Raw genomic sequence first — 144179 nt, forward strand, 5'->3', positions numbered from 1 at the left:
CTCTATGGTCTCTTTGTTATTTTAAGCAAGCACCAACTCAGTATGGCAAAGATCATCTCAGCTATTTGATTGTTTTCAATAATGCCTTTAATATAGTCAGGCATGACTCAATCATTCTTATGTTTAAAATCTTTCCATGATTTTTGTTCTGTACAGGATGAAATTTAAACTCTTCAGCAAAGTACACAAGATGTTTTATATTCTAAATTCGTCTTATGTTTCCAGACATTTCATGCTTGCTCCTCTATCTTACCCCTAATATATGCTCCTAGTTGTACTGAGGGGCTTACCTGGTTGCTCAGTGGTAAAGAATCTGCCTGCCAATGCAGGAGATGTGGGTTTGATCCCTGGGTCAGGAAGATCCTCTGGAGCAGGAAATGGCAACTCACTCCAGAATTCTTGCATGAAAAAACCCATGGACAGAGGAGCCTGGAAGGCTACAGTCCATGGGGTTGCTCAAAGTTGGACATGATTGAGTGACTGACTGAGCATACACACAGTTGTACTGAACTACTTGTCCTTCCTTATTGAAATATATATATACATATGTGTATATGTATACATATGTACATATTCATTAAATTGTATGTGTGTATGTATAGTTGTGTGCATATATGTGTGTATACACAATGTATATATATATATGCACACACACATATATATGCATACATATATATATGTATATATATATATACACATATGCATTGGGTTAGGATTGTGTCTTCATTTACATATATATTTTTGATTTTTAACAAAATACAATACCCTACACATGGCAGCTATTGAATAAGCTTTGGTTGAATACATGAATGAATTAAGAAAAGCAATGACAGAATGAAAAGTTTTTAGGCAACCATTTTTTTTTATGGTTCATGATATAAATTAATTTGGTTCAACCTCTCACAACTGAGAGAATCTGAGTATGTGAGATCCAGGTATTAGGCAAAATTCTAGAAGAGGTACACCATATTCAGCTCCTTGAAAATTTAGGGAGTAGAATGAAGAAAATATTTACGATGTATATACTCCAAGTAAAGTTATTCTCAAGTAGTTCTGAAGACACAGTATGTATACTTGTATCAGCTATACAATGATTTCTTCATACTTTCTCAGCTTACTAATTATCGGGGCTTGCTCTCCATTTATGGATGTTTGTATATGGGAGTCCCACTGTTTTAAGAAGTTTAATGGATTCTAACGGAGAAGGCAATGGCACCCCACTCCAGCACTCTTGCCTGGAAAATCCCATGGATGGAGGAGCCTGGTGGGCCACAGTCCATGGGGTCGCTAAGAGTCAGACACAACTGGGCAACTTCACTTTCACTTTTCACTTTCATGCATTGGAGAAGGAAATGGCAACCCACTCCAGTGTTCTTGCCTGGAGAATCCCAGGGACGGGGGAGCCTGGTGGGCTGCCATCTATGGGGTCACACAAAGTCGGACAGGACTGAAGAGACTTAGCAGCACTGGATTCTAAATTCACCGTCATGATTGCAACATAGAAAAATATGTTAAATTAGGAGAATGATGGCCTCTTTTAATAGTAATATGGGAGCAGCTATGGATATAAAGCCTATGGATGACAATAGTCAGTATCAGAAGATAATATTAGACCTGTGTTTCAACAGATCACACATGTTGGGGAGTAAGAGGTAAAGAAGCAATTAGTATCTACTTGTTAGAAATGTCTCATAAATACCAAAATAATTTTGAGTATTATTCTCCTTAGTTCTAGTTTTTTATTTGAATTTATAGCTTGTGTGTGTTTTGTCAGTTGTGTCTGACTCTTTGCGACCCTATCAATGGACTGTAGTCTGCCAGGCCCCTCTGTCCAAGGGATTTACAAGACAAGAATACTGGAGTGGGTTGCCATTTCCTCCTCCAAGGGATCTTCCTGACTCAGGGATTGAACCAGTGACTCCAGCTTCTTCTGCATCACAGGCTAATTCTTTAACTGCTGAGCCACCAGGAAAACCTGAATTTCAAGCCTACTGATCTACTGAATACTCATTTTAATGTGAACCTTACTAAAGTACATTTAGGAAGTAAATGAAAGTATATAAAATTCTAAACACAATGAAAAAAGAAACTAAAAGTAAGCCAAGTCAATTAACTTTCTCAATTATTTTTCTTTCTGTAAGATATATTTTGGACTAAACAAAATATCACTCAAAAAAAAAAAAATCAAGGTTATATAACTCTAAAGAATGCAATAGTGACCCAAGTCATTTAGCTGCTCAAATATCTGGCAGGTGAAATGACAGCATCTAAATCATAGATTGGCTAGGAAGAGAAAAATAAAATCTTTGGACTAGAACAGTTGCTTGATAAATGTATCCTATTTTTCTTCAATGTTTACTTTTGATAAATGGCCAGACTTTGCCATGACTTTGCCTTGACACTTATCTCATAGTCAGTGGCCATTATCTTGTGACAACAATCTATTTCTTTCTGTTATCTTGCAGCTCATAATTGTTAAGTCTTCTTACTGAAAACTTTCTCTCAGTTTTGTACTTTATGACATATAGGCCAAAACTTTCAAATGAAGTATTTTAAGCATATGACTTATAACTAAAATTAAAAAATAATAAGCTTAGAAGCAGCTCTGTGGCTTTTTATGCACATAACCTCTACAGGGAAAATTTTACAGAAAGCAAAGCAATGCTGACACTTTTAAAAATTCAGACTTCTTTAAACTCCATGTAAATTCCTCAGAAAGTTCATAGACTGGCAGCTCAAGGAGACACAACAGTATTTAGCTCATTACCATACTGATCATACCCCATTGTATTGGATGGATAGCCACATTGCCAGTTCCTTAGAAGACTGAGCAAGTTGCCAGGAATTTGTAACCATCAGCATTCCCCTCCCTAAATATATATATATTTTTTCTTTCCTAAGTGTTACTGATCTTGTGGCTATAGGAGGCTTACTAGAGCACACTAGAAACAGCAGAAATGCAGGGCAAATCCTCTAAGAGGGTATTGTTTGTTTGGATAGTTCCTTTTAAAACATTTAAACTGAACAACTGGACAATCAATTATATTGATAAGACCTGCACTAGCTTCCATGACCATCCGATTTAATTGTTCTGTCTTATAGAAGAGAAAACTAAAGCCCAGAACATTTTTATAACATGTCAGGTCTACTTAGAAAGGAAAAGCCTTCATTTCATGTAAAACAAACAACTCTTGCAGAAATATTTAATTCAGTGTTCTTTCTACTTATCATTGTTCTTAGAAGTCACAAGACTGCTCGCTAAAAATACAGATTTATTGATCTCTACTACAAATTCAGGGTGAGGCCAAGGAATCTACATTTTCACAGTTTAGGAGATTCTGATATCTAGAGGATTCTGATGTAACCAGTCTAATAACATATTTTAACAAATAGTGTTCTATATCATGTCTCTTCATAAATATAAGATCATCTTCCTCAGTGCTTTGGCTGACACACTAAATTTATCAGTAATGGGATTTCCTAACCATTCAGCTTCAGAAATATCTAATGGAGACTGAAGCTGGGAGCGGAGGGAGTGGTGTGTGTGTGTGTGTGTGTGTGTGTGCATGCGAGCACATGCGAACACAGGTGAAAGCTAAATACGAAGAATGGTTTGGTAGGACCATGGTCTCAAACAAGCCAAGAGCATCATAGAGAAAAATATCAAATTGATTCAAGACCCAGATACTGTGATACAGTTGGCCCTCCCTATTCATCGGTTCTGCATCTTTGGATTCAATCAACCATCGACAAAATTCTGCAGATGCAGAACCTGGGGATATGGGGGTGGGGTCCTTGTATAAGGGACTTGAACATCAATGAATTCTGGTACTCTCCGGGAGTTCTGGCCCCAATTCCCTGAATATAATGAGGAACAACTGTATATTAGAACTACTTTTATACATATTTTGGGGGAATTTAGATGAATGTGTGCTGTTGTCACCAAAGAAAGAGGACTTAAAGTTGAGGTCAGTGCCAACTTCTATCATAGGTAATGAGTAGACTCTGTTAAGAGCTACTGGTTGTAACAATGCCATCAGCCCTCATTTTTTCATTACTGTCCTTACCATGCACTTATCTGTTAGTCACATCCTATTCATGTATTGCCTAAATGGCATGATCACAACATCACTTTCCACATGATCCTGTACTATGCTCCCTGTGACCTCCGTTCAGCACACATCCCCATCAGACAGGCCCGACTGCAGTAGTCCATTCACAGATAACTTGTTTCCCAGAGAACTATGTGACTATAGGTAAACACTGTGATAATCATGTTAACAGTGAGATGAAGGATGAGTTTCCTAGCATAGACAGTTGGTATGGAAAAGCAACTTCTCCATCAGTGGTTAACTTGAGCTAAGCAAAATGTGAGATGCCAATATTTCTGGATTTTGAGTCCCAATATCCTATGCATTTGGCAGCAATTGTGCCAGTATAAGTTATAAATGGATCCACATAGGTGGTACCCCTGAGAATGTAGCCAAGAGTTTGCTGGTTCAAACATTCAAATCATCTCATTGTCTCTTTTTGAGTCTTTTCCAGTGAGTTTAAAGAAGAGGAAGAATTACTTTCTTAGACTGTTGCCCACCAGGATCCTCTGTCCATGGGATTCTATCCAGGCAAGAATACTGGAGTGGCTTGCCATTTCCTCCTCCAGGAAGTCTTCTTCACCCAGGGATCAAACCCCAAGACTCCAGTGTCTTTTGCATTGCAGGCAGATTCTTTACTGCTAAGCCATCTGGGAAGCCATAACTGAATCATTCCACTGTGCAGCAGAAATTAATGCAACACTGTAAATCAACTATACCTCAATAAAATCTTTTGCAGAATTTGCTTCAATGACACCAGTATATTAATATTCACATACTATAATAGGTAAATTATAAAATTAAAGAAAGATACACATGCTTTGCTATTCCTGTAATTCTATGATTAAAAAACCCCGTGTGATTACTAGTGAATTTCAAGTTTAATGATCATTAAACATAAAATGCATCATGTGTACAGACTCATGTTTGTGGCCTTTTGTAATACTTTTGTCAAAACAAAGTGAAACAAAATGACAACACATTTACTGTCTTCAAACACTTTGTCTCAATGTTATAAAAAGTCTTTTTAATTAATTGAGTTCTGTGATGTGGATGTCCAGCTAGTAATGTCTCTGCAGATGGCAAGTGTACTGCAAGTTCCAAATAACCTTAACTAAAAATAAAATGATAAGGGTTTACTTATTTTAAATATTCTATTAATATGTTAATGATGTTAGAAGCCTAAACAATTCAAAACAACCTTTGTGTATTCAATGGTTCTATGTTTTATGTTGTGTCATTAAATCTAAATTAGTATGTAAATGTTATTGCTGCACTATTACTTGGTACTTGAAATGAATTTAACTAGGTATTCATATTCTGTGGAATATTCTGGAATCAGATAGTTATTGAATTAAAGAGTTTATTTCCAAGGGAAGCCCCCCCCATAGGTGAGTTTGCATTTGTTCAACTTGACAAACAGAAAGTTTTAATTCAAATCAGGATCACTCTTTGTGTGTAGATAACTAAATGAGAGCAAGATGAAATTTTGTCAGATTCTGCTTTCACAAAGTTAGATCTAATAAAGAAATTATGCTATTGCTCAATACAAACAATAAGCAGTGTGTTTTCTTGTGTTTCTTTTATTCTTAAAATTACTAAAGTTTAGTATTAAAGTTCAGGATGTGATTCCAGAGATACAAAAATATAAAGATACCATTTGCAATATTCACCTCAATAAGCCTATTCCAACCATGCTGCCATGCTGTGGAATATTTTGGCAACTCCATTTAGGGAACTGCTTTTAGAGATCGGATATGACTCACAAAGTCAGTCTCCTTGCTTTATTTTCACACTTCAGGAAAAAATAAAAAAAGATGTAACTTTTTTTTTTTCCCACTCAGAGGCGACATTGTAGGACAGGCTAAGAAATCATTCCAGAAACTAGTCAAAACAAGAACTAGAAAGTAGTGGTCTTCCAAGGTAACACGAGTCAGAACTGGGCTTCAGCACCATGAGTGAGGTAAAGATGAGCAGTTGATTTTTTAAATCCCTTCTAATCTAAAGTTATTTTCTAACTCAGGATCCTGTCACATGGCACCATATCAGAGTTCCCCCTTCTTTCTAGATCCCTGTGTGCTTTGTTGTTGTGCTGCTAAGTCGTGTCCGACTCTTTGCAATCCCATGGCCTATAGCCCACCAGGCTCCTCTGTTCATAGGATTTCCCAGGCAAGAATACTAGAGTGGGTTGCCATTTCCTTCTCCAGGGGATCTTCCCAACCCAGGGACCAAACCCAAGTCTCCTGCATTGGCAGGCAGAGTCTTTACCACTGAGTCACCAGAGAAGCCCATCCACTGTGTGTTAGGTAGCTATTATTCCTCTGCATTATCTCCATGGTCTGGAGTGAAATCATTGCTCCAAAGAAGAATGATATTAACCTGCTGATATGCATGCATGCCAGTGTCCATGTCTGCTGATGGTGGGCCTAACCCTGTTCTCTGACTTTCTGCAGATAGAGTCACTTCAGATCACAATGGAGAAATGAGTCTTAAGAAAGCTGGCACAAAGGAACCCTGAGGATATTTTGGGGAGATTGCCAGCACCTGATATCATCTACTAAATAGGCAACATCTATTACTTTTAGCAGAAAACACATTTTCTTTCAACATGAGAAACACTCTTGAGGCATTTTCCATTTTAGATCTCACCCTCCAGTATCCTCTACTCACATTTGTTTTTATATCAACTGCAAATACCAATGATTTCCATAAAATACCACATGTAATAAGGTGCTAAAATCATGCAGTGTGTTCTAGTAACAGGGCTAAAATCTACTTCTATATTTTCTGTATGAATGCAACTCCCTGTACAGTTTATATATATTCTGATGTATACGATGGTTTAAGGTGTCAATAGTCCCAAGAATTGTCGTAGTTAGTCTAATTATCTTTTTTTGGGATTTCAAAATTCAGTTTGTAAGAGCACAAAATTCCACTGAGTGAGGATGATCAATACAGAAAATATCATTACCATGAGCCAGACAAAGCATTCAACACACAAAATATCAAGCAGTAAAACTTTGCCAGGTTTTGCATTGGTCTCCTCCAAGTAACAACATTGCTAATGTTAAAACACACATTAACAAAGGGGGCTACTGCTTGGTCTCACTACATTAAACATTTATAAATTCATTACTTAGTACTTCAAACATTCATTTATATTTTCTTACATGGAATTATTATGCATTTAGCTTTTATTCATTTAAAAAAGTTCCACTGCATTAGGTCTTCAAAGAGATTTCCAAAGTGTTCAATTACTTTTTCTAACTGTGGCTTTTTCTGTTTCTTGGAAAAAAGCCAGTTTCCCAGTCTTTACACTTTTACTCTTACTCTCTTCATCCACTTGTTCTAGGGGTTGTGAAAAGAGGTTTTCTTTCATGACTGCCTCAACAGTGAGGGTTCCTTTCTAGCTTTTAAAAATTCAAGCTTAAAAAAAATTTAAACTGGCATCTTTATAATGCCAGTAGCTTTTGCTCAGTGAGGAATCAAACCATCTGAACAATGACTGCTTGTCTAAAGCAACTATTCACAGAAGGTACAGCCTTCTGGGGAATGGGAAAAGTTTTTACCTACTGACAAATGGTAGTTGCACAACAGAATAGAACTGAACCCAAGGCAAAGTGCCTCACGTTTCCAGAGCTGAAATGATGGGATCAGTTACAGCCTTTCCGCCATTGACCCAATGTAAAAGGAACACTGACGAATATTGAACAAGATCAAGCGACAGTCCGGATGAGATCTTGTGTACTCCTTTCAAATGTCTTTAATTTACAGATTTAAAAAATTGTTTAGAGTGGTTGGAGACTTATCCCCATGTGTGAATTAAAACTTAATGATGGAACTCTAGTGAGAATCTGAGAGACAGAAAGAATAAATCTTGAGAAAATTGTCTAGTGTGTATAAATAGCTTTAACAGTTACCTCAAAGTTTAGTTTTATGTAATGTCATTTAGGTCTCACGACTTCCAAAGGCCTCTGAAAGAAATATGAACCCCGTGACTATCATCTGTGTTAAGACCTCCTGCGATTTATTGGTCCCTCTCGTTCTATGAAGTACACGAACCAATTAGAAAGAAAAAAAATGTTTCGCTTTATCTTCCTCACTAGATTAAGCCATCATGACTGCTGGTTTGTGTTTAGATGAGAAAATATTTTAATTTCTTTATCCTATTCTTGATTCTATTGGTTAAAAAAAATTGTGGGCAGGGCTCAGAGAGGCAGACAAGGTGAGGGGCTTTCACTCTCTGGGCTGTCTTACCTACTCCTCTCTTTCCTTCCCCTTCCCATCTAATCCCTCCCTGGTGCACACAGGTGAAGTTTCAGTGGTAGCTACAGAGACCTTGGATGTAAAAAGGAAGGAAGATAAAAAAAAATGCAGGAGATTGGTGCAGCCACTATGGAAAATAGTCTGGAGGTTCCTTGAAAAACTAATTGGGCTCCCCAGGTGGCTTATTGGTAAAGAATCTGCCTGCCAATGCAGGAGACACAGGAGACACTGGTTCAGTTCAATCCCTGGGTGGGGAAGATCCTCTGGAGCAGGGCATAGCAACTGGCTCAAGTATTCTTGCCTGGAGAATCCCCATGGACAGAGCAGTCTGATGGGCTACAGTTCCTAGGGTCACAAAGAGTTGGACAGGACTGAGCACTCACGTGAAAATAGCTCTAAAAATAGAGCTAACATATCATCCAACAATCCTACTCCTGGACATATATCCAGAAAAGATGAAAACTCTAAATTGAAAAGATACATGGACCCCAATGTTCACAACAGCACTATTCACAATAGCAAAGGCATGGAAGCACCTAAATGTCAATAAACAGATGAATGGATAAAGATGTGGTGTGTACACACACACACAGAATATAAAAAGAATGAAATATTTCCATTTTCCACAACATGAATGAACCTAGAGATTATAATACTTAATGAAATAAGTCAGAGAAAGACAAATATTATATGATATCTATTATATGTGGAGTCTAAAAATAATACAAATGAATTTATTTACAAAACAAAAATGGACTCACAGACATAGAAAACAAATTTACAGTTACCAAAAAGGGAGGGATAAATTAGGAGTATGAGATTAATACACACACACACTACTATAAATAAAATAGCTAAACAACAGGACCTACTCTATAGCACAGGGAACTTTATTCAACATCTTATAATAACCTGTAATGGAAAAAAATTTTGAAAAAGAAAAAAACACATAAGACTGAGTCACTTTTCTGTATGCCTGAAACTACCATGATATTGTAAATCAACGACACTTCAAAAAATTCAAACAATTGCAGGGGAGGAAGATGGCAGCAGCTGTGAGATAAGAGTAGAACAGGAATGGCTAAAGAGAGACAATGTTTTAGAGAAGAAACAGGAAGTTAGCTAAAAAGTAAGGACCTTAGATTCCTGCTAGTGTTGTTCTCCATGACCCCACTATTAGTAAGTGGTAAAGTCAACTCTAAGAAATGTCAAGGTGTTTTCTATTAGAACATAAACACATCTAGTTTCTTGGCTGTATCCTGAACAGACTTATAGTGCACAAACACATCACTTTATGAACATGAATGAACAGAAGCAAACTTGTTGGGTCAGTTTTATTCTTGAAAGCAAGGAAATATTCTGATTACCTCTTATAAGGTCATCTGAACTATGTATGAATAAACTAAAGAAGGAAAAATTTTAACTTTAGATATGTTTCCATATTTTTTTCTTATGCTTAATTATATGTATTTGTAGTTGTTTTTGTTTTCTCTACCTTTCCTAAAATCCAAGACATACACTCTAATTATAGCTTTCTTACAGATGTCATAAAATGTAAGGGAGCCCAGGTTTTTCAAGGAGGCTTCCTTAAATTGCTTAACACCTCTGATTTATCCAGAGCGCTGTTGCCTCTTTTGATGTCTCATGTTTAGTATTCTCCAAAAGCAGCTTTCCATGGACATATTGCTTTTTATCCTGTGTTTAATTTTCTATACCAAAGAATTCCCCAGTTTAGCATATGGAAGCCGGAGGTTTTAACCAAGCTTTAGGTGTTGAGAGAGAATAATTTTGAACTTTTCATGTGTGAGTTTATAAAATCAATGCTGTAAACTGTGTCCAGTGTTACTCTGATAATGTAGAGTTTCTTAGAAGTGAGTGGCTATAGGAGTGCTTTAGCAATTGAATTTTATTTTTCTTTCTATTTCTTTATTATTCAGGAAATGTGTGGAGTGTGGGGGTTGATGGCTTTCTCTTCACCTTCCAGAATGGTCTAGTTTACTGCTCTTTAACACTTTCTAACATTAGACATACAAGGAAAGAGGCAGATACAAACTAAAATAACTTACCACTTTTCAAATTTGTTAAACATTTAAAAAGAGATTGGTAGTAAAAAAAATGAAATGCATCTGTTTGCATCTATTAAAGCTCTCTCTTATTAATATCACCATACATAATCAAGAAGTAGGTATACTGCAACTATGTGATATAATTATTATATTAGATGATTGACTAATAGTGTTAAGTTTTTAGACATTAGTTATATTTGCTTGCATCAAAGTTGCCTTTTCTTCTCAGCTAGTACTATCTTGAGAATTCAATCAGTGATGGTCATGAAAAAGAGAAGGTTTTAAAACTCCTTGCATGTTTTTTGATCAAGGGACGTTCAATCTAAGTTTACATGAACAATTAATAAAAGCAAATTAAAAGCTGTTATGCATGTTTATAGAGCTTATTCTCCATCTGCTATTTTAATACAAGTGGCAGAAGAAAAACCATTTCTAGATCTCATATATAGGACTTTGATATAGAAATTAACCAAATTCTACTTATTCTTTACTACCCCATTCAAATGGCAACCCACTCCAGAATTCTTATCTGGATAATCCCATGGACAGAGGAACCTGGCGGGTTATAGTGTCGCAGAGTCAGATATGACTGAAGTGACTTAGCACACACCCCATCCAAGGGGAAGCAAGGCTATGCAAGTATTTGAGAAGTTTAAAGCAGATGTTGATTGTTGTTTCAGCCCCAGGCAAGAGAGTTTCCAAGACAAAAAGCATTAAATGGGACACAAATCATTTTATTAAGGACAATATGTAATGAAAGTATAACAAGCAGAAAACAATTTTAAAATTGTTTAATACAATTTCATAGGATATAAAATGTAAAAGAGACATGACAGCTATATTTTCCTTTATTATTCATAAGTGAATTAAAAAGCTGAAGTATTCTAATCAGTTCCTTACTGGGGACTGACATAAAATAATCATCTTCACAATTAAAATACAACTGTGGGATATTCCTAGATCAGTGCTACTCAAAGTGTGGTACGGAATACAAACTATGTGTTCCAATCACCACTGAGATCTGTTGAGAAAGAGAGAATAAGTGTTTAGATACTTTTATAACAATTTGACATGACTAAGATATTCAAATGTGTTTTTCTATTTCACAAAAATATTAGTTTGTGATCATTTGGAAGGAAAAAAATCTCTTCCTGTTAAGAGAGCCTGAAGGGCACTGAATTAAATAATTAAATGTGCAGTTACCCATGAATGGAACACTAAATCACAAAGTGAACATGGACTGCATTTTTACTGGAGGGAAATGATGGTAAACAGAGCATTGTTTCTGTTAAAATATACCTATATACACATGTATGTGTATGTATATATATTTATATGGGCTTCCCTAATGGCTCAGATGATAGATATATATAATTTTATCTTGTGTTAAACACTGAGACAGCTTCATGGGCTTGTAAAAACTATTAGTAACAAATAGAAACATCAATTTAAATAGATCGCCAGAATGGGGAGCTCTCATACCCTATGACAACAGCAAAGCCCAACAAGAAAAAAGGTTTTATCTTGGCAAAAGATCAGCCAATGAGAGGCTGTCATAACTCAGCCAATGAAAAATCACTATACTTTGAACTTTCAATTTCTCCTAATTTCTGGTATTACTGCAGAGAGCCAGGATATTGGAAAAGAAATTATTACAAATTTAAGCATTTTAGGTTCCTTCAGCCTTCCAAGAGGTTCCAAGGAAATACGGGGGCTCTTCCCAATCTTTCCTCTAAATTAACTTGGAAAAACATTTTTCCAGATTGGCTCTTCCAGTCCTGGTTGATGTGAGAGCCACGCTCTTGGTGCTCAATCTCCCTACTATAAAGAAACCCCTACTTCAGAGGGGGTTTCTTTATAATAATATTATAAAGAATGTTATAATATATATTCTATATATTCTAGAATATTATAATATTATATTATATTATAATATCTAAAATATTTCAAATAATGGGGATCTTCGATTAACCTCAAGATGTTCCCGCCTCTGAACCTACTCTGTTTTAGGTCTTTTGAGATGTATACACCCAGTCTCCTTAATTTCTTCACCCCTGTTCATTTATTATGCTCAGAATTCTTAAAGAAACATCATGCTGATTTTTCTTTTCTTCTAAAAGGAGAAAATAATTCTAGAATTTCATATCAGCCATCAAAGTAACCAATTAGAGAAATTAAATAACTTTTTGACCTCTTTTATTTACTCCATCTCTGATGACAGTAGAGTTGATTCTGGAAACACTGATCACGTGTCCACATCAAATCAACTACCCTCCTCTTACCATCCTCTTTAAGGGCAGAATCTCCAACTAATAGTGGCAAAATTCACAGCAAACCTCCCTATCAAGAGTCCAATAAACCCCTCAAAACCTGTCCCCAGAACTAATCAACACCCTATAAGTAAAGAAGCCATTCAAGGAATAAAGTCCATAGTGGCAAATTAGAAGGCTCAAGGTCTCATTATCCCTTATACTAGCCCTTGTAACACTCCTATTTACTGGTAAGACAATCTAATGGCCAAGGGTAGAGATTTGTCCAGGACTTCCAAGCAATAAGCAACACTGTAATCTCTCAAAACCTTGCTGTTTCTAACTCTCATAGGCTGCGAAAATCCATTCCCTCTGGAAGCAAATTCTTTATGTAATCGATTCATGCAGTGCATTCTTTTGTATTTCAGTTGATGAAGGTAGCCAATACCTTTCTGCCTTCACTTGTGTAGAAATAACAGCTCTCTTGGACAAGAATGCCTCCCAATTTTAAGAGAGTTCTTGTTTGGCTCAGAGGTAAAACGTCTGTCTATAATGCAGGAAACCCGGGTTCGATCCCTGGGTCGGGAAGATCCCCTGGAGAAGGAAATGGCGACCCACTCCAGTACCATTGCCTGGAAAATCACTGGTAGGCTACCGTCCATGGAGTCGCAAAGAGTCGGACACGACTGAGCGACTTCACTTTCACTTGTTTCTCACAGATATAGAAGGCTGATTTGAATGATATTAAAGTTCCCTAGGGGCTCTACTTTGCAGCAATATGGGGATGATCTGTTTGCTATGCTTCTCAATCTTCCTAACAGGAAGAGAGTATCCACTTGCTAACGCTTCTATACTGAAAGGGACATAAGGTGACCAAGGGAAAATCGCAGTTTGCCAAAACCCAGGTTTGATATTTAGGGCATCTGATATCAGAACAGGGGCTACACCTACATCCAGACAGACTTCATGGTGTGCTAAGTTTCCTCAAATCCAAAACTAAGTGCCAACTGTGAGGCTTTCTCAGGCTATTGAATCAGCTATCAAATTCCAAAGTTCTCAAGTTCTCTTATGCATGTTTTACTAAAGAATCTAAAGCTGAAACTCCAGTACTTTGGCCACCTCATGCGAAGAGTTGACTCATTGGAAAAGACTCTGATGCTGGGAGGGATTGGGGGCAGGAGGAGAAGGGGACGACAGAGGATGAGATAGCTGGATGGCATCACTGACTCGATGGACGTGAGTCTGAGTGAACTCCGGGAGTTGGTGATGGACAGGGAGGCCTGGCATGCTGCGATTCATGGGGTCGCAAAGAGTCGGACACAACTGAGTGACTGATCTGATCTGATCTGAACAATCTTGACTCAGTTCTTTATTAGAAAAATTAAATGACTTAGTCTTTAAAGCCTTAAAGAAAAGTTTGATGACCCCTCCAGTCTTCAGCCATCCTAATTATCAGATTCCCTTTTTCCTTTTTTTTTTTTTTATATAAGAAAAAGAAAGGAATGACCTTGGGGTACTCACCACAAAACAAAACAACAACAACAGCTCAGAGGGTATTATAACTAGCTTCTGGACCCCATGGAATGGAGATACAGCCCTTGCCTTAGAGTCATTACTGCCACTGCCCTTTCTAGTTAAGGCCAACAAGAAAACAACTGTGGGATCCCCTTTAACCGTTTTTGCATTTCATGCAGTAGAAGCCTTCCCAAATTCTCATCACACTCAACATTTCTCAGTAGCTAGCTCACCTCCTATGAAGCCTTTTTGTTAACTGTTCATTACATAACCCTAACCTGGCTACACTTCTCCCTTCCATCACCAAGAAAGTCCTTCATAACTACTTAATGCTGACAGATCATCCTCTGACTCCTCATAATGATTAGCAGGAAATTCATTTGGGTAACACTGACTTTTCATGGTTCACTGATGGTTCATATTTAAAATGTGACAATGGCAAATATTATGCTGGATATGCTATTACAACTCCTTTTGATGTTATTGGAGCAGCACCTTTACCTATGGCTATTTCACCTCAAAGGGTTTCATTAAATGCTCTTACACAGGCTTCTACTTTAGCCAAGGGCAAACCTGACAATATTTGTACTGACAGTAGATATGCTTTCAGAGTAGCTCATGGGCATGTCGTAGAAGCAACATGGTTTCCTTACATCCAGGCAAAATAAAATTAAAAATTTCTCTGATGTTTAGGAATTATTGGATACAATACTGTTACCTGTCATGTGAGCTATTATTAAGATTATGGGGCATTCTAAACTTGACTCTCTAGAAGCTAAGGGAAATCACATTGCTCTCATTTCTGTAAGAAATGCTGCCCTTAAAGGAACGAGCAGCAGCCAAATCTGTGTCATGGTCCAAAGGATTATTTCCCCAAATGATAACTTTAAAAAATTGACTAGAAAAGTCCAGTAACTGGCTTCAAAAAAAAAAAAAAAAGAAAGAAAGAAAAAAAGCAAAACAAGATTGTTGGAAACAGTTTTTGGTTTGGTAAAAAGAGAACATCTTAGTTTGGACCAAATACCAACCCAGTTCTTCCAGAATCCCCACTCCTAACCACTGTCCATGCATTAAATCATTGGTCATGATAGACTCTGTGAATCAATATTGGTTGAGGAATATTAACAAGGTCACAAAATTTGCTTAACTCACTTATCCCACTGTTCCAAACTACAAGCCAGGGAAGCCTATTTATATTGTTCCCAGACATTTTAAACTGCCTAATGGACCACTTGAGGTCTGACAATTGGATTTCATACAACTTCTTCCAACTCATGGATATAAGTATGTTTTAGTCATGATCTATATGTTTTCACACTGGACTGAAGCCTTCTCTGGAAGATAGGCTACTGCCTGTTCTGTAGGTAAAGTCCTTTCTAAAAGATCATCCCTACCTGGGGGGCTCCTCCTGAACTTCACAGCGACAGAGGAACCCATTTGATTGGTCAGATACTTTGACAAGTCTGTGCTATTTTTCTGGTTTTCCAACATTTTAACTGCACTTAATACCCTCAACCCTCTGGTTTAGTTGCATGTACTAAAGATATTACTAGGGTTTCCCTGGTGGCTCAGTGATGAAGAACATGTCTGCCAATGTAGAAGACATGGGCCTGATCCCTGTGTTGGGAAGATCCCTTGGAGAAGGAATGGCAACCCACTCTGGTATTCTTGCCTGGGACATCTCATGGAGCCTGGTGGGCTACAGTCCATAGCATCCCAAAGAGTCAGACATGACTTAGAGACTAAACAACAAAGGTATTATTAAAGATTCAACTGGCAACATTTTAAAGGCATTCCTCCAAATACCTTTGTCATTGTTGTTGTTGTAAAGCATTGCCATTGATCCTTCTAAATCTCATATCCATCCCTTTTTGAACTCATAAACTCTCAGCCTTTGAGATAGTCTTAGGACCCCCAATGCACTTGATCCCTGCCTTTTTTGACCCACAATTTATAAAGGGAATGATACTCCAATATTTTGAATGCCTAACAGCTTCTATTAAAAATAATTAGGTTTTGGTAGAGCAACATTTGCACAGTGTACTCTCACAACATGAAGACCTTAAGCATCACACCTGGCAACCTGGAGACTTTTTCTATTGGGAAGGCACCTCCAGAAAGACTTTCTTCAACCTTTCTTGAAAGATCCCCATTAGATACTGTTAAGCAACTCCTTTCTTCCCAGCTCTCGGGGATAACTCTTAGTTTCATGTGACACATTGAAGAAAGCACCAAACCCTGACTAGACATGAATTTATCTTGTGACCTGAAAGTAAAGAAATTCTGGAATTGAAACAGATCTCATCTGGTGAGACACCTTGTGTGGTTGCTTGGATTAAATGGTGCTATTTGCTAATATCCAGCCTAGAGATGGTCACATAAATTTGGGAATGATAACTTCAGTAATACTGAACAGGTCTCATTACTACAGCAGTTTCTTAAAAACTTCAACAGGGCAACATACACTGAGAACTACTGAGGATTTAGAGTTTGCTGCATATCATCCTTTATTTGAGTCCAGAGCCATTTTCTGAGACAAACCTTCTATTGAACATATTGGGCAATTGTGTCTCCACTACTTATTAGCTCTGTAAGTTATTTAACTTCTTTGAATGTCAGTTTCTCTTGTAAATAGAATCCTTTCTTTAATGTTTATTATAAAGCTTAAATCTTCTAGCATGTGCCAAACCCCTAGTAGGTACTTAATTTTATTACTGCATTTTTTTAAAGTCCGTCAAGTATAAAGAGACTATTCCATAGGGGCAATATAGTGAGTTTTGCATCATAAACCCCTTTCCAAGATTTTGGAGATCTTGTTGTTCACCATGGATTAACAAAAATAAAACACTATTTCATATGAATAGAAATATTGTTACTCATAGTTTCCTGGCATATATTAAGTGCTCAGTAAACATGGCAGAAATGAATGAATACAATAATCATAAGCCAAAATGAAAAGCATTTCAAGTATAGCTAGATTCATACCTTGACTTCTTCCATTAGGCAACTACCTTATTTCTCACTTTGCTGAATTTGAAAATAAAGATCCTATCTGTCATATAGAATTATTATGAGGAATAAATGACATATAGTATTTCATATGGTATCTGACATCTGACAACTGTTCAGTCCATCTTGCTATGCCAACATGTTGAGAATTTCATCCTTTCACCAAGGTTTTCTTATAATCCAAGTCCCGGGTTCTCTCTTTTCTGTAAATGAAAATAGATGCTGAAATAATTCATAATCCAGAGGAAATAACGAAGATAGGTATAGCAGAGATTTTTTTAAAGTAAAAAATATTTTCTAATTAGTGTTTCTCTTTCCTGAACTTGAAAAATTTGGGGCCAACAATCTGCTGGATCGCCTGCTTGTTTTCACTGAATCACACATGGACTGGTATTAGAACCACCCTTCCTGTTCAAATCCATCATTTATAGCTTCCCTTGGATGTTGACTTTGAAATAAGCATGGATTCACATAAGACAAGGAAAAGTAAGGAGTTGTTAACTGACTTAATGCACGCATGCATGCTCAGTTATGTCTGACTCTGCACCCCAGGGACTGCAGGCCTGTCATACTCCTCTGTACATGGGAGTCTTCAGACAAGAATACTGGAGTGGGTTGCCATTTCCTCCTCCAGGGGATCTTCCTGACCCAGGGATCAAACCCACATCTCCCGCTTTAGCAGGTGGATTCTTCACCACTGAGCCACCTGGGGATCCCAGGTGGATTAAATATAATTCCTTTGTTAGACTGAGATACATAAATTGTGCATATGTACATGTTTTTATTATGTGATTTAAATACTGAATTTTATCAGTGAATAGCATGTGTTTTAATACATGGATGACTGGCATCTCAGGAAACAATGTTACTATCCTGTGTAATTCTGAGATGCCACAGGACAGCAGCCTGGGAACTAGGGATTCCAGAGGATAATGAGGAGGAGGCCATGTCTTGCGGAGAAGAGACTATTCCCTGAGACTCTGTATGTCCCCCTCTACTTCTTAACTGTTACTTTCTGGCATAAACCAATCGAACTCTTACTTCAATAATACCCTTGCCACGGTTGCCTTCTTGCCTTTCCAAACTATTCATTAAAAAGCTACCAAGTGTCAGACACTTTTTCTAGAAACTTTACATATATTAATTCACTGCAAAACTACAAATAAAGATAATTTTATCATTATGTCTAGTTTTTTTTTTTTTTTTTTTAATATTTATTTGACTGCACTGGGTCTTAGAGGCAGCATGTGGTTCCTTGACCAGTGATTGAACTCCTATGTTGGGAGCGGGGAGTCTTAGTCACCGGACCACTAGAGAAGTCCCTGTGTCTATTTTAGAAGATAGGAAACTGGACAATAAGATTAAATAAAATGCTGAAGTGGGGACCTAGTTGCAGGAAATCTGACTTAAAGAAGGTCCCTGGTCTTTACTATCTGGCTTCACTGAATCTGTATGAAACTCACCCAAAAACTAGACTTTGGATCAGCTCCAATGTACTTTACTCACACCAGATTCTGCAGCACACCAGATACACAGGAGGTGTTTAGAAATATTGCTTAATGAATGGATATATGCTCATCAGACTCTCAAGCGCAGATTTTTTTTTTCCCTGAACTTCAGTTCCATGGGAACATGCACTTTTTTTTTTTTTTTAATCTGGATTCAGCACAGTATCACAGTGACCTTAAGTAAGTAAACAAAATAAACTCACCAGTTATTGTCTTGTCTTCTAGCCCCCATATTCATGACTAGAACTATCATTTCACCCTCTGTCCAAGTGAAAAACTTGGAGGTAGGTTTTTTTCTCCTTCCTATCCTTTCTTTCTTTTTATTAACCCTCTACCCGACAGGAACTACACAACCATTTGCAGGATCCCTGGGCATCCCCTGAATCTTCTCTGTCTCATGCCTCACTAGTCAAATTCCAAATAGTAATTTGCTGTCTTGGATGGTTATTACTTGCTTCTCATTCCTTGGGCTTTTTTTTTTTTTTTTTTAAGTAACATGGGCTTCCCAGGGGGCACTAATGCTAAAGAATCTGCCTGAAAATGCAGGAGATGCAAGAGACATGTGTTTGATCGCTGGGTCAATAAGATTCCCCTGGAGGAGGAAATGGCAGCCCTCTCCACTGTTCTTGCCTGGGAAATCCCATGAACAGAGGAGTCTGGCAAACTACAGTCCACGGGGCCGCCAAGAGTCAGAAACACCTGAGCATACACGCTTGCTCACAGTATTGAGTACAGTGTCTAGTTTAAACTCATGCTCAAAAATGAAAAATGTAATTGAAAAACTAGGACTCAAAAAGAGAATATATCAGATGGCGATATTAAAAACCAGCCGTAGGTTGCAAACAAGACAACCTAAAATAAAAGACATCGGGAACAGCATCTGAGAGCCAGGTCAAGTTCTGTTTGGCACTCTTAGCCCCATGTGCTTCAACTTACTCTTCTTGATTTTTGCTCTTGCATTTCTACAATAGCCGCTTTTCTTTCTTCAGCCTGCCAGTCTTTGGCTGCTGAGGCCCTGCTCTGATATTTCCACCAGCCACTTTGTTCCAGCATGATTTGCCTTTGCTTTCTGGTTTTTACCTCCTTGTTTGCCCCTGATAGTGATGGTTGATGGAACAACCTGGTCCATCTTATCCTGCTGAAGGATCCATGTACCCCATGCCTAACTCACTGAATCCAATATTCCCCACTCCAATGAACCTGGCCCATGGTACCCCTTTCCTGCACCCAATCTAGATTGACTCCCTATACTGTGCCTGCATTTATCAAATGAGATTGGTCCCTGGCCTTTTAAAATACTCATATGACAGGTAGAACATATAAGATGATACATAACAGCTGTCATTAATGTTAAAATAAACAGACTGAATTGACTTATTTTAAGATTGTTATTATTGAACTAACATGATTTATTTATACAGTACTTTCATAACTAGAGTAACAAAAGTATCACTTAAAATATATATTACTCATGAATGTGGTAATTAAACAATTTTTTTAAAAGTATTTCTAAATAAAATATTTTTTATCATGAAGACAGTACAGACTGCATTATAAATAATGTGATTTTAATTTAGGAAAAGAAACTGAACCAACTACTGATCTAATCTGAGAGTTTCAATTCATTCTTTTTTGCTAGTTGAGAAACTGTGTCAATGAAAATATCAAACAATATAAGAAAATATGTCAAATATTTGATATAATCGCACTGTTGGCAAATATAGTTTGCTTCTTTATTTGTATGTTTAGTTTTTAGTTTATCAGCATGATTGAGCTTTGCAAGAGATAAGGATTTTTGGAATATTTCCATTGAAATTTAAGTAATTATAAATGCAAATGGACTGTTAAGTAAAGCCTGCTTCTTTGTGCCAACAAAAGTTAAATATCTAAATTCAAGAAACTCAATGAGGAATCAAAGTCAGGATTAAGGGCAATTATTTGGGTCAGGGTGTTTTAACTTGATTCTTGCTCAAGGTATCATTCTTTCAGTTTAGAGGCAAATTATAGATAATGGGAAAATTGCCAAGAAGAAAGGCTTTCATTTATACACATGTGCATTAATTTTCTTTCGAATGTGGGACAGGCACAAAAATTATTATGTAAGTTCTAATGTCTCTGGTACTTTGTTCCTCCCTCTTTCCCATATCTACTTACCCAAATAGTCATATAAATTAGTTATTTTTTTTTACATCAAATATTACTTTTGAAAGGTACAAGTCAGAGTCAAAGTCACATTAAAAGCAGACAGAATCAAATGGAGTCAAAGACAACAAGATTACCCCAAAGTGACTGAAGCCTGAACCTGTAGAGGCTAGCAACTCTTGATCAAATTTACAGACAACAACAAAGTGTTAGGTTTTTAAATTAATTTTTAAATGATACTGACATCCCTATCTTCTTTGTCATTTAAAAATGTATGTGCAGTTTCTCTTACACTCTTCAAAAAATAGTCCCTTGTATATAAAAGAATCAAGTATCAGAACAGAAACCTTACAGACCATTTGACTTGAGCCCTGGGAGATTATAAAAAGGTACAGTGGGATCATTTTTCCAATCATTCGAAAGAAAACTACGCTATTCAAGCAAGATTAATCATTCATAGTAACTTTGTTTCTGAATAACTAATCATAATTTTGTTAATTTTCTTAAATCTAAAATTTATATGTATAAGATTTCTTAATGTAGTGCTAAACACTGAGGATTATGAGATTTGGGGATTTTATGAACCAAAAGATCTTCAAATAAAATAATACTGATGTTTTCTTTCCAGTACGAGCAATAAAACAACTAAATAAAAACAATCAACCATACAACATATACCTGCCAGCTATTATTATAATTTAATAAGAGCAATTTCACTTGACATCAAACAATTATGAGGTATAATCTTATAGAATAAATGAGAATCCTATGAATTGACCAAAATAAAGTTTATAAAAACTCACTACTTTTTAAATGCATTTTACTTTGCTACAACCATGAAAATTTAGTCAAGGACCACAATGGTAGACTGATATTGTATAACCACTATTATAGAGACAACTAAAATGCTGAGTGTGTATTTTATTTGCACAGAGACCTTAATAAATGAAGCCTTTATTAATACCCATTTTAGGCTCTAATTCCCTACCTCCCTGAGATGTTGTGAGAATTCAGTGAGTTAATACACACGAATCTTTAGAACAGGGTCTATCACACAAATTAAGAGCTCAGTAAATGGTGGATATTGTTCTTATTGTCAAAGTAGGGTTTAAGGTATCATTATTTTTAAGATTTGATTAATCTCTAAAATATTGATCTCTCAAATCCACATTAAATAAAAGGGGAAAAAAAGAATTATCAACATATCCTGAACTCTAGTTAAGATATATATGTTGAAATGTACAGATAAAGTATATTGATGTTTCTAATTTACTATGTATCCAAAAGACAATGAATTGACACAGGAATAAATAGATACCCAAGCACAGAATAAACATAATATAATGCTAATTGTAGAATCTATGCCCTGGAATCTAGAGCATATATAAAATTCTTTCAAATTTTCTATGTGTTTTACATTTCTCAAAATAAAATAGAAAATATTAAAGGATTTAAAATTTCAAAGAAACAATCTTAAAAATTAATTTTTGGCACCTGTTCATTAAAATAAGAAGCTACCAGATGCAGGCATCATTTCTAACACCTATCTGGGAATACCATATTTATATTCAAGGGCAGGATTTCTACTCCTTGCCTCCAGGTCTAAAACTGTTAGTTGTGATGATGCCACTATAACCATTCTCACTTTACCCATGTATCAGAGGCTGTGGGAGACTGTGGGTCCTGTAAACACAACCTGGCATCCAGTTTCAATTCTTATCCAACCAGATTGAACCTGGGGACGTGTGGAGGTAGGCATGAGAGTTGTAAGTCAGTCTCCAGTCTGGAGGCAAGTTCTTGAAAGGTGGCACTTATGCAATTTGATGATAATGTCCAAAAGAAATATTGCGTTAGTAGCAAAAATGTGAAAGGAAATGAAAATGTTCTAACTATACAACTTGCTACAAACCACTTGTTGTGTACACTTCTATTTCTTTGTTAAAGAAAAAAAAATTTGTATGTGTGTGTCTGCATACACATATATACACCCATACAGATATATATATATACACACATATATATGCATATATCTATATATTGGAATCTTAATGGCTCTGTGAAACTATAAAATATAAGATGTTGCTATTTTTCATAATTACTTTCTTCTCTTTATAACGTCAACCAAAACAGTGCTAAAGACATTTTGTTTGTTTGTTTTCCCAACTGTTTGAGACATGTTATGGCAGTTGAAATCTAAAGAATAACCAGCAATCCCACTGCTGGGCATACACACTGAGGAAACCAGAAGGGAAAGAGACACGTGTACCCCAATGTTCATCGCAGCACTGTTTATAATAGCCAGGACATGGAAGCAACCTAGATGCCCATCAGCAGATGAATGGATAAGAAAGCTGTGGTACATATACACAATGGAGTATTACTCAGCCATTAAAAAGAATACATTTGAATCAGTTCTAATGAGGTGGATGAAATTGGAGCCTATTATACAGAGTGAAGTAAGCCAGAAAGAAAAACACTAATGCATATATATGGAATTTAGAATGATCGTAACAATAACCCTGTATACAAGACAGCAAAAGAGTCACTAATATATAGAACAGTCTTTTGGACTCTGTGGGAGAGGGAGAGGGTGGGATGATTTGGGAGAATGGCATTGAAACATGTATAATATCATATAGGAAATGAGTCACCCGTCCAGGTTCGATGCACGATACTGGATGCTTGGGGCTGTGCGCTAGGACTACCCAGAGGGATGGTACGGGGAGGGAGGAGGGAGGAGGGTTCAGGATGGGGAACACGTGTATATCTGTGGCAGATTCATACTGATATATGGCAAAACCAATACAATACTGTAAAGTTAAATAATAAAATAAAATTAAAAAAAAATAAAGAATAATTCAGTGTAAAATCAGAGCTAGTTATTGTCGAAATTATTGCAGTGTCACCAGGAAATAGTGGCATCACTGACTTGATGGACTTAAGTCAAGTGGCATCACTGACTCACTGGACATGAGTTTGAGCAAGCTCCGGGAGTTGGTGAAGGACAGACAAGCCCGGTGTGCTGCAGTCCATGGAGTCACAAAGAGTCAGACATGACTGAGAGACAGAACTAGAAAACAATTGTAATTTTAATTTAGAAACAGAGAAAAATACTTCAGATGCTTAAAAAATCCAATAAAAAAAGAATAATATTAAACAATTATGCAAATATTTGGCATCCTGTAGAAAGTTTCTAGATTATTTAGTATATGTATTCTTATGGATGCTGTTTTAATTTTGAGTAGGATATGAAAGTATGAAATACAATGCTGTAGTCATCTCTATGAGCAAAGAATGAAGTAAAGGTCAATTTCAGTCAAAAAAAAAAAAACCTGCTTTAATCTCTTGGACACTTCTAGTAAGCCATTTTTTCCTAAATTCTCCATATAATAATTGCTGTTCTTTTATGTCCATAGAAGCATAATATCAGGGGATGATATTTCTCCACCACAGGATTAGGCCATGACAAGAGGAGACTCATCAGGATTAATAAGAGGTAGAAGGAATGACTATAAATAAACTAATAGATTGCTTACATCCTAAATACAGTCTCAAAAAAACATACATCAGAGAAATTTGGAGCTAGAGATACCCTTAGAAATGTTCTAATACATATAGGACAGTTAAAAGATGCACCTCTTAAGTCCATACCAGGGCCAGGTTAGTCACTGAGCCCCGTCTGTTTCTCCCACCCTACACTGTCAATGCCTCTGCAGGATTGATATTATTTTACTATGCAGGAACATGCTTTTAGAAGGAAAACCATATGGAAAATGATTTATCTTGATATGGATAGATGTCTGTTTATATTCAAGGACTAGCAACAAGATTATATTTAGTTTTGAATCACTTATACAAGGTTTATGCAATTTACATATAGATTATAAATTGTATATTTTGTAAAGCACAATAAGGAAGAACTAAGAATAAGAATTTAGTATATCAAATACTAGTTTTGTTAAATACTTGGTAGGTGCTTCATGGTACACATAAACCCTGCCCTTAAGAAGTTGGCAGTCTACTAAATGAGGAAGACACTGGTACAGACAGAATGTTTACAAAGTCATGCTTTACAAGATTGGCCAGGGTAATGAAAAATGGAGAGGAGTATAGGCAGACATTAGGATGCACACCTGCCAAGTACAGGAAAGAAGCAGGAAGACTAAGGAACTGGGCCACAGATGGGAAGGAGTGGGCAGTGAGTAGCAGGCAAAGAAAAAATACTTTGGTTCAAAATCTGAAAATTCTGGTGGATCAGTTTCTTCTCTTTCACCCTCTCACTATACCTTCTATAGATTCAAAACAAACAAAAATGATAAAGTTCAAGTGCAGAGAAAGTGCTGTAATATCAACCCCAACAAACTTGACCCCCTTCCAGTATCTTTTTAAATGTTACCACCAGGCCTAAAACCAGGGAATAATCATAGATTGCTTCTTGACCTTCAACCCCACATTTCATCACTCAATTTCCATTGATACCCCTTTCAAAATAAGTTGGGAAGATCCCCTGGAGAAGGGATAGGCTACCCACTCCAGTCTTCATGGGATTCCCCGGTGGCTTAGACGGTAAAGAATCCGCCTGTAAGGCAGGAGACCTGGGTTGGATCCCTGGGTTGGGAAGATCCCCTGGAGGGCATGGCAACCCACTCCAGTATTCTTACCTGGAGAATCCCCATGGACAGAGGAGCCTGGCAGAAGTCGGACACGACTAAGCACAGCACAGCACAGACACTCCTCTACACACTTTGCACCATTCTCACCTCATTTCTTTCAGCTGAAGTACTGTATCTGGGTTTACCCTCTCTAACCCTCTACTGGGTTTTCCAGTAGCCTACATAATCAGAGTCATCACTTACGGAATAAAATTTCAGCTCAATTACCTGTCATTAAATGTATTTTGTGATCTGATCCTTATCTGTACCACCTTACCTCCCACCACTTCCTTTCCATTTCTATTAATACTTCCATCTTTTTTTTTTTTTTTCTCCAAGAACACTGAATATCTGTAGTTCCAGGAACATACATGGTTCTGCACTACTGTGCCTTTTCACTTTTGGAATACCAGCTGCTAGGCAATGTTCCATTTAGACCACATGACTGCACTAGTGAGTTGATGGATAAATAAATGAATTTATTGTTGTTCTTCTTGGTTGGAATTTTTCAGAGTCTCAAATAGTATGTGTTTTGTTCTCCTAAATGAACCTTGGATACATGGACCATTTAAACAAGTATGTAGAGCCACTATGTTATGAACTTGAATAACAAGGACAAATCATTTATACTTGCTGCCTAACAAGATAACATATAATATTCCGAACAAGTTAGAAATTTTAAATATCTTAGTACACAGAATGATGTATTAGTTACTGGCACTTGGCATGTAACATAAATCTAATAAATATTTGAAACTAAAAAGGAAAGAAAGTAGGAAAGCAAGCAAGAAGGAAGAGATAGAGAAATGCTTGGAATTCAAAAGTCCAAGCAGTGTGATCTTCTCATATATTTTTAATCCAAAACCCCTTTTACATATAATTTTTATAAGAATCCCAATATGTAAATGAAATGTATCATTTATTCCATTAGGTCTACACATACTTATTGATCACTTGCTAATGCGTGGACGGGGTTAAGTGGTAGAGAAAGAACAAGATCTCTGTTCTCTTACATCTAGTTTACATCTAGCAGTGAAGACAGACAATAAAACAAGAGAAATTTTCAAATGGTACAAAAATATGAACATGACAGAACAGGATACTATGATTGAAACAGGGGGTTTGGCTCCTTCTGATATAGTGAGTAAGACCACTTCTGTTAGGAGGAGGCATTGCTTGAATTGAGACCTGGGTACATGAAGAGGAACCCAGACAGAGAGACTGCACGCACAGGCCCTGATGGGAAAACAAAATTGTTAAGTTTAAGAAATGGAATGAAAAAAAAATGAGGAAAAGGGTGCACGGTATAAGCTAAGGACAAAGTTATTGGCCTTATGATTAAAGGGTTTTGGAGGCATGCTCATGAATTGATGGGAAGCTAGTGGAGAAGTATGGACATGATTATTGTTGAAAAAGGAGTGGGTTACCACCACAAACTCAGAGCTGAAAAGTTCCTCCATGTTTCATGCCTACAATTCACATAATTGGCACTAGCTGAACTCCCTCACCTTGGTTTCAGCCAATAGCATATATAATATAGTGGTGCTCAGTTCCATTAAAAAAGCATTTTAGCTCCATGATATTGGTCTTGGTGATGATTAGTTAAATTTGACTAAAAAATAAAAGGCATCAAAAGCAAAAATGAACAAGAGGAATATTTCAAACTATAAAGTTTCTTCACAACAAAGGAAACCATTCATAAAATGAAAAGACAATCTATGGAATGGGAAAAGATGTTTGCAAATCACATATCAGATAAAGGGTTAATATCTAAAATAGATAAGAAACATACAACTCAATACTGAAAACAAAAACAAACCCCCAAAACATTAATCTAATTTTTAAAAAGTCAGAGGATCTAAACAGACATTTTTCTAAAGAAGAAATGTAAATGGTCATGAAAATGGGTTTGACATAACTAATCAACAGGGAAATGCAAATCAAAACCACAGTGAGATATCACCTCATACTTGTAAAATGGCTATCACAAAGACAAGAGATGGCAAGTTTGGATAAGGATGTAGACAAAAGGGGATCCTTGTGCACTATCAGTGGGAATGTAAATTGTTACAGCCATGATGGCAAATAGCATGGAGATCACTCAAAAAATTAAAAAAGAACTACTTTATTATCCAGCAAATCTCTTTTGGGTGTATGTCTAAAAGAAATGAAAACAGGATATCGAAGAGATTTCTGCACATATATGTTCACAGCAGCATTATTTACAATAACCAAGATAGAGAAACAACCTAAGTGTCCACAGATGGGTGCACAGATAAAGAAGAGATGATACATAAACATGCACACACACTCTCTCTCTGGAACATCTTTCAGCCATGAAGAAGAAAACGAGCTCTCGTTCCTTCCCTTTACAACAACATGGATGAAACTTGAGGGCATTATATTAAGTGATATAAGCCAACAGAGAAAGACAAATACTGCATGGTTTGATTTATAATACATAGTATCTTAAAAATATGTATTAAAATTAAAACTCATAGAAGCAGGGAGTAGAAAAATGGTTGCCAGAGACTAGGTGGGTGGGAAATACAAGGAGAGGTTGATAAAAGGTTCAAACTTTCAGATCTAAGAGGAATAAAGTCTTATAACCTGATATACAACATGGTGACTACAGGTGATAACACTGAATTATATAACTGAAACTTCTTAAAAGAGTAGAATTTAAATGTTCTCATCAAAAACAAAAAAGAAAGAATGGATAAATATGTGAGGTGATGGATGTATTAAATAACTATATGATGGGAATCCTTTCATGATGTACAGGTATATCAAGTCACCCTCAGTTATACTTTAAATATCTTAAAATTTTATTTGATAGTTATACTTCAATAAAGCTAAAAAAAACAAACATTTCTTGAGGACCTACTATGTGCCCATCACTGATCTTAGTGATAGGGATACAAAGATGAAAAACACGGTTCTTGTCTTATCACACAATGTAGAGGGAAAGACAGGCACACTAACATAATTTTAGAATAAAGTATTAACTGCTAAGGTAGAGATATTGAAAACCGGGAGTGAGGATTAATTATCCCAGGCTGTTCATTTGTGGAAGTTTTCCTGGAAGAGTTAATAGGTTAGTTTTGAGTTAATTAACCAGTCCAGCCACATTTTCATATAGATGAGTGCAAGGAAAGTCTTTCAAGTCAGTATTACTAAAGCTTAAAATATGAACTGAGGACCAGTGGGAAATGAGATTTGGGACATAAACTAGAAACAGATCAGGAAAGGTTTCAAGGCCACTTCAAGCTGTACAAACACTATTCTGAGGTCAATTAAAAGCCATTGATGGATGCTGAAGAGCAGACTGGACCTAGTGAGATTTGCAATTTAAATAGATTCCTGGCAGCTGATGGAGAACATCTTAGACATATTTTTCTCCAGCTACTATTCTGGAAGAGAAGCGCTTTTCTAGAAATGCCAAACCTCTTCTGAATTCTTTAAATAGCGTTTAACCATGACAGCTTTAAAGAGAGTTACCTAATATTTTCCTCATAGTCTCCAACACGTTTTCTTTTCCAAATTAACTTTATAGTTTAGATGGATAATGGCAAAGAGGGAGAATGAAAAGGTGGTTTGTGGTTTGCCTTATTAGCCAGACAGTCTGCTGACAGAAGCCTGAGATGTCCTTAGTTTTCTAATATTACTCCTGTCTTAGATTTCAAGATAGCAGTGAATTCATCTGATCCAAATAGGACAGGGGACCCTCTTTAATGAATATTTGCAATCTTTTTGCACCTTTCCTCTGAAAATTTTTACTCCTCTTCTGATTTGACTCCACAATTGGTAATTAAATAGAAAACCACAACTTCTTAAAACTCTTATGATTATAAATTTTGCATTACTTTTATCCTAAGGTGTCCATTGTCATCTTAAACATCTTGCTTACTAGTTCACTGACCTTTGGGCAAGGCATGGAAGCACTGTTCTCTGTTTAAGGCACCACCCACGTAAGATGAGGTGGTCTCACAAACATGCTTCAGGTATTCATTTTAGGCTCTAATTAGCTATTTTATCTGGAAACATTAATACCTTCAAAATCATAGCCCAGCTTAAAGTCTTGGCCAGTGTTGATATGCAGGTTTCACTGATACTATAAATTCACTATTAAACTCTATCCCAGTCAGCTCACCCATCAGTGGAGTCATTCTTCTAAGCACTTGTAATTCTGCCATTCTTCATAATTAGGCATAAATGGCTAATGAAAACATCGTATAGATTATGAGTGTATTTCTCTGAAAATTCAAACACTTATATTCTTTCTTAAGATTTAACAACTGATTATTTTCACACTAGAGGTTAACTGACTGAGCATTTGCATAGCTTCATCCAGATAGAGACAAAGATAAATTGAGGGGTTAATCTTTAAATTTTGTCTTTGTTGCCTTTATTCTCCTTTTTCCATTTGCTGTTCCCCACTTTCTTACATATGAAAGCCATTAAATCTCACTGATACCACCAGTTTCTCCTCCAGTCTAGGTGAAGGCCAAGTATGCTTTTTCCTAGAAGAAAAAAACAAAAAACACCTACCTTATTTGTATGAATGTGTTCATAGTCATCTATTTGGTCCTTCAATATTTCTTTCATTTACTGAATTATTAAACCTTCATCCTCTCTAGTCATCACTTGAAAGACAATGTAGTACCACTGAAAGCCCCTGGATGAGGCACCAGAGACCTAGCAAGTCCTAGATTTGTAATTAATTGTTTGGGCCAGAACATGGCATGCTGCAGTTCATAGGGTCGCATAAAGTCAGACACAACTGAGCGACTGAACTCAACTGAACTGAGACCTTACTCATCTGAAAATGAAATGGGTTAAATCAGTAGCCACTTATTTTAATTAGGTCACAGCCCTCTTGCAGAATCTGATAACTATGAAATCATTCTCCAGAAAAGAAAAAAATGATCATATCCATATATATGTAAAGTTTTCAATTTAATTTCTTGAGAATCATGGAATTTTAAAACACCTGTATGAAGTGGGAGTTTCAAAGGCTCCTGCTTATGAACTGTTGAAGTAAATGGTCTCTGCCTTTAGAGTCTCATGGAGCCATCAAAGTGTAATTCACAGAGTAGCAGTTCAGCTAGAAGCTCCCTAGAAATCCTAGTTTTCATTCCAATCCCAAAGAAGGGCACTGGCAAAGAATGTTCAAACTATCGTACAATTACGCTCACTTCACATGCTAGCAAGGGAATGCTCAAAATCCTTCAAGCTAGTCTTCAACAGTACGTGAACTGAGAACTTCCACATGTACAAGCTGGATTTAGAAAAGGCAGAAGAACCAGAGATCAAATTGCCTACATCTACCGGATCATAGAAAAAGCAAGAGAATTCCAGAAAAACATCTATTTCTGCTTCATTGACTACATTAACACTTTTGACTGTGTGGATCACAACACACTGTGGAAATATCTTAAAGAAATGGGAATGCCAGACCACCTTACCTGCCTCCTGAGAAACCTGTATGCAGATCAAAAAGCAATAGTTAGAACCAGACATGGAACAACAGACTGGTTCCAAATAGGAAAAGGAGTACATCAAGGCTGTCACCCTACTTATTTAACGTATATGCAGTGTACATCAATAGAAATGCTGGACTGGAAGAAGCACAAGCTGGAATCAAGATTTCTGGGAGAAATATCAATAACCTCTGATATGCAGATGATACCACCCTTATGACAGAAAGCAAAGAGGAACTACAGAGCCTCTTGATGAAGGTGAAGAGGAGAGTGAAAAAGCTGGTTTAAAACTCAACATTCAAAAAACTAAGATCATGGCATCTGGTCACATCACTTTATCAAAAATAGATGGGGAAAAAACGGAAAGAGAGACTTTGATTTCTTGGGCTGCAAAATCACTGTGAATGGTTACTGCAGCCATGAAATTAAAAGATGCTTCCTCCTTGGAATAAAAGCTATGAAGAACCTAGATAGCATAAAAAAAAGCAGAGATATCACTTTGCCAACAAAGATCCATAAACAGTCAAAGCTATGGTTTTTTCAGTAGCATGTACAGATGTGGAAGTTGGACCATAAAGAAGGCTGAGCACTGAATAATTTATGCTTTTGAACTGAGATGCTGGAGAAGACTCTTGAGAGTCCCTTAGACTACAAGGAGATCAAACCAGGCAATCCTAAAGGAAATCAACCCTGAATATCCATTGGAAGGACTGATGCTGAAGCTCTAATATTTCAGCCACCTGATGTGAGGAGCTAACTCACTGGAAAAGACCTTGATGCTGGGAAAGATTGAATGCCAAAGGAGAAGAGGGTGGCAGAGAATGAGATGGTTAAAAAGTATCACTGACTCAATGGATATGAACTTGAGCAAACTCCAGGAAATACTGGAGGACAGGGAAGCCTGGTGTGCTACAGTCCATGGGGTCACAAAGAGTTGGATATAGCTTAGACTGAACAACAATGACAAGGGACATTAAAGTTTGAGAAGCACAGCTATCAGGCTTGGTTTAAATAAATTTCATGTAAAAGCAGAAATAAAGATAACAACGATAATTAGAATGGATTAGAGGCGCTTTCCTTTCTCTTCTCCTTCATGATGTCTCAAAATACAGACAAACCACAGCAAGAATTTTTAATCATGGATTTAGATCCATGGGTTCACTGAAAAGACTATCAATGATAGAAACTTAAGATTTTGGATTTTGTTTTTATTCATGGAATAAGTATTTATTTATGTTATGATGTTTGTGTTAATGATCATCATGATAAAATACATATGGTATTTGGGGAGGCTATTACCACTAACAGCCCCACTTGGCAAAACAGGAAGAAAAAAAACAAAAAGTCAGTTTGACTCTATAAAAGTAATTCTTAATGACATTTATGTGAATGACTTAACATTTATGCCTAATAATTATGCAGAATTATAATATTATGCAATCCATAGACAGATTCAATGTTTTAGATTAGCATTGCTGTAGGTTTTATTTAATTATAGTAACAAATCTTAGAGATACATCTAGTCTTCATAATTTGTTACTCATGCAGCATGGAAATCTACTCTGAACCTCTCCAAATTAGGGCAAATACTAGTTTAAATAGGACATATTCAAGATATGAAAGTTAGTTTTTTACATAAAGCTATTTAGTATTTATATAAGATCTTTATTCTGAAATGTAAATGTTTTTATTCAAACATATAAAAGAAATTTAAAGCCATAGGCATTCATTTAAAGATGTTAAACTTGTATTTTTATGCTAAATCTGCCTAAAATTAAAGTAACTTTTAAAGTGCCCCTGGGTAGATGCCACAGTGGCCTGCAAAACTGGGAGCTCCTATATTTCTAAAATGACTTTGTAAAATGGAAGAATCTAAATGTTTTAGAAGCATGGGAGACATAGGGACTAAGGGAAAAGAGGAAAACAAGGTAAAGAGAAAATAAGGCTATGGGAGGCAAAGGAAATAGAGATGAAATAACACAGTAGGGATCCCATGCATAAATTGCAGAGTGACATTTACAGAGATAAAAAACTAAAAAACACAAAGGAGGAAATAAAGTGTTTTTAAAGTGTCCATGCATCTTTTGTTATATAAATAATAGTCACTCAATAGGGCTTCATGTGGAGAAGGCAATGGCACCCCACTCCAATACTCTTGCCTGGAAAATCCCATGGACAGAGGAGCCTGGTGGGCTGCAGTCCATGGGGTTGCTAAGAGTCAGACATGACTGAGTGACTTCACTTTCACTTCTCACTTTCATGCATTGGAGAAGGAAATGGCAACCCACTCCAGTGTTCTCGCCTGGAGAATCCCAGGGAAGGGGTGCCTGGTGGGCTGCCATCTATGGGGTCTCACAGAGTCGGACACAACTGAAGCGACTTAGCAGCAGCAGCAGCAGGGCTTCATGAGCAGCCATGAAGAGATACCCCATGTCCAAGGGAAGAGAAATTGAAATAAGATGGTAGGTGTTGCAAGAGGGCATCAGAGGGCAGAAACACTGAAACCATAATCACAGAAAACTAGCCAATCTGATCACATGGACCACAGCCTTGTCTAATCCAATGAAACTAAGCCATGCTGTGTGGGGCCACCCAAGACAGGCGGATCATAGTGGAGAGGTCCGACAGAATGTGGTCCACTGGAGAAGGGAATGGCAAACCACTTCAGTATTCTTGCCTTGAGAACCCCATGAACAGTATGAAAAGGCAAAATGATAGGATACTGAAAGGGGAACTCCCCGGGTCGGTAGGTGCCCAATAGGCTACTGGAGATCAGTGAAGAAATAACTCCAGAAAGAATGAAGGGACGGAGCCAAAGCAAAAACTATACCCAGTTGTGGATGTGACTGGTGATAGAAGCAAGGTCCGATGCTGTAAAGAGCAATATTGCATAGGAACCTGGAATGTCAGGTCCATGAATCAAGGCAAATTGGACATGTCTAACAGGAGATGGCAAGAGTGAACATTGACATTCTAGGAATCAGTGAACTAAAATGGACTGGAATGGGTGAATTTAACTCAGATGACTATTATATCTACTACTGTGGGCAGGAATCCCTTAGAAGAAATGGAGTAGCCATCATGGTCAACAAAAGAGTCCAAAATGCAACACTTGGATGCAATCTCAAAAATGACAGAATGATCTCTGTTCATTTCCAAGGCAAACCATTCAATATCACGGTAATCCAAGCCTATGCCCCAACTAGTAACACCGAAGAAGCTGAAGTTGAATGGTTCTATGAAGACCTGCAAGACCTTTTAGAGCTAACACCCAAAAAAGATGTCCTTTTCATTACAGGGGACTGGAATGCAAAAGTAGGAAGTCAAGAAACACCTGGAATAACAGGCAAATTTGCTCTTGAAGTACGGAATGAAGCAGGGCAAAGGCTAATAGAGTTTTGCCAAGAGAACGCACTGGTGAGGAACTAAAAAGCCTCTTGATGAAAGTGAAAGAGGAGAGTGAAAAAGTTGGCTTAAAGCTCAACATTCAGAAAACTAAGATCAGGGCTTCTGGGCCCATCACTTCATGGCAAACAGATGGGCAAACAGTGGAAACAGTGTCAGACTTTATTTTTGGGGGCTCCAAAATCACTGCAGATGGTGATTGCAGCCATGAAATTAAAAGACACTCCTTGGAAGGAAAGTTATGACCAACCTAGATAGCACATTGAAAAGCAGAGATATTACTTTACCAACAAAGGTCCATCTAGTCAAGGCTATGGTTTTTCCAGTGGTCATGTACATTTGTGAGAGTTGGACTGTGAAAAAAAGTTAACGCCAATGAATTGATGCTTTTGAACTGTGGTGTTGGAGAAGACTCTTGAGAGTCCCTTGGACTGCAAGGAGATCCAACCAGTCCATCCTAAAGGAGACCAGTCCTGGGTGTTCATTGGAAGGACTGATGCTGAGGCTGAAACTCCAATACTTTGGCCACTTCATGCGAAGAGTTGACTCATTGGAAAAGACTCTGATGCTGGGATGGATTGGGGGCAGGAGGAGAAGGGGACAACAGAGGATGAGATGGCTGGAAGGCATCACCGACTCGATGGATATGAGTTTGAGTGAATTACGGGAGTTGGTGATGGACAGGGACGCCTGGCATGTTGTGATTCATGGAGTCGCAAAGAGTCAAATACGACTAAGCGACTGAACTGAACTGAACTGAACTGAGGGCTTCATAATTAAATCCCCCTCCTCCAATTAAACCCTCTTCTTCCACCCCACCCCCCTCAAGTCTCAAGGGTATAACATATTAGAGAAGTTGATTGTATCATTTTATTTCCAATTAACGATATCTTTAGTAACTCTATGACTTCATGTGAATTAAGTGAGTTGGTGGTTACTCATCCTTCTCTGATCAGAGCTTTTAGAAAACTATAGCTCATTTGCCTATGCCCTTTTATTTATGTCTTGCTTGTCTCCTCTTATCTAAGCTACCAGTACGTTCTAATTTCCAACCCATCTATCTCATGTCCCTACTTTGGAAGTAAAGGGCAGATGCTGTCAAAACAGATCTTTCTTAAAAATTTAAAGGTTGAAAAGGCAGGAAAAATAAAGCTAACTTTTCTTACTTCATCTCTAGTTAAGAGTTTTTATAACTTTCTTTTCACTTACTAAATGAGCATGCTGAGTTCAATACAAGGGCAAGGTTTGAGTCCAAGGAGGCAAAGGTAAAAGGATGTAGGTGGTGGCTTCCTAGCCACAGAATTAAACTGCCCTTTGGAGTAGTAAGTCTGATAAGAACTATTCTGTTCTGTTGCCTCTTAAATTGATTCATGCAAGTTTATTCATTTGCTAATCTAAAGCATTTATCTTGCACTGAAACTTTCACATACTAGTTCAAAGATGTTTGTTGAATAAAGACAATAATTCAAGCAAATGATGTAAGAACATGCACTGTTCTGCATGAATTGTATTTCACAGTCTGTTTAGATATTATTATTTTTTTACCTTTTTTGCTCTGTAGATTTGATTCCATATTGGATATGCTTTCCTAGGAAAAGCAGGGATTGTCTAAGTGAGTAGTAGGGTTTTATAGAACCTAATCATAATGTCACATAAAATTATCTTTTAAAAACAGTTATAATGATGGTGTATTTCTCTACCACTTTTAACAGTTGTAATGATGATATATTTCTACCCCCTCCAAAGTAGAGGCAGAGACTGCCTCTGCTCCTGGGCCTGCTTCATTCTTAGGACTGATATGCTCGAAGAAGGAGTAAAAGGAAAGAACGACTCCACAAGGATAAAGAAGATCCAGATGGAAACTGGAATACTGAAAAAAATACTACAAACAGAAGTTAGATTTACCTTGTTCATCTAGGTTTGTAAAGGGTTTACCTTTCATCTCTTTTTGTTTGTCCTATGGTTTCCCCATTCAAGTTGAGTCTTCATCTTTACAGCAAATTTAAGAATTGGCATTTTTTGAATTTCAAATATTTAAATGTCAGGCACACATATGTGTGTGTATCTGTGTATTTGTGTATATGTTTACTGATGTGTGGAGAAGGAAATGGCAACCCACTCCAGTATTCTTGCCTGGAGAATTCCATGGATAGAGGAGCCTGGAGGGCTATAGTCCATCCATGGGGTAGCAAAGAGTCGGACATAACTGAGTGACTTTCAGTTCACTTACTGATGTGTATATGTGTAAGTATATTTTCAAGTGTACGTGTATGTATTGCATTTGCATGAGAGTATACATGTTTATGTATTTGGTGGTGTGTATTTATATGTACATAATATCTATATATGTGTGTGTATTGAGTGTGTATATACATATGCTTGTATTTTATCAGAAGACAGGTAAATTTAACAAAGTGCATAGCTCATGTATATAATTGGTTTGAAAAAAAATGAACTTTCAAATACATTCTGGGCTATTTATATCTGAAATCTGTCAATAAACTTTTTTGTGTGTTTCAGGAGAATAATTTTGGGATAAAGAGAAATTGACTTTGGACAGTTTTCCAAAAATTCAGACACCTTCCAAGCTTGGTAATTAATTATGACTTGTATGTTTTCTGAAGTGAAAGTGTCAGTCACTCAGTTGTGTCTCTTTGTGACCCCATAAACTGTACCCTGCCAGGCTCCTCTGTCCATGGAATTCTCGAGGCAAGAATACTGGAGTGGATAGCCATTTCTTTCTTCAGAGGATCTTCCCGACCCAGGGATCGAACCTGGGGCTTTTCCGCACCTTGCTGTTTCAATTAAATGAAGAGTCATTTCCTTTTATAATCAATTTTTATTTTGCCTATGGATTTCTATACCCCATTTTAGAGGCAGCTCTGTCTCAACAGCCAGAAAAATGTCCTTATTGAATAGAAGTTCACTAACTGTTCAGCAGCTTTAATAAGTGATCAAGAAGTTTTCAGTGAGTCTTGGAAGGAAGGTCATGTAAGCTAAAAAATATTACAATTACTTTTTGTTCCATAAAATTCAACCCAATATATTTAAAATTTTAGAACAAAACTTAGCAATGTTTATGAAACTACTGATATTAATGGGATTTCAATATTTTTCATACTTTTACCAGCAGAATGGTTTGCTTTTAAACTTCTTTTCTTTTTATCTGCATAAAGTATAATTAATTACACAGAATTTCAACTTCCATTGTAGAGAGCTGAAAACCACATATAATTGTTCTTAATAGGTTGGATTCTTTCCCTGGTTAGCAGCATAGAAACTTTTCAGGGAATCACAAAATTGTCCTGCCGAATTGAACAGGATGCAAATCTAGCTTGAAGTTTTCTTACAAATGCTGTAATAATACATACTGTTCATCAACTCCTCAGGCTACCATTAGAAATAAAAGCACATTTTCTCAGAAGGATGCTGCTATCTCAGGTTACACAGCCTCTGCCTACAGTTAGGGCCTGGCTTAAATTGGGAACCTGAAAACATTGTGAGGCCACACAGATAGGGAGATAATCAGAAAGTGACTCCCATTTTTCATACCTTAAGAACAGACTGATCTTGATGGAGGAAACATGGGTAAATTTTACTGCCTACTTTTTTGTGTAAAATATGCCATAAACTTTTCCCATTTCATTTATTTATTTATGGCCTAGGTAAATCCCATGGTCGGAGGAGCCTGGTAGGCTGCAGCCCATGGGGTCGCTAAGAGTCGGACACGACTGAGTGACTTCACTTTCACTTCTCACTTTCATGCATTGGAGAAGGAAATGGCAACCCACTCCTGTATTCTTGCCTGGAGAATTCACGGACAGAGGAGCCTAGTGGGCTGCTGTCTATGGGGTCGCACAGAGTCGGACACGACTGAAGCGACTTAGCAGCAGCAGCAGCAGCAGCAAGAAGTGAATTTATTCAGATTCAAAGAGAAGAACACTCCACAGAGAGTGGGCCATCACAGACGGTGAGTGTGGCCGACATTTATTTTTAACATTGAAATTTCCAAAAAGAGTCTTAGAGACACTAAGAAATTTGATTTTGGTTTCTCAGCTATTAAATAGTCAGAAGCCTGGTGTGCTGCAGTCCATGGGGTTACAAAGAGTCGGAAATAACTGAATGACTGAACTGAACTGAAATAGTCAGATGAGATATGAACCCAGAATTATCTGCTTACAGATTTGTACTTTTCTTCTATTTAACACAGTGTTTTTATGCAACCTTATTATTACTTGGTAAATCTTTATCAGTTGATAACTTGCTGCTTTGTCCCCTCTTCTCTTTACATTATTTTTATGTTCTCCAATTGTCCATACAAAAGAGAATTGGACCATAAAGAGGGCTGAGTGCCAAAGAATTGATGTTTTCAAACTGTGGTACTGGAGAAGACTCTTGAGACTCCCTTGGACAGCAAGGAGATAAAACCAGACAATCCTCAGTTCAGCTCAGTACAGTCACTCAGTCCTGTCCAACTCTTTGCGACCCCATGGACTACAGCATGCCAGGCTTCCCTGTCCATCACCAACTCCTAGAGCTTGCCCAAATTCATGTTCATTGAGTCTGTGATGCCATCCAACCATTTCATCCTCTGGTGTCCCCTTCTGCTCCTGCCTTCAATATTTCCCAGCATCAGGGTCTTTTCCAATAAGTCAATTCTTCGCATCAGGTGGCCAAAGTATTGGAGCTTCAGCATCAGTACTTCTCATGAGTATCTAGGACTGATTTCCTTTAAGATTAATTGGCTTAAAATCCTTGCAGTCCAAGGGACTCTCAAGAGTCTTCTCCAACACCAAAATTCAAAAGTGTCAATTCTTCAGCACTCACCTTTATTTATAGTCCAATTCTCACATCCGTACATGATTACTGGAAAAAACATAGCCATGATGAGACAGACTTTTGTTGGCAAAGAAATGTCTCTGTTTTTTAATATGCTATCTAGGTTACTTATAGCTTTTATTCCAAGGAGCAAGCATCTTTTAATATCATGGCTGCAGTCAACATCTGCAGTGATTTTGGAGCCCCAAAATTAAAGTTTGTCACTGTTCCCACTGTTTCCCATCTATTTGCCATGAAGTGATGGGACCAGATGCCATGATCTTCGTTTTTTGAATGTTTGAGTCTTAAGTGAAGTTTTTAACTCTCCTCTTTCACTTTCAAGAGACTCTTTAGTTCCTCTTCACTTTCTGCCATAAGAATAGTATCATCTGCATATCCGAGGTTATTGATATTACTCCTGGCAATCTTGATTCCTGCTTGTGCTTCATCCAGCTTGGGATTTCACATGATGCACTCTGCATATAAGTTAAATAAGCAGGGTGACAACAGACAGCTTTGACGTACTCCTTTCCCAATTTGGAACCAGTCTGCTGTTCCATGTCTGGTTCTAACTGTTGCTTCTTGATCTACATACAGATTTCTTAGGAGGCAGGTAAGGTGTTCTGCTTTTCCCGTATCTTGAAGAATTTTCCAGTTTTTAGTGGTCTACACAGTCAAAGGCTTTGGGGTAATTATAAAGCATAAGTAGATGTGCTTCTATGGAGGTAGGCAATTTGATCTCGGTTCTTTTGCCTTTTTTAAATCCAGCTTGAACATCTGGAAGTTGTACATGGTTCATGTACTGTTGAAGCCTAACTTGGAGAATTTTGAGCTTTATTTGCTAGTGTGTGATGTGAGTGCAATTGTGAGATAGTTTGAATATTGTTTGGCATTGCCTTTCTTTGGGATTGGAATGAAAACTGACCTTTTCTAGCCCTGTGGCCACTGCTGAGTTTTCCAAATTTGCTGCATATTGAGTACAGCACTTTAACAGCATCATCTTTTATGATCTGAAATAGCTCAACTGGAATTTTGTCACCTCCACTAACTTTGTCCATAGTGATGCTTCCTAAGGCCCACTTGACTCCACATTCCAGGATGTCTGGCTCTAGGTGAGTGATCACAATATCATGGTTATCTGGGTCTTGAAAATCTTTTTTGTATAGTTCTTCTGTGCATTCTTGCCACCTCTTCTTAATATCTTCTGCTTCTGTTAGGTCTATACCATTTCCATCCTTTATTGTGCCCATCTTTGCATGAAATGTTCCCTTTGTATCTCTAATTTTCTTGAAGAGATCTCTAGACTTTCCCATTCTATTGTTTTCCTCGATTTCTTTTCATTGATCAGTGAGGAAGTCTTTTTTATATCTCTTTGTTATACTTTGGAACTCTGCATTCAAATGGGTATATCTTTCCTCTTCTCCTTTGCCTTTAGCTTCTCTTCTTTTCTTGGCTATTTGTAAGGCCTCCTCAGACAACTATTTTGCCTTTTTGCATTTCTTTTTCTTGGGGGTGGTCTTGATCACTGCCTTCTGTACAATGTCTCAAACCTTGGTCCACAGTTCTTTGGGCACTCTATCAGATCTAATTCCTTGAATCTATTTGTCACTTCCACTGTATAGTCATAAGGGATCTGATTTAGGTCATACCTGAATGGTCTAGTGGTTTTCCCTACTTTCTTCAATTATTTCTGGATTTGGCAATAAGGAGTTCACAATCTGAGCCACAGTCAGCCCTCAGTCTTATTTTTGCTGACTGTATACAGCTTCTCCATGTTTGGCTGCAAAGAATATAATCAATCTGATTTCAGTATTGACCATCTGGTGATGTCCATGTGTAGAGTCGTCTCTTGTGTTGCTGGAAGATGGTGTTTGCTATGACCAGGCATTTCCTTGGCAAAACTCTGTTAGCCTTTGCATTGGCTTCATTTTGTACTCCAAGGCGAAATTTGTCTATTACTTCAGGTATCTCTTGACTTCCTACTTTTTGCATTCCAGTTCCCTATGATGAAAAGGACATCTTTTTTGGGTGTTAGTTCTAGAAGGTCTTGTAGGTCTTCATAGAACCATTCCACTTCAGCTTCTTCAGCATTAGTGGTTGGGGCATAGACTTGGATTACTGTGATATTGAATGGTTTGCCTTAGAAATGAACAGAGATCATTCTGACATTTTTGAGATTGCATCCATGTACTGCATTTCAGACTCTTTTGTTGACTATGAGGGTTACTCCATTTCCTCTAAGGGATTCTTGCCCACAGTAGTAGATACAATGGTCCAGTCAATCCTAAAGGAAATCAATCCTGAATATTCACTGGAAAGACTGATGCTGCAGCTGGAACTCCAATACTTTGGCCACCTGATGCAAAGAGCCGACTCCCTGGAAAAGACCCTGATGCTGGGGAAAATGGAGGGCAAGAGGAGAAGGGGGCAACAGAGGATGCGCTGGTTAGATGGCATCACTGACTCAATGGACATGAGTTTGGGCAAACTCAGGGAAATAGTGATGGACAGAGAAGCCTGGCATGCTGCAGTTCATGGGGTCACAGTCAGACATGCCTCAGCGACTAAACAACAACAACTGTCCAAAAGCTTCATCTTTTCCTTTCTTTGCACAAAGCTGCCACTGTCATGTTCCAAAGAATCAATTCCTGACCATCTACGTTTCCTATATAATCCAATCTCTCTTGTATCTGATTTACTCCAACTTTTTATTATTCTAAATAATACATTTATTTTATCAACTTCAAAGTATTCACTTGTTAATGTTGTTATTAAAGTAACAAGGCGACCAGGGCAAAACAATTACCAAAGACCCATCTACTATGAGGAAAACTACAAAAATTCAGTTAGTAAAAATTTAAGAATTTAGAACTCTTATATTTCCAATGTGTTTCTGGAACAAAAGCAGAAAAACACTGCCTTGAATTGAAGATGCAGTCAGCTCATGAACAACTAGCATAAACAGAACATGAGCCACAGAGGTCAGCATTTCATGTGATCCTTCAAGTTCACAGCATAGAAAAAAAAAAAAAAGAGTAAACCTTAGAGAAAAGCTTTTTATTTAAGTTTTTCTTATTTTTAGAACATGAGAAAGCAATAGAAATTAACATCTTAGGGAACAGTGAACTAAAATGGATGCAAATGGGTGAATTTAATTCAGATGACCATTATATCTATAGCAAGAATCCCCTAGAAAAAATGGAGTAGCCGCCATAGTCAACAAAAGAGTTTGAAATGCAGACACTTGGGAACAAGCTCAAAAATAAGGATGATCTCAGTTCAAGGCAAACCATTCAACATCACAGTAACCCAAGTCTATGCTCCAACCACTGATGCCAAAGAAGGTGAAGTTGCCCGGTTCTATAAAGACCTACAAACACCTTCTAGAATTAACACCAAAAAATGTCCTTTTCATCACAGGGGACTGGAATACAGAAGTAGGAAGTCACGAGATACCTGGAATAACAGGCAAGTTTGGCCTGGGAGTACAAAATGAAGCAGGGTAAAGGCTAACAGAATTTTGTCAAGAGAACACACTAGTCATAGCAAACATCCTTTTCCAGCAACCCAATAGAAAGCTCTATAGATAGACATCACGAGATTGTCAATACCAAAATCAGATTATGGTCTTTGCAGCCAAAGATGGAGAAGTTCTATAGTCAGAAAAAAAACAAGACCTGGAGCTGGCTATGGCTCAGAACATGAAGCTCCTTATTGCTAAATTCAGGCTTAAATGGAAGAAAGTAGGGAAAACCTAGGCCGTTCAAGTAGGACCTAAATTATGATTATACATGGAGGTGATGAATAGATTCAAGGAATCTGACTGGTAGACAGAGCCTGAAGAATTATGGATGGAGGTTCATAACACTGTACAGGAGGCACTGACCAAAACCATCCCAAAGAAAAAGAATTTCAAGAAGGCAAAGTGATTGTGTAAGGAGGATTTACAAATAGCTGAGGAAAGAAGAGAAGCAAAAGACAAGGGAGAAAGGGAAAGATATACTCAACTTAATACAGAGTTTCAGAGAATACCAAGGAGACATAAGAAGACCTCCTTAAATCAACAATGCAAGTAAATAGATGAAAACAGAAGAAGAGGAAAGGCTAGAGATCTCTTCAAGAAAATTGGAGATATCAAGGGAACACTTCATGCAAGGATGGGCACAATCAAGAAAACAGAAATGGTAAGGTCCTAACAGAGGCAGAAGATATTAAGAAGAGGTGGCAAGAATAAACAGAACTATACAAAAAAGGTCTTAATGACCTGGATAACCATGATAGTGTGGCCATTCACCTAGTTCCAGACATCCTGGAATGTGAAGTCAAGTAGGCCTTAGGAAGCATTACTATGAGCAAAGCTAGTTGAGGTGATTTAATTCCAGCTGAGCTATTTCAAATCTTAAAAGGTGATGCTCTTAAAGTGCTGCACTCAATATGTCAGCAAATTTGGAAAACTCAGCAGTGGCCACAGGACTAGAAAAGGTCAGTTTTCATTCCAACCCCCAAGAAGGGCAATGCCAAAGAATGTTCAAACCAGTGGTCACTAAGGATTCTTAAAGAATATTCCAGTTCAGATATTTTACACATCTTCCATTCAGTTATTCTTTGTGGAAAAGTGATTTTCTAAAATATCTCATAGCAAGTTCAGTGTTGAAGGACATTTTTATTTTAGTTTACTTCTATAAATATTTATTGATTACCCACCAAGTATTAGTTGGGGAGCTAGACACAAGGGGTATGAAGATTGGTAAGCAAACATTTTCAAAGTAAGCCAATCGGGGAAACACATAGAAATGTATCAGGCCAGTGTGATGTTGTAAGGTCACAATATGGTACAGATAAACCTGAACATTATACAGATACAGATACAGGACAAGGACTGAGGTGTAAGAGATGCCTATAATAAAAAATGACAGCTATGCTCAGTCTTGAACCAACAGTCTACAACTAAGCAAAATAATAGCAATGAACCTTTTTTCTTTTGGTTATTTGGATAAGTTTACCTTTAAAACTATAAAGTAGTACAGAAACATAGGTTATCCCATTTTTATTTAAAATCTATTATAATTATGGAAAATAGACAATTCTTATATTCTGTGCTGTGTGCTGTGGTTTAGTTGCTCTGTCATGTCCAACTCTTTGCGACCCCATGGACTACAGCCTACAGGCTCCTCTGTCCATGGGATTCTCCAGGCAAGAATACTGGAGTGAGTAGCCATTCTCTTTTCCAGGGGATCTTCCTGACCCAGGGATTGAACCCAGGTCTCCTGCATTGCAGGCAGATTCTTTACCATCTGAGCCACCAGGGAAGCCCAATACTGGAGTGGGTAGCCTATCTCTTCTCCAGGGGAACTTCCCAGCCCAAGAATTGAACAGTTGTCTCCTGAATTGCCAACTTTATCAGCTGAGCTACCCAGGATGCCCTATATTCTGTGGTTTAGGCTCAAATTTCTAATTTCCTGACATAAAAATTCTCAGTTCCTTAATCTGCTTCACACTATAACCTATATAGTCAGGAGTAACTAAGAATCTAATGTTGTACTTAAATATATTTCCTTTAAAAGCTTTCTTCTTGGTTTCTTAGTGAGAGATTAATCAACCTCAGGTCTCACATGTTTCATTCCATTAATAGGAAATCACAAAAATGAGCATATAGCATACCATAGATAAGGAGGCTACCAAAACAAGCATTTGTTGAAATCTTTTGTTACTGTTGGGAAAAAATTTCCCATGAGTTTCTTACATTTCTGTACATCTTATGAAAGAAGCCATGGCTGATTTTGTTCTGAACTATTTTTAAAAGATGTTTGTAAAGCAAACAGCCTTAGAAATAGCATAGCATCTCCTTCTTGAGGAAAGAAAGGCATACTTGCCGTCCATTATAAAAGTTATACATTCCTGAAGTTCAGGATCACTTTCTTGTAATGGTTAGGTATCATATGGTCAGATTTGTGTTGCCTTCTGGAAATTGGGGCTTCAATTCAGTTCACTTAGGGAACCAGTATAAAAAAGCTGATACACCTACTATTGCTATGTGAAAAATAAACTGTCCTTCCTCACTGATTCAGGAATCTAGTGTCTCCTAAAAGCATCTGTGAAATCTATGGCAGGCTTTTATATGTCAGCATGCAAGCAAGGAAACATCTTAGATTTTTCAGCGTTTTTTTTTTTTTTTTAAACATGAGTAATAAGGATGGGATGCTTATAGAGACATGGATTTCCTTCTGGAAAAGGAATAATGAAGACCTCACAGGTCCATTAATGGGATTCAAAAAAAGTCTCTGGGAATCATTAATAAATGACATGGTCAAGTGGACAATAAATGGTCCACCAGTTTTTTGCCCATTAATTCAGAGGAATTGAGGAGGTCACCCCAGCCTAAGTAACAGGAAATAGGTAAATACAGATATCAAAATGCTTCTCTGTTGTGAATTTCCCTCCAGGTGGAAGGACTGCCTTGCCACTCACATGTCCAGATTCTGTTCTGCAGCATTAGTTACAACTTATTACTAACACTTGTCCTGGGTAAGCACACAGTTTCTGTCCACTTTGGACAACAGTTAGAGGGATGCACACAATGTGTGCGTCCAATCCCAAAGAAGGGCAATGCCAAAGAACGTTCAACCTACCACGTAACTGCACTCATTTCACATGCCAGCAAAGTAACACTCTAAATTCTCCAAGCAAGGCTTCAACAGCATGTGAACCGAGAACTTTCAGATGTTCAAGCTGGATATAGGAGAGTCTGAGGAACAAGAGATCAAATTGTCAACATCTGCTGGATCATAGAAAAAGCAAGAGAGTTCCAGAAAAAACATGTACTTTTGCGTCATTGACTACACTAAAGGCTTTGACTGTGTGGATCACAACAAACTGTCAAAAATTCTTCAAGAGATGGGAATACCACACCACCTTACCTGCCTCCTGAGAAACCTGTATGTAGGTCAAGAAGAAACTGTTGGAACTGGACATGGATCAACCAACTGGTTCCAAACTGGGAAAGGAGTACATCAAGGCTATATATTGTAACCCTGCTTATTTAACTTATATGTGGAGTACATCATGCAAAATGCCAGGCTGGATGAAGCACAAGCTGGAATAAAGGTTGCCGGGAGAAATATCAACAACCTCAGATATGCAGATGACACTATACTTATGGCAGAAAGTGAAGAGGAACTAAAGAGTCTCTCAATGAAAGTTAAAGAGGAGAGTGAAAAAGCTCACTTAAAACTCAAAAATTTAAGAAACGAAGATCATGGCATCTGGACCCATCACTTCATGGCAAATAGATGGGAAGCAATGGAAACAGTGACAGACTTTATTTTCTTGGGTTCCAAAATCACTGCAGATGGTGACTGTAGCCATGAAATTAAAAGATGTTTGCTTCTTGGAAGTTAAGTTATGACCAATCTAGACAGCATTTTAAAAAGCAGAGACATTACTTTGCCAACAAAGGTACATCTAATCAAAGCTATGGTTTTTCCAGTAGTCATGTATGTATGTGAGAGTTGGACTATAAAGAAAGCTGAGTGCCAAAGAATTGAAGCTTTTGAACTGTGGTGTTGGAGAAGACTTTTGAGAGTCCTTTGAACTTCAAGGATATGAAACCAGTCAATCCTAAAGGAAATCAGTCCTGACTATTCACTGGAAAGACTGATGCTGAAGCTGAAACTCCAATACTTTGGCCACCTAATATGAAGAGCTGACTCATTAGAAAAGACCCTGATGCTGGGAAATATTGAAGCAGAAGGAGAAGGGGATGACAGAGGACGATGTTTGAACGGCATCACCACTCAATGGACATGACTTTGAGCAAGCTCTGGGAGATGGTGAAGGACAGGGAGCCCTGGCATGCTACAGTCCCTGGAGTCGCAGAGAATCAAACATGACTGAGCAACTGAACAACAACAACACATATAATGGAGTGTGAAAGGGAGAACTCCATTACTAGAAATCAGGTAAATCATTGGAACTTTGACTGGTTCATATGGGAAAGAAGGCAGCACAGGGCACATTTCCTTTTAAAGAATAATGACAAGTAGTAGGCTGTCTTATTGCCAAACCTCTCCTTTGTTCTATTATGCCAAACTTAGATCCACTTGGAAGAGACAGTAAAATCTCTCAGCTTTTTACAGTGGGTTCTGTCAGCTCTAAAGGAGCTTTAGCTCTCTTGGGAAGATTTTTCTGAGATAGAAAATTCCTATGGAGAACCACAGATGAGGCTTTGCCTCATATGTGAGCTTTTGCTGTGCTGTGCTTAGTCACTCAGTTGTAACCAACTCTTTGTGACCCCATGGACTTAGCCTGCCAGGCTCCTCTGTCCATGGGGATTCTCTAGGCAACAAAACTGGAATGGGTTGCCACGCCCTCCTCCGGGGATCTTCCAAACTCAGGGATCAAACCTAGGTCTCCCACATTGCAAGCGGAATCTTTACCAGCTGAGTTACAAGGGAAGCCCCATGTGAGCTCTTAACTGTCCTGAATTGAGTTTAGAATTCTGATGATCTTGACCCCCCAGAGAATGAGGAAAACACCCAAAGAAATCAAGGTAAATTCTTAAGATCTCACCACTGTATTGGAAAACTTTCCCAGCCCTAATGGTTGACATCATCAAGGACATCATCTAAACAATGGGGCAGCTAATGTCCTGAAATTAAGGTGGATTCCTTAAAGATGGTCACCACTGTGTAGCCAGACTGAGTCAGCCAGAAGTTGCAAACCCAAGGTCCTAGCAAAAAAAAGCAGTGTGGCTATGTTTTCTGAGTCCAGGAATCCCAAGGGTTGAAACAGATGGTGTTAGCCATGACGACCTTGCTCCTCAATATAGACTACTGGATGGGCCAAAATTTGTTCAAAGTTCATTTGGTTATTTCATGAGCCACTGCCACATTATTTGAAAGTACAAATAAAGCCTCTTTTCCTAATCCCTGATTCCTCTCTCTTCCTCTCCCCTGGCTTACAATTTAAAGAAAATTATGAGCAGAGACTAAGGCATCCCTTTTTCCAACAAGGTTCAAAGGACATGCATCCACCTGAGTGTGCTGGAGTATTTCAGGAAAAAGGAATCAAACTTTTATGGGCATGTTGGACATGGATGCCCACGTTGTGCTCCCACCTGGATCTACAGAACAACCAGATTCAGCAAGTGGGGTTTAAGATTCACAGTGAGAAAGACAAGATAACTCAGTCTTGTGGAGAAAGATCTTTGGGCCAATTAAATGTGCCATTTTGTTGTTTCTGTATCTGATGGTATAGCAGGAATTAATGTGTTATATGCTCATATTTTATCATCCATTAAGTGCCTGAAAGGATTATCACAACTAGGACAGGCCACATGTAGAGAAGTGCTAATGGAACATGTAAATCACTTTCCAATCTTCTGCCTGTTTCTTCCCAGAAACAGTATAAAATCCCTTGAGGAGAAAAGGCAATCACAGCTCTGCGTATAGCCTTTAAGACAACACAAGTGAGAAGAAATACAGAATCATAATATAACATCCCTGGATGGCCAGTGGAAGAAGACTAGAACTGAAAACTCAGAATGGATTATTACCTAACTGCTCATGTAACTGAACCCACTGCACAGAGGAAACACTTGCTATAATATCATGGACTGTGTCAGTGACTTCTGGGGACAAAGACCATTCACATTCATGTGTCACGGCCACCAATATACAACTGAGAGTGTGCATGCATGTTCAGTCTTCACTTGTGTCCAACTCTTTGTGAGCCCTTGAACTGTAGTTCATGGAAGAACTAAAGAGCCTCTTGATGAAAGTGAAAGAGGAGAGTGAAAAAGTTGGCTTAAAGCTCCACATTCAGAAAACTAAGATCATGGCATCCAGTCCCATCACTTCATGGCAGATAGATGGGGAAAAAGTGGAAACAGTGGCTGACTTTATTTTTCTGGGCTCCAAAATCAATGCAGATGGCGATTGCAGCAATGAAATTAAAAGACACTTACTCCTGGGAAGGAAAGTTATGACCCACCTAGATAGCATATTAAAAGTAGAGACATTACTTTGCCAACAAAGGTCCATCTAGTCAAGGCTATGGTTTTTCCAGTGGTCATGTATGGATGTGAGAGTTGAACTATAAAGAAGGCTGAGCGCTGAAGAACTGATGCTTTTGAACTGTGGTGTTGAAGAAGACTCTTGAGAGTCCCTTGGACTGCAAGGAAATCCAACCAGTCCATCCTAAAGGAGATCAGTCCTGGGTGTTCACTGGAAGGACTGATGTTGAGGCTGAAACTCCAATACTTTGGCCACCTGATGTGAAGAGCTGACTCATTGGAAAAGACCCTGATGCTGGGAAAGATTCAGGGCAGGAGGAGAAGGGGACAACAGACGATGAGATAGTTGGATGGCATTATCGACTCAATGGACATGGGTTTGGGTGGACTCCGGGAGTTGGTGATGGACAGGGAGGCCTGGCGTGCTGTGGTTCATGGGTCACAAAGAGTGGGACACGACTGAGCGACTGAACTGAACTGTAGTCTGCCAGGCTTCTCCATCCAAGGAATATACATTTGCAATAACCCCTCAAATTACTACAGTTATTTCAGAGGTAGATAGATTCTTCAGCCATTTGCCATCCATAGATGGGTAGTATGATTGCCTCTATAGTACAAAGCTTTAACAAAGCTTTAATGATACGCTGTTGATGACAAAGTCAGAGGCTTCTATTAGCAATGCCTTGACTGTAGTGTCACACATTCCCACCAGATGGGGTATCTGATAAGCCCTCACAAAACTCGAGGGTTTGCTTGTTAAATAAAGTCTCATGGGAATACACTGGCAGATTCACAATAATTAGTCCCTATAGCAGTCAAAAAAAAGAAAGAAACACACACACACAAACCAAAACTGCTGTCTATTCAACTCCAACCAACAAAAAAGATGTCCAGCATCTTACTGGAATATCGAGGACTGATAACAGTATGTACATCACCTAGACTATCTACTTGGACCTTTATATTGGCCAATATAAACATTAGCACCCTTTGAATGAGGTCCAAATGAATACTCCATGTTGGAAGCTTTCCTGTAAGATGTGGCATGCTATCTGTATTCGGGGCCCAACATCATGAATAAACCTGTGAGATACAAGTCTCTGTGACCAATAATTTTGTTGACCAGAGCCTCTGGAAAAGGGTGGCAGCCTTCATTGCAGGTTCTCTCCAGGATTTTGGACTAGTCACTTCCATAATTTGCAGGGCTCACCACTACTGGGTACACTTTTTTTGGAAGCAGATATTAGCAAGTTCTTGAGTCTGTTGTCAAAACTGAACTCGTAATCCATGGAGGTCTGCTGGCTGTCCAGCCTGCTGTCTTCATTTTGGGGTGGGTCAACCCAAACTCAATGGCTCAATGTGAGAAAGAGTCCTAGAGTCCTACAGACCTCTCATAGCCACCCATCCATAAATGGAAGTGGTATGTATATTCAAGCTTTCAGCTTGCATAGCTCCCGTGTCATCTTAGTTTTACATGAAAAAAAAAATGGCTCTCCCAAACTGTTGCAAGGGTCCTAAATTTAACTCTCTGCTGAATCTGCCATCCTCAGCCAGACAGCTTTTACCACGATTTGATCTACAGTCCCCTTAATCTTAGCAAGAAATATATTGGAACTAGCAGGAGATGGCCCTAGCCCTGCATTTCCCTTGTGAAATACCTGTCAACACCTCTGGATGTCTTTCCTGCTCCCGTTTCTGTAACTATTGCTTAGCCATTCAGTGGGGCAGACAAATGGCATCAGCCTGCTGATGTGGACAAATGGAGCAAGTTAGATTAACTGCCCTTGTGCAGCCACTCCAAAGCAAGGACTACAATCAATTATTCATGCTTAACTTAGAGGGTAAAATCTCAGACCCTTCATGGGTCTTGAAAATCAGGAGAAATTGGTTACTGAAATAGCCCAGTTGTCTCCTACATGTCAATGCAGTGAAGCCATCGTTAACACTAACAGTTCTATGCCCCTGTACATCATGCACTCATATTTAATAAATGTTCACTAACAGAGTAAATAGGGTACAAATATTTAAATTATCTTTTTAAACTTAAATATGTTGTTAAAATAGTTTATAAACTTTTAATTATTGAATAGATATTATATATATTGTCCACTGTCTACATTTCTTTTTTCTTCTGTACATTCTGTCCCTTTGACTGTTCCTTGAAGATTTAGGCTTCTTGAAAGACAAACTTGCTATTTCAAACTTATATTAAAGTGGATAATTAGTTACATATCCATTAGAAAAAAATTACCCTAGGAACTACAAGGAGTGAACTGACTATTAGGTTCATTAGCATGAGACTATTTTTGTTAATACTGTGGCCACTTGATAGAGAGCCAACTCACTGGAAAAGACCCTGATGCTGGGAAAGACTGAAGGCAAAAGGAGACAAGAGTAGCAGAGGATAAGATGGTTAGATAGCTTCATTGACTCAAAGGACATGAGCAAACTCCAGGAGATAGTGAAGGGCAGGGGAGCCTGATACGCTGCAGTCCAGGGAGTCAAAAAGAGCTGGACACAACCTAGTGACTGAACAACAATGACAACATTTATGTCAATGCACGTTCATAAACAGCTGCACGGTCAAAACATTTGTGTTAGAGTTAGAAGTAATATGGGAAGCAATGGAAACATGTTTTTTTAAGGACATAGGTTATTTCTGTGCCAAACTTAGCCAAGTCACATGTCCGTACATTTTGGAAAGGCATATTATGATTAAGCTGTAATCTTTTTAATTTATCTCTAGACACCTGTGTTCAGCAACATGTTTGTTCTTATCTGTCTTTTCAGTTATATTGTAAGCTGCCTGAGGTCAGAACCTATATCAAGTTTGTCCTTAATGTCTGTAGTCATCACTTTACTTTTTGCCATACACTGGACCCTTAATAAGTGAAGGCTGAATTACACTCCAGAAAAACTGTGTCAAGGGAGTCTTAAAAGATGTAGTTCTCCTTTCAGTCAAATCTGCATCTTAAATGGTTTAAAAAAGGACAGTTCCCAAGACTTCTTCCACAGTTTTTGAACCCATCACCCAGTGGTCTGAGCTGGCAGATTCCCCTAACTTTCATCAACCCAGGCACTCTTAGATAAAGCAGTGTTGTTACAGACAACATCATTGAGTTATCAATCTATATTACCATGTTACTCTTCCTAACTGAGATGACACTGATCACCAAGAATATATTTGAACATTTATTTTTTAGCTAGTAATGATGACAATTCCCCATTGATTTAGTCATTCATTTTCACTGATTTCTCTGACCATCAGTGAAGAAAAGGCTAAAAGTGCCAGGACTTTCAACTGTGAACTTGAAACTTAGTGCAACAAATTTATTTTCCCTGACCTCTTGAGCTATTCATAAACTATGGTGACAAAAAATTAAAAAAACCCAAAACACATGATGTACTAACTTTATCTATGGTGGCAAATAGCAAACATTCATAGAGATGAAACTATAATGAACCCTCCATAAAAAAAATAAAATGGAAGTGTCCCCTGATATACGATTACCATGAAAGAAATGTATACCTTATTATACCTATTAGAGTTTATGATGGCCATTAAAAGTAAGTTAAACAAAATATAAATTACTAAAGATTAAATAAAAATTTTAAAAGCTTTTCAGGTAGACCAATGACAATTAAAATGTTTAAATATTTAAAATATTTCCCAAGTTCTAACCTGAAGATAGGATAGAGTAAGCAGAAAACCTTTCTTTCAATTATGATGCTTTGAGACCTAGGTATTTACTGAAGAAGCACAGACTTTTATTTCATTTCATTTTCGGTTTTCTTTTATTTTAAACTGATTTGAAATCAGTACTTAATATTCATTGGAAGGACTGATGCTGAAGTTGAAACTCCAGTACCCTGGCCACCTGATGCGAAGGACTGACTCATTTGAAAAGACCCTGATGCTGGGAAAGATTGAAGGCAGGAGGAGAAGGGAAAGGATGACAAAGGATGAGATGGTTGGATGGCATCACTGACCCAATGGACATGAGTTTGAGAAAACTCCAGGAGTTGGTGATGGACAGGGAGGTCTGGTGCGCAGCAGTCCATGGGGCTGCAAAGAGTCGGACACAACTGAGCGACTGAACTGAAAATACAATAAGGGGGAAAACTAATGTTTATTTTATAAAAAGATAAACAGGATGAAGTCAGGAGACATGGATCCTAACTGTTTCTATTAACTACTTAAGAACCTTGGGTAAATTATTAGTAAAATGATGAGAATGAAATGCCTTCTACATCCTCTAATTGATACCTAAGTTCTGTGATTCTTTCTAGTAAGAGTGTCAAGAGTTCCATTTGCATCTAAATGAAGAGTGAATTTCACAATCACATGTAAAATTAGAGAATCTAAATGTTTCTTTCCTATAGGAATTGTAATTGTACTCTAGAGTTGACCTTATGAGAGTATCACTTTGACAGCACTGTTGTAAAACTTTGGTTGAATCACCACGCCTGTTTTGAAATATTCATTTTCTTCTTTGCTCTTTGAGAATGCTTTTTGTTAAATATTTCTTGAGCTATAGAATAAAGATGGAAAACAAAGTCATTTGTAAACATTTACGTAATCATTTGATACTTGCAAGAACAATTTCAGGATTTAGAATTCATAAAATTTGCAGCATTTTGTAATATACACTCTCATGAATTTGTAAATAAAATGCAAATATCCATATATATGAATAATATATCCATAAATATAAGTAGGAAATATGAAAAATATATATTAAGCTATGAAAATATTTTGTGTAGTTATCCCTTGACCAAGTCGTCTTGCCTTCATAAGACACTAAATCACCTGATTGGCTCTTTATCTAATATTGTAACTTTAGGTGTGCATGAGTATGTATTTCTTTCAAGGTTTTGCTTTTAAAGTTGTTTAGAATTTCATTTAGGTCAATTAGTTGACATAAAATAGCTTGCCTATAATCCCCAAGTCTTACTAAATAAAATCGAGGAGGCACTTCATTAAAAAAATTATACTTTTATTGCTGTAAATAGGAGACATTTTTTTAAATGCAAGTTGGAAAATAGCTGTTGTCCCACATACCAAAATAATACAGCTTGTATTTAGTTAGCTTTACTTGAGTAAAGAATTTAATCAAGTATCCATAGGTATGTACCTGTTCTATCTCTCCGTTCTTGCCTGCTTTTCCTTCCCAGGCTCTCTTACAACCACACAGAAGCCAAAACACAATTTTACATGGAACATTCAACTAACAGCAGTCTGTTGGTGAAATAATCTATATCACTTTCACAATTTTAAATTTCTCTTTACCAATTTTTGATTTCTCTTTACCATTGTAAGCATTTCATTTCAACCAAGCCCATTCTCTGGGTGGCATATAATTCCAAGAATTGTAATATTCAACTTAAACAAATGCAAAGACATGCCATTCAAATATTGGTATGCCTTGTCTCCGCATGTGCTATATTTGTTTTGCAGAACCTTAATAATGACAGTGACACTAAATTTAGGTAGATCTTCCTAAGTTTCAGCTAAGAGTTATTAACAGAAATTTTGCCACTATTTATGACAGACTGATTATTTGCATTCTCACAGACAATTCTAAGGCTATTTTAATGTTGCACATTGTGCAAGCATATATCCTTACAAAAGGTGTGCACCTCTGACATTGTTTGGAAGTTGATGCTAAATAGGATAACATTAACACATACTGCTGTGAACTTGTCATTAGCACAATTTTGAGCAATAACTGATAAAGTCATCATTGTACTTGCTTTTTCCCTTTTGTTCAATGGAAATTTATCTTTTCCAATAGAGCTTCATAACTGTTGGAGACATTGTATTAGTAAGAATACACTGTTATCCACTGTTATCCAAAAGGTAAAGGTATTTAGAGGAAAAAAATGATCTTTTGATTCAGCTCATAACCTACCTACTCCCTATCCACCTGATATGACCATGTGTGCATATCTGCAGTAATTACAAGTTTAAATAGTTTGAATATTCTTCATAGTCAAGCAAAATTAAATTTAACCAACCAAAATTTCTGAATTTAAAAAACAATAAAGCGCTATTCATAGCCGCTCCTGACTTTAGATGCAGCTCAAAAACACACTGAAAACCATCCCTTGCCAGTGACTTGCTCAATGCATTTCTACCTCTCTCTACACAAGAAAAGAGAACTAAAGGCTCAAATACAGTCCGAGTTAAATTTCTTAAAAACTCTCTACATTGTGGAAGGCAAGATTTTAAGACAATCTTCACTCAATAAATTCTTCACGTAATTGCTCACCTTTCCCTATTTCTTGTGTAAGCAGAGATCTGCTTGTTTAAGATCAGGTAGCATTCTCTCCCTCGACTGCAAGAACAAGAATGCCAACTGGATTCTTACTTTCTCAAAATTATTTAAAAGAATAAAAAACAGTTACCATCAGGAAATTTATATTCACACACTACATCCTCAAATGGAACACCTTTTGAAGTTTCTAACATCTATTTCTGCATACTCTTATCTGCATTGCTTCGAACTCAAGCCCTATGACCAAGGGTTCTAGAGAGTAAAATATGCTGAAATTAATACATTTCATTACTTCTTTGAAAATTCAATCAAAAATTGTGTGGTGGTAGTTTTGTTTTTAAGATTGCAATACACAAGGAATCAGGAGCACACATTATAGTGTTTAAATCGGCTCTCCTTGCATCATTCATTGCCTCATCACCTTACTCATATTATTACTTCATTGAACACAACTCCCCCCCCGCTTTTTTTTCAGCCTCATCACCTTCATTGAACACATCCTTCACTGAACATAACTTCCTTTTTTTCCCCTCAAACCAACTAGAATTCTAAAACGTTAAACATGGTTTTGGAAGAAAAGGCTGATGCCCTAAGAAAACTTCTACAGAGATTGGACACTAAGATACTACTCAACACCTGAGGCACCCAGATAGTGCAGAGGCTTTTTAATACAACGTTTTCTGATCTTCTTATATCCCTCTCTCAACCACTAAACCCAAAGAAAAATAAGGGTTTTGGCTCATTGCAAACTCAAAGATTTTAAAGGGTGAGTTTGATGCTATTCTCCTCTCTTTCAAGAAAAAGCTTCTTATTCTCAAGAGTTGCGGGGCTTTTTCTGTCAATGTTGCAAAGCGGATTCATCACTCAGTCAGATGCACGGTTCTCAACCTGAAATTAAGACTGATTCCAGATTCCAGGGAAACAAGTAAAATAGGGGCGGTCCCCGTCCCCAACTAAAATGCCTCTAAATGAATACAAGGAACCTGAGCGACGTAAATAGTTGTGCTCTTTAAAGCAACAATAGCAAAAAGTTTAGTCGCAAAAGGTTTGGTTTTTGTCTTTTTTCATGTTTGATCATCCCCTAAACAGCCCCGGTGCTAACAAACACACAAAGTAACTGTACAGATGCCAGGATCTGTACAGATGCCAGAAAACTGTCCGTGTCAGTTTTTTGAGGTGGCAGTAAAAGCTGGAGAGATACCACCGTTTCGAGGGAATAAGGTCAGAATTCACCGGCAGAACCCTTCGCTCTGCGAAGAAATACGGCGGGACTGTAGGACTCTGGAGACCGGCTTTCGAAAAGGAGGGAAGGTGGGTCAGGGGCATACTTTGTGAGGAAGGCTTTGTCAGTGCGAAACCAGGCGCAGGGTGGCAGGTGGGGGCGTCTGCGGGCTGCCAGAAGCGGGAAACCAAAAGGGGGCGACGCGGGGACGGTGGGGGCTGAGAGGACCCTGATGGGGTGACCGGAGGGTCAGGGCCATTCACGGCTGCTGCGAAAGTGGGAGCTCTGGGGATGGAAGGTGAAGCGGGGACAGCGAGTTGCCCCAGCTGTCCTCGGGAGGGAGAGGGTTCCCAGCAGGTGGAGTTGAAATCAAAAAGCCCCTCAGGGATCAAGGAGCAGCGCTCTCCGGAGACCCCCGCCTGGAGGTAGAGGAATCACAGCAGGTGGTTTGGGGGGTAACCCCTAATGCCAGAGGTTCTCTCGGCTGGCTGCCTGGCCGCCCGACCCTCTGCGCTTTCCAGGCTACTCACCGGTCCGGGGTGGAAAGCGCCATCCAGGAGCGAGTGAGAGCTGCGCGGCGCAGGCGGCGGGCAGGGCCGAGCGGTGGCAGCGGCGCTGTCCTAGGAGCGAGACTGGAGCCGGGGGACGCCGAGGCGGCGACAGCGGCGGCGGGGGAGCGGGGAGCTGCGGGCGGGGAGGGCGGCGTATCCGGAGCTGCTGCGCCGCGCGCGCTCTCTGCCCATCTCCGGCTCTGCTGAAGCGGCTACTGCTGCCGCCGCTGCGAGGGAGGGAGACGAGGGGGAGGGGAGGAGGCACGCGGCAGGGAGGGAGGGAAGAGAAGGGAGGTGGGGGGGAGCAAGGGGAGAGGGGAGACGGACTCCCAGAGTGGGGAGGAGGGAGGAGGGGGCGCGCGAGCCCCGCCAAGGTTCCCACCAGAAGGGCTCGGGGAGGAGATCTCGGCGAGGAGGAGTAGGGTCTCTTCCCCGCCCCCCCCACCTCCCCTCACCTCCCCTCCCCTCCCCTCCTTCCCCCTTCGCGCCCTTTCCTTGGGCTCTTCCTCCCGCGGCTTGGGCTGGGGGTGGCCAGGCTCGGCCGCAGCCGGGTCTTCGGCACGCTGGTGAGAGTGCTGAGGCCGAGAGGCGGCTGCGCTAGCTCCCGGCGCCGCCGGCCCGAGGCACCTGTGCGCGCACGCACTGCCGGCAGCCCAATTGCCGAGGCTCCCCGACTCGGATCCGCCGGCGGTCGCCTTGCCTCGCTCTCCTTTCTGGTCAGATTACAATCATGCCTGTGCATCCATGACATCTGTGTACTCCCCTATTGCTGTCTGCTTCCCCGGGCGCTCTTTGGCACAGGGTGTCCGGCCAGAAGGAGCCGCCGGCGGGGAATTCGATGCAGGCAACCGCCGTCAGCTCCTTGGAGCAGTTGCTTGGGCACGGGTGGCAGTGTTTGCCTCCTGGGTTGACCAGCTAATGAGGTAAAAAATATATATATGTAAATATATTAGTAATCCTCTGACCCGATTTCTTAGGACCATTCTCAGTAATCTAGGAAGGTTTCAGTATGAAGGGCACAGGGGCAGTCTATTGCCCTCTGTCTTGGCGCTTATCCTCTCTTTTCTTGATATCCTAAAAAATCAGGACACGACTTAGCCAGTTTAAGCGAAATATTTCTAATTTTTTTATTAATTGCAGAGCTTTTTATTTTCATTCACATTCTCCTAGAATTGGCTTTGCTTTCCTGTTAGGATTTGCTTTGCTTTATTAGTCCTGTTTATTCGCAAACTGCAAAGACTCGCGTGAAAACAGATACTGTAGCGCCTGTACGCTCAAGATCGAGAGGGTGAATCCACACTGATAAATGGACGTTTTTGACTGATTTCCGTGAACTATTTAGTTTCATAATCTTCACCTGGTAGTTGAGGATAGGCAGACAGCAGGTGGATTATACGCATAAAAGATATGATTAGAAAAAAAGGTCTCCTAAAACTCTCCTCAAATAATCTAACATATGAAGTAGCCACATTACTCCCTGTGAAAAGTTTCTGATTTTTGTTTATATGTTATTCAAATTATCAGGCTTTTAGTTACTTAACCTTTTCTGTTAGAATAAGTGAAACAGGTATTTTATTTTAGCTAAGTATGTCTAATATAACGTACTCAGGTTAAAATAGGTGCACACTCAATTGTAAACACAGTATGGAGAAACATTTTTAATGCAGTAAGGCATACTCAAATACTGATGAAGAGCCTCTAGCTTTTCCCATATACATTCCTGTGAGAAGAAAAAATGTTGGTGATAAAGTAGTACTAGATGGTATTCTCAACTTTCTAGAATCTGTCCTGCAGAGTTTATCTGTTAATGAAAATATTTGGTTTCACATCTATCTGATAATCTGAATGAGAGAAGCACCTCCTCAGGGAACAAGAGATATCAAACTCTCCTAACACACCTCATCTTTAAAAAACCTGTTACTGTCTCCAGATGTTCACTGTTACACCATGCAAATTCACCATATGCTATTCTTTCAAAGAAGACCACAGGAAAGAAATGGTTGGTGAAGACTTACAGCTCATTTGACTCTTTAAGTCTTCTCAGTTGTGTCTATATTACAGAAATTTTCAGGGTTGTTTTTTTTTTTTCAAATGGGAGTTTTGGGCAAAGAGTGGTTACCAAGAATTAAATCTCTATTTTTCTTTCCCCTGTTTTAGGATATTCCTATTCCTCCTATATTTGATTATGAAACTATAAGAGCAATATCTGCATAATCTCATTTTGTGGTTGTAAAAGGTAAAGAAAAAATGCAAACTAAAAGCCAAACAAAGAAAAGGGATAACTTATAAAGCACAGCAAGATAAGCTTCTAACTCCTTACTCCCCATCCGCTTGGTCCACCAGCGACAAGACTAGGATGATAAAAGATGGAATGACATCGCAATTCTTCTGCTGGAGGACTTGAATTTAAATTTAGATACTTAGGCTGGGTGTAAACTGTCTTGTCATCTCTACCATAGCATTCCTTACCTTTTGTGTTTCTTTCCCCTTCTACATTTTTATTAGTGTTGCATTGTGCTATGACATTGTTTCATTTACTTACATGTTGCATTACAACCTGGGAAGCCAAGTAAATAATTAAAATACAAAGCTTCGTTTTAAACAATGACTCTTCATATTTACTTAGTTGAAAACAAATACATTAAAATTTTCTGAAATCAGTAAGAGGGAAAACTCTATCCTTTAATAAATACTGCACTGGTGTCAAAGATTGGTTAGCAAAGAAATGTAATGTATCTGTTTATTGAACACATATTTAATAAGCACCCCTTGTGGGCAGGCAACATGTTTGGCTTCACAGATATCACAGTGGAGAAACTTAGTAACTGTGCCTTTGTGAAGCTTAGTCTAGTGATCCAATAAAAGTGTTTTATCACTAAGAACAGTGTTATGATGACTATGATAAGTTTTAAACCCAAAGGAAAAAATATTTTTTAATTAACTTATAGACATTAACAAGATTAAGGGTAAAGGAATATAGACCCTTTGCAAATTCTAGATGGCTATTTTCCCCTCTCCTTTTCCCAGGAAACTAAAGGAGAAAAATTTAATTTGGTTAATTATGAGTGATTATAAAAAAGAGTGGGAACAATATCAACACAAGAATAATATAGGAGAAACATTTAGAGGAGCACCAAAATGACCAATTGTTGAAGAACACACACCATAACAATGTTGCCATGGAGAAGTTGAAAAACTTGTTCTGACATTCTGCCATGAATTTTCATAAGGACACAATGAAGGGATTGCTTCTGTGAATGAAAACTACAAGGCTTTAGGCAAGAATTTCATTGGGTGGGGATGAAGGTGCAATAGAAGATGATGACCAAAAGCTGGTAAAACTTAAGTAAAAAGTAAAACTAAAATTATAACATCACAAATTAAGAATTAATATGGAAGAACATACACTGAGATAAACATCATAAGGGAAAGAGCACAAAAAATAAGAAAGACTAGTAAAAGGAACTTGAAATAAAGAGATGAACAGGATTAGAGAGAATATGAAAGATGGAGAATACAGGCAAAAACAAGAAAATACAAATTATGAAAAAATAAATCTTCAATATTATTAAAGAAAAAAACATTCGTGAAGTTAAAGACTTGAAATTTCATTTTTAAAGGATACAGTGATCACTAAAAAATATTGTCACCACCAAGATATATCATAATACAATAACAAGAATGTAAATATAATAGTCTTTGGGGTTGAAGGAGGTGAAAAAAGCAATCACTAACTTACAAAGGAAAATATTGAGATTGGCTTCAAGATTCTTCACTATAACAAGATACCAAAGTCCACAAAATGCCAGCATAAGAGTTAAGGCTTTTCCTATTTAGCCAGTCCTTCAAATATCATATCTTCCCTGGTGGCTCAGAGGTTAAAGCATCTGCCTCCAATGAGGAGACCTGGGTTTGATCCCTGGGTCAGGAAGATCCCCTGGAGAAGGAAATGGCAACCCACTCCAGTATTCTTGCCTAGAGAATCCCATGGACGGAGGAGCCTGGTAGGGTACGCTCACAGGGTCGCAAAGAGTTGGACACGACTGAGCGACTTCACTTTCACTTTCAAATATCATAGTTGTAAACAAAGTTTGAGCACCCAGAAACTAAGGGAATGTTATTCTCATGAACCTATCTTCAGTATAGAGCATGGATTTTAGCTTCTAAGTGATAAATAGAAGTGATAATCTCAGATCAAGGACTAGTTGTGAGCATTGAATGTATTTAATTATTGACGTGAAATACAAGAATGTAAGAATTACAGCAAAATGATAGAATATAAATCTCATAGATGAAGACAATATAATAATATATATCTAAACAGAATTTGGATGAGAAGGGCAAAAAGAAAAAGATAAGATATAAAGGCATTGATTGTCTAATGCTGGGAGTCAAAGAAAATCATTCAAAGGGACAAATAAGTGGTCTAACATGTTTAACAATACAAGAATAAACTGTAATCAAGATAATATTAAATACTAATTTTTATCATTACTTGTTTTAGCAAACTAATAGATACACTGTAATAATGGAAAATGCAGTTGTTTTTACATGAGTAGCAAAGAAATAAAAGCATCAAAGAATAGACCATAAACACTGAGAATACACATATATAGAAATAAATTTTAAAAAACATCACAGAGTGAAGGAATTTTATGAAGTTAAAAAGCAAAAACCTAACATAAAATAATATAGCAGAACTAAAAGTAAACATATCCTTAATATTATTAAATGTGAATAGGATTATCTCATCCTCTATAAGAAAGTAGACATTTTAGATTGGATAATGAAACAAAATTTTATACCTACAAGATAACTCAGAATATTAGAAAAATAAAAGGATAGGCAAACATAACAGGCAAATACATACTCTTGATTGGAGACTAGGTATCATACAAACCAGAAATCCATTAAACAAAATGAAGAAGGAAAGTTTATGGTTATAGTAATAGGTACTTTCATATGCATACAAAAGAATTATGAATACATATGTCTTGAGAAAGGAATGGCCATCCACTCCCTTATTCTTGCCTGGAGAATTCCATGGACAGAGGAGCCTGGCAGGAATATTTATGTACCAAACAGTATAACACCAACATAACTATTGAGTTGGCCAGAAAGTTCGTTTGATTTAAAGCCTGAACGAACTTTTTGGCCAACCCAAAATATCAGAAATTATACACGTACAAGATAGCATGAAGTACACTATTAGTAGAAGCCTTAATACTTTTAATATATGAGAGTCCACATGTACAGGCAGTAAACAAAGATATTAAAGATTAAATATTGTATACTCTTTCTAGCCCTAACTTACTTAGGAGCATCAATGGAAAATTCTAGCTAAAATATTAACAAATAAACCCTAACACATTAATTGATTAAAAGAGTATTAAAAGAACAAGATATGATCACCAAGTGTGATTTTTTTCTCAAAAATTTAGGGGAAACAACATTTCTATACTAGAAAATTTATTAAAATACTTCATCACTTCCCTCATCTATAAAATGAAAATATCAGTACCCACTTTATAGGAATTTTTACAATGATTTACAGTTATTGCACACAAAATCTTTAGCAAGAGTGCCTGAAATATAGTCAGCTCTTCATAAATGTTATCTGTTGTGTTTGTCAGCTTTCACAAGATATTTAAAAATGATTATGCTTATGATAATAATATAAATCTTGTTTTCATTTTCTTGAATAACAAACTTGTGTTGATTTATTAATGTTGCATTCTCATCTTTTGTCCCTTCTCCTCAGGGTTTTCATGATTAATTTTTAGGTCCTATGTTCTTTTTGTATTAGTATTAAAATACTGCCAAGCATTAAAATCAATTTGCAAATTCCGAGTGTACTGAAAACTATCCATTTAAAAATAATTTTGAATTATATTACTACTGTTTAAGTGCATTCTCTCACTTTTTTAAGACTTAATTTTTTGAAAAGTTTTAGGTTCACAGCAAAATTGAGTGGAAGGTAGAGAGTTCAGTTATATCTATATTCCCATCTTACACATACCCTCTGTCACTATTTACATTCTGTACCAGAGTGGTACATTTTTTCCAAATGATGAACTTATACTAAAGCAGAGTTACCCCAAGTCTACAGTTTACATGAGGATTCAATCTTGGTGTTGCACATTCTGTGGGTCTAACAACTGTGTAAAAACATATGTCCACCAGTGGAAAATCATACAGAATACTTTCACTGCCCTAAAATCTTTTGTTCCACCTATTTCTCCCTCCTTCTTCCCTAACCCCTGGGAACCACTGACTTTTTTCATTTCTTTTGCCTTTTCCAGAATGTCACACAGTATGTGTAACGTTTTCAAATGGAATCCTTTTACTTAGTAATATGCATTTAAGGTTCTTCCCTGTATTTTCATAGCTTTTCCGCCCCATGAATTCTATTTTTTTTAAATATTAAGGCTGTTACTAGCTTTGGTTTTGCTAATTTTGGACTGAAGAAGCTGAAGTTGAACAGTTCTATGAAGACCTACAAGACCTTTTAGAACTAACACCCAAAAAAGATGTCCTTTTCATTATAGGGGACTGGAATGCAAAAGTAGGAAGTCAAGAAACACCTGGAATAGCAAGCAAATTTGGCCTTGGAATATAGAATGAAGCAGGGCAAAGACTGATAAGAGTTTTGCCAAGAAAATGCACTGGTCATGACAAACACCCTCTTCCAACAACACAAGGGAAGACTCTATACATGGACATCACCAGATGGTCAAAACCTAAATCAGATTGATTATATTTTTTGCAGCCAAAGATGGAGGAGCTCTATATAGTCAGCAAAAACAAGACCAGGAGCTGACTGTGGCTCAGATCATGAACCCCTTATTGCCAAATTCAGACTAAAATTGAAGAAAGTAGGGAAAACTACTAGACCATTCAGGTATGACCTAAATCAAATCCCTTATGATTATACAGTGGTAGTGAGAAATAGATTTAAGGGCCTAGATCTGATAGATAGAGTGCCTGATGAACTATGGAATGAGGTTCGTGACATTGTACAGGAGACAGGGATCAAGACCATTTCCATAGAAAAGAAATGCAAAAAGCAAAATTGCTGTCCAGGGAGGCCTTACAAATAGCTGTGAAAAGAAAAGAAGCAAAAAGCAAAGGAGAAAAGGAAAGATATAAGCATCTAAATGCAGAGTTCCAAAGAATAGCAAGAAGAGATAAGAAAGCCTTCTTCAGCGATCAATGCAAAGAAATAGAGGAAAACAACAGAATGGGAAAGACTAGGGATCTCTTCAAGAAAATCAGAGATACCAAAGGAACATTTCATGCAAAGCTGAGCTCGATAAAGGACAGAAATAGTATGGACCTAACAGAAGCAGAAGATATTAAGAAGAGATGGCAAGAATACACAGAAGAACTGTACAAAAAAGGTCTTCACGACCCAGATAATCACGATGGTGTGATCACTGACCTGGAGCCAGACATCCTGGAATGTGAAGTCAAGTGGGCCTTAGAAAGCATCACTATGAACAAAGCTAGTGGAAGTGATGGAATTCCAGTTGAGCTCTTTCAAATCCTGAAAGACGATGCTGTGAAAGTGTTGCACTCAATATACCAGCAAATTTGGAAAACTCAGCAGTGACCACAGGACTGGAAAAGGTCAGTTTTCATTCCAATCCCAAAGAAAGGCAATGCCAAAGAATGCTCAAACTACTGCACAATTTCACTCATCTCACACGCTAGTAAAGTAATGCTCAAAATTCTCCAAGCCAGGCTTCAGCAATATGTGAACCATGAACTTCCTGATGTTCAAGCTGGTTTTAGAAAAGCCAGAGGAACCAGAGATCAAATTGCCAACATCCGCTGGATCATGGAAAAAGCATTTCTGCTTTATTGACTATGCTGAAGCCTTTGACTGTGTGGATCACAATAAACTGTGGAAAATTCTGAAAGAGTTTTCAGGTGGCATACCAGACCACCTGATCTGCCTCTTGAGAAATTTATATGCAGGTCAGGAAGCAACAGTTAGAGCTGGGCATGGAACAACAGACTGGTTCCAAATAGGAAAAGGAGTTCGTCAAGGCTGTATATTGTCACCCTGTTTATTTAACTTATATGCAGAGTACATCATGATAAACGCTGGACTGGAAGAAGCACAAGCTGGAATCAAGATTGCTGGGAGAAATATCAATAACCTCAGATATGCAGATGACACCACCCTTATGGCAGAAAGTGAAGAGGAACTCAAAAGCCTCTTGATGAAAGTGAAAGTGGAGAGTGAAAAAGTTGGCTTAAAGCTCAACATTCAGAAAACGAAGATCATGGCATCCGGTCCCACCACTTCATGGGAAATAGATGGGGAAACAGTGGAAACAGTGTCAGACTTTATTTTTCTGGGCTCCAAAATCACTACAGATGGTGACTGCAGCCATGAAATTAAAAGATGCTTACTCCTTGGAAGGAAAGTTATGACCAACCTAGATAGCATATTCAAAAGCAGAGACATTACTTTGCCAACAAAGGTTTGTCTAGTCAAGGCTACGGTTTTTCCAGTGGTCATGTATGGATGCGAGAGTTGGACTGTGAAGAAAGCTGAGCGCCAAAGAATTGATGCTTTTGAACTGTGGTGTTGGAGAAGACTCTTGAGAGTCCCTTGGACTGCAAGGAGATCCAACCAGTCCATTCTGAAGGAGATCAGCCCTGGGATTTCTTTGGAAGGAATGATGCTCAAGCTGAAACTCCAGTACTTTGGCCACCTGATGTGAAGAGTTGACTCATTGGAAAAGACCCTGATGCTGGGAGGGATTGGGGGCAGGAGGAGAAGGGGACGACAGAGGATGAGATGGCTGGATGGCATCACTGACTCAATGGATGTGAGTCTGGGTGAACTCCGGGAGTAGGTGATGGACAGGGAGGCCTGGCGTGCTGGGATTCATGGGGTCGCAAAGAGTCAGACATGACTGAGCGACTGATCTGATCTGATCTGATATCTTACTGTGTGTGTGTGTGTGTGTGTGTGTATACCTATACACCTCATTTTTCAGCTCCTCTTGGTTATAAAACGTCTGAAGTTTGAGCTGAGGCTGCAATTCATAATGCAAATGTGACCAAAGTGTCTTTTTGTTTTTCTGCTTTAGCCTGTTCATGTAATGGATCAAATCTCAACAAGAGTCTCTAAGAAAATTTGTACTCTATTGATAGGTTCTATCCAATATTGCTAGATTTAGTCTAATTTTTATTTCTTTTTAAGTAGCCACTCTTTTCTCATTGTTCACTTGTGGGGATATTGATTTATTTCTATTCTTCTCAGAAGTGTCACGTGAATGTTTCAGACTATTTGACACTTGGTAGGCTTTTGCCACGGAGAAGGCAATGGCACCCTACTCCAGTACTCTTGCCTGGAAAATCCCATGGACAGAGGAGCATGGTGGGCTGCATGTCCCTGGGGTCGCTAAGAGTCGGGCACGACTGAGGGACTTCACTTTCACTTTTCACTTTCATACATTGGAGAAGGAAATGGCAACCCACTCCAATGTTCTTACCTGGAGAATCCCAGGGACAGGGGAGCCTGGTGGGCTGCCGTCTATGGGGTTGCACAGAGTCAGACATGACTGAAGCAACTTAGCAGCAGCAGCAGCAGGCTTTTGCCAGGGCTTCCCTGGTGGTTCAGATGGTAAAGAATTTACCTGCAATGCACGAGACCTGGGTTTAATCCCTGGGTCAGAAAGATCCCCTGGAGAAGGGAATGGCTACCCAATCCAGTATTCTTGCCTGGAGAAACCCATAGGCAGAGGAGCCTGGTGGGCTGCAGTCCATGGAGTTGCAAAGGGTTGAACACAACTTAGTACCTAACACATACACACAGGCTTTTCCATGTGAAAATAATTAAATCTTTAGTTCTAGGAAATTGTTACCAATAATTTATTTAAGCACTTTCCTGTCTGTTTTTTTTTTTTATTTTCTTCTATGAATTGCCTTAGACAAATACGAATAGAGTTAATATAGCCTGTCTGATCGTTCCATTTTTGTATACCTCCATGTAAGCCTGGTTCCATGATTGACCCAAAAATGTCTTTGAACGTGGCTGTTAGAAAGCTTTTCAAGTTAATGATTAAAGATATTTTTTACACACCTAGAAGAGTGAACTGTGTTGCTTATTCTACCTTGTCAGGATTGCCTTGCACAAAAATTGAGATTGACGATGTGCACCTGCTGTCATTTTTTTTTGGGGGGGTGCTGGGTTTCAATTATCCTGATTGGTTACTTAGCAGGATATGCTTATGTGACAGCCCCCTTAAAGCATCAGACATTGAAGGCTTGAGTGGATGTTTTACTTGAGCAGTAACCACAGGTCACCGTGGTTCACCACTAGAGACAAAACACATTCTGTGCTGAGGCATAGAAAGACTCAGTAGATTACTCATGATTTCTGGACTCCATCCATTGGATGCATTTTTCATACTACTTCTGCTGTGTAACCTTGTGCTATAATAAACACTGAAAGTGAAAAGTGAAGTTACTCAGTCGTGTCCGACTCTTTGCGACCCCATGGACTGAAGACTGCCAGGCTCCTCCGTCCATGGGATTTTCCAGGCAAGAATACTGGAGTGGGTTGCCACTTCCTTCTCCAGTAATAAACCCCAACCAAGAAAAAAAGGCAAAACTCTTTTTAGAATTCTTTGAATCAAAAGTGTGGGGTATAGAGACCTCCAAAACAACAAATGTTGAGACATTTGAATCAGCTTCTATTTCCTCTCAGATGTCTTTCAAACTTATCTCTTTTTATCCTTGCTGTCATTTGAAGTTATTTCTTAATTTAATTTTCTAGTTTACCAATTTTACATGTAAATAAGTCTGGTCTTCTACATATCCTATTGAAATGTTTTGTTATTGTTATTTTAAAAATTATATTTTCCTTTAACAAGGTCTTGATGTGGTTCTTTGCAAAATTTCTGGTTCTTTTGCAAAATTTCTTCTTGATTCATAGTCACTTTTCTTGCTAACATCATTTACTATTCTTGCTTTATAGATATGATTGCATACTTTATCTCTGTGTAGACAATATATATGAGCATTTAAAGTTTTTTCAGATTATGACATTATCATTTCCATAAGAATAAATTTTTCTTTTGTTGAGAATATGACCTCCTTTCATAGGCAGTTGTCTGATGGCTGTGATATAGTCTGCTGGAAAATAGCTGTGCCTTAATTAATTAATTAATTGATAGTATACAACTGACAAGGTGACAAGTGATGGTTTTCTGACCATGCAATTCTAGGCTACTTAGTGTGGCATTGCTTCACCTTTGGCTATGGAAGGAGGAAGTAGGGAGAAAGTTAAGAGGGAGGAAACTGGTTTTTTTAGCTCTCAGATTTGAATGGCTTAGGCTACTTAGTGTGGCATTGCTTCACCCTTGGCTTTGGAAGGAGGAAGTAGAGAGAAAGTTAAGAAGGAGGAAATTGCGGTTTTTTTAGCTCTCAGATTTGAATGGCATTGAACACCAATGTCATGAATTCAGTAACATCTCAACCATCAGAAAATCTGTGTACAATTTTCCCTTGCTTATATCTGTATTTTCCTTAATATTTTCTTATTCATGTAAATTTTCTTTTTGTCTGTCTTTCAGCATTATGTTTTATGAGACTATTTAATATATATTAATTTATGCTTATTTAGATCCTTCTTGGAGAAGGCAATGGCAACCCACTCCAGTGCTCTAGCCTGGAGAATCCCAAGGACGGAGGAGCCTGGTAGGCTGCAGTCCGTGGGGTCTCGCTAGGAATCGGACATGACTGAGCGACTTCACTTTCACTTTTCACTTTCATGCATTGGAGAAGGATATGGCAACCCACTCCAGTGTTCTTGCCTGGAGAATCCCAGGGAGCCTGGTGGGCTGCTGTCTATGGGATCGCACAGAGTTGGACACGACTGAAGTGACTTAGCAGTAGCAGATCCTTCTTAATTACCAGGAATATATTGAAGCTGTTCAAATATCCCTATGGACGTGTCATTTACCAAATCTCTTTAATTTTTTGTACAGATTCTTGCTTGCACTATATTGTCTCACTGCTTCAGGCAAATGTGATGTGGAATAGTTACCACTGATTGTTTTCAACAAATACCCTGGGGAGAAGATTCTTTCCACTGTATTAGTGTGAGCACTGAGTCAGGGTAAATAAATAAAACCCCTGTGATTTTAACTGCCAGGCAGATCAACTCACTAAAATTTCTCTGGTCATGGGATTCCTACACAATTTACCTTCACTAGTTGCTGCTAGGCTGCTGATTTTCACAGTTAGAAAGGTTACAAAACTGTTGGTTTCCAGGCCACTGCAAAGCTAGAGAGAGGAAATTTGGAACAGAAGTTAAAATGTGACAAAACTCTTATGGTGGTTCAACCATTTTTATTCTTTAATAGCTGCTCTTCAGATTGTTGTAAGTCTTTGGTAAATTTCTAAATTTCTGAAAAAGTTAATTTTCACAGTTTCTGACTATGCTTTCATTACTTTTTCTATTGTTTGATGAATGGTTCTAATAAATACCAACCACTGCAGTGAGTGTGTTGGTATTATTTAAAAATTAGTTGAGTCTGGTGTGTTTCAGATTGTTTTATGCTGATCCTTATCAATATAATTATCTTATAGTCAAATTTATTTATAAATTACATGTTTCTACTAAGAAAACTATTTCTAGATTCTAACCAATACCTGACACATATCTCTGCTGCTGCTAAGTCGCTTCAGTCGTGTCCGACTCTGTGCAACCCCATAGACGGCAGCCCACCAAGCTCCCCTGTCCCTGGGATTCTCCAGGCAAGAACACTGGAGTGGGTTGCCATTTCCTTCTCCAATGCATGAAATTGAAAAGTGAAAGTGAAGTCGCTCAGTTGTGTCCGACTCTTAGCGACCCCATGGACTGCAGCTTACCAGGCTCCTCCGTCCATGGGACTTTCCAGGCAAGAGTACTGGAGTGGGGTGCCATTGCCTTCTCCAGACAAATATCTCTACATACACACACATATATACCTGTATATGTATATATATATTTAGTTTTATTTATTTATTTTTTGGCTGTGCTGTCTGCTTATATTTTATGTGTATTTAACTTTATTAAAATTATACCATAATCATTAAAATTATATATTACACTATATTATAATTTCATTTGTTGATTTTTTGTGTGCATCTTTTATACCATCTTGAGAACATTGTCTGAAGCTTGTCTGGTATTTTTAAAAAAGTGAGGTGTATATATTCTAATAGTGCACTTATTTATTCAGTCTTGAAAGCAGTCATTAATTAAAAAGTGAGCAATGATGCAATTTTCTAACCAATGGCAAGAGACATTTATGTTCAAATATATGCACAGAGATAGCAAGAGAACCTCTATTTCAATATTTTTTTAAATGTATTATAACCTGCCTGAAAAGTTAATCTGCTTCCAGTACGTAATAAATTTAATTAAGTTGCTTCTTAGTATAGTTTCTATTTGAGTCAAACAGTTGTAGAATTCTTGAAACAGCTTCATAAAATTTCAGGTTTCCAAGAAACACAATTGTGAATCCTGAGACCATTTTTCTTGTTTCCTTGTAAAATCCTCCAAGTGAATACATAGCCATAAGGGTAAATATGGAAACACAGAAAAGTTAAGTAGGACAAAGTTTTTAAAAAATATCTACTGAAATAAAAAGTAAACACTAAAGAGCTGCAATTGAAATGACCAATTCAGATGGTGTCTTTGTAAATATCACCCAGGCTCCGAAAGTAGAACTAATAGCTCTTTGCTCTTTCCATATTACTTTTTTCACAACTCTATCTTGCTATGAATCACTGCCTTCTTTGTACTATAAAATAAGTTGTTATCTCCCTTATGAGACTGTGAGGACTTCAGAGGAAAAACCTATTGTTAGGCATATTTTTAATGCTCTATCTCTAATAAATAGCAGAGGTAGTACTCTAGGAATATTTGTAGAATTAATAAATGCATATATACTTGATAAAGGTAATTCAATAATTCTTTGCTAAAAATTAAGAAATTCACAGTTTAAAGACTGTCTTACAGCTATGAAACTCATGCTTAAACTTAAATATAATTTTTCCTATGAATAACCTACTTTTTCTACATCAGTGACTGTAATACTGTAGAAAAGCACTGTCATTTATAAGCATGCTATTTGTGGGAATGGAGGTTGGGCTAACTGGTGGAGGTGATGATGACCTCATGCTAACTAATCTGAAAAGTTTTGTGATATGTAGTTCTAACAAGTTAGAATGAGATATTCACAGAAGAAAGTTTTTAATTAATATCTTTTTCTAGAGTCAGAAATACATTAACTGTAAAAGAAAATTATATACAAATTGAAGAATATATAATATAATTAAATTACCTTCAAGGTCCCTCCTAAATTATGAATATTTGTTTTAGGTCTCATATTAAATGAAAACTAAATTCAGCTTAAACTGTATTTAGTAGAATTTTTAAGTAACTGGAATCTGTAGGGTTTGGGAAAAGAAGAAGGACACTGGAAGAGTGAATTATGTTCCCTTCTTAGAAGGTCAGAAATTGACTGTTTAACCATGAAATTTAAGGCTTACGTGAAGCTAATTATGAGGGTGGGTGAAGGGACTATAACTTGGTTTGGTAGATTGATAAAATTGGATTTACTATATTAGAGAAACAACCGGTCCATTGTATGTTAAGACAAGTTCTCGGGCATCTTCACTTCAGATTTGTTAAACTTTATTGTAACAACAACACAACAGTGATAAAAATTCATAATATACTGAGCTTCCTTTGTATGACCAGTGCTCTGCTAAACATTTACTGCTATCTTCTTTAGTCCTTATTATTGTCCTCAGTCGTGTCCAACTCTTTGTGACCCCGTAGACAGGGGAGCCTGGTGGGCTGCCGTCTCTGCGGTCGCACAGAGTCGGACACGACTGAAGTGACTTAGCAGACTATAACCTGCCAGGCTGTTCTGTCCATGGGATTTCCCAGGCAAGATTACTGAGCGGGTTGCCATTTCCTTCTCCAGGAGATCCTCCCCACCCAGGGATAGAGCCTGTTTCTTGTGTCTCCTGCACTGATAGGAAGATTCTTTACCATTGCACCTTCTGGGAAGCCTTCTTTAGTCCTTACAAGTGTCCAGTGAAGCTGACATTGGAGAGTAGTTCTTGTCTTTCATTTGACAATTTTCTTTACGACTGAGTAGCTACTCTTTCCAGGAGAGAACAGTACTGAAGGGAAAGTTGCTGGTCTCACTTCCATCCTGCCCTTTCACTCACTTTTCCTTATGGGAAGAGAAATCATATTTCTAAGCAATGAAACTAGGGGAACTCATGTGAGGATACTGTCTTCTGAGGACTTCCTGCTTCTCTTGTCCTATATGGAAATTACTAAAACTCTTCCAACTGCTTTGTTTAGTTGAGAGTAATAAACCACTTAATTTTGACTTTAGAATTTAATCAGTGTTTTCTGATCTATATTACCAAGATGAAAATAGATATTCTAAAGTCTAACTTACTCCTGGGTATATTTTCTATTTAGATCTAATTTTAAATAATGAATATAAGTAGCTACATTTTAGGACCAGAAAAACTGAGGCTTAGAGAGATTAAATCATGCTTAAGGTCATATAAAAGGTAAGTTGGTATTTAAAATACGAATCTCTCTGTACTTCTTGCTTTCATGTGCCTTTTGTAATCCTTCCATTCTGCCATCCTTGCCCTTCAGGCCAAACCCTCTAGAGAGAAAATTGGAGACTATGAATGTATAACATGTGCCTATACATAAAAGTACTGTGAAATTGCCATTCCAGAGTGTGCTGGCATAAAACTGTAACTATTGTTAAAAATGACCAGATTATAAAATAATTATATGAACATGGTGCATTTTGTCCAGGTGAACATGTAAGTTGTTTAATCAATTCGAATAGCCCTTCATTGTACTACCTAATGAGTGAATAAATAATATACCACGTGTAGACTAGATTGTCTAATTTTCAAGAAATAATCTGGCTCTCATACTGTTGAATCATATTTGCAGTAAGATAATTTGGCTGCAGCACTTCACAGTGGCTGAAGAGAGACTAGAGTTGTGGTCCTCAGTCCTTCTGTTTCCTGTCTTATGGGAATCAACCTAATGTCTTCCCACTGTAGGCTCCAGAGACAGAGCAGATGGCATATGGACATGGTTCAAAGCAGCAGAGATTACAGTTTATAAGATATAAGAAGAGACTAGGACCTGCTCTCCTTGAGGTAGGTAAGTTGAAGTAGTATGTCTGACCTGAGAAAGGGGTTAAAAGACCTTAGACAATGACGACAAAGTTGGGAGTGGTGCATGGAAGGGAATATTGAAGGGGAGGGGGAGATTAGTTTAGGGAAATTATCTATTAATAGGGAAAAGGCTGAAGAATAACAGTGCTGATTTAATTTCAATATTTTTTTTCTACCTTTCGACTCATTAGCCCACTTTCCACATTTCCTTCTACTTAACCAGGGAATTAATGAACCTCTTCTGCCCTGGTGTTGTGGGAGGAGGCACGATAGAGGTTATTCTCTGCTCTGGGTTTCAGAATACATCTGTCACAGCAACAATAACAAACATATTTACTAAGGACTTAAACTGTGTAAAATTCTGAGAAGGTCTTCAGGATTTAATTCCATTTGACCTTCTTAAAAACCTTGAGATAGGTGCTCTTATTATCCTCAGTTCACAGATGAGGAAACTGAGAGAAAGAAAGCTTAAATACCATGTTTTAGATCACATAGCCAATAAATTACTTGGTGTGCCAGGCGGCCTGATTCTAAGTTCTATGTTATTAGCCATTATGTATTGCCTCCTCAGGAAGAGGAAATCACTGGGATAAAATATGAGTCTTTGTAGTTGCAAGTCTTATCCTTTGGGATTGTACAAGCAAAATTCACTGTGGAGGCAAGGTATGTCAAAGACTGAAGTGAGGAGTGACCTCTTTTTTGACACCACCAGTTGAGACAGGAGCTCTTCTCCATTTTCTGGGACCTTGTGTGACCCAAATTGAGAGTGAGCAACAATCCAGAAATATCACTGATATGAAAATTTTTGAAGTAATCATGGTAGGTGGGGCTCAAATCACTTATAAGAATAATAGAGCAATGTGACACTTATGAAATACAAAATATTCTGGAGAAATTATTATCTATTATATTATCTAGTAGTATCTAGTAGTAGATTATCTACTAGTATCTATTCTATTAGTAGTGAAGGATATATATACAGCAGATCCTCCTCCAGTCTCCATACTGAGATTTTGCTCTGCCTTTGGAGACCTAAGAGATTGAGTTCATTATGTGTGTGTTGTGTGTGTGTTAGGTGCTCAGTCATGTCTGACTTTTGTGACTCCATGGACTGTAGCCCACCAGGCTCCTCTGTCCATGGAATTCTCCATGCAAAAATACTGGAGTGGGTAGCCATTTCTTTTCCAGGGCATCCTCCCAACCCAGGGATTGAATCTGGGTCTCCTGTGTTGTAGGTAGATTGTTTACCTTCTGAGCCACCAGGGAAGCCCTGGGTTCAGTATACTAGCCCACAATTTTCTGTGCTTCCCTTCCACATCCTGTTGGCACATCACTAAGCAAGAAGTTAAATTCCAGTGGAGTCTGGTTATGAAGACAAGTGAAAGGAGCAAATCAGAAAACAAAGTAACTATCTGTGACATGATTTTCTCAAAGGCCCTAGACATGACCCTTCAGTACAGCCACTCAGTCATGTATGACTCTTTGTGACCCCATGGACTGCAGCACGCTAGGTTTCTCTGTCCATTCTCAGAGCTTACTCAAACTCATGTCCATCAAGTCAGTGATGCCACCCAAACATCTCATCCTCTGTCATCCCCTTCTCTTCCCACCTTCAATCTTTCCCAGCATCAGGGTCTTTTCCAATGAGTCAGTTCTAATCAGGTGGCCAAAGTATTGGAGCTTCATCTTCAGCACCAGTCCTTCCAATGAATATTCAGGAATGATTTCCTTTCGGATGGATTGGTTTGATCTTCTTGCAATCCAAGGGACTCTCAAGAGTCTTCACCACCACAGTTCAAAAGCATCAATTCTTCGATGCTCAGCTTTCTTTATAGTCCAACTCTCACATCCATACATGACCACTGGAAAAACCATAGCCTTGACTAGACGGACCTTTGTTGGCAAAGTAATGTCTCTGCTTTTTAATATTCTGTCTAGGTTGGTCATAACTTTTCTTCCAAGGAGGAAGCATCATTTAATTTCATGGCTGCAGTCACAATCTGCAGTGATTTTGGAGCCCCCCAAAATAAAGTCTCTCTCTGTTTCTATTGTTTCCCCATCTATTTGCCATGAAGTGATGGGGCCTGCTGCCATGATCTTAGTTTTCTGAATGTTGAGTTTTAATCCAAATTTTTTACTCTGTTCTTTCACTTTCATCAAGAATGTTCAAACCCAGGCTGATGTCCCTACTCCATATCTTTTCAGAGGGTAGCTAGAGAATGCTCCAATGGTTATAAATGGGAGCACAAACCCTACAGTGAACTTCACATGCAAGCTTAAAATAAGAAAACAGATCTTAGAGAAAAGATCTATTATAGATGGGGCCCCAACCCCCAGATCATGGACTGGTAGCAGTCTGTGGCACAGCAAGAGGTGAGTGGCTGGCAGCAAGCAAAGCTTCATCTGTATTTACACTCACTCCAGATCACTTGCATTTCTACCTGAGCTTCACCTCCTGTCAGATCAGTGGTGGCATTAGATTCTCATAGGTGCACAAACTCTACTGTGAATTTCACATGCAAGCGATCTAGGTTGTGAGCTCCTAATGAGAATACTGAAACCATCCTATTACACAGGTCTGTGGAAAAATTGTATTACACTAAAGTGGTTCCTGGTGCCAAAAATGTTGGAGACCGCTGTATTACAGGGCTTAAAATTGAGGTTCCTACCATCTTCAGTGATTAAAGTACAGAAATGAGGTCCTTGATCATAAGAAGAGAAAATAATATGTTCTACGTCATCCTTTATGCAATTGAAGATTAATATAGGTGATCTGATTACTCAGCAGAGGGATAGAAGATGGGGTTGAAGAGGTAAGCTTGGTTAAAACCTGGAGGGTCATGATAAAAAATATGGGATTTATCTTAATTGTGATGGGGATTTCCATGGAGAATTTCAGTAGAATGGTGATGTTATCTGGTTCATAATCATTTGGAGGTACTACATGGAAAATTCCTCTTAGAAGGAGAGAGAAGTGTGGGGATCAGTTGCAGCATCTTTGGTGTTTAGAAGGTCATAGCTTGCTGTAGGACTGTAGCAGTAGAAAGTAAGAAGTGATGGGGTTTGCTATTTATAGTAGTAAATGAATGAATGCAAATTTTGTGTCATTGGGTCATAGGAACTTACTGCATACTTAGGAATACCTTTGATAAGGGTAGTCATGGAGTGCTTAGGTGTTGGGATATCCAAACACGAGCAGTTTCATTCCTTTGAGATCAATTTGGGCTGAGGATTAAATACGTTCTGCTTTTTTGCTGAGTTTCCTTCAGGACTAGGAAGAGAAACTTAAAATAAGAAAACAGATCTTAGAGAAAATATTTGGAATTAGACAAGGAAAACATGGTGAAACATTTAATATCCTTCATTCTGGCTGTTTGTCAGCGACCTCTTTAAAAATTTACTGAAGACATCTGTACAAAAGACCTTTTTACTGCTTCTCCTTGCACAGAAAGTTGGGTAACAATCTGCAACACACACACACACACACACATAAATTGTTTCTAGTACATGTTCTTTTTTTTCTTGCAGTAACAGAAACCTCCAAGTTCAAGTTCAGCTACATCTATCCAGCTACAGACTATGTTCCCCAGCTTCCACTGGAGACAGGTCTAGATACATGACTACATTCTGGCTCATGGAATGTGAAGGTGGGTTATATGTGCAACCCTACAAGCAATCACAACTCCAGAAAGAAGTTGCTTACCATTCATTTCTTTTTTCTACTCTTGGCTCAAATTGAAACATAGAAATTATGGTGTGAATTCACTGTAATCATATAGATAAATACTAACTGAAGACAGGACAAAGCAGCAGGATGGCATCTGCATCCTTGTATGACTTCATAGAGAACTACTCTGATTGCCCCTCCATCTGAGGCTGTTACACGAGAGAGAATAATATGCTTCCACTTTTGCTTAAAGAAAACTGTATTGTAAGCTCTCTTAAAGCAGCACAGACTATATACTACCTAATACATAATTATTATATATTGCAAGAAATATAATTTAAAATTTAGGCAACTTATTATATTTCTTCTATCATTTAAAGAATAGTTATCTTTGTAGTTTATATGTTTCTACTTTCTCTTAAGTTTATGAATCTTATAATTACAGATGACTTGCAATGCTGGATCACTTTCCCACATCATATATGTGATATTGAGGGCTGCATTTGATGTACTCCCAGAATAGAAAAGTGTACCTGTCAAATTGCATGTAATTAGAATCAATAAAATACTGAAATTATTACCTTCAGAAGTAACATTCTAAAATATGATTTGTGGATGTATTGCTGATGAGAATTTGGTTTCTCTGAAATCTTATTAAGAACACTAAAATGTAACTAGTGAATTTATGACCTAATTAATTGTTATGTGCCAAATAGAACTTTGGTGCTTAAAAGGGATATAAATATTTTAAAGAGGACAGCAGCATGGATTTGTCCTGTAGAGTGGTATGGTCTTGCAGAGTGGCAGGCAAAGGCAAATGTCACAGTGGCACCTGGTACAAACACAGAAACAAACCTTATTGGGGAAATTTATAATTAGAGGAACAGTAAGATGAAGTGTGTTGTCCCTTTACATTCTTGTTTTTCCTTGGAGAGACATACACAGTGAAACTGCAATAGGAAATTGCAAAGAATGCTACTGTAGGGATGGGACTCTGTCACCACCATATTCTAACTTTTTATAGGACTGGGTGAGAAGGGCCTTGCAGATGTTTTGTGAGGGATGGAAAAGTTTATAGATTAGCTGTCAGCTCTTCAGGGGAAGGTTTCACCCAAAGTCTGGAATACTGATTGTTCAAAACTGTGGTTTACACAGCAAAGATAAATCTGGATGTTCTATGGGTGACTGATACCTTTGTAGTCCATTCCAGTAGGGTGAAGGGGAGGTTTTTCTTTTTTAATTTATTTACCTACTTAAGATGATATCTATTCATTCCATATTCTTAAATATGCATATATTAGCACATGTGTACATATACACGGAGAAGGCAATGGCACCCTACTCCAATACTCTTGCCTGGCAAATCCCATGGATGGAGGAGCCTGGTAGGCTGCAGTTCATGGGGTCGCTAAGAGTTGGACATGACTGAGCGACTTCACTTTCACTTTTCACTTTCATGTGTTGGAGAAGGAAATGGCAACCCGCTCCAGTGTTTTTGCCTGGAGACTCTCAGGGACGGGGGAGCCTGGTGGGCTGCCGTCTATGGGGTTGCAGAGTCGGATACGAAAGCGACTTAGCAGCAGCAGCATACATATACTCTCAACTTCTGTCATCTAAACACCAGAATTTTCTTGGTTATTTTTATCCTGGCATTATTAATACCTATTAATATCTTTTTTTTCCTGAAGTGATTAAAATAAAGATTCTAGATTTATGTCTTGGTTGGTTTAATTTCAATATGATATATATACATGTATATATATTTTCCAGTAGAATCACATCAGTGTTATATTTCAGTATTGATATTCTTTTTAAAAGCACTTTTACAAGCTGATTTTTAATTCATATATGTGAATGTGTTAGTTTTCTGCCTAATACCTTTGATATTCAATAACTTCATCATTAACTTTTCTTTTTGGAACAACACTATTTTTTCCTAATAAACTCAGCTCTTGTTTACTGTTTGCATCTTTACATTATTTTTTATTGGAGTATAATTGCTTTACAATGTTTTGTTAATTTCTGCTGTACATTGAAGTGAATCAGCTATATGTATACATACCCTCCCTCCTTCTTGAACCTCCCTTGCACCATCTCCATCCCACCCGACTAGGTCATCACAGAACACCAAGCTGAGCTCCCTGTGTTATACAGTAGCTTGCCACTAGCTATCTATTTACACATGGTAGTATATATGTGTCAATCTTATACTCTGTGTTTGTCTCACCATCCCCTTCCCCACCTGTGTCGATATGTCCATTTTCAGTGTCTATGTCTCCATTTCTGCCTTACAGACAGTATCATCTGTGTGATCTTTCTATATTCCATCAGTTCAGTTCAGTTCAGTCGCTCAGTCATGTCTGACTCTTTGCAACCCCATGAACGCAGCACGCCAGGCCTCCCTGTCCATCACCAACTCCCAGAGTTCACTCAGACTCACGTCCATTGAGTCAGTGATGCCATCCAGCCATCTCATCTTCTGTTGTCCCCTTCTCCTCCTGCCCCCAATCCCTCCCAGCATCACAGTCTTTTCCAATGAGTCAACTCTGCATGAGCTGGCCAAAGTACTGGAGTCTCAGCTTTAGCATCATTCCTTCCAAAGAAATCCCAGGGCTAATCTCCTTCAGAATTGACTGGTTGGATCTCCTTGCAGTCCAAGGGACTCTCAAGAGTCTTCTCCAACACCACAGTTCAAAAGCATCAATTCTTCAGTGCTCAACCTTCTTCACAGACCAACTCTCACATCCATACATGACCACAGGAAAAACCATAGCCTTGACTAGACGAACATTTGTTGGCAAAGTAATGTCTCTGCTTTTGAATATGCTATCTAGGTTGGTCATAACGTTCCTTCCAAGGAGTAAGCGTCTTTTAATTTCATGGCTGCAGTCACCATCTGCAGTGATTTTGGAGCCCAAAAAAATAAAGTCTGACACTATATCTACTGTTTCCCCATCTATTTCCCATGAAGTGGTGGGACTGAATGCCATGATCTTGGTTTTCTGAATGTTGAGCTTTAAGCCAACTTTTTTACTCTCCTCTTTCACTTTCATCAAGAGGCTTTTGAGTTCCTCTTCACTTTCTGCCATAAGGGTGGTATCATCTGCCTATCTGAGGTTATTGATATTTCTCTCAGCAATCTTGATTCCAGCTTGTGCTTCTTCCAGTCCAGCGTTTCTCATGATGTACTCTGCATATAAGTTAAATAAGCAGGGTGACAATATACAGCCTTGATGTACTCCTTTTCCTATTTGGAACCAGTCTGTTGTTCCATGTCCAGTTCTAACTGTTGCTTCCTGACCTGCATACAGATTTCTCAAGAGGCAGATCAGGTGGTCTGGTATTCCCATCTCTTTCAGAATTTTCCACAGTTTATTGTGATCCACACAGTCAAAGGCTTTGGCATAGTCAAAAAAGCAGAAATAGATGTTTTTCTGGAACTCTCTTGCTTTTCTGATGATCCAGCAGATGTCGGTAATTTGATCTCTGGTTCTTCTGCCTTTTCTAAAACCAGCTTGAACATCAGGAAGTTCACGGTTCACATATTGCTGAAGCCTGGCTTGGAGAATTTTGAGCATTACTTTACTAGCGTGTGAGATGAGTGAAATTGTGCAGTAGTTTGAGCATTCTTTGGCATTGCCTTTCTTTGGGATTGAGATGAAAACTGACCTTTTCCAGTCCTGTGGCCACTGCTGAGTTTTCCAAATTTGCTGGCATATTGAGTGCAACACTTTCACAGCATCATCTTTCAGGATTTGAAAGAGCTCCACTGGAATTCCATCACCTCCACTAGCTTTGTTCATAGTGATGCTTTCTAAGGCCCACTTGACTTCACATTCCAGGATGTCTGGCTCTAGGTGAGTGATCACACCATCGTGATTATCTGGGTCATGAAGATCTTTTTTGTACAGTTCTTCTGTGTATTCTTGCCATCTCTTCTTAATATCTTCTGCTTCTGTTAGGTCCATACCATTTCTGTCCTTTATCAAGCCCATCTTTGCATGAAATGTTCCCTTGGTATCTCTAATGTTCTTGAAGAGATCTCTAGTCTTTCCCATTCTGTTTTTTTCCTCTATTTCTTTGCATTGATCGCTGAAGAAGGCTTTCTTATCTCTTCTTGCTATTCTTTGGAACTCTGCATTCAGATGCTTATATCTTTCCTTTTCTCCTTTGCTTTTCGCTTCTCTTCTTTTCACAGCTATTTGTAAGGACTCCCCAGACAGCCATTTTGATTTTTTTGCATTTCTTTTCCATGGGGATGGTCTTGATCCCCGTCTCCTGTACAATGTCACGAACCTCATTCCATAGTTCATCAGGCATTCTATCTATCAGATCTAGGCCCTTAAATCTTATGCATTAATATGCGATACTTATTTTCTCTTTCCTACTTACTTCACTCTGTGACAGACTCCAGGTTCATCCACATCACTACAAATGACCCAGTTTTGTTCCTTTTTATGGCTGAGTATTGTTCCATTGACCACATCTTTATTTATTCATCTTTAGTTTTTTTCCATTCCTTAGGTCATGACTATCGTAAATAGTGCTGCAGTGAATATTGGGGCACATGTGTCTTTTTGAAGTATGGTTTTCTCAGGGTATATGCCCAGTAGTAGGATTGCTAAATCATATCATAGTTCTATTTTTAGCTTTCTAAGGCATCTCCATGCTGTTCTCCATAGTGGTTGTATCAATTTGCATTACCACCAGCAGTGCAATTTTTTTCTGCTCTATTTACTGTTTTCTTCTCCATTTACCCTCTTTCTTCTCCATATTTTACATCTCCTATTGATTTTCCCATATCAACTATCTCTTTCTCATCATTTTCACTTTTTTGTTTCCTTTTTAGGTATGTTCATTTAAACATGCTTTCCTCTATATAGTGAAAATGGCCCACTCAGGTATTTTTTTGTTTTCCCCTTTGCCTGTCCACTTCTCTTAACATTCTAACTTATTCCAAAAATGTATCTTTATTTGAGTCTCCCAGGTAGGTGTCTGCTATTTGAATCAAGGTAAATCTGTACTTGTTAAAGACCTTGATAAATATGTATCATCTCTTGATATACTTTGTTAGTTTGGTCCAAACCATATTTTGTGTAGCAAACAACTTTCAGAGAAACTATTTTTTTTAATTGTATCATTTTCCTATTTGCCTGGTAGATATTCTTTTCTCTTTGTACTCATTTTGGTAGCCTTTTCATGGGAAAAATAGAAGAAGGATGAACTTTGTCAATCATATTTTACGAAATATCTCTAATTTAAATTTTTTTCAAAAGTTCTTTAACCTTAGACATAGTAAAGCCAATTAAGTCTTAATTCCCATGAAAGAGAATTTACCTGAGACAGATATCCCACAACGCCATATTTTAGTTGGCTAGTGGAGAAAGAAAAATTAAGAAATAAAAGAGGAAGCATAGTCTTACCATATAATCAGCTTACCTATAAGTATTTTCCCAATGATTAAAAATCTAGGTATTTTCCCAATGATTAAAAAGTTACATTTATGTAAAAAACCTGTAAGGTGAGTGGATAAACAGACCATAGCACATCTATACAATGCATTAATATTGAATGATAAAAATATATGAGTTATCACGTGAAGAAAAGACATGGAAGAAACTTAAATCATTTGGCTCAGACTGAAGAACAATGATTACAATTATATGACATTCTGAAAATGACAAACTATAGAGACAATAAAAAGATCAGTAGTTGCTGGGGCTTGGGAGTAGAAAAGGACTGAATAATCAAAGTACAGGAAAATTTGAAGATAGTGAAACTATTCTGTATGATACTATAATGTTAAATACACGACATTATGCATGTGTCAAGCATGTAGAACTTTACAGCCAAAGAATAAACCTTAATGAAAAAATATTATTTAGGAGGTCAAGGTTCTGAGGACAGAATTCAGACTGTAACAAAAGATTCTAACTGTATTACAAATGTATGAAATAGCATCCCTGAAGGAGCTGTTGTGAAACGATTCTATCTGAGATAATTTTGGAAATGAACTGTGTCTATAAGACTGAAGGTAAAAGAAAGCACTGTACTGATAAAGCTGTTAAAGTTATTTCCTCTAGAGGTATGAATTAACAATCCTAATATGGTCATACATGTATAATGAAACAGAACAATTAAGCAAATGAATGGAGGAGGGTAATTGCTTATTTTGGAATTGGAGTTTAAAATAATGGAAGGGAGGAGGCTAGAATGATCCATGCAGTGATGGTTTAGATTTGAAGCCATCACTAAGAACTCATGTTTAGTTTAATGTAGATACACATGGTGACATAAAAATATTTTAGGTAAAGTTGATTCTTGTTTGACATGACAGTTATGTTCTATAAAGTTACTCTGAACTTTGAATTAGCAAATGCTGAACCATCCCCCTTAAAGGAAATATAGGGTGAGATTCGTATAAGCCTCTGGTCACAACATTTTTCTGAAGTCATCAATACATAACCTGTTTTATGTGTGATTCTGTTTAAAGACATCTTATTTAATATATACTGTTGATTCTTTAGTGTTGAACTCACAGCCAGCAATAGTATAATTCATGCCTGAATGAAGCTTATCTAACAGTAGTGTTTTCATCATAAGGGACATGACAAACTTCTTGGATTTAGGAACACTAGAAATCACTTTAGCGTGACACTTGAGGATCAGATTAAACAGTGCAATCTCTAAGTAGAGAAGAAAAATGTGAAAGCATTGCATAAATAGACCATAAGAAGGACGTTTTCTTACATATTGAGAGCTGAAACAAGGAGCCAGAGTGTCCTTGTTTGACCTCAGCTGGGATATGCACGTGACTCAAGCTTTTTACTGTCCTGTGACGTCTATAAATGACTGTGAAAGTGCAATGAGTATTGAATTTGGGATTAAAAATAAATCTTAGCAAATAGGAAAATACACAAAGAAAGGAGATCTGCTATGGTTTACACACACATGTTAGCATGCACCACGTGAATTTCTTTGCTCTAGCAGCTGAAAGAGTCCAAAAGAAATGACTCTTCTGTAGTAACAAGTAACCTAGTGCCCAGGTCTTGGTTTCTTAATAATGTTTCCAATGACAGGAACCAGGGCTTCCCAGGGTAATATCAGCTTCTATGATTGGGGCAGGAAATATGCAAGATGAGCCTATAGTATCTTGAGGTACCAGAAAGTAAGAATGTGGTAAAAAAAATTAAAAAAAAAAAATACACAGAAGCTAACCAAAAGAGCTTCTAAAGGAGATCAGTCCTAAATGTTCATTGGAAAGACTGATACTGAAGCTGAAACTCCAAACTTTGGCCACCTGATTCGAAGAACTGACTCATTTGAAAAGACCCTGATGCTGGGAAAGATTGAAGGCAGGAGGAGAAGGGGATGACAAAGGATGAGATGGTTGGATGGCATCACCGACTGAATGGATGAGTTTGGGTAAACTCCGGGAGTTGGTGCTAGACAGGGAGGCCTGGCATGCTGCAGTTCGTCGGGTGGCAAAGAGTTGGACACAACTGAGCGACTGAACTGAACTGAACCAAAAGAGCTTCTAATGGCCGATTCTGGAATGATTTGAGCAATAAAATAAAGTATAAAATAAATTTCTATGAATATATACTGATATAAATAAATATTTGGGTAACTTAATATATGAGAAGAAGAAACAAATCTCCCATCTAGGAGAATTCCAAATAATTTATGTTTATACTCTGCTCTCAGGCAGAGAAAGCATAACTCCTCATCTCTTAAGTGCAGTTTGTGATTTTTATTTTCTTCCAAAGAGTATAGCATGAAAAGGGGGAAAATACAGTAACTTTATAGTGGAGAAATTTGACAATCACTACCTCAGCAAGAGCTCAAGGTCAACAGCAACAATGATAAATCATGTGGATTGCTAGTACTCTTGATCTGATGTGATGAAAATGTCACTCTATATCTGTGATCTTCCTACCCTAAACCTGTAACTCAAATCTAATCATGAGAAAAACATAAAATGCAACAGAGAGCCATCTTACAAATTACCTGATCAGAACTTCTTGAAATAGTCAGCATCACTAAAAACAGGAAAAGTCTGATAAAGTGTTATAATAGCCAAAAAGAACCTAAGGAAGCATGACAACCAAATGTAATGTGGTATCATGGATATGATCCTGAAACAGAAAAGGGATATTAAGTAAAAATTTTAAATGTAAATAAGCAAGACTTTAGTTAATAGTGGAGTATCAATATTGATTCTTTAATGATAACAAATATACCATACTAATGAAATGTGTTAATAATAGGAAAAACTGAGTGTTATGTATTGGAAATATGCACTATTTTCTAAATTTTTTTGTAAATTTAAAACCATTCTTGTAGAGATAAATTTAAAAAATGTCCCACCCTTTCTAAAGTCAAGTATTTTTGTCAATTTTTGTGTTGCTTTATATCTTTAAAGTTTTCATCCCTTTTTCTACCTAACTCTTCAAAGGAGTGCTATTGGTACAGGTGGATGTGAGAAATGCTAACATTAAGGGGGACAAGTCAAAAGAATAGATGAAGGTACTGAAAATGCATGAACTCTCTACTTAGTTGGAATTGACAGTAAAACATGGGCAAATACAATTCTTCCACAACAAAGCCAGGCCTATGACAAACAAAGGGGAAAAAAAAGATTAAAGAGAGATTGTACCAGACATCTGCTGAATCACATCACTTATCTCACTGAAATCAACACACAATTTATATCCAAAGGATGAAATATTTATTTCATTTTTCAATCTTCAAGTAATAGAGGAGTTGATGTATGAAGTGAACTAATCTGTCCATCATGCAGAATGGCAGAAGCTTTTAAATGAATTTGTAGATTTTTTTCTGGTGGAATAGAGGAATTAAAGACTTCCCTGGTGACTTAGAGGGTAAAGCCTCTGCCTGCAATGTGGGAGACCCGGGTTTGATCCCTGGGTCGGGAAGATTCCCTGGAGAAGGAAATGGCAACCCACTCCAGTACTCTTGCCTGGAAAATTCCATGGATGGAGGAGCCTCATAGGCTACAGTCCATGTGGTCGCAAAGAGTCGGACACGACTGAGCGGCTTCACTTTCACTTTCTTCCAGGGGAATTAAATATAGTGACTGAAACCGGTTTTATTTTTTTTGATTGGGAAAATTTCAGTGACATAGAACCAAGTGGTGGTTCCACTTATTAAATTCTCGTTCTTAGAATCTATTAAAATAAAACTTAAAGATTTGATTATATTAAATGAAGCTTTGGGATCAATGGGAAAAAAAGAAACTAAAGAAATAGTTGTATAACCATCATGACTATTTATTTCCAATTTTTTTGGTCAACTCAGATAGAAATTCTGTAACCATTAAGCAGTCACTAACTCCCTTCCCTTTCAATCCCCAGCTCTCGGTCTCCTCTAATCTTCTTTGTGCTTGTACTAAATTGCCTCTTCTAGATATTTCATGTAAGTGGAATCATGCAATGTTTGTCCTTTGCCTGATTTATTTCATTCAGCATAATGTTTTCAAATTTCATTCAGGTTGTAGCATATATCAGAACTTCATTTCTTTTCCTGGATGAATATTTTTCCCCTGTATATATGTAACACATTTAATTGCAATTTTTGAAAACAAAAAATCCTTTTAAATTTGTGAAATATAGAAATACCTTCTGTTGAAGTGAAAGTTAGTGATAAATAATAAAAATACATTGTAAACCCTTTGGTCTACTTAAAAAAAAAAACCCTATGGTGGAACTTATAGACCAAGAAAGTCCAGATTATTAACTACACTGGATTTTCACGACTATTTTAATGATGTGCTGACTTTTTAGTTATAGGTGCTCTTGAAATATAAAACAAAACACAGTAACTCAGTGAAACTAACTAGAACAAGAACAGTTATATATACTTCCTCCCAAAGTTTAAGCTTTCTATGATATGACAAATATTTGTGGAATACACATCACTCTTATGTCTGACAACACTACAAAGCCTTCTACTCAAGATGGATCATAGCATTTCAGAAAGATCTATCACTGTATATAGCTCAGTGTATCAAGTAAATTGAGAGAACTGCAGAGGATACACTTCTTAGGACTGATCATAGATTGTGCTATTGACAGTGCCAGATGTTTTTTACTATCATAATTTGTTACTAAGGAAGTAATTTATTTAAAAAAAAAAAAAACAGTTTCAGCCAGGTGTTTGAAGCTTGGAATATATTTCCCAATGACATAATGTCTGAAAAACTACTTTTAGGCTCCTTATTGGTCTCGCAAATAGATGTGCTATTGTTGTTCAGTCACTAAATCATGTCCGACCTTTGTGAAGACCCCATGGATTGTAGCCCGCCAGACTCCTCTGTCCATGGGATTCTCCAGGCAAGAATACTGGAGTATGTGACCATGCTTTTCTCCAGGGAATATTCTGACCCAGGGATCCAACCAGCATCTCTTATGTCTCCTGCACTGGCAGGTGGGTTCTTTACCTCTGTAAAAATGAAAGTGTTAGTCTCTCAGTCGTGTCCAAGTCTTTTGAACCCATGGACTATAGCCCACCAGGCTCCTCCTTCCATGGGATTCTCCAGGCAAGAATACTGAAGTGGCTTGCTATTTCCTTCTACAGGAGATCGTCCCAACCCAGTGGTTGAACCCACATCTCCTGCTTGGCAGGACGATTCTTTACCACTGAGCCACCTGGAAGCCCTAATTGATGTATAGCTAAATCTAAAAATTCCAGATTATATGCCACCAAAACTACTGTTCAAGATTTTTTTTCCTGAAGATATTCCTATTAGTGATTTCAGAAATGAGTTTTTTCCATTTATTCTATCAAGGACTTCTGTACTTCTTGCCCATTCTCACTGAATCTTTTCCTTGAAAGGCAGTAATACTATCACCTGAAATGTCATAAACACAGGATTTCAGGGATGGTTAAGAAGCCAAAATATTGATTAATGTTGGATATTTGCTCAATTTAATTCAAGGAAATTAATTGCAATGATCAAACCTCCTTTGGGCTCAATAAAGGACAGAAATGGTATGGACCTAACAGAAGCAGAAGATATTAAGATAGATATTAAGGAAAGGTGGCAAGAATACACAAAAGAACTGTACAAAAATCTTCACAACCCAGCTCCATCTCATCAAGGCTATGGGTTTTCCAATAGTTATGTATGGATATGAGAGTTGGACTAAAAAGAAAGCTGAGCACCGAAGAATTGATGCTTTTGAACTGTGGTGTTGGAGAAGACTCTTGAGAGTCCCTTGGACTGCAAGGAGATCCAACCAGTCTATCCAAAAGGAGATCAGTCCTGAGTGTTCATTGGAAGGACTGATGTTGAAGCTGAAGCTCCAATACTTTGGCCACCTGATGTGAAGAGTTGACTCACTGGAAAAGACCCTGATGCTGGATAAGATTGAAGGCGGGAGGAGAAGGGTACAACAGAGGATGAGATGGTTGGATGGCATCACCAACTCAATGGAGATGAATTTGAGTAAACTCTAGTAGCTAGTAATGGACAGGGAGGCCTGATGTGCTGTGGTCCATGTGGTCACAAGTAGTTGGACACAACTGAGCAACTGAACTGAACAGTGATAGGAGGTATAGAGGATAAAAAGACAAATGAGACAGTCTCTAATCTCGAGGAGCTCACAGTTTGAGGAGCACAGAGAGGATAGGATTCCTTTGATTAAAAGGCCTAGTCTGGAAAACACCATATTCGAGTATTAAGTAAAATTGTGTGGAGACATTAAGTACATCTGTTTGGGGAATCATGGAAAGTCCCTAGAGCAGGCAACAGTAGAGATAGATGTTGAACAATCTAGGGACTTTGGAAAATCAGAGTTGGGAGTTTGGCTTCCATGGACAAGAATATTATTTGAACAGTTCCATATGAGAGATTTTGAAGGAGGGCAAGGCTTTTCAGTTTCTAATTCTGGACAAAGTTAGAGAATTAAAGATAAAAACTAGACAGAGCACACTGTCTCGATCAGTGCATGCACGCTGTCTGGGCAATGTTTATGGCTGTGACAGGCCCATGCAGAAGATTTTGATGAGAAATGAAAGCCAGACTGAGAATGCCAGAAATTTTTGTCTATACCTGAACTTGAGTTTAATTGAATTCAATACTGTGCATGAACAGTGGGATAAATATCTACTTTAACTTTCCTCCCTTTCTCATTAAAAAATTGCATAAGTAATTCATGTTTATTACAGAAAAATTAAAGAATAATAATAAAAAGAAGAAAAGAAGAAAAAAAAACATTCCAAATCAAAGTTTTAGTGCAATATGTCAATAGAAGGACAGGCATTTAGTCTTCTTTCATTAACCAATAGCAATGTCCATATAAAAATAAGAATATAAAAAATTATTCATCAGCTTTGGGGGAAATGGCAACATATCTCTAAATTTTGGGTAAATTCTCTTAGCAACATTACAGATGAGACTTTTTGTAAGTCTCCAGGCACTAAAGGCAGATCATTTTTTGGAAAAGTAAAAAAGTCAGAGAGTAACACTACAAGTAATCCCAATGTGAAAGGATGAGAAGGGAAAGGTAAAGTAGATGCGGGTAAAGGCAAGAGGGAAAGGTAGATGGGGGGAGAGACAGAGACTGCAGTAATGATCAGTAGGCTGGCTGAATAAGCACCAAAATTTTAGGGCCTTAAAAAAAGTTTATTTCTTATCTAATGATCCTGGGCTATTATTCATATTGAAGGCTGTTCTCTATGCTGACCTCCAGGATAGACTGATGGCTACTCTACTATTTTTAATATGTGGATTCCGAGGTAAACAGGGGCATGACCATCAGCCAGAAGTGAAGGGTGGAGAGATTTGTTCCTGGGATGTGTTTATGGGCCAGTCTTGGAAGTGGTACACATCACTTTTCCTTATCATCTATTCATTAAAATGATCCTGTGTCCACACCCAACTGCAAGGGAGGCTGAGAATTGCAGTCTAGCTGTGTCCCCCAGAAGATGTGCAGTAGATATGGATTATTTTCTTATGTGTTTGTTTTTGCTGTGGACAACTAGCTATCTCCCACAGAGATCATTTTATTTATGGTATATTTACTACTTAATTATAGACATAGTGAAAGTGGAGAGTTAAAAATTTGGCTTAAAGCTCAACATTCAGAAAACCAAGATCATGGCATCCGGTCCCATCACTTCATGGGAAATAGATGGGGAAACAGTGGAAACAGTGTCAGACTTTGTATTTTGGGGGCTCCAAAATCACTGCAGATGGTGACTGCAGCCATGAAATTAAAAGACACTTACTCCTTGGAAGGAAAGTTATGACCAACCTAGATAGCATATTCAAAAGCAGAGACATTACTTTGCCAACAAAGGTCCATCTAGTCAAGGCTATGGTTTTTCCAGTGGTCATGTATGGATGTGAGAGTTGGACTGTGAAGAAAGCTGATTGCCGAAGAATTGATGCTTTTGAACTGTGGTATTGGAGAAGACTCTTGAGAGTCCCTTGGACTACAAGGAGATCCAACCAGTCCATTCTGAAGGAGATCAGCCCTGGGATTTCTTTGGAAGGAATGATGCTGAAGCTGAAACTCCAGTACTTTGGCCACCTCATGCAAAGAGTTGACTCATTGGAAAAGACTCTGATGCTGGGAGGGATTGGGGGCAGGAGGAGAAGGGGACGACAGAGGATGAGATGGCTGGATGGCATCACTGACTCGATGGACGTGAGTCTGAGTGAACTCCGAGAGTTGGTGATGGACAGGGAGGCCTGGTGTCCTGCAATTCATGGGTTCGCAAAGAGTCAGACACGACTGAGCGACTGTATTGAACTGAACTGAACTGATAGTCATAGTTAAGAAAATCTCAGACGAATAAACGAATAACTTCTATTTTTATATTGCATAGTTTCTTTGCAAGAAATGCACGTTACTAGTATAATAAAAATGAAAAAAATCAGTGATGTGAAAATCACCCCAAAAGCCATGATGCAGGGCCTACCCAATGTTGGTATGTGTACAGAAGTTCTGTTTATCTATTTATCTGATATTGCCCTATTAAATTTGTCAGTAATTTTAGATTTAGATAAAAATTTTAGTTGTCAACAATGAAGTCAAATTTTGTTATTTTAAGTACAAATTGATTTATTTTGACATATCAGAGAGTTCACAGATTCATTGAGAGCAGTGGACTACCAGATTTTGATATTATGTTTGTTTTTTATTGGCTATTTAAAAAGATATACTTTATTTATAGCTAGCCATATACTGAATTCTGTTATAAGTTCCAAGAGTTTTGCTTTTCAGAGAGGCAATCATATCTGTAATAATGATGCTATTTAACTGCCATATAATGAGAATGATAGTTTATGTAAAAATAATTTTTGTTATAACAAAATTACTTCAAGTGCAGATTAATAAAGAGGAGAAAATAAAATCACCATTGATTCCATTGTTCAGAATGATCAGATAGCTATGTTATTTCTGTTCATGTACACACAAACCTGCTTGTATACATACACACACGTACATATACACAATTCACAGGTGGTGCTAGTGGTAGAGAATCTGCCTGTCAATGCAGGAGCCATAAGAGATGTGGGTTCAATCCCTGGGAAGATCCCCCTGGAGAATGAAATAGCAAACCACTCTAGTATTCTTGCCTGGAGAAACCCACAGAAAAAGGAGCCTGGCAGGCTATAGTCCATAGGGTCACAAAGAGTTGGACATGGCTGAAACGACTTAGCATGCACACACTCAAATATTTTAAAAACTAGATCATATGACCATTTTGTATATAGTGCTTAATAATAAATCAAAATCATACTGTTGTCAATGAGTCATGGCATTCATCCCACTGCAAGAATTACTATATTTTAATTTACTCTAGGGAGGCTCTAATTCCAAATATCAGTTTATGAGTATGCCTAATTTCTCCACATCTAAACTATCATTCTATTTTATAATATTTTAAAGTCTGAATTTTTAAAAATTTAATAATCTTCTGGTTTGAAGCTCTTTAAAAGATGAAATTCTTATTTTACTTAGAGTATTACCAAAAATTTTATTATGGGTCAAAAATATTATTTTAAATAAGCATATGTTTATATTCTGTCATGTAAACTGATTAGCATGTAAGTATAATTTTTCCCTTTGAGACTTTTTTACTTAAAAGCAATATAGTAAAACTGAGTAATAAATTTCATATTCATTCAGGCTCTAGAAGAGTAATGATGCACAAAAATAATATTAATCAGAATAAGAAGAGATGTCAGGAAAAATTGTTCTGGGATCCTATAGCATATAACGTCTGCAGAACTTTGGAAAATTTTTCTATTGTTCTATTAAATTTTAATGATATAACATCAATTAATGATTGCTAGAGAATATCAATTATCAATAGAAGTCTACCTTTGTTTTAAAGTTTTTGAATAGTATTTAAGCATTTCTAGTTGTAGGCTAAAGTTCTGATCAAATTGGGTAGTACAGGCTGGTGTTAGTGGCCTTACCCACTGACTTCCCAAGGAGGGGCTCTCATATGCTCTCAGGGACTCCAAAATCCTATCAGTGGAGCTTCTCCTGAAAGCCTTTTTCTAATACTGACAGTGTCTCTTTTCCTTATATTACTAGGTGTGTGGTTGCTACCCATATTTTCAAAACCAAACCTTCATACCCATATGATAAATCTATGTAGAAAAGAGAATGATGAACACAGAAGTCATTCTAGAGGATGAAAGTGATGTGATTTGGCAGAGACATACAACTTCTAAGGGGCCAATAATGTTATATCTTTTAATCTTGATGGTTAGTTGTTGCTTTGTCACTGTATCACGTCTAACTCTTTGCTAACCCATGAACAGCAGCAAGCCAGGCTTCTCTGTACTTCACTATCTCCTGAAGTTTGCTCAAACTCATATCCATTGAGTCGGTGATGCCATCCAACCACATCATCCTCTTTTGCCTCCTTCTCCTCCTGCCCTCAGTCTTTCCCAGCATCAGGGTATTTACAAATGAGTCGGCTCTTCACATCAGCGGCCAAAGTACTGGAGCTTCAACTTCAGCATCAGTCCTTTCAGTGGGTATTCAGGGTTGATTTCCTTTATGATTGACTGGTTTGATCTCCTTGCTGTTGAAGGGACTCTCAAGAGTCTTCCCCAGCACCACAATTTGAAAGCATCTGTTCTTCAGTGCCTTCTTTATGGTCCAACTCTCATATCCATAGAAAAACCAGAGCTTTGACTACACAGACCTTTGTCAGCAAAGTGATGCATCTTCTCTTTAATATGCTATCTAGGTTTGCACAGGCTTCCATGGTGGCTCAGATGGTAAAAAATTCACCTGCAATGCAGGAGACCTGGGCCCAATCCCTGGATTGTGGAGATTCCCTGGAGGAAGGCATGGCAACCCCAATCTAGTATTCTTGCCTGGAGAATCCCCATGGAGAGGATTTCTTCCAAGGAGCAAGTGTCTTTTAATTTTGTGGCTGCAGTCACCACCTGCAGGGATTTTGGAGCCCAAGAAAATAATATCTGCCAGTTTCCCCTTTTTCCCCATCTATTTTCCATGAAGTGATGAGATAGGATGCCATAATCTTAGTTTATTTGGAATTTGAATTTTAAGCCAGCTTTATCACTCTCCCCTTTCACCCTCATCAAGAGGCTCTTTAGTTCCCCTTAGCTTTCTGTAATTAGCAAGGTATCAACTGTAAATCTGAAGTTGTTGGTATTTCTCCCAGCAATCTTGATTCCAGCTTGTGATTCACCCAGCCTGGCTTTCCACTTGATATACTCTGCATATAAGTTAAATAAGTAGGGTGACAATACAGAGTAGTGTCATACTCCTTCCCCAATTTTGAACCAGCCAGTTGTTCCATGTCCAGTTCTAACTGTTGCATATTGGCCTGCATACAGGTTTCCAGGAGACAGGTAAGGGAGTCTGGTATTCACATCTCTTTAAGAATTTTCCATAGTTTGTTGTGATCTATACCATCAAAGGGAGAAGGCGATGGCACCCCAGTCCAGTACTCTTGCCTGGAAAATCCCATGGATGGAGGAGCCTGGTGGGCTACAGTCCATGGGTCGCTAAGAGTCGGACACGACTGAGCGACTTCACTTTCACTTTTCATTTTCATGCATTGGAGAAGGAAATGGCAACCCACTCCAGTGTTCTTGCCTGGAGAATCCCAGGGACAGGGGAGCCTGGTGGGCTGCCGTCTATGGGGTCGCACAGAGTCAGACACGACTGAAGTGACTTAGCAGCAGCAACACCATCAAAGACTTTAGATAGTCAATGAAGCAGAAGTAGATTATTTGTTTGGAATTCCCTTGCCTTTCCTATCATCCAGTGGATGTTGGCAATTTGATCTCTGGTTCCTGCCTTTTCTAAATCCAGTTTGTCTATCTGGAAGTTCTTGGTTCATGTACTGTTGAAACCTAGCTTGAAGGATTTTGAACATTGGGAATTTCACATTGCTAGCCTGTGAAATGGGCGCAATTGTATGGTAGTTTGAACATTCATTGGCATTGTCTTTCTTACGGACTAAAATTAAAACTGACCTTTTCTAGTCCTGTGACCACTGCTGAGTTTTCCAAATTTGCTGGCATATCGAGTCGTTGTTGTTGTTTAGTTGCTAAGTTGCGTCCTACTCTTTGTGACCCCATGGACCATAGCCCACCAGGCTCCTCTGTCCATGTGATTTCCCAGGCAAGAATACTGGAGTGGGTTTTGATTTCCTTCTCCAGGGGATCTGCCAAACCCAGGGAATAAACCTGTGTCTCCTGCTTGGCAGGTAGATTCTTTACCACTGAACCACCTGCTAAGCCCTTTTAGTATATATTTTCTTTTCTTTTCTTTTTCTTTGTTTTTTTTTGAGGATAATTGCTTTGAAATATTGTGTTGGGTCAGCCACAGGTATGCCCCCTCTCCTGAACCCCTCTCTTATCTTCCTCCATATCCCACCCTTCTAGGTTGTCACAGAGCACTGAGTTAAGCTCCATGTGTCACACAGCAAAGTCCACTTATTATCTATTTACATATGGTAATATATGTGTTTCCATGCTATTCTCTCAATTCATCCCACCCTCTCCTTCCCCTAATGTGTCCACAAGTCTGTTCTCTATGTCTGTATCTCTGTCGCTGCCCTGCAAATAAGTTCATCAGTACCATCTTTCTAGATTTCATATGCCTGTGTTAATATACAATATTTGTCTTTCTATTTCTGACATTTTTCTCTGCATAAAATAGGCTCTAGTTTCATCCACCTCATTAGTACTGAATCAAATGTGTTCTTTTTTTTATAGCTGGGTAAAGATCATGGCATCTGGTCCCATCACTTCATGGGAAATAGATGGGGAAACAGTGGAAACAGTGTCAGACTTTAATTTTTTGGGCTCCAAATCACTGCAGATGGTGACTGCAGCCATGAAATTAAAAGACGCTTACTCCTTGGAAGAAAAGTTATGACCAACCTAGATAGCGTATTCAAAAGCAGAGACATTACTTTGCCAACAAAGGTCCGTCTAGTCAAGGCTATGGTTTTTCCAGTGGTCATGTATGGATGTAAGAGTTGGACTGTGAAGAAAGCTGAGCACAGAAGAATTGATGCTTTTGAACTGTGGTGTTGGAGAAGACTCTTGAGAGTCCCTTGGACTGCAAGGAGATCCAACCAGTCCATTCTGAAGGAGATGAGCCCTGGGATTTCTTTGAAAGGAATGATGCTAAAACTGAAACTCCAATACTTTGGCTACCTAATGCGAAGACTCTGATGCTGGGAGGGATTGGGGGCAGGAGGAGAAGGGGAAGACAGAGGATGAGATGGCTGGATGGCATCACTGACTTGATGGACATGAGTCTGAGTGGATTCCAGGAGTTGGTGATGGACAGGGAGACCTGGCATGCTGTGATTCATGGGGTCACAAAGAGTCAGACATGACTGAATGACTGAACTAACTAACTAACTAACATTCCATTGTATGTATGTACCACAATTTCTGTATCCATTCATCTGTCAATGGACATCTATGGTTGCTTCCATGTCCTAGCTATCGCAAAAAGTACTGCAATAAACACTGGGGTACATGTGTCTCTTTCAATTATGTTTTTTTAGGATATATGCCCAGTTGTGAGACTGTTGGGTCATAAGGTAGTTTTATTCCTAGTTTTTTAAAGAAATTTCCATACTGTTCTCCATAGTGGCTATATCAGTTTACATTCTCACCAACAGTGCGAGAGGGTTCCCTCTTCACATCCTTTCCAGCACTTATTTTTTGTAGATATGTAAATCATGGCCATTTTGACTGGTGTGAGGTCAAAACTATATACCTTATTATAGTTTTGATTTGCATTTCTCTAATAATAAGCAATGTTGAGCATTTTTTCATGTGTTGTTGGCCATTTGTATGTCTTCTTTGGAGAAATGTCTGTTTAGGTCTTCTGATCTTCTGCCACTTTTTGGGAGGGTTGTCTGTTTGTCTGCTATTGAGTTGCATGAGTTGCTTATATATTTTGAAGATTAATCCTTTGTCAGTTGTTTCATTTGTAATTATTTTCTCCCATTCTGAAGGTTGTCTTTTAATCTTATTTACTGTTTCTTTTCTTTGCAAAAGCTTTTAAGTTTAATTAAGTCCTTTTGTTTTTACTTTTGTTTTTATTTCCATTACTCTAGGAGGTGAGTCAGACAGGATCTTGCTGATCATGACAAAGAGTACACTGCCTATATTTCCTTCTTAGAGATGTATAGTTTCTGGCCCTGAATAGCCAAAGCAATCTTGAAAAAGAAGAATGGAGCTGAAGGAATCAACCTCCCTACTTCAGACTATACTACAAAGCTACAGTCATTAAGAAAGTATTGTATTGGCACAAAAATAGAAATATAGACCATTGGAACAAGATAGAAAGTGCAGAGATAAATCCAAGCACTATAGGCACCTTATCTTTGACAAAAGAGGCAAGAATATAAGATGGAGGAAAAGCCATCCTCTTCAACAAGTGGTGCTGGGAAAACTAGACTGTTACATGTAAAAGAATGAAACTAGAACATTTTCTAATACCGTATACAAAAATAAATCCTTTAAGGATTTTACACAGCTGTTTTAAAATAACTTCTCTTAAAAAAATAGCTTTTAGGATTTTAAATATCTCAGCTAGAATTATATCACTTCCACTAGCTTTGTTTGTAGTAATGCTTCCTAAGGCCCACTTGACTTTACACTCCAGGATGTCTGCTCTAGGTGAGTGACCACACCATTGTAGTTATCTGGGTCATTAAGACCTTTTTTATATAGTTCTTCTATGTATTCTTGCCACCTCTTCTTAATCTCTTCTGCTTTTGTTAGGTCCATACCATTTCTATTCTTTATTGTGCCCATCTTTGCATGAAACATACCCTTGGGTATCTCCAGTTTTCTTGAAGAGATCTTTAGTCTTTCTCATCCTACTGATTTTCCTCTATTTCTTTGTGTTGTTTACATAAGGAGGCTTTCGTATCTCTCCTTGGTATTCTCTGGAACTCTGCATTCAGCTGGATATGTGTGTGCTGCATGCTAAGTCACTTCTGTTGTGTCTGACTCTTTACAACGCTATGGACGGTAGCCAGCCAGGCTTTGCTATCCATGGGATTCTCCAAGCAAGAATACTGGTGCGGGTTGCTCTGCTCTCCTCCAGGGAATTTTCCCCACTGAAAGAATTGAACCCACGTCTCTTAAATCTCCTGCATTAGTAGTTGAGTTCTTTACCACTAGCGCCACCCAGTAGGCCTTCAGTTTGGGTATATCTTTCCATTTCTCCTTTGCATTTTGCTTTTCTTCTTTTACCAGCTATTTGTAAGCCCTCCTCAGACAACCACTTTGCCTTCTTGCATTTCTTTTTCTTTGGGATAGTTTTGGTCACCACCTCCTATACAGTCTTATGAACCTCTGTCCATAGTTCCTCAGGCACTCTATCATATCAAGTCCCTAGAATCTATTGGTCACCTTCACTGTATATTCATAAGAGATTTGATTCAGGTCATACCTGAATGGTCTAGTGGTTTCCTCTACTTTCTTCAATTTAAGACTGCATTTTGCAATGAGGAACTCATGATTTGAACTGCAGTCAGTTCCAAGTCTTGTTTTTGCTGACTATATAGAGCTTCTCCATCTTTGGCTGCAAATAATATTATAAATCTGATTTCAGTGTTGACCATCAGGTGATGTCCATCATCTCTTGTATTGTTGGAAAAGGGTGTTTGCTGTGAAGAGTATGTTATCTTGGCAAAACTTTGTTAGCCTTTGCCCTGCTTCATTTCATACTCCTAAGACAAACTTGCCAGTTTTCCAGGTTTCTCTTGACTTCCTACTTCTGCTTCCAATCCCCTATAGTGAAAAGGGCATCTTTTCCTAGTGTTAATTCTGAAAGTCTTTGTAGGTCTTTATAGAACTAGTCAACTTCATATTTTTCACCATTAGTGATTGGGGCATAGACTTGGATTACTGTGATGTTGAATGGTTTGCCTTGGACATGGTTGGTGCTTATTCAGTTCAGTTCAGTTCAGTCGCTCAGTCATGTCCGACTTTGTGACAGCAGGCCAGGCCTCTTTGTCCATCAGCAGCTCCCGGGGTTCACCCAAACTCATGTCCATTGAGTTGGTGATGCCATCCAGCCATCTCATCCTCTGTTGTCCCCTTCTCCTCCTGTCCTCAATCTTTCCCAGCATCAGGGTCTTTTCCAATGAGTCAGCTCTTCGCATCAGGTGGCCAAAGTATTGGACTTTCAGCTTCAACATCAGTCCTTCCAATGAACACCCAGGACTGATCTCCTTTAGGATGGACTGGTTAGATCTCCTTGCTGTCCAAGGGACTCTCAAGAGTCTTCTCCAACAGCATGGTTCAAAAGCATCAATTCTTTGATGCTCAGCTTTCTTCATAGTCCAACTCTCACATCCATACATGAATACTGGAAAAACCATAGCCTTGACTAGACAGACTTTTGTTGGCAAAGTAATGTCTCTGCTTTTTAATATGATATGACCAGCCAATATCTAGGTTGGTCATAACTTTTCTTCCAAGGAGCAAGTGTCTTTTAATTTTATGGCTGCAGTCACCATCTGCAGTGATTTTCGAGCCCCCAAAAATAAAGTCAGCCACTGTTTCCACTGTTTCCCCATCTATTTGTCATGAAGTGATGGGACCAGATGCCATGATCTTAGTTTTATGAATGTTGAGCTTTAAGCAAACTTTTTCCACCCTCCTCTTTCACTTTCATCAAAAGGCTCTTTAGTTCTTCTTCACTTTCTGCCATAACGGTAGTGTCATCTGCATATCTGAGGTTATTGATATTTCTCCCAGCAATCTTGATTCCAGCTTGTGCTTCCTCCAGCCCAGCATTTCTCATGATGTACTCTGCATATAAGTTAAATAAGCAGAGTGACAATACACAGCCTTGATGTACTCCTTTTCCTATTTGGAACTAGTCTGTTGTTCCATGTCCAGTTCTAACTGTTGCTTCCTGACCTGCATACAGGTTTCTCAAGAGGCATGTGATATTATTATTCTTTGAAAATTGCCATACATATATAGAAATGTGTATCTGTGTGTCTTATTTCAGGCTGCAATAAAAAATACCATAGATTGGGTGACTTAAACAACAACATTTATTTCTCACAATTCTGGAAGCTGGAAAATCTAAGATGAAGCTTCTGGCAGGTGTGGTGTCTGATGAAAATTCACTTCCTGATTCACAGGCATCTATTTTGTCTTTGTAACCTCACAGGCAGAGAACAAGGAGAGGTTTTTTATATTTCTTTTATAAGTCTCCTATCCCATTCATAATGGTTCCATCCATATGATCTCATCACTTCCCAAAGGGAATAGTAACATCACATTGAGGATTAATATTTCAGTTTATGAGTTTTGGGGGGAATACATTCAATACATAGCAATGATAGGTTAGGCAATACAATTTTTTCAGAAGAATGTAGTATTGGCAAATATGCATAAATAAGCCTATTTATACGCTGATGTTGTATAATATTGGACAAATTCACATTGTACAAAAGGGTTGTATTTAAAATAATTAACTAGACTGTGTGGACTGACCACTGAGAATACACTTAGGTATATACCTTAGGAAAACTTCATGTATGTGCACAAGAAGATATGCAGGTGGCTATTTCCTACAGCCTTATTTAAAATGGTAAATTTTGATATCTAAATATTCATCAAAATGGAATAGATAAGTAAAACATAGATAAATTCATTGTATCTCTCAAGTTATAAGAAGAAAGCTGTAGAATCATTTGCCCAGTAGATAACACTTGAAGTAACTCTGCAAAGATATTAACCTATGTTAAACTTGGAGGTTTACATCTGAAGTTTGTGATATATATCTTGATACATTTTCAAAGTAAGCAAACAAACAAGGAGGAATTTGTTGGAGGGAAAATTGAACTTACAATGAGACAAGCGTGATTTCAGGAGAAGAAGGGGACGACGGAGGATGAGATGGTTGGATGGCATCACCGACTCGATGGACATGAATTTGAGTGAACTCCAGGAGTTGCTGATGGACAGGGAGGCCTGGCGTGCTGCAATTCATGGGGTTGCAAAGAATCAGACACGACTGAGTGACTGAACTGAACTGAATTTCAAGTTAGGTTAAAGGCTTTGAAATTAGACAAACCAATTTGAATTTTGCTCCAAAATTGTTAGTTGTGATATTGCCCAAATCTATTCAATTCTAAGACTCATTTATCTTGTATGTCACATGGGGGATATATATTGCAGATGTGTTTCTGAGGTTAGAGAAGAGAAATTGCTCAAAAATTTTGATGAATTCTAAAGATTCCAAGTTCAATTTTTGTAGTTACTGTTTATTGTTCAACTAAAAACCATTGATTTAATCTCTGCATTGCACAATGCATTCTATGTGAGTCACATTTATAATGACTGATCCAGTAATTACAAAGCATCTAGGAGACTATCTCTGGTGAATAATTGAAATGTATTCTTCTTTTCTTCACAAGTGTCTCAAAGTAACTAGCATGGCTCAACATAATAGCCCTCTGTTGAAAGTCATCCATTTTTTTCTGTGATGTTGTATACTTTGATGACATAATGCATCAGGATACCCACTATTGGTACCCTCCTGAAACAATAGTCCTGTCTGTGGTCCCTTTTATTATCATACAGGCAAAGCAGTGTGCAACGTTCAATAACTGGTGAACTAGACACAGTCTTTGCAATACTCTCATTCAGAGCTACTAACACTCACAGATGGATACACTGCTGTGATGATGCTGGACTGTGCTTCTCTCAGATGAACTGCAAAGTTGCCTTATTCAGTGAAACCCAGAGAACCGTTCACTGTTATCCCATGTCTACACTATTAGCTCATACTCCAGAACCAGCCTATGTTTTGGCCTGCAGTGTACAATAACTTGTGTTTTAGATGCAAGTTCATGCTGTCACTTGGTAGAACAAAGTAAAACAATAGAACAAATACAGCCTATTATCACTCCTTGTACTTAGTACAGTGTGTTTATGACAGTAACTAGTGAACTGAATTTTTAGTTCTATAGAAATGATGTCATAAATATAAAAAAATATGATTGATTAGATTACTTGCAGTTTAGGGAGCTATTAATATTACATCAAGAATACAATCAGTAACAGCATGATTGGACCACAAAATCCAGTAGTGTGTTTTATACAAAAGACTAATGCAGTTATCATATTTACCATAGCAATATGGATATAATTATACCATCTCACCTAACCATATGTTTAAGTGAGAACCCTTAAAAACAAGCATTACTGAATTTGGTTAAACAAAAATTCTTTCATATGGTGCACATTAATCTATTATGCCTTTTTAGTAAAATGCAGCCTTGAAACAGATGGGAATGGTGGTCATTTATGACTTTCTCTTCTGAAATTGCCAATTCTGGAATATTGTCTAGGGATGCTCTTCTTATGAAGTACACCAAATAGCAACCTCCTTGCAGATGATAAAAAACACAGTAACTCAGTCACAGCACACTGAGACAAACATACATGTGTTAAGAGGTTGTGTAGTAAAAACAAAATTCTTCCAGTGAGGAAATTTTCTAACTGTTATTCTCAGAGTCCTGGGAGCTGTTTGTCAGTGGCTGAAGTGGGCAGCTTTCACCATAGAAAGTCCAGAGTGAAGGGAGTGATATATTGGACTCTATTTATAAACTTTCTTATGAAGGCAGGGCTCCATTATTCAGTAATACCAAACTACACAAAAAGTATTTCAGGTCTGATTAACCTTGTGTGCACTGCCCTGTTAAACAAAGTATAAATACATGGTAATATTTATTGAAATTACAGAAATTTATAAGAAGCAAAAATTGCAAAAGAATAATCATATTTTTCTAAAATAAAATGTAAGGGGTAATAGTAATAGGAAGCATTCATGAGTATTTATTATAAAATAAATACTGATCTAATCATTTTACCTGTATCAACTAATTTATTTATCACAGTGAATAATAATGTTATACTCCTAGCAATCTTATAATGATAGTAGTAATCCTATTCTTTTGCAAATTTTAGAGATAAGGAATAGGAGACACAGAAAGTTCAACTGACATCCCAGTGGTCAGAAAGTGCTATAATCAGGACTGGCTCTGCAATCTGTGTTCTTAACTATTGCATCACATGTTTAATTCAGGAAGTGGAAGTGGGACATTGTTCTGACATAAACTTTATTATGTCACAGAGGTAAAATAGCATGGTATTGTTTCAGAAATATATACATGATATTGAATAATAAGGAGAAGAGAAACAGATAATACCTAGGTAGTAATTTAAAATATGAAAAAAATTAAACTTCAACTTAGTAAGGAAAGTAAAATTAAGCATTAAATTAAATAGGAATGAATATTTATTTGGAAACAAAATTTATTTCAATAGCTACTTCATACTATATAAAATTACTAGTTGATTAGGATATATATATTTTTTAAAGTAATAGAAGAAAATGTAGAAGAATACTTTTAGAATTTAGGGATAGGAAAAATTTATTAAACAAGATGTCAAGTTAAGAACACGTAAATAAAAGACTGAAAAAATTCACTACACAAAGCTTGAAATTCATATAGACATCATAAACAAAGGTACAGGACAAGCACAGGGTGGAAAAAGCCTTTTTATGTTTGTTTGTTTGTTTAAATGCAGAATGGATTATCTACCATAATATACAGGAGGCTTTATGATTCAACAGTAAAATGGCAAAAGAGAAAAAAAATGGGCAAGTGAAAAATATAGACTTTATGGAAAATAAGTACAAATGACCAATGCATGAATTGAAAAATGTTCAACCTCATCGGTAATCTGCAAAAGTCAAATTAAAACAATAATGATACACATAAGTTGGATGAAATGTAAATAGTTAATGTCAGTGGTGAGGAAGGTGAAGGCAAATAGGAGTCTCATACATTGTTAAAGAATATGGTAAATTATTCAGATTTTTGGAAGGTGACTTGGTACCATCTACCAGGATTTAAATTTCCTGTATCATTTGATCTAATAATTCTACTATTTTTCTAGAAACATTGGGACAGAGTTATAAAATACAGGCATAATAAAGATTAATAATACATTGTTTATAATATTTAAAATTCAAAACTACTTAAATAGTCATCAGTGTCTATAAAATATAATGACACAATTAAAAGGAATAAAATAAGAATATGTATCCCGACATGGAAAGACTTTCAACATACATTGTTAGGTGAAAACACACCTTTGCGGAACAGTGTACTTAATCCCACTTGTGTAAAGCTAAAATAATATATATTCATGTAAATTAAAATGTAAGAGTATTTTTTGAACCATTCCAGAGCAAGTAAGAGACACGAGGCTCCTTTGACCTTAAATGCTTCTATCAGTTCAGTTCAGTCACTCAGTTGTGTCCGACTCTTTGCAACCCCATGAATCACAGCACGCCAGGCCTCCCTGTCCATTACCAACTCCCGGAGTTCATTAAACTCATGTCCATCGAGTCGGTGATGCCATCCAGCCATCTCATCCTCTGTCGTCCCCTTCTCCTCTTGCCCCCAATCCCTCCCAGCATCAGGGTCTTTTCCAATGAGTCAACTCTTCATATGAGGTGGCCAAAGAATTGGAGTTTCAGCTATAGCATCAGTCCTTCCAATGAACACCCAGGACTGATCTCCTTTAGAATGGACTGGTTGGATCTCCTTGCAGTCCAAGGGACACTCAAGAGTCTTCTCCAACACCACAGTTCAAAAGCATCAATTCTTCTGTGCTCAGCTTTCTTCACAGTCCAACTCTCACATCCATACATGAACACTGGAAAAACTATAGCCTTGACTAGATGGAACTCTGTTGGCAAAGTAATATCTCTGCTTTTCAATATACTATCTAGGTTGGTCACAACTTTCCTTCCAAGGAGTAAGCGTCTTTTAATTTCATGGCTGCCATTAGACTTCTATCAGTTAGTTCAGTTGCTCAGTCGTGTCCGACTCTTTGCAACCTCATGAATCGCAGCACGCCAGGCCTCCCTGTCCATCACCAACTCCCGCAGTTCACTCAAACTCATGTCCATCAAGTCAGTAATGCTATCCAGCCATCTCATCCTCTATTGTCCTCTTCTCCTACTTCCCCCAATCCCTCCCAGCATCAGAGTCTTTTCCAATGAATCAACTCTTCGCATGAGGTGGCCAAAGTACTGGAGTTTCAGCTTTAGCATCATTCCTTCCAATGAACACCAAAGACTGATCTCCTTTAGAATGGACTAGTTGGATCTCCTTGCAGTCCTAGGGACTCTCAAGAGTCTTCTCCAACACCACAGTTCAAAAGCATCAATTCTTCTGCGCTCAGCTTTCTTCACAGTCCAACTCTCACATCCATACATGACTACTGGAAAAACCATAGACTTGACTCGACAAACCTTTGTTGGCAAAGTAATGTCTCTGCTTTTGAATATGCTATCTAGGTTGATCATAACCCTCCTTCCAAGGAGTAAGCATCTTTTAATTTCATGGCTGCAGTCACCATCTGCAGTGATTTTGGAGCCCCCCAAAATAAAGTCTGACACTGTTTCCACTGTTTCCCCATCTATTTCCCATGAAGTGATGGGACCAGATGCCATGAACTTCGTTTTCTGAATGTTGAGCTTTAAGCCAACTTTTTCACTCTCCTCTTTCACTTTCATCAAGAGGCTCTTTAGTTCTTCTTTGCTTTCTGCCATAAGGGTGGTATCATCTGCATATCTGAGGTTATTGATATTTCTCCCGGCAATCTAGATTCCAGCTTGTGCTTCTTCCAGCCCAGCGTTTCTCATGATGTACTCTGCATATAAGTTAAATAAGCAGGGCGACAATATACAGCCTTGATGTACTCCTTTTCCTATTTGGAACAGTCTGTTGTTCCATGTCGGTTCTAACTGTTGCTTCCTGACCTGCATATGGGTTTCTCAAGAGACAGGTCATACTTCTATAGGAGAAGTTAAATTTTACAGAACAAAAACCTGTTCTTACATCATCTTTTATCTTTCATGATTTCATATTTAATCCACAGTCTCTATTCAAATTCCATCAATTTCTCACATAATGCCTTGTATAGCCATTTTTTTTCTTGGTCCAGGACTCAAACTGGAATACTCATTGCACTCAGTAATCGTATTTCTTTAATTTCATTTAATCAGGAAAAATTCTTTGACTTTTCTTAGTGTTTATTGACCTTGATATTTTAGAAGAGTATAGGCCAGTGATTTTTGTAGCTTCTCTTTCATTTTGGATTTGTCTAATAGTTTCCTCTTTGGTTCAGGTTATGAATTTTTGGAAAGAATGCCACTGACCTTACGCTCGATCCTCAGTGCAGCGCTACAAGAAGCACATATCATTGGTTTGTACCCAACATTAGTAATGTTGACTCTGATCACTGATTTTTCATCTATAGACAGGTTCTATGGCTTCTTCGGAGGTAAAGAGCTGATACTTCATGACAGCTTCTTAAAGGAGAGTCTGTGACTTTTGTACATATTTGTGAACTCTGGTTCTAGCAGTCACACCATACCTATATTTAGTATTCACCATATTTGTGAACACTGTATTAATCCTGGTGCTAGGGTGAATTTTCTCCAGTGTTATTTTATAACTGTGGTCTATTTGAATTCAACCATCACTATAAGAAATATGGAAACTAAGGGCTAACTGAAAATTTTAGAGATGTTAACTATTTCAGTTCACCCATTTTCTAACATAAAGTGATTTATTCAGGCAATATTTCTAATGGTACATAGAAGCATATTTAATGTGATTAATCTACTTGTAGGTAATGGCCTGTCACTTGCTGGGTATGTCCCACTGTTTATAAATGAGTGAAAAGAACTTGTTGTTTCTGAAATATGCCTTGAAGGATCCAATTTCCTATAATTTATTGAGTAATACTTGTTTACCTTATGCCAAAATAAAAGACCAGTTTTGTCAAACCAGTAGGACAGAATAGATGATTAGACAGAAAGTAATAAGTAGACAAAAGTAATAAATTATTTTGTATTTCTGTGAAAAAAAATCCAGCTGATTAATTTTTAAACTTTGAGACTGTATTGATACATTTATATAAATATTACCCAAAGTACTATTGGTATTAAGGATCTTTTTAGGTCTTTAGACCTAACTGAGAAAAGAAACTTGATATTATCAAGCACAAAAGTAGGTTACATTAAATTTTATTTGAGAAACTACTATCATCTTAGAAGTATGGCTAATTTTGAATCAGTTCCTGTCAATGCTTTAGATGCAGTGAAGTTACTCTGGATTACTGGTGACTATTGTTTTTTCCTTCCATTTTACTATCAGTTTGCTTCCCTTTTCATGATCACGGAAACAGCATGACTGTCTGGTTAAGTTTTTAGTTGGAGACAGACCTGGTTTGAATTTTGGCTCTGGCATGTACCAACTGTATGTCTTGGGTCAAGATGTTTGATCTCTCTGTTTTATTTTCCAAACAAAAAAAATATATTAATACATAACTTAGAATTATTGTGAAATTAAATAAGGTAATTCATTCAAAGCACTTGATTGAATGCCTGTTACACAGTAATTGGGCTTCCTGGTGGCTCAGATGGTAAAAATAATCTGCCTGCTGCCATGCAAGAGACAAGGGTTTGATCCCTAGGTCAGAAAGATCCCCTGGAGAAGGGAATGTCTACCCACTCCAGTATTCTTGCCTAGAGAATTCCATGGACAGTGGACCCTGGCGGGCTACAGTCCATGGTGTTACAGAGTCAGACACAACTAAGTGAATAACACTGTGTCTTCCCAGATTTCTGTAATGCAGGAGTTGCTAGTACTTGCCTCAGTTTTAGAAACAGAATAACAATCACACTGTTGGAGGTCATTAGCGCTAGTTTACCCTCCAGGTGGACCTGGGCTTTTGGAAGCTCCTCACCCCTCCCCCACTTCAGTGGTTTCTCTTTGTAATTCAAGTCAAGTAAAATCCATTTTCCTTCCCTTTGCCTGGAAGACAGGACCTGATTGATCTCAGCCTCCTTCACTGATTTCATCTCCAGCCTCCCTTCTTCTATGTGGTAAATTCCAGGAACACTGGTCTCTCTGTATTGCAAACAAGATCAGTCAAACCTTTACTTGAGGTTTGGCAATTGATTTTCTCTCTGCCTAGAATGCTTTTTTCACCCCATCTTCATGTAACTGACTCCTCTTCAGAGAAGATCTTTGTAATAGCTTTCAAACTCATCAAATTTTTTTTTCCCATAGACTTGGTTTATATTTTAAAATAATTTTTTGACGTGGACCATTTTTAAAATCTTTACTGACTTTGCTACAGTATTGCTTCAGTCATATGTTTTGGTTTTTAGGCCACAAGGCATGTGGAATCTTAGCTCCTTACCAAGGGTCGAACCCATACTCCCTGCATTGAAGGTGAAGCCTTAAACACTTGGCTGCCAGAGAAATCCCCTTGGTTTATTTGTTTACATGAATATATCTTATTTATTTATTTGTTTATGTTACTTTGTTTTTAATTATACACATTTTATTTACTTTGGGAAGGTTTATATCTGTTTGAATAGTTTACTAGGGTGTGGCTCTCAAGTGTAGTTGAAGCCTTCTGTCCAGGGCTTTACCCTAAAACAATGCTCAGCACATAGAAGCTGCTCCATAAATATTTGTTGTAGATCCTCCGGAGTATAAACATGATGCCCTTTTATAGAACATTCCTGAAGAATATTCAGTTGACAATTCAACTGAAGCAAATATTCCCTGGATGAGTCTATAAATTTTAGGCCAAAGGACAATGTATTTGGAACTCAGTAATATAAAACTTTGATATATTCAGTAATTCATTTTCATAATGTCTATTTTTTAAACTTAAATCTGTTGGCTTGTCATGACTGTATATTTAGCCAGTGTTTAAAAATGCTGCTGGGATTGAATGAACCATATTCACTTTTCACTATCTATTCTTTGATTCCTTTTTAAAAATTGTAATCAATGAACACTCAAAGAAGGCAGCCAAGTTCTTATAAATTCAGAATTCTACAACTTTGCAAATTTTACAATACATAGCCCATGTTCATTTCTATTAACCCACAAGTTTTATTTTCCTACCCTCTAATGAAGTCCAAAGTTCTTAGAGAAAACATTGAGTTCCAGGCAAATTATGAGATTGAATAAATATGGGACCAAACCTTGAATCTGAGGGGAAACTGGTTTATCAAGCCTGAGATATGCAACTTGGCTCTAATACATTAATGAATTCTGTAGGGTGGTATTCTTTCCCCTTGAACAAATGCAGTTTCAGAATGATTATTTAAAACATCTATGTAAAGTTGGTAACTTTTATGGGGTGACTTTTGCAAAGTACTCAAAATGTGTCTGGCCTAATTGATTTGAAGCTGTTTTTATTATTATTATTATTCATGTCATTGCTTCCTTCAGTTAAATTCAGTTTCTGTTCAGTTCAGGTCAGTCACTCAGTCGTGTTTGACTCTTTGCAACCCCATGAATCGCAGCACGCCAGGCCTCCCTGTCCATCACCAACTCCCGGAGTTCACTCAAACTCATGTCCATCGAATTGGTGATGCCATCGAGCCATCTATTACTCGGCTGTAAAAAAGAATGAAATAATGACATTTGCAGCAACATGGATGGACCCAAAGATTATCATACTAAGTGAAATAACTTAGATAAAGACAAACATCATATGATATCCCTTATATGTGGAATCTAAAAAAATTATTTAAACTAGTTTATTTACAAAATGGAAACAGACTCACAGACTTAAAGAATGAACTTACAGTTACCATAGGGGAAGAATGAGGGGGCATGGATAGTTAGGGAGTTAGGATTGACATGTGAACACTGCTATATAGAAAATCTGTCATATTTTTCACCTGGTGCTAGATAGCAGAGACTCCAACATGCAGAGAATCACATTCCAGTCCTGAAGGATGTGTTTAGACTTAACATAACTCTATGGACTATATATTTTATTGAAGATTACTGAACTGAGTAAATTCTGTTTCCAGTCTCCAGCAAGAGATGAATGTAGTAGAAAAAATCTAAATATACCTCTTTCCTAAAGTTTCTTTTACAGATGAACCATAAGGCAGTCTTCAGTTCAGTTCAGTTGCTCAGTTGTGTCCAAATTTTTGCAACCCCACAGACTGCAGCATGCCAGGCTTCCCTGCCCATCACCAACTCCCAGAGCTTACTCAAACTAATGTGCATCGAGTTGGTGATGCCATCCAACCATCCCATCCTCTGTTGTCCCTTTCTCCTACTGCCTTCAATCTTTCTCAGCATCAGGGTCTTTTCAAATGAATCAGTTCTTTGCATCAGGTGGCCAAAGTATTGGAGTTTCACCTTCAGCATCAGTCCTTCCAATGAATATTTAGGAATGATTTCCTTTAGGAGGGACTGGTCGGATCTCCTTGCTGTCCAAGGGACTCTCAAGAGTCTTCTCCAACACCACAGTTCAAAAGCATCAATTCTTTGGTGCTCAGCTTTCTTTATAGTCCAACTCTCACATTCATACATGACTACTGGAAAAACCATAGCTTTGACTAGACGGACCTTTGATGGCAAAGTAATGTCTCTGCTTTTTAATATACTTTCTAGGTTGATCATAACTTTTCTTCCAAGGAGCAAGCATCTTTTAATTTCATGGCTACAGGCATCATCTACAGTGATTTTGGACATGTGATATAGTCCAATAAAGTCTGTCACTGTTTCCATTGTATCCCCACCTATTTGCCATGAAGTGATGGGACCAGATGGCATGATCTTAGTTTTCTGAATACTGAGTTTTAAGCCAACTTTTCACTCTCCTCTTTATCTTTCATCAGGAGTCTTAACATTCTTCTTAACATTCTTTTATTGATTGGTCCTTCATTATAACAAGTGACTAGATAAGAAATATTGGGAAGGAAGAGAATAAAAAGCTAAGATATTCATAGTGAATATGTTGTCTTAGCAGGAAGCCAAACATAAACATATTTTGAAATATAGAAATAATAGATTCTATGCAAAGCAGCATCTTTTATTGCTTAAGAAGTGGGGATAATCTAAGTATGCTTGATGATTCAAGTTTTGTCTACAAAACTCCAAATAATAGATTGAAAACATATGGCAGTCATGCAGTTATTTCTTAAGGTGTAGATTTTAACATTGTGGAAAGCATTAATTTAAATACCTGACAAAACTGTAAAGACTCTGAAATTAAAACTGGAATATCTTAGATATCTTCCAGTGTAACAGGGTATGCAGTGTGTGCAGTGTAACAGTGTATGCAGGTCAGGAAGCAACAGTTAGAGCTGAACATGGAAAAACAGACTGGTTCCAAATAGGGAAAGGAGTACATCAAGGCTGTATATTATCACCCTGCTTATTTAACTTATATGCAGAGTACATCATGAGAAACACTGGGCTGGATGAAGCACAAGCCGGGATCAAGATTGCCAGGAGAAATATCAATAACCTCAGATATGCAGATGACACCACCCTTACGGCAGAAAGCAAAGAACTAAAGAGCCTCTTGATGAAAGTGAAAGAGGAGAGTGAAAAAACTGGCTTAAAGCTCAACATTCAGAAAACTAATATCATGGCGTCTGGTCCTATCACTTCATGGCAAATAGATGGAAAACAATAGAAACAGTGGCTGACTTTATTTACTTACTTATTTATTTATTTTTGGCTCCAAATCACTGCAGATAGTGACTGCAGCCATGAAATTAAAAGACGCTTACTCCTTGGAAGAAAAGTTATGATCAACCTAGATAACATATTATAAAGCAGAGACATTACTTTGCCAAAAAGGTCCATCTAGTCAAAGCTATGGTTTTTCCAGTGGTCATGTATGGATGTGAGAGTTTGACTATAAAGAAAGCTGAGCATGGAAGACTTGATGTTTTTGAACTGTGGTGTTGGAGAAGACTCTTGAGAGTCCCTTGGACAGCAAGGAGATCCAACTAATCCATCCTAAAGGAAATCATTCCTGAATATTCATTGGAAGGATCCTGGAGGTGAAACTCCAATACTTTGGCCACCTGATATGAAGAACTGACTCAATGGAAAAGACCCTGATTCTGGGAAAAGATTGAAGGCAAGAGAAGAAGGTGATGACAGAGGATGAGATGGTTGGTTTGCATCACTGACTCAATGGACATGAGTTTGAGTGAACTCCAGGAGTTGGTGCTGGGCAGGGAGGCCTGGTTTGCTGCAGTCCATGGGGTCACAAAGAGTCAGACGTGACTGAGAGACTGAACTGAACTGAACAGATCACTTTGCAACCTACATAGCGTTACCAGATTTTCCAAGGTCCCGTTATTAATGATATAATTTTAGCTAGAACTCAAACACTGATACTGTTTATTTAAAAAAAAAATTTAATTTATTCATTTTACTATTTCAAGGCTTTTATTTCATTTGTATTTTTATTACCCTATAGGCATCCCCTGTGGGAAATATGATAAAACTCTTGAAAAGGAAGTTATTGACATTAATGAGAAATGCATCTGAAAGGTATTAATAGATATTTAATGGCTAGTTTTTTCTTTAAATCTCTTATTTGATTCCAAATGTATTGATTCCAAGCAACCTTAAAAGAACTAAATATTTTTTATTTCTTATAACATAATGAATGTGCCAATAATGACAATTCATAGGAACAAAAACACAATATTTTCTCCAAATTCCTCTTTTCCACTTCAAACTTCAGAATCAAGATAGAATTGTGTTTGTTGCTCTATATTTTTCTTGATGAACCAGAAATAATTTTATGGCTAATTTTTTCAGTCTCCTTGCAATAGGAAGGGAAAGACTGATGCTACTCTCCTTGATTTATTCAATATCAAACCTACTTTTTTTTAAATTTCTAGATGAAAGTCAGAAATCTAAGAATTAAAGAGAGTATTATTCAACTCTGATACCACACAATTCAAGCCAAAGAGAGGGATACTTGTAGGTAGAAAGTGAGGATATTAGCATTGCATACCTGAGTGTAGACTCCCCTCATTCATGTTCCATACAAGCTGGAATCAAGATTGCCGGGAGAAATATCAATAACCTCAGATATGCAGATGACACCACTCTTATGGCAGAAAGTGAAGAGGAACTAAAAAGCCTCTTATTGAAAGTGAAAGAGGAGAGTGCAAAAGTTGGCTTAAAGCTCAACATTCAGAAAACTAAGATAATGGCCTCTGGTCCCATCACTTCATGGGAAATAGATGGGGAAACAGTGGAAATAGTGGCTGACTTTATTTTGGGGGGCTCCAAAATCACTGCAGATGGTGATTGCAGCCATGAAATTAAAAGACGCTTACTCCTTGGAAGGAGGGTTATGACCAACCTAGATAGCATATTCAAAAGCAGAGACATTACTTTGCCAACAAAGGTCCATCTAGTCAAGGCTATGGTTTTTCCAGCAGTCATGTATGGATGTGAGAGTTGGACTGTGAAGAAAGCTGAGCGCAGAAGAATTGATGCTTTTGAAGTGTGGTGTTGGAGAAGCCTCTTGAGAGTCCCTTGGACTGCAAGGAGATGCAATCATTCCATCCTAAAGGAGATCAGTCCTGGGTGTTCATTGGAAGGACTGATGCTAAAGCTGAAACTCCAATAGTGTGGCCACTTCATGCAAAGAGTTAACTCATTGGAAAAGACTCGGATGCTGGGAGGGATTGGGGGCAGGAGGAGAAGGGGACGACAGAGGATGAGATGGCTGGATGGCATCACTGACTTGATGCACATGAGTTTGAGTAAACTCCGGGAGTTGGTGATGGACAGGGAGGCCTGGTGTGCTGTGATTCATGGGGTCGCAAAGAGTCAGACACGACTGAGTGACTGAAGTGAACTGAACAGAACTGAACCAATTTAATAAATGAGGAGAGAAAGTAGAGGCAAGAAAGCATGCTTGCTTAGGGACAGCAAAGAACACAGAATGAAGTCAAAGAGAGAGAGAAGTCTGTGGTTCCCTGGTTTCAATTCAGTGATTCTTCCTTGAATAGGAATGAGAGAAAACTTTCCTCAGGACCTCCAGGCAGGGAAGCATTCACTCTTGTGCTCAAGAAGCCAGCGAGGGCATCACAGATGTGCTGAGGCGAGAAGATACCGATAGGAGGGGACGGATCTGCATCACATGTCAGATTCCAAATCTGGTTCTCCACTTTTTAACTTCTTTTCTGATACACACTTCTGACACCAGTGGATAAAGATTTCCATTGATTTCCAGTTGCTTTTCCCTCCCACCTTCCTTCTCTTTGTTTCTGCTTTTAAAGAACCTGTTATATACATGGCAAAATTTACCATTTTAACCACTTCTAAGTGTCCATTTCTCTAACATTAAGTACCTTCACATTGTGTCACAACCAGCATCCATCTCAACTTTGTCATATTTCCTAACTGGAACTCTGTATCCATACAGTTTCTCCATTCACCCCTTCTCCCAGCTCCTGGCAACAGTCTTTCTATTTTATCCCCATTTTCAATAACACTTAGTGTTATCAGACTTTTTAAGTTTTGCCTATCTAGTTCATGCTAAATATTATTTCACTGTTATCCTCTGTGCTTTTTTTTTTAGTATGATTGAACAACATTCTATAAGTGCATTGGCAGTTTTTTCCATTTTTGTGAAATAACTGATTTAATACATCAATATATGTATGCTTTATTGAGAATGTAATGTATGCATATAATTCATGTATGATATAATTCATCTATTAAACATGTACAATTCAATGATCATGATTTTATTCAGAGTTATACACTCATCACTATAGTCAATTTTAGATCATTTTGATCACTCTAAAAGAAATATACTCATTAGCAAAAGTTCCAAAGCTCCTCACCCTTCCCTAGCCCTGAACAACCACTAATCTATATTCTGTCTCTAAAGAGCTTGCTATTCTGGATATTTCATATAAATACAGTCATAGAATATGTTTTTTTTTTTTTTGTAATTGGTTTCTGAAATTTACTGTAATGTTTTCAAGGTCCAACCATATAATTCTGTATATCAGTATATCATTCTTTTTGGGGGGCAGAATATTCCATTGGATAGATATATCACATGTTGTTTATCATTGTCAACACTCATTATTTGCCTTTAAAATTATATCTACTAGTATTTCATTGTGGTTTTGACTTATCTTAATTGTTGATGATGCTAAATTTTGAATAAAAGTATTTTATTTAGTAGGTGATAGTAGCAAAAGTAAGGGAGTAGAAAAGTAAGACAGAGATAGGAAGAAATCTAATGAAGGATACATTGTCAGGCAGGTAGACACTGGGCAACTGGATTTACATTATTTTGTCATCAAACCTTTTTTTTTCTGATATTTTGACCCTATAAATTAATCGTCATCACATATAGACTTTTTCAATGTGTATACCTAACTGAATGACAGTTTTGGTTTGATTTTCACGTTTAACCACCTTATTCTTCTCTCTGGGGTCATTTTCATTCTCCCTAAATATAATCTTTAGAAGTTCTGTTATTGAAAAATCCTTGGCAAAAACACTCAAGATTTATTCATGTAAAAATTGTTTATTTCATCCTTGTCCTTGAAAATACTTTTATTGAGTACATAATTTTAGGTAGACAGTTATTTTCTCACAGTAGTTCAAAAATATTTTCCTATTTTCTTCCTTTCATTGTGCTTTTGACAAGTCTGTTATCAAAATAATTGACTCTTATGAGTAATCTATCTTTTTTTCACTGCTATTTTTATTATCCTTTCTTCCTTTGACTTTTCTTTCCACTTTCTTTGTCATTTAAAAAAGAATAAAAAAATTGCTGACTGCTATTAGTGGACACCTATAATGTTCTAGGTACTATGCTAATATATGTACTTCTTTCATATCATTAATTTTCTTGACATCCCTATGATCACTATGCTATGCTAAGTCACTTCAGTCGTGTCCGACTCTGTGCGACCACTTAGATGGCAGCCCACCAGGCTCCCCCGTCCCTGGGATTCTCTAGGCAAGAACACTGGAGTGGGTTGCCATTTTCTTCTCCAATGCATGAAAGTGAAAAGAGAAAGTGAAGTCGCTCAGTCCTGTCTGACTCTTAGCGACCCCATGGACTGCAGCCTACCAGGCTCCTCCATCCATGGGATTTTCCAGGCAAGAGTACTGGAGTGGGGTGTCATTAGTAGGCTAATTCTACAAATAGGAGATTAGGCACAAAATGTTAAATTCTCAAGGCCATGGAGCCAGAAAGTGCTAGAACAAGCCTGATACCTGAGTCTTTCTGATTGCAGAAGCTGCATTCTTAGCAGATTTGCTCTCTTGTGAATTTTTAGCCCTGCCCTTTCATGCACTCCTTTTGAACCTCATCTGAGCTTAAAATAGAATAGGTACTTCTGATGATGATTTATGTGTGATTCAACTAACATCTCCGGCAAAGCTAACATGAGTTACTTTAAAAATTAAACTCTTTAGAAATAGATGGAAACTCTCATGGGAGTATGTTGTCAAAAATCTACAACTAGGATTTTACAACTGTTTTAGCAATTTTATTTTGAAAAAGTGGAAAATTTATTTCTAAAAGCTATTGTCATCTATTTGCTAATTTCCCTACATTTATTTGACAGTATTTTTGTACTTTACAAAGATACTCAAATGAAAATGCTCTTTTTAGCTTAAAATTTTTATTTAAGCATGAAGTGGCTTTATATATTCATTCATTGTCACAATATTTTGTATTATTTAAAAATTATTTATGTGACTTTAACATCCAATTTTATTTTTAAATAATTTACAGAAGTTCATTACATTTATATTTAATACATGTATGAAGGCTCTTTAGAATACATTAAATTAAACAGTGAGGATCACCAATTCTATGCTTAAATTGTTATTTCTGATTTTGGCTACATAGTACAAGTATTTTTCCTAAAAATAGCAACTTATTTGATTAACTTAAAAACTAAAGTATAAAAGAAATGCAGTAATCTGTATTCCTTACACACATAAGTTGTGTAAGATTTATATCCTATCTAGTAAAAACAAAGAATGTACTCATCTTAGTAAAATAAAATATTTAAATTTAAAGTTAGAACACTAGTTACCCAAAAGTAAGATTAACCAGAGACTAGTTATTTTGTTTATATTGCTTAGATGCTTGCTTCCAAAACTCCTGTACTCAGACTATAGACTCTTGCAATAAGATATAATTCCAATGTTGAAACCCATGATCTTCTTATCCTTCAAATCTTGAAGTTCAACTTCAGTTCAACCAAGTTATATTCTAGGAGTTTTGTAGTAATACAATTAACTCTCTGGAAAAATCTATTATTGGTATCACTAAATACTCAATGGTCACACTTAGTTAAATTATTACCATAGCCACAGTTCCATACCTGGATATCTATTCTACCTAAAATGCTTGTAGTATCTAAGCATTAATCATTATGACTTTTGTTCATCACAAACACTAAAGCACTGAAAAAAGTTTTTTAGAAAGTGTTCTAAATTCTGCATCTGTTATCTGCACTCACTGACTTCGTTTGTCTCTTGACTGGACTATTGCCACAGCTTCCTAATTAGTCTCCCTGCATGAGTCTTTCTACTACAACCCATCTACAATGCAGAATCCTAAAATATCTTCATAATAATCCTATATTTAAAGTTCTTTAATGGCTCCATTGCCTCCTTGTTAAGGTTATAATCATTCTGTCTTTGCAATCTCACCTCAGCATAACTCCCCATAGAACTCTGGACCTCTTTATATATTCCTTCGAAGTATCCAGCAGTGAAAGCAAATTAAACATTTTCCATCTTCTACATATATCACAATTCTAACAATAGATTGTCTTTTCACATTCTGTCTCTTTTTGTGTATATCATCATCTTCTTTACTTGACCAATTTTTACATATCTTTCAAGAACTAGCTCAAAGTTTACTATCTTAGTGATACCTCTGGATACTTGCAGTTGGCACACATATTCATCAAAAACGTGCCCTATTTTGTAGCAATTATACACTGACAGATATGTCTCTCCCACAACGTTGTGAGTGCTTTGAGGATGGAAGCCATGTCATATTCATGTTTGTATCCTTTGTATCAAATGGTTATGAATAGGTTAAATAATGAAGAATGACTGGAGTGTCCTTATAATAGTTTTTGTTAGATAGAAATATATAGTAGCTACTCTGATCCTTTATGTCTAACAGTGATGACCTTTGGATACATTGTTGGCATTAAAATTCTATTTAATTTGACACTTTGACACTTTGATACTTAGAGAAGTGTCAAAGGTATAGACTGGCTTAGGTGTTCTCTACTGTGATCCCTAACATCCTGACTTTCTCCTATGATTGTACATTTTTAACTTTAATAACTTTAAAATGTTATGATCTGTTTTACCTTCTAGGCTGTAAACTGTCTGTAAGAGCAGTCATCATGTCTATGTAGCTCATCAATGTATCTGTAGGACTTTGCACAGTGTCTGACAATTGATTTTATTGAACTAGTTTATTAATTAGTTAATGAGTTGATGGGCAGTGAATTCACAGTTACAAGTGTGGGTTCCATTTTCCATCTCAATCATTTTCTAGTTCTTATGATGCCACTTTTAGATTCTCCAAATTCGTATTACCTCATGTATAAAATGAGGCAAAAATACCTGCCTGATTAGATTACAAGGTCTACAAAGATCAAGGGAGAAAAGATGTATGATCAACCTAAAAACTTGGAAAAGATGAACAAATATGAAGCACTGTTAGTCTTGTAAGGAACAACAAGGCACTATTAGAGAGTTCAGCAAAAATTAGGCTGGTGCCTTTTGGGTATGTATGTAATTATAAAACATTCTTCTCTTTATAGAAGAACCGCTTGATTTACAAATTTTAGCAACTGAGCTTTAGGAATGGTAACTATTCATTCTTTTCTCTCCAGTATGATTTCTAACAAATTGAAAAAACTGTAAAATAAATTAATTGTTATAAATTGAATGTATCCCTTCCAAATTCACATGTGGAAATCCCAGTCCCCACTGTGATAGTATAAGGAGTTGGGGTCTTTGGGAGATAGTTAGGTCATGAGTTTGGCACCTCCAGGAAAGGGATTAATGTCCTTATAAAGAGAGACCTCAGAGGGTTCTCTCACTCCTTTCATCATGTGAAGATATAACAAGAAGATGATAATCTATGAACCAGAAAGCAGCTGGCACCAGACACCAAATCAGCCTGCACTTTGTTCTTGGACTTCCCAGCCTACAGAATGGTGAGAAACAAATGTTTGTTGTTTAAACCGCCCAGTCTGTGGTATTTTTGTTGTATCAGCCTGAATGGACTAATACACTAAGATACTGAAATATGAGTTTTATTATTGATAAAGCTGAATTAGAAAATACGGCTCAGAGCCACAGCCAAAAGTAGGCTTTCATAATTCTTCAATTGCCCAAATAATATGCCTCCAAGAGTACCTTAATAAATGCACATACATAAGCAGAAAAAGCCTAATTTCTGAGGGTAAGTTGCTTTAAGAGAGATCTCATATATGACTCATGAGTCAGAACCCAGTTTCTTCTCCTAACCTCACCTATTACTCTTTGAGCAGTAGATTTGGGTAAGAATAGTTTAGACTTTAAAAAAAAGACAAAAAACTGTATTTTCCTTCTGGGAGTGGAGAGAAAATTCACATAGGGAAACATGAAAAATAAGGACTTCTTCAATAATCCTGCCAAGCTGTTCGCTCTTATAAGTGGACATCCTGCTCCCACTTTCAGTAGCCCTCACACTAAATACCATTCATTGATCATTTGTGCATTTTCTGGAAGCCACTACTGAATAGTTGATATTTTTACACAAAAGTCTTTGATATTAAGGAAAATGTATTAAAGAAAGTAAATATAAGTTCTCGTCTTACCTCAAGTCAAAAATTCCTTATTCTAATTTCTAGTTCAAATAGTACCCAGCTATGTGGTTTGCTGGGAGAAGGCAATGGCAACCCACTCCAGTACTCTTGCCTGGAAAATCCCATGGATGGAGGAGCCTGGTAGGCTGTATTCCATGGGTTCGCTAAGAGTCGGCAAGACTGAGCAGCTTCACTTTCACTTTTCACTTTCATGCATTGGAGAAGGAAATGGGAACCCACTCCAGTACTCTTGCCTGGAAAATCCCATGGACGGAGGAGCCTGGTAGGCTGTATTCCATGGGTTCGCTAAGAGTTGGCAAGACTGAGCAGCTTCACTGTCACTTTTCACTTTCATGCATTGGAGAAGGAAATGGGAACCCACTCCAGTACTTTTGCCTGGAGAATCCCAGGGACCGGGGAGCCTGTGGGGTTGCATAGAGTCGGACACTACCGAAGTGATTTAGCAGCAGTAGCAGCATGTAGTTCACTCTGGATTCAATATGTGTTTGCCCTGCAGATTTATGTGTTGAAGCTTTACCCCTTGTAGTGATGGTATCTGGAGGTAGGGCTTTTGGGAAGTACTTAGATGAGGTCATGAGAGTGGGGTTGTCATGATGTAGGTTCAGTTCCCTTGTAAGAGGAGACACCAGAGATTTTGTCATGTGCTTTCTGTGTCATGTGAGCACATGATGAAAACATGGTTCTCTATAAACCAGGAAGAGAGGCCTTTCTAGAACCTGGCCATGCTGGCTCTCTTATCTTAGAATTCCAGCCTCCAAACTGTTAGAAGATAAATTTCTGTTGTCTATTCCACACAATCCATAATATTTTTCTATGGCAAACAGATCAGATGAATACCTAGTCCACAATAGTTCTCCAGACATTTTGTAGAGATATTTTGATAACATCCATTACTTTGATATTGAACCAATGTTTCATAAAATGATCTGAAGTTAAAAATTACAATGTCCTTCTCATAGTCAAATATCCAGGAAGAAATTAAAATCCAAAAGTGTAATCCTTTTATTATTGTTAGTGTTTAAGATATTGAAAGTATAACAGTATTAAAACCTAATGGTGGGTAAGAGACCAGTTTTTTCCTAACCAACATTTAGTCTTGGATAGGGGTCTTTTCAGATTCTCTGTGTAGAGCAAGTGTAGATGGCAATCAATCTCTCCAGAGGATCTCATATATTGTACTTCTTCATAGAGCATATAATACTATCATAAACCTGGTTCTGCATATAGTAAAATTAGGAAAAGTTAATCTTAGATCTCAAGGAAGTTATCACAGAAAAATGAAGTTCCTAGACTCTGGTTAAGGTAAAAGTAGAATATGAAGAAAGGAAAGTAGATAGACATAATATTTCTTTCCTCCTCATCACAATACTGGTCAATTTGTCCTAGGTTTGTAGAATATATGATCTGTGAGATCAAATCGACTGGGGGAAAGTATGACTACATAGTTGTGCTAGTTTCCTATTGGTGTTGTAACAATTTACCAAAATTTTCATGTCTTAAAACAACATAGACTTTTCTCTTATCCTTCTGGAGGTCATATTCTATGAGTCAGCAGGAGTATTGTTTTGGAACATTCTAGGAGAGAACTTGCTCTTGCCTTTTCCAGCTTTAAGAGGCCACTGCATTCTTTGACTCAACTGCATTCCTTTAACATCTGCTTTTCTATCATTCTTCTCTGAGTCTGACCCTCCTTCCCCCCCCTCTTATGAGGATCTTATTATGGACCTATCCGGATACATCCAGGAAATTTTTCCCATTTGAAGATGCTTAACTTAACCTCATCTGAAAAGTCCATCTGCCCCACAAAGTAAGGTATTCTGAGATTTTGGAGATTAAGACATGGGCCACTTTGTGGTGCCACTACTCTGCCTCCCATATGAGAAGACAAAGGCTGCTAATGCATACTAATCTTTCATTAAGTGATATTTGAAACTTACCTATCATCTGTGGTGTTGGAGAAGACTCTTGAGAGTCCCTTGGACTGCAAGGAGATCCAACCAGTCCGTTCTGAAGGAGATCAGCCCTGGGATTTCTTTGGAAGGAATGATGCTAAAGCTGAAACTCCAGTACTTTGGCCACCTCATGCGAAGAGTTGACTCATTGGAAAAGACTCTGATGCTGGGAGGGATTGGGGGCAGGAGGAGAAGGGGATGACAGAGGATGAGATGGCTGGATGACATCACTGACTCGATGGATGTGAGTCTGGGTGAACTCCGGGAATTGGTGATGGACAGGGAGGCCTGGCATGCTGCAATTCATGGGGTCGCAAAGAGTCAGACACGACTGAGCGACTGAACTGAACTGAACTGATCGTCCAAAGAAATTAGAATTTTTGTGCCCAGGGCATCCATTATTTTGAAGCCTTATTTCATACTCCCTTCTAAAATCATCTTCTTAATTCCTTCCTACTTTAAACTTTGTGTCTGCAGACCAATATTGAATTGACCGGGAACACAGGCTGCACCCTATCTCATGAGTAGTACCCATCAGCAGAGTGTTACGCTTGCTTTCTCTAAGTTCCCAACATCCTTATTTAATCTCTGTTTCAGCTAGCTATAAATGTACCTTTCAGTAGATTATCCGTAATTTGCACATTTGCATTATGTGGGAAATCATCAGCAATATACTTGTGAGCCAAAGCTGCAGCTGTTATACCTAAAGCTTATGCTCACACGTGTCTAGTGAGAATTTACATTTCTATTTTTATATTATATTTACAATATTTATGTTGTATTCATCACTAGAAATTTTTCATTTACTCATTACTTTTAATGTTTTCCAGGTCTTATAATTTATATTATTATATAATTTCTATTATATTATTATTATTAATATTATTTCTATTATTTCAATGGTAGAGTGTTATATCCACTTATTGCTACCATATTCCCTCCTGCTAAACTGGACTATGACTCTAGTGCACATTTCTGATTTTGGTCTCCAAATATTTTCAAGAAGACTCATGAAATTCTTAAGTGGTTTAGCCAGTATCTCAACTTTCCAATAGGGCTAGAAATCTTTCTTGATATTGACAGTCTTTTTTTCCCCCTTGCATTATCTTTGTGTACCAAGACTTTTTTTTTCTCAAAAGTATTCCATTAGATTTTATGTTATGAAGTCTTTAGCAGTAATAGATATAGGTAATTAATTCTAGTTCTCTATAAAACTTCAGTCCATTGAAATAAATCTTGCTGACCTTCACCTTCTTGAGATGGATGCTACCACTAGAAGGGCTTTCTCATGATATCAGTGTTGCAAGAAATCAATAAAACTTAAGCAGATTTTATTGAAATATTTGTGTAGCAAATGTAAAACAATTTACTCTTTGGACTTTTAAGCTCTCATTTCAGTTGTTACCTCATATAACTGCATCATTTTAAGAAACCTTCAGGGTGAACCATTTACTGTAATCTATTAATCATAGTTCTCTATGACAAGATGATTAATATATAGCTGCTTTATCAAAATCATTGGTTTAACCTCCATATAGGCTATATATCATGATCATAGCTAGGTGTTGGGAAAATATTTATTATTGACTATAAGGGGTCTTTGGAAAGTGAATATAAAAGGATAAGTGCAATTACATCACTGATATAGGTAAATAATAATTGAAAACATATTTTACACCTGGGCCTCATTCCAATAAATTGGTTAATAAAAATAAATCAAAACAAACTATCTTATCAATGTTCTCCATTTATGATTCTGTATAAATGATGCACAGAGTCATAAGAACAAAGATAAGGAAATAAATTTTCCAGGTAAACTTAAGTAAATATGTATGAGAAGTTTTTGGTAGGTTATTTATTTCCCTAATATACATTTTCAATCATCATGAACATAATTATATTAATTTCAATAGCTAAAGTTAAAAACTTCAAAAACATTCCAGTCAAGATGATTCTGGGAGTTCAAACATTAATCAACCACCTGAAACTCCAAAGAAATAGCAATGATAGAAATATATGTTAAAATGCATTTAAAAGGCAGAGTTGTGTATAAGAGCAAGCTATACATCTTCAAGGGCAATGCATTAACATGAGACACAGTTAACATAAAAAGAATGGTAGCCAGCGGTTAACCCTGTATGCTTGCCAGGCTTTTGCAGATGGACACATGAAAAGGTGGTATGGAATTTTTTTTCCTTCTGGGTAATTAAATGGAAAATAGGGCACACATGTCAGGGGACCAGAGCCAGACTGAAGGTGGAATCAGTGGTTTCAATTCTTCTAGCTCTCCTGGGAAAGGATGCTGAAAAGAGTTGAAATTGTTGCCCAGGTCTGAGGTTTGAACTTCTACCTGAAAAAGCTGAAGAAAGTAAAGAGAGCTGTTCAAGTAGACCTTAGCCAAAATGGTAAATATACCAGATTAAAATTTCAGTCTCAAGGGCTGAGAGTCATAATAAAAACCGTTACTAAGGAGAGGCCTCCAGGAGGCTAGATAGGGGCTAAAAAATGCTTGATGAGGAGGGGATAATTGTCACTCAAGATGAGATAAAAATTAAAGTTCTAAAGTACATGAAGAAAAATAAATAATATATGAAGTAAAAGATACAAATAATGGAGCAATCTTAAAGGATCCGAAGAGGAAAATTTCTTTATAAAATTCCTGATGAGAATGTAAAATGGTACCATTAGCTTGAAAAACTGGCAGTTGATAGGCTTAAAGAAATTAAACATCTATACTCATGACCCAGATATCCCATTTCTACATATTTATCAAAGATGAATAAAAATATATGTTCGATAAAGTCATATAAGAATGTCTATAGATGTATTTATAATAGTCCCAAACTGGAAAAACCCATAGGGGAGAATGTGTAAGCACATTGTGTTTAACTCACTATAAAATACTACTGTATCAGACATCCGTGTTGTAAACTTCCCATAAGGGCCACATGGCAAGGAACTACAGGTGGCTTCTGGGAACTGATAGGAGTCATGGGCAACTGGGGACCTTCATGCCCACAACCACAAAGGAATTAATGCTGCCAGAACCAGTCAGCTTGGAAGATGTCCATCTCGGTGAGAAGTGCATTCATGTGATATCAACCTAGTAAGACCCTGATCAGAGGATTCTGTCACACTGTGCTCCCTGCTCAGATATCTGACATCCAGAAACCATGAGATAATAAATTTGTGCTATTTAAAGTCACAAAGTTTGTGAGTTATACAGCATTATGAAATTAATATAGTGAGAAATCTTATATGTGCTATTCCCTTTTACATTGAAGATTCTAGCCTGGGACTGCCCAATAAACTTCCTGTGATGATGGTTATGTTCTATTTCTGTGTTGTATGACATGGTAGCCAATAACCACATATGGCTATGAAATACTTGAAATATTGCTATAGCAATTGAGCAACTAAGTAGTTAATTTTATTTAAACTTAACTGACTATATTTAAATAGCCATACATGGGTGGTGACTAAATATAGTGGACAATGCAATTGTAGCCAATGCAATTAATAAATAAGATGTCTAAGTAATAATTCTTATAAAGTTTGCACATTTTCATAGTGATTGGATTGCCTACATAGACCTTAAAAACAACAGATGCAAACTATTAGAACCCCTCAGGGAGTTCTATGATATGATGTGTATAAGAGAAAAAGTAAAAAAATCAATGGTGTTTCTATTCACCAGTGAAAACCAAATAGAAATTGAAATTTTAAAGAGATCCAGTTAAAAATAGTGGCTAAAGTTATAATCTATATACAAATATAGCTAAATACTTTGGCCACCTCATGCGAAGAGTTGACTCATTGGAAAAGACTCTGATGCTGGGAGGGATTGGGGGCAGGAGGAGAAGGGGACGACAGAGGATGAGATGGCTGGATGGCATCACTGACTTGATGGACATGAGTCTGAGTGAACTCTGGGAGTTGGTGATGGACAGGGAGGCCTGGCGTGCTGTGATTCATGGGATCGCAAAGAGTCGGACACGACTGAGTGACTGAACTGAACTGAACTGAAGTATAAAAGGAACCTTTTTTGTAGGGTATTGTAAAAAGTTTATGATGACTATGGAGTTAGAACTAAATAAACTGTGAGATATATTTTTCATAAATGGGAAGAGGGTACCATAAATATGTCACATCTCCCAAAAATCAATCACAATTTCAACATAATTCAATTAAATTCCCAGCAAGATTTTGGTAGATGTTAACAAGTGGTGATCTCACCACTGCTAATCATGTTATAAAAATCAAAATAATTGTGGTGTTAGAGCAATGATAGCATATATATTAGAAAAAATTCACCTACAGATATAAGATAACTTCTGTATAATAGAGATGACATTAGAAGTAAGTGTATAAAATATTGACTATTTAATAAATGGATAGTTGATTATCCATATTGAAAAGAAGAAAATTATGTCCCTAACTTACATACAAACCTCTACTTCTGCTTCATTGCCTACACTAAAGCCTTTAGCTGTGTAGATCACAACAAACTCTGGAAAATTCTGAAAGAGATGGGAATACCAGACCACCTTACCTGCCTCCTGAGAAACCTGTATACAGGTCAAGAAGCAACATTTAGAACTGGACATGGAACAACGGGCTGGTTCCAAATTGTGAAAAGAATATGTCAATGCTGTATATTGTCATCCTGCTTATTTAACTTATATGTAGAGTACATCATGCAAAATACTGGTCTGGATGAAGCACAAGCTGGAATCAAGATTCCTGGGAGAAACATCAATAACCTCAGATTTGCAGATGACACCACCCTTGTGGCAGAAAGCAAAGAATTAAAGAGCTTCTTGATGAAAGTGAAAGAGGAAAGTGAAAAAGCTGGCTTAAAACTCAGCATTGAAAAGATGAAGATCATGGCATCCAGCCCATCACTTCCTGGCAAATGGATGCGGAAACAATGGAAACAGTGACAGACTTTATTTTCTTGGGCTCCAAAATCACTGCAGATGGTGACTGCACCGATGAAATTAAAAGACACTTGCTCCTTGGAAGAAAAGCCATGACAACCTAGACAGCATATTAAAAAGCAGAGATATTTACTTTGCCAACAGAGGTCCATATAGTCTATGCTATGGTTTTTCCATAGTCATGTATGGATGTGAGAGTTGGATCATAAAGAAGGCTGAGTACCAAAGAATTGATGCTTTTGGACTGTGGTGTTGGAGAAGACTCTTGTGAGTCCCTTGGAAAGCAAGGAGATCAATCCAATCCATTCTAAAGGAAATCAGTCCTGAAAATTCATTGGAAGGACTGATGCTGAAGCTGAAGCTCTAATACTTTAGCCATCTGATATGAAGAGCTGATTCATTGGAAAGACCCTGATGCTGAGAAAGATTGAAGGGAGGAGGAGAAGGGGACTACAGAGGATGAGATGGCTGGATGGCATCACTGACTCAGTGGACATGAGTTTGATCAAGCTCTGGGAGATAGTGAAGGACAGCGAAGCCTGGTGTGCTGTAGTCCATGGGGTCACAGAATCGAACATGACTGAGCAACCGAACAGCAACAACTTACATCAGTTCAGTTCAGTTCAGTCACTCAGTCGTGTCCGACTCTTTGCGACCCCGTGAATCGCAGCACACCAGGCCTCCCTGTCCATCACCAACTCCCGGAGTTCACTCAGACTCACGTCCATCGAGTCAGTGATGCCATCCAGCCATCTCATCCTCTGTCGTCCCCTTCTCCTCCTGCCCCCAATCCCTTCCAGCAACTTACAAACCATACTACAAATAAAATTCTGTTTAAGTCCCACATTTTAGAAGTTTAAAACAACTAGCACAATAAACAAATAATAACCAGAAGCACTATTACTTCAAGCCAAGCATGAACTGCAAACTCTATAAGAACAGATTAGACATTACAACTGAAAACCCAAGATGCCATCAGTTCAGTTCAGTTCAGTTCAGTCACTCAGTTGTGTCCGACTCTTTGCGACCCCATGAATCACAGCACGCTGGGCCTCCCTGTCTATCACCAACTCCCAGAGTTCACTCAGACTCATGTCCATCGAGTCAGTGATGCCATCCAGCCATCTCATCCTCTGTTGTCCCCTTTTCCTCCTGCCCCCAATCCCTCCCAGCATCAGAGTCTTTTCCAATGAGTCAGCTCTTTACACGAGGTAGCCAAAGTACTGGAATTTCAGCTTCAGCATCATTCCCTCCAAAGAAATCCCAGGGCTTATTTCCTTCAGAATGGACTAGTTGGATCTCCTTGCAGTCCAAGGGACTCTCAAGAGTCTTCTCCAACACCACAGTTCAAAAGCATCAATTCTTCGGCACTCAGCCTTCTTCACAGTCCAACTCTCACATCTATACATGACCACAGGAAAAACCATAGCCTTGACTAGATGAACCTTTGTTGGCAAAGTAATGTCTTTGCTTTTGAATATGCTATCTAGGTTGGTCATAACTTTCCTTCCAAGGAGTAAGTGTCTTTTAATTTCATGGCTGCAGTCACCATCTGCAGTAATTTTGGAACCCAAAAAAATAAAGTCTGACACTGTTTCCACTGTTTCCCCATCTATTTCCCATGAAGTGATGGGATTGGATGCCATGATCTTAGTTTTCTGAATGTTGAAGATGCCATAAACAAAGTCAATATATCAATAACAGAGAATGAATAAGAGTGAATGAGGCTTGTGCAGGCATACCTTTACTGTACCTCTCAGATGTTGCATTTTTTTTGCAAATTGAAGTTCTGTGGCAACCCTGAGCCAAGCAAGTCTATCAGTATCATTTTTCCAACAGCGTTTTCTCACTCTGTGTCTGTCACATTTTGATAATTCTCACAGTATTTTAAACTTTTAAATTATTATTATATCTGTTATGGTGATTTATAATCAGTAATCTTTGATGTTAGTATTGTATTTTTGGGCACCACACATCAGCCCCATATAAGGTGATTAACTTAATTGATAAATGTTGTTTGCGTTCTAACTGCTCCACAAGCCAGCTATAACTCTGTTTCTCTGTCTCTCTCCTTTGGCTTCCCTATTCCCCGAGACACAACAGTATTGAAATTATGACCATTAATAATCCTACAATGGTCTCTAAGTGTTCAAATGAAAGGAAGAGTCCCACGTCTCTCACTTTAAATCAAAAGCTAGAAATGATTAAGTTTAGTGGGGAGGGCATATGAAAGGTGAAGATAGGCAGAAAGCTAGGCTTCTTGCCTAAACAGCCACACTGTGGATGTAAAGGAAAAGTTCTTGAAGGAGATTAAAAATGATATTCCAGAGAGCAGACAAATGATAAGAAGGCAGAACAGTCTTATTGCTGATAGGAAGAAAGTTTTAGTGGTATGGAGGTGGCAAAAATACACAGAAGAACCATACAAAAATGGTCTTAATAAGACCTTTTAAAGGATAAGATTTGGATAATCATGATAGTGTGGTCACTCACATAGAGCCAGACATCCTGGAGTGTGAAGTCAAGTGGGCCTTAGGAAGCACTACTACAAACAAAACTAGTGGAGGTGATGGAATTCCTGCTGAACTATTTGAAATCTCAAAAGATAATGCTGTGAAAGCATTGTACTCAACATCTCAGCAAATTTGGAAAACTCAGCAGTGGCCACAGGACTGGAAAAGGTCAGTTTACATTACAATTCCAAAGAGGGGCAATGGCAAAGAATGTTCAAACTACTGTACAATTGTGCTCATTTCACACGCTAACAAAGTTATGCTTAAAATCCTTTTAAGCTAGGCTTCGCAGCACATGAACTGAGAACTTTCAGATGGACAACCTGGGTTACAAAGAGGTAGAAGAATCAGCAATTAAATTGGCAACATTTGTTGGATCATGGAGAAAGCAAAGGAGTTCCAGGAAAACATCTACTTCTTCATTGACTACTTTAAAGCCTTTGACTGCATGGATTTACAAAAACCTGTGGAAAATTCTCTGAGACTAGAGGACCACACCACCTCACCTGTCTCCTGAGAAACTTGTATGCGGGTTAAGAAACAACAGTTAGAAACAGACTTGGAAAAACCAACTGGTTCCAAATTGGGAAAGGAGTGTGACAAGACTATATTGTCACCCTGCTTATTTAACTTACATGCAGAGTACATAAGGTTGGATGACTCACAAGCTGGGATCAAGACTGCCAGAAGAAATATCAACAAACTCAGATATACAGATGAAACTTCTCTAATGGCAGAAAGTGAAAAGGAACTTAACAGCCTCTTGATGGGGGTGAAAGAAGAGAGTGAAAAAGCTGACTTAAAACTCAGCATTCAAAAAACGAAGATCATGGCATCCGGTCCCATCATTTCATGGCAAATAGAAGGGGAAAAAGTGGAAGCAGTGACAGATTTTCTTTTCTTGGACTCCAAAACCACTGTAGACAGTGACTGCAGCCATGAAATTAAAAGAAGCTTATTCCTTGGAAGGAAAGCTATAACAAACCTAGACAGCATATTAAAATAATAATAATAATAAAAAGCAGAGAGATTACTTTGCTGACAAAAGTCTGTATAATCAAAGCTATAGTTTTTCCAATAGTCTTGTTTGGATTTGAGAGTTTGACCATAAAGAAGGCTGAGTGCTAAAGAACACTTTCAAATTGTGGTGCTGTACAAGCCTCTTGAGAGTCCCTTGGACTGTAAGGGGATCAAACCAGTCAATCCTAAAGGAAATCAACCCTGAATATTCATTAGAAGGACTGTTGCTGAAGCGCCAATACTTTGGCCACCTTATTGGAAGGGCCGACTCATTGGAAAAGATCCTGATGCAGGGGAAAGTTTAAGACAAAAAGAAAAGGGAGTGGCACAGGATGAAATGGTTAGATAGCATCACTGTCTCAGTGGGCATGAATTTGAGCACACTCTGGGAGATAGTGAGGACAAATGAGACTGTGCTGCAGTGCATGAGGTCACAGAGTCAGACATGATTTAGTGACTGAACAACCACAATATAGTGGGAGCATATTTTTAATGAGCACTGGGAAATTAAGACTTTGTGTGATTCACTTCATTGTGGTGGTCTAGAACTAAACCCTCAATATCACCAGCATATGCCTATATCACAAATACATGAATAACCATAAATGATGAGTTTAATAAAGCAAGCTGCAAAATAAAAGATAAATTTTAAATACCATAATCAATACTTTATGAAATCACACAGATTTAATAAAGGTAAAAAAGCATAAGCTGTAAACATGAATCAAATTTAATGCCGGCCTTTGATCATGGAGAAAATAAATGAAATGAAGGAATTTCAAAGGCATCTGAAATGAAGGAATTTCAAAGGCATTAAAAGATAATTTAAACAAATATAGCAAAACTATGTGTGTGTGTTAGTCACTCAGTCATGTCCGACTCTTTGTGACCCCCAAAACTGTAGCCTGCCAGGTTCCTCTGTCTGTGGATTTTTCCAGGCAAGAATACTGGAGTGAGTAGCCATTCCCTTTTCCAGGGGATCTTCCTGACCCAGGGATTGAACCCAGGTCTCCTACATTGCAGGCAGATTCTTTACCATCTGAGCCACCAGGGAAGCCCATAGCAAAATGATAGCATTTGTTAAATCTCTTTGCTCAAAAGAAGTTATAATATTAAAAATTCAGTATGCTATCTTCTCCTAACCATCTCCTCAGCCAGTAAAACATCTTTCCTTGTTTACTCCAATTGTAATGTAGGTTGGCTGCTTGGGATCTCTAGTACTCTCTATTGGTTTTTTCTCAAGACTATGTCTGATCATTGCATTCCCTTCCCAGGATCTACACTAGTCCTTCTTCAACTAATGCTGGAATACTTGTGAGTCTTCAAGTCATTTTTCTACCTTCAGTCATTCTTTTACAACTCAAGCTACATATTGCTCAAAGATGCTTTTCCTTAGGTGGTATTTATACTTCGTAAGTCACTTAAATAAACTTATGGAACTTCTCTTTGCCTATGACCATGACCTTAAAGTTGGGGATTTAGCCTTTATTTTTCAGACACTGAAAATTTAAATGCTATGCATAATTTGCCTTCTATTTTCTAAAAATTTCTCCCACATGGATTTCTCTTCCATGATTCTGCCAAATCATGCCCATTACCCCTTGGAGTATTGAGCAATACGAATTTTACTCTAATTCCTTCTGTTTCATATTTCACCTTATTCAATGAATACTTGTTAGTTACCTAATAAAGTTTATCAGGAATCCCCAGTGTCTCAGTGGTGAAGAATTCACCTGCAATGCAGGAGGTTTGGGTTTGATCCCTGGGTCAGGAAGATCCCCTAGAGAAGGGCATGGAATCCAATTCTAATATTCTTGCCTTGAGAAATCCCATGGGCAGAGCAGTCTGATGGGCTACAGTCCATAGGGTCAACAGAGAGTTGGACGTGACTGCACACACATGCACGCTTGCAAGGTTTAGCAATGGAGTCATAATACCCACGAGAAAGACACAATCCTTGCCCTTAATAATAAACTTATATTTGTCCTACTTACTTTTGAGATTGTAAACAGTTTTTCTATCCTTATCTTTAATTCACTTTCCCACTATCCACTTTTGAAAAGTATATGCATGTAGCAAAGAATGACTAATTTCCTTAACAAACCTAATTCTCCCCCAAGTGTATGCCACATTCTATGTGTTATGTAGGGAAGAAAATCTACTGGATCATGACTTGTGTTCATCCTTAAACTCCCCTGGGTATCTATCTACCTAGCAGTTTGTAAAGGTGGATGTGTGAAACAGGTTGTAATATTAAAAATTCAATATGACGTCTCATCCCTGGTCAATAACATCTTTCCTTAATTCCTATGATTATTGTATTGGTTGACTATTTGGAATCTCTGATCTAGCACTATTTAATTTACTCTTACTGTTTTTCTCCATTCTTAAATGTAAATCATCTGACTCCAAAACACTTACTTCATGTGGTAGAATAGATCTTTCATGGACTAGATGTAGCTAAAATTCTTGCTCTCAAGATCTTTCTTTTAGGTTTGCATCTTAGTATGCCATTATCATTAAGGTCAGTTCAATCTTGGAATTTGCCTCAACTTGCATCTAACATGAGCTTCCCAGGTGGCACTCTCCTGTGATTGTACTTATACAAAATGCTAGCCTTGTCTCAGGGGGAAAAATTGTATCTGGTTCCTTGTTAAATTTGATTTACTATCTTCAGGGCCCATTTCATTTCACTACTAACTAATCATAAAAAAACAAAAATAAAGAAACATGCCCAGCAGGGTCTAAATGTTTTCAGACTCACTGAATAGAGTATAAGACACAGAGAGGGTGAAGCTCTGGGTGGTACTGCAAGGCCAGCATCTGGGCTTCAGGATCATCACCTCTTGTGAATCACACCAGAGAAAAGTAGCTTCATGGAATGCACAGAGCCTCAAACACCTCCATCTGTTTCTGAGTCTGCACCATGTTTATCAAGGCTGCAATTTGTGACTTCTGGTGGTTTTTCTTATACTTGGTGTATTTTTGAAAGAAGAAAAAGAAAAAAGAGAGACAATAAGAAATGCTATTACTGGAAGTATATTTATGATTATGCTGCTGGAAGATATTTATGATTAAATTCCTGGATGTTTAAAAGTCTTCAAATCATGTCTGTGTGGCTGAAGGGCAGGCACTTGAAGGTGAAATGTTTACAAATAAATAGATTTGTTCATTACTCCTATGGTATATAAATGTGCCAAGTTTCTGCTGCTGTCATTTTTTAAGTCTCTCAAGATACCAGTTTTGGAAATACTCGTTTATACATCTCATAGCATTCACAAATAGATGAAGGTAAATCTGAATGACATTCAGACAATATGTATATAAATTAGTAGGTGGGTGAATAGTTTCCTATCTACTAACAAGCATATTCACCTGTAGAAGTAAATGGCAACCCACTCCAGTATTCTTGCTGGAAAATCTCATAGACAGAGGTGCCTGGTGGGCTACAGTCCATAGGTTTGCAAAGACAGTAAAATAAATTAGCTTCTTGGCTACCTTCTGTGGTAGATACTGCTGCTGCTGCTAAGTCGCTTCAGTCATGTCTGGCTCTGTGTGACCCCAGAGATGGCAGCCTACCAGGCTCCCCCGTCCCTGGGATTCTCCAGGCAAGAACACTGGAGTGGGTTGCCATTTCCTTCTTCAATGCGTGAAAGTGAAAAGTGAAAGTGAAGTCACTCAGTCCTGTCCAACTCTTAACGACCCCATGGACTGCAGCCCACCAGGCTCCTCCATCCTTGGGATTTTCCAGGCAGGAGTACTGGAGTGGGGTGTGGTAGATACTATTAGTCTCCAAATATTCACTATCCACCTACCAACACCTGCCTCCACTTATGGGAGAAGTATAATTTTATGCCCCAACAATGTTGGGCTTTAACATGTGACTTTTTTTGGCCAAGGGAATGTGAAACGATGTAACAGACATTTCATCTTATCAGAAGCTGCTAGAGGTATGCAACTTTCTGTCAGCTACCTTGAACTTCTACCTTCTGCCATTACAAAAGTAAGTTGTAGTAGTGTTTGATTTTTCAGCCTTGGATCTTGCTCACATGGAACAAAGCTAAACACAGTAAGACCCAGTGACAGCCCACCAAATCCAGGAAAAGCCCAGCCAAATGAAGCCAACCATCAAGGTTTGTATAATGTGTGTGTATGTGTCTGTGTGTGTTAGATGAGTGAGAACTAAATAGTGAAATTTGAGATTTTAGGATTGCCTTGTTATGAAGAAAAAGTTTCTTGATATAATTCTATAAAAGAAAAAAATTCAGAAGGATCAATGGATCAACAGTATATATGAATCACTGAAAAACATAATTAAGGACACGAATTTTTTGAACCCTAATAAAGCAAGTTTAAAACTTATATTTACAAGATGATTTTTATATTTTCTGTTCATTTTCTGTGAACAGAAATATGATCATTTATTAATATGGTGCTCTTTCATGCCCATCAAGAACTATTTTATCTCACTAATGAAGGGTAAAAGTGATGGATATATGTTGCTGCTAGAGTAAAAGGCACCTTACGCTCCAAAAAATTAATGTATTACTGTGACAACTTTGTTCTTTATTAAAAATGAATCATCCTTGAATCAAAATCTCTTTGCTTTGGAGGTTAGTAACTCACCCTTAATATTAATTTAACTTTGTAGAAATATGACTAGAAATTGAATAGCAGGAAAATAATGAGAAATAAATTAATACAGAAAAGATTTATAATTTAAAATGAACAAGTATCACATGTGTGCACTCAATAAAGATGAATGTGAAATTAAGAAAATTGTAATCAAAGATAGTTCATTCTATAAAAATAAAAGTATATGGGAGTATACCGATTAGAAGAGAAAATTTAAATCTCCAAAAATTGTTCATGTAGCTTATTTGAAGTCACAAAATGTAAAGAAAATAAGGTGTGCAGTTCTGGGGTGAGAAATTGCCACAACACTTGTAGTTGACAGCTGTTGGCTTTGCCTGCTCAGCTCTCATTCTCAAATTTTAAGTTAAAAAAATTCTAATGCGCGTGGGGAACATTCTGTGTTTTTCAGTTTCAGTAGCCTAGGTGTTACAATGTCAGTCCTCTTTTAGATTTGGGCCATGTGATTTATTTTTGTTTCTCTTACAACTCCAGTCCCTGAATGCTGCAGTGCTCCTGAGGGATGGTGAGGCATTTGGAGATGAGAGTTTTGCAGACAGACTTTCTGCTAATATCTATATTTGAGTAAAACCACTAAGAAAATGTTTCATAAATTGTTTAATTTTTATAATGTCTCTTAATTTAAATGTCAACTTTGCAATGATGTCCTCTATAGGGATTTCAGCAAGTGGTGGAATGGGGGGGGTGGTGATAGAGAATGGAGAAGAATCTATCTATCTATCTATCTATATTAGAATTATGTTAGAAAAGTCTTCTTTGTATACATAGATTCACCACTAGATGAATGATGTCTACTTTATATTTTCACACATTAGTATGTCTTAATTGTTCTTAAAATGTCTTTTGGAATTTTTTTGGTAAAACTTCAGGACCAATGACAGTTGGTAAATTATATTTATCTTTTTAACCTCTAGTTTTTTTTCAATGTTGAATTGTCCCTCTATCTTCTAAATTTCTCATAATATTGAATTTTTTGATAATTCCAGGGCTTTGGTCTGTTAGAATGTATCATATTCTTGTTTTTTATAATTGTTTCCACTTGAATAGATTAAAGTTAATAATTCTGGCAAAAACAGTACAGAGGTGTTGTTATATATTTCTTACTGTTTCATAAGAATAAGAATGTTTTATCAAGTTGTCTCATCATTGATAATACAAAGTTTGGTCATCAAATCTTTCAGTTGTAACTAACCATTTATTTTTGTTAGTAATTAATAAGAAATCGCTTGTGTTTTAACTTTAAGATATAGAAATATCCTGTTTTCTGACAATTCTTCATACAACAGTTTCAGCATCTATTGATAATGCTTCTCTGACTCAACTTTTACCTTAGAGGTTGTAAATGCTTATTTTTCTATCATTCCTTCCACATTTATTAGTTGCCATTTATGTGTGAACTCTTATCTCCATCTCTTTATCTTTTCCATCTTCTTTATGCCTACCATCAAATTAATTGTTTGCTTTCGTCACTGTTTATCATTTCTTTCTATGTGTCATATATTATGTATTATAATTTGTTGTTGTTCAGTCACCAATTCATATCTGACATATATGTGCATATAAAAAGAAATACATACATAATTTCCTCTATATTCTTACACAAAGGATATCATACTATATAAACTCTTGACATAGCTGGAAAATACCCCATATAATTTCAAAGTTAATTATTTTTTATTATATTAATTGAATAGCATTTCATTGTATGGCTGTTGCCTAAATTATTTAATCTGTCTTTTATGAATAGATATTTAGTTTTTATCCAAAATTTGCTATTTCAAAGAATAGTACAATAAACAGTCCTGTTTATCACACAATTATTTGAAATTACATTATTATTATTTTGTATTTGCAGATGTGTATATGCAAAGTAGAGCTTTAGAAGTAAGATTTCTGGATCAAAGTGAAAATGGTCATGCAGTTTTGTTAGATATTAACACATATTCTACAGAATTTTTCCACCATATGCATAGCCTATATGCATATATATATATAATTTGCTCTTTTCTCCAAGTGCTGGAATGATAGCCAGAGGGCTCTGATTTCCTCAGTGCTCATTACTTAATAATTCTAATCCTGAGAAATGGAGCACTGACAGACTTTCTTTATGTGCCCATCACAGGGCAGAGAGTGGGCTGGTGATCAGAACTAAACAGAATTTCATTGAGTATCAGAGCATAAGTTCTATAACATATGTTACACCAACCAAAGTTATTGTGTTGACACTTGAACAATAGACTTTATTTGTGTTTTATCATGGATTCTTAAAGTAAGTGAGTTTTTTAAAAGATTTGTCTTCATTAATGATAGTTCTGAATAAAGAACACAAAAGGCTAAAGAAGGAAATAAAAAGACACTCAGCTATGCATTAGGGAAATATCAAGACAATAAACTATAAATATCCCGTAGATGTTGTATATTAAATAGCAAGAATTATAACATGGAGAGTTTGGGGGAAAATCACCAAAGTCGTCTTTAATTCCTATAAAGAATTTTTAATCTATCTTTTAAATTTCAGGAAGGTTATGATTTTCAATACTAGAGATTTAGTCAAGAGTGACTCAAGTCATTTCTCAAATAATTTTAAAAGACTAGTGTTGAGAGAACAAGATTATTTTACCTCCTCTATTAATGCATTTTATTTTGCTTATTCTTCATGAAGCATATTAAAAGTGGAGGAGAAAAAAAGATTTGTAGTCATATACTAAATTTAATATAGTAATGTAATTGCAGATCAGTCTTGCTCTTAATAATAATGTATGGTCTTCTCTAACAGTATGAACTTTAGACATATTATCAGCATTCAAGTTTCAAATATAAATGACTATGAAGAATTTGGTCTCAGTTGAGGGAATCTAATCTGCAAGATTTTATTTATAAGATCTATCTTTACATTTATTGCATGACTTTCCCCCATAAATCTATTAACCTAAGTTTGTTGTATGTTTTATTGTGCTTTCTCCAAGGAAAGATTTGATTCTAAACAGTATGTTTACATATATCAATATATGAACAGTCACTAGTATATATCAAGCAATTGTCAGAGTAAATGCTGTAAAAATCCATCACTTTCAACAGTACTTATGACTAAATCTAATTTTAATGATTAAACCAAACATTTTTTATAATATCAATATTTTTTCTAACCTTTAAGTTCTCATACATGAAGCATAACTTACCTAAACTTCTTCTTTAAGTATGATTGGTAACATACTTAAAGTCATGTTAAAAATTTTAATGGGAAGAAATACTATATACTATGAATATGTCAATCATTATAGTTAGAAATATGGCCTATATATTTATGGAATTCATAAATGACCTCCATTTTTAAATTTAAATTTTTATTATTTTTAATTTCAGGTTATTTTGGCCATGCCCCAAGTGGGATCTTAGTTCCCCAACCAAGGATTGAATCTGTGCCCCCTTCATTGTTATTGTATTGTTGCTTTCTTTCTTTAATACTTTGTTCAGCAGAAAGTAATTTTCATCTACTCTTTTTAATCAGTCTTCAAGGCTCTATTTTTAGTTCTCTGAGTCCTTCATCCACTTTATGGATGCTTTTAGTTTTGGCTTATGATGAACTGATGAGTCAAGTGGTAGAATAACATTTGGAGTCAACTGTATATGTAAGAACTCATGGAATGAATGGGATTTTAACCAAATAGCCATGCAGGATCCCCATGTATGGATCTTTCTCAGCACCTTCCCCAACTGGGACATACTGGGATATACTTTCAAATCTGAACTTTTTGTCAGGAATATGATGATTCTGATATTGGAAATATTTGAATGTTAATAATATATTATGTTTGAGACTAAATTAGTATAACTCAAATATACACACATAGGCTTCCCAGATGGCTCAACAGTAAAGAATGAGCCTATCAATGCAGAAGATTCAGGAGACACATGTTCAATCCCTGGGTCAGGAAGATCCCCTGGAGGAGAACATAGCAACCCATTCCAGTATCCTTGCCTGCGAAATCTCATGGACAGAGAACCCACAGTCCATGAGATCTCAAAGAGTTGGACACTACTGAGCATGCACGTGCTTATGTGTGTGTGTGTGTGTATGTTTGTGTGTATATATATATATATATGTGTGTGTGTGTGTGTGTGTGTAACTTTAACCCTATTTTACTGTTCCATTTTGATGAGTCATTATATAACAGGAAACACCTAAGTCTGCCGCAAAATTCCTGTACAGCAAAGGCTTGTATCTTCCTGATGTCATTTTGCCCTCTAGGATGATTAAGAAGTTCCAGAACTCATTGGGCCAGACCAGGCCCAGTTATCCGTTTGAAAAACACCAAACACATTAACAGTTTGGGTTGCAGTATATAACCTTTAAAAATATAATTATTTAATTTCTTTAAATAAAAAGACTTACTTCTTTCAAATAATTAAAAAATATATAGAGGTAAGGAAGACATTGCCCTTAATTCATAAACAGTAACAATAGTCCTAATACAATTTACAAAGAGACAGTCTTTATTACCCTTCATGCCTCCAGGAAGTTTGGTGTTTCCTTCTTAAATCACTTTCAAGAGAAAACACATTTCCAATTTGATTGAGCAGAAAATCAAATACTGATGGAGCTATAAAGGTAAGTGGTGGGATTCCTGTGCTCAAAGGGCAGTGTTCAAGTGTTGTCCACGTTGCTCATTCTTCATCCACACAGTGAGCAGAGATAGATAAGGTCTGTCATCAGCTAGAAAATGAATTGTAACTCGCTTCTCTTATTTCACTTCTAGCCCACCCTTTTCCAAGGAAGTAGTTTCTCAAGAAATTTCTATGCATATTAGTTGTCTATATTTCTCTTTCTCTCCATAAGTAAGCCAGAGTGTGATGGGTCCAAGAATTAAATTTGAGTAAATGAGTAAATAGAAAGTCTTACTTGATCCTTACCCAAGAGCCACCTACACCCCCAACCTAGAAGTATACACTGAAGTTTCCAAAACTTTAGTAGCTATTGAAAGTGGTGCTTTGATTCCTGTTCAGCAACTCATTTTTGTAAATAGCTACTTTAGATTCTTGCACTGATGGTGGGGCTGAAGGGAGGTAGTGCAGGCATGCTAAATCGCTTCAGTTGTGTCTGACTCTTGTGACCCTATGGACTGTAGCTCGCTAGGCTCCTCTGTCCATAGGATTTTCCAGGTAGGAATAATGGAGTGGGTTGCCATGCCCTCCTTCAAGGGATCTTCCTTACCCAGGAATTGAACCTGAGTCTCTTTTGTCTCCTGCATTGGCAGGCGGGTTCCTTACCACCAGTGCCAGCTGGGAAGCCCAGAAGGGAGGTAGAGCGATGGTTAAAGGTGATTGGTAGAGTAAGATTCAGGAATTGCTTAGTTTTAGGCCATAAAGCCATCATTAACTGTCAAAAACATCATCTTTAATTGCTCACGTAGAGCACTGGTGATAAGAATGTCAATTTGAAGTACAAGTCAAGCACTTTTTGAGGAGAAGAGGCACTAAATACAAAGGAAGCAGCAGAATCTGCTTTTAGATGCTCCAGAACCATGAAGAGAAAAATGAGACATGAAATAATTAAGAAAAATGTGGTGACTAAGTCATCTTGAAACAATGATTTCCTAGTTTCATTTTGTTAAATGCATTTTAACGTATGTTGACAAAATGTAAACATATTGCCAAATGCTCCTAAAATATGATTAATTTTAATAATACTATGTTAAAAGTATTATTAATGTCTGTAGTTTATTTTAAATAAAAATAGATTAAACAGCATTCCTCTGAGGTCCTTGTAGTTTTATTCTAATCTTCTAGGGCTTTTTTTGTTATATACATTTTCATCTTCTTTTCCATCATGGTTAATAACAGGATACTAATATCATTCCCTGTTCTATACAATAGGACCTTGTTTTCTACCCATCCTATGAATAATAGTTTGCATCTGCTAATCCCAAACTCTAATCATTCCTTCTGCCCCTTACCCCTTGGCAACCACTTACATAGTCTCCTATAACTTATTTATATAAAGTTGAACCCTGAGAACTCAAATATCTTTCTGTCAAGAAATCATGCTTGATTTATATGTGGAATACTGTGCTTACTGATACAATGGTGTGGACCAAGTTATTATAGAAAGGTCTGCTGCCGCTGCTGCTGCTAAGTCGCTTCAGTCGTGTCCGACTCTGTGCGATCCCGTAGACGGCAGCCCACGAGGCTCCCCCATCCCCGGGATTCTCCAGGCAAGAACACTGGAGTGGGTTGCCATTTCCTTCTCCAATGCAGGCAAGTGAAAAGTGAAAGCGAAGTCACTGAGTCTTGTCCGACTCTTAGAGACCCCATGGACTGCAGCCCACCAGGCTCCTCCATCCATGGGATTTTCCAGCAAGAGTACTGGAGTGGGGTGCCATTGCCTTCTCTGATAGAAAGGTCTATAAGTTGACAAAAAGTATGATACATTGTGAAGATATCTTCACATCTATCTATTGAATGATATTGATAGATATTTCTATCTATTTAATGTCCATTTTCTATATAAAATAAGAATATTTTAGGTATATTGCATTTGTTGATCTAGATCTAATGGGCAAATATAATATCACTTTTACCCCACATCAGGTGCTGACATCAGAGAACACTTGGAGAGTTAATATGTGATAAAAAGATTTTTAAAGAGGAAACAAATTGAAGAAAAACTAACTTAAAACACTGTCAACAATATGGAAGATAAACCCTAATCTCATATTTCAATAGGTTTAGGTTCAGATATAATGAGTTTTCCAAAACCAAGGCAAAATCAGCATAAACAGAACATTCAGATGACTGTAGTTACTGATTTTAACTTCTCTTGATCATATGATACCTCCTAATTTGCACCAATTTAGAATGCTGAGTATAGGTATGTTGACATAACTATGGTTGACAGATTGCATGGTGTATATATATGTATGTACATATATATTTGTTTGAATTCTACAATAAACCTCTACATTTACCTGTAAATGTAAAGGTTTACAATAAACCTGTACAATAAACCTCTACAATAAACCAGTAAAGTCATAAATGGAACTGGAAAAATATCCAGCCTGGCAGACTGTCTTGCATCTGTCGAAGTGATAAATTTCAACATTCAAACTGCTAATATTTCTTGAGCACTTACTATACACTAGGAAATTCATATCAGATCTCTCATTTCATTCTTGTGTCAGCTTGATAACTGAGGCATATTCATCTCACATGAAAAAACAGGTTTTCGGCTATTTGTGATATTACATGATCCCTTCTGGGCCACATATACAGAGTGTGGAAGCCTGAATAATGGCCTATGGAGTCTAGCTCCAAAGACTTTTTGCTCTGTCACCGTGGGTACCACTGCCCATGCAGAAACCACTCATGCTCATTGTTATCAAATGTTTTCCCAAAAATCAGAATCCAGTGCAGGCCTAAATTCTTATTGGCTCAATTTTTTTCTGAATTTATTCTTTTGATATCTAACGGGAAGAACTGAGATTGAAAAGGTGAGGGCAAATCTTTAAATTGACAGAGTTGTTGTTGCTGTTTTTTATTGTTTTCCTCTTCTCCAGTATCTTGCCACTGTGACTAGCCCAGTGATATTTAAAATGACTTTTCCTGTCTCCAGAGATCCCTGAGTCCCAACAGTAGTAATTCCTTCAATACTAGCTTCCTTAACATGTGAAATATATCTATGTGTCTTGGAATCTAATTACATCTTCTCTTAATAAACGTATTAAAACATCCTGACTGGATCTCTGGCCAAACCATTCTTAATTTGACACTTTTTTCGTGACTAAAAAACAGTTGAGGATTTTAGTTCCACATGCTCAATTGTTTCTAGATTTCTCTCAAACTCTACAACAAAAGAATGAGTATTGATTGCCCTTCACTTCATCTCTTTTCAGAACACAGCTTTGTCTTTTTACACATGTGAAGTTTTACCAGATGAGACCTTTACCAACATTTAGCATCAATAGCTGTTTGCAGGCAATTTGAGTTTCAAATCCATCCAACTCCTTCACAGAATATGAGTCATAGTAACTATTTCAATAAAATGATTTTCTTAATGCACCTATCACCTAATTTTAATTTAGTTTTTTTTGTTTCTGAATCATCCTTTTTAAAACGTGCTTTGGGAAGCAAAGAGACTTTAGAACTATTTTCTATCATTAAATTACACACTCATCTGAAAGTTTATCTTACAGAACATTATGTGTCTGGATAAAAAAATAAAGGTTAACAAATTTATTATAAGTTTATTTGCTTTGCATTAAGTCCATGGTGACATGTCATTGCAAACTTAGAAGATATTTAGTGTTTGTTAGGTTGTTCTCTCTAAAAGGAAAATGTGTCATTTATATAAAACCTCAAAGTGAATATGATTCCAAGAAAATCTTGTAGGTGTAAATTATGGTTATTTCCTAAAGATCAATAAAATCATTTCCATGCTATGAGATATTTATGGTGTTCTTACACTTCAACTGTTCTTAGTGTTCTTCCTTTGACTGCAAAAATAAGGGTTAATTTGAGTTTCTCAGTCTCTTAAATATATGGATTATCAGATCAGATCAGATCACATCAGTCACTCAGTCGTGTCCGACTCTTTGCGACCCCATGAATCGCAGCACGCCAGGTCTCCCTGTCTATCACCAACTCCCAGAGTTCACTCAGACTCACATCCATCAAGTCAGTGATGCCATCCAGCCATCTCATCCTCTGTCGTCCCCTTCTCCTCCTGCCCCCAATCCCTCCCAGCATCAGGGTCTTTTCCAATGAGTCAACTCTTTGCATGAGGTGGCCAAAGTACTGGAGTTTCAGCTTTAGCATCATTCCTTCCAAAGAAATCCCAGGGCTGATCTCCTTCAGAATGGACTGGTTGGATCTCCTTGCAGTCCAAGGGACTCTCAAGAGAATTCTCCATCACCACAGTTCAAAAGCATCAATTCTTTGGCACTCAGCCTTCTTCACAGTCCAACTCTCACATCCATACATGACCACAGGAAAAACCATACCCTTGACTAGACGAACCTTTGTTGGCAAAGTAATGTCTCTGCTTTTGAATATGCTATCTAGGTTGGTCAAAACTTTCCTTCCAAGGAGTAAGTGTCTTTTAATTTCATGGCTGCAGTCACCATCTGCAGTGATTTTAGAGCCCAGAAAAATAAAGTCTGACACTGTTTCCACTGTTTCCCCATCTATTTCCCATGAAGTGGTGGGACCGGATGCCATGATCTTAGTTTTCTGAATGTTGACCTTTAAGCCAACTTTTTCACTCTCCTCTTTCACTTTCATCAAGAGGCTTTTGAGTTCCTCTTCACTTTCTGCCATAAGGGTGGTGTCATCTGCATATCTGAGGTTATTGATATTTCTCCCAGCAATCTTGATTCCAGTTTGTGTTTCTTCCAGTCCAGCATTTCTCATGATGTACTCTGCATATAAGTTAAATAAACAAGGTGACAATATACAGCCTTGACGAACTCCTTTTCCTATTTGGAACCAGTTTGTTGTTCCATGTCCAGTTCTAACTATTGCTTCCTGACCTGCATACAGGTTTCTCAAGAGGCAGATCAGGTCGTCTGGTATTCCCATCTCTTTCAGAATTGTCCACAGTTTATTGTGAT

This window comes from Bos mutus, chromosome 9 (assembly GCF_027580195.1).
Source record: "Bos mutus isolate GX-2022 chromosome 9, NWIPB_WYAK_1.1, whole genome shotgun sequence".
Classification (NCBI taxonomy): domain Eukaryota; kingdom Metazoa; phylum Chordata; class Mammalia; order Artiodactyla; family Bovidae; genus Bos; species Bos mutus.